The sequence below is a fragment of the Emys orbicularis genome, chromosome 8 (genome assembly GCF_028017835.1).
Source record: "Emys orbicularis isolate rEmyOrb1 chromosome 8, rEmyOrb1.hap1, whole genome shotgun sequence".
Taxonomy (NCBI): Eukaryota; Metazoa; Chordata; order Testudines; family Emydidae; genus Emys; species Emys orbicularis.
In genome coordinates this window covers 90,172,980-90,317,158 of record NC_088690.1, presented here as the reverse complement: position 1 = coordinate 90,317,158, position 144,179 = coordinate 90,172,980, and the positions used below count along the sequence as shown (strand labels likewise).

The window sequence follows — 144,179 nt, the reverse complement described above, 5'->3', positions numbered from 1 at the left end:
TGCACAGTCTCACAAACACTGAAATAACAGAGCAGATAGAGCGATAGTACAAAGAGTTTATGACAAGCATCACTCATGTCTTCTGCTGTGTAACCCTGAGTGCCAGTCATTATTTTCCTCATTATCATCCTCCTCCTCGTCAGCAGTGGTTGTCATCCTGCTGTCTCCCAAGGCATGCAGGCTGGGCTACAACTTTTATGAAGTTGCATTGACACCAACTGGGTTTATACATATTTATGAAGGTTTCAACCCCTTTTTTTTATTTGAACTTCCACACCCCACTATTTTTGTGGTGCCCTATTTTTCATAGGCTAACTTGTTATTTCCTCTTATACTCATTAACATTTATGTTACTCAGTCACCCTAACAACTGGTGGTTAGCACAGTGCTGATACTCTGTGTCTGCCAAAAATCTCCAAAATACTCTACCTGGCAGTATATATTTCCGAAAAACCAGCAGTTTAACACACTTTATGCAGCATTCTATCTTATGACAGCTTGTGATATAGGGTCATTGCTATCTTGTAACAACTAATGATTTAGGGTCACTTAGTTAGTTGCTTTGTTAGTTTCTCATGTCAAGTCTTTCTTTCGGCCTGAGGCTTCCTTTGGCTAAGCTAAATATCTTACAGGCCTGAAGCCTGTAGGCCCTGTCTTACAATATTAATTAATACTTATATTTCACCTCTGTTACCTGATAGCTTTTATCCTTGGCTACATGAGATGAGTTACTTCCCATCATTTTTTATCTTGCTCTCTAGCTGTTACCAAGAAAATAACTGCCAGAACTTGGTTCAGGGAAAACTTCAGCCATAAAGGAGATGGTACTTTAAGAAGTATTTCTTAAACAATGTAGTTTTTTAAATGTATAAACATGCACAACATATTTTTTTCAATAGGAAGACACTGGAGCTTTCCTTTATTACATAGTTACCCACTACTGGGGAAAAAATTTTGGTGTCCGAGGGCCTGATCCATGGGTGCATTGCCTTCAATGGGACTACTCCCATGTTTAAAGTGAGGCATGTGCTTAAGTGCTTTGCTGGATTGGGGCTTTACTACCAACTGGAGAGTATACTGCTGTGCATTGTGTCACTGATGCAAATGCTCCTTCCAGCAGTGTTTGCTGAATCAGAGTCATACACAAATATCTATAATGTCTGCCTCCATTTCAGTGGCCATGCAAGCGTCTCCATGGTTTAAAGCTAGAACTGAAGCCCTGGAGATAAGAGGTCAGTGAGAAATCTCCCAAGAATCCAAGATCTATGCAGTTTTTAAAAAATAATGTTTATTTATTTAGTAAATAACTCTGAGTTTAAGCATGATTGCAAATAGACTGGAAAGAAACACTCCCTTCAGTGCCATGAATCCTAATGTCTCCTTGGGTTAAAAAAGGAGTCCATTCTGCATAATGTTTTTCCACGTTCTTGCTTTTTCATCATTGTGATCCCAATGCTCTATTTGTCTTTTTTGCTGGTATTGAAAACACAGAAGAAAATATAATTTTTGTCTAGTGCAGTGGTTCCCAAACTTGTTCCGCCACTTGTGCAGGGAAAGCCCCTGGTGGGCCAGGCTGGTTTGTTTACCTGCCGGGTCCGCAGGTTTGGCCGATTGTGGCTCCGAATGGCCGCAGTTCGCTGCTCCAGGCCAATGGGAACTGCTGGAAGCGGCGGCCAGTATGTCCCTTGGCCCGCGCCGCTTCCAGCAGCTCCCATTGGCCCGGAGCAGCGAACCGCAGCCACTGGGAGCCGTGATCGGCCGAACCTGCGGACGCGGCAGGTACACAAACCGGCCCGGCCCACCAGGGGCTTTCCCTGCACAAGCAGTGGAACAAGTTTGGGAACCACTGGTCTAGTGGGTTGAGGGTTAGTGTATATAATCAACGAATATTAATAGGGCCTGATCCTCAGATGCCTCTCAGTAGATGTTCAGCACTTTTCAGGATCAAGCTTTTATTTATTTATTTATTTTTGTATATCTAAAAATGTGCATTGTAGTGTAATGAAATATAAATGCTTTGGGCTCAGTTATGACCCTCACTTAAGCACATATAACCCGTTAGGGTGGGTTATGTTTTCCCCTCTGTTCCTGATCCACAGAGGATGTAACTGTGTTCCAGACCCTAGCTACAGCGTCTGGCTCTGTACTTAGGCTCACACTTTCAGCTTTGGAGGTCTCTGATTCAATCCTTCTTTGATGGTGGCCATTACACACACACAGAAGCAGTAGTTTTGAAGCAGTGTGGCCCAGGGGCTAGCACACTGAACTGCTGCTCAGGGGACCTATGTTTTATTCCTGGCTGTGCCACTGGCCTTCTGGGGGACCTTGGACAAGTCAGTTGATCTCAGTTTCCCCACCAGTAACATAGGGATAATATTAGCCCATTTCAAAGTGCTCGTGATCACTATATGACTGCTATATAATAGCTAGGTATTTAATTATTATTATGGTAGTGATGGTGATTGTTAATACATCAGGGTTCAATTTCTGGCTCTGCCACATACTGCCTGTGTGACCCTGGGCAAGTCACTTGGGGGGGGGTCAGATTTTCAAATCTACCCCACAATGGGGGGAGCACTTTTGAAAATCTGCCCCCAATTGTGAGCATTGAGCATTTGAAAATCTGCCCGTGGGCTCTATCAAAAAGCTGCTCCTTGATCTTTTTGTTGTGCTTGACTTCCCCCCTCTCTAAAATGGGAATGAAAATAATCCCCTTTCAAATCATCGGTGTATCCAAACCTGTGGTGATGGGGGCCATTTAACGATGTGGATAAGGAGGGGAACTGTGCTGCCTAGTTGATGTCCTGTACGCTGTACCTGGCTCTCACAGATCAACATAGCTCACACTGCATAGGCACTCCATGCTCCATGGCAGTCTTTGATACAAATAATGTGTAGAAAGGGCTGTATGGCATTTATCCCAGCACGCCAAGGCTGAACAGCATATAGCCTCAAAGGGGCAGTTTGGGAGGGCAAAAGCTAACAGAGCCTGAATTTAGCCCTGTGTGATTGTGTTTTCTCACTGAATTTCATAAACAGTTAATGTCCGTTCTCCTCCACCCCCACATAACACCCACCCCCCCAGTTTTGGAGGGTTGGGAGTGATGTGATATTAATCAACATTTACCAAAATGGAAAAAAATCGGCAGGGGGAGTGATGATAGAAGAATCGGCAACTATGCAGGAGAAGGAGTTAGCAAACGGAGAGCATCTGCAGCTGTAATCTCAAGTGCTGCTTACCTGCCAGTCCCGGAACGTACTCATCATCATGCAGGCCTAGGGCTGCCTTTTAGTCAGCAGACTTGCCAGCCTGGGCACAGAAGAGACGCAGGAAAAAAAGCCCTAGGGGAATTATTTACATGACTTTGATTTCTGCACAAATCGAGCCCTAAAAGGGCACAGCTGTCGCTCCATTTGCCAACATCAGCAAGTAATTATGTAAAGAAAACATCATTGTACGTTTGACTTTGTCTCTTGCCATGTCATTAAGACACCAATAGATGGACCACTTGGACTGTGCAACCTAATAACAATCATGTGAAACGCACAGAGCTGAAAGTGCTCCTCCTCCTGCTTCTGCTAAGCTTGTTATTTCCCCTAATAATAGAGAGAGACGAGAGTGATCGAAAATTAGCAGTAGAAAAATTGGCTCCTCTTTGTTGAGTAGACGGTTTAATTTATTCCTGAGCACAATGTACCTGAAGGCTGATAAGAAAAAACTTTGATATCATGCTTAAAAAAAAAAGGTTACATAACCTAATATTCTCTGGTTCTATTTACTCGCTTTCTTTTAATCACATTGAATTTAACAATAGGAGAAAATAGGGGCTATCTGGATTTTGACAAGATTTCTTAAAAAAAGTAAAAACAAACAGTGGTTGAAGCTAATTATTTTCTGTTTAATTTTCCTTTGTGCTTTTTGAGGGCCAGAGCCCCAGTAAATTGTGGTAGCACCCTGAAGACAAAGGAGCAATGCTGCTGTCTGTGCACCAGCTGAGAATCTGGTCCTTGAAAATTCGAATTTCACTTGAGAGCGAGCAACACTGCACACTCATGGCTAGCTTTCCCACAGTGCTGAGTGGCTACCACTGACATCGGGGGGAGTTGTGGGTGTGCTGGGAAATCAGGCCACTCTGTCAGTCTCACAGAGCCTGCATACTGCGGGGAATTCTGCCCCACACTTTTCACCTTATGGGAGTGTTCAAAGCTCAAACCACAGCAGGATCACCACAGCTCTGCTATGTGGGAGCAGCCTGCAGGGAGGGAGCACAGGCACACACTTGCATGCTTTGGATCAGTGCACCACGTTGGCTCTCTCCACATCAGCATGGGTAGAAGGTGGACAGAGCAGAATCATAGCTAGTGGGGCTCTGCTGCCATGACTGGAGTGGGTTTGTAGTGGTTCCACTGCGTAAGATTCCAAGCTTTGCACCAATGAGGAGTATAGCACCCACGGTGTGATTCCCCCCTTATTCATGCTTTATAAAATCAATACTAGCCTCTAATTAACTTTAAAAAATCCCCAGTCTGCCATCATGCATTCCATGCCTCAACAGAACCTGCCATTTTCTCACTAATCAGAGGTGTCCTCTTGCCAGATTTCATTTCTGGGGGGTCACAAATCCTGACAATTTCCCTATGAATGTGATTATGGCCTCGCAGATATTGGATTGTGAATGGCACCGTACTGTGAATCAGTCAGAGAGAAATGGAGCATTGCTGCTGCGAGACCATTTGAAGCTTTGGGAGCCAGTTAAACAGGAAAGAGACATTTCTTCTGTTCACACACAAATACTTCGGCAGTCTGAAATGGTGGGGGATAAATTCCTAGAAAAGGGCATGACAGCTGAATAGCACTTAGAGAAAATAGTACATTTGGTGAAGTATGCCAGTGTGCAGTTGCAAGTCTTTCTGTCAACTATACAGGAAGATTATGACTGACAATATTGAGCAAGGTTGCTTCTGTGTTTACATGCTGAACAGGTGCAGTAAAATGTGAAAATATCTAAGATTTCAAAGACAATTGATCAAAATGCACTAGGCTGATTTCGTTTACTTAGTATCACAATGAGACCTTTAGTTTCTTTCTTGTAAAAAAAAAAAAAAAAAAAAAAAAAAGTAAGGATGCGGTTAAATTGTTCAGTTTGTTTCCAGACTGTAGTTCTGATTGTTTTAGAACAGAATGAAATAATCCAGCCATATGTGAAGACAATGCCACTCACAAGAATGAATTTTTCAAGCAGAAAGGCAGGAGCCAGGAGATCTCATAAACAGTGTTATCTCCCACTAACAGTGTTAATGCAAATCTTTATCATTTCATGTCTGAATATATTTCAACAGAGGAGCCTGGAGGGAACAGCAAGGAATGGGGTTTAAACGCAAAAACCCTGCAAAAAGCAATATAGGTAATTTGTTCCTCCTGTGAGAACATGGAGAAATGAAATGAAGATTCCTCTGCAGCTTCACTGCTCTGTGACTAGGGATATCAGTTAAAAAAAAAAAGGGGGATTGCAGTTTTACTTGGCAAGAATAAAGAAAGTCATTAAACACGGGGCGAGGGGGTGGGTGAGTTGTGTTGCATTCTGAAGGGGAGTGAGGGCTAGGAGGAATATACATGCACAGAAATACTTGCTTTGGAAGCTGACCGGACTTTTACTGCAATGAGATGGAAAGAGTCACTTCCAGTAACATCTATTGGTGCATTCATAACTCCCCTGGGCAGAGCACTCCTCTGTACAGAGCTCATCCTACCCATTACTTGCCCTAATCAGCCTTCAGAATTGGCTTTTCTGAGGGTATGTCTACACAGCAATTAAACACCCGAGGCTGGCTGGGGTCAGCTGACTTGGGCTCATGGGGTTTGGCTGGCAGGGCGGTAAAATTGCTGTGTAGACATTCAGGGGACCCCATGTGGGGGAGGATCCCAGAGCCCAGGCACCAGCCAGAGCCCAAACATTTATACAACATTTTTACCCCTGCAGATTAAGCCTTGCAAGCCCGAGTCAGCTAACCTGGGCCAGCCACAGCCATTCTGTGGGTCTTTTATTCCAGTGTAGATGAACCCTTAATGCCCCATCAGTTTTCCCAGTAAAGGAGAAAAGTTCCTCCAGTCATATCGAAAGGCTCATTTGTCTCCCACCTATGCTTTCACTCATGCATCTGATTCCCTCTTTTAGGGCCTAATCTAAAGGCCTTTGTAGTCAATGGAAAGATTCCAGCTGCCTTAAATAGCTTTGGATCTGGTTCACGCTTCTCAGAGGGGTACTGCTGGTCTACCAGAGAGGAGCCACAATGAGTATCTCATGCAAGGTCCAGTCTCGAACTACACTCCACATTTTAAATTTCCCCTCAAACAAAACACCCACACAAACACTGTAATAAACATGCTTCTAGGAGATACTGGACTGTACATAAATAAACACTAATAGTGAAAACATTGCTTCATTCTTCCAGAGCACTTCATTTGTATCTATATATTTTTTTCCTCTGGCGGGATAAGAGAACAAGAATAATCCTGCAGAGTAAAAGAGCTGGAAAGTTATTCAGTATTAGGTTTTTTCACCAAATGGGCTTTAAAAAATGAAGAAACTTGACAATTTTGCAATGACAGGATATTTTTCTCACATTATGTGATACTAGCCGTCAAGGACGCTAGCCTTCAATGGGTGTTTTTGATTTGTTTCCTGTAGATGCTGTCTGCTGACATATATTTCAGCTGATAGTCCTGCTCTCATAGGGGTTTTAAGGTCTCACTGTGTAAATCCCTCTTCTTGAAGTCTAGTTTCCTGTGTTTTCCCCAACCCCAAACTGTCTTGCAACGCACGCGCACACATGCGCACACACACACACACAATTATCAGTCTTTGATTGTGCCCTCATCAATATCAGGATGAAGTCAAATAAATAATAAACATGGATGAGGTCAATTAAACCAACCACAAGACATTCTATATGGTAGAGTCATGCTGTCATGTCAACTTTTAAATCAAATATTGCTCTAATTTTACCTTAACTCTACCAATGTGCTTTCTGAACCAATGTGTTTCCATAAACTGACCTGCTAGGCTGAAGATGTAATTTACAGTGGATTGTGGTACGGAACTACACTGCAGATGGCATTTACTTAAAAGACAAGTAAATTCCTATTTTTGTCTGCACTAGAACTAAAACTAATTAAACACTAGGCAGAGTGCTTTCGGGCGACCTAAAAATACAATCAATGACAACATCTGTGCTATACAATTTATTATTTAATTTATATGTTTATTTGTAGACTTTTAAAATGCACTTCTCTACCACCACCAAGTAGATGGTACAAAAATAAAACACTTTAATTAAATAACATTCAAAAATGATCCCACTTCAATTAAGGGTCTCAACCTCAAACCTAATTAAAGAACTCAGTATAATTCTTCCACCAAAAGGGTTCTTCCCAGTCTACCCCAGCAAAAGCCTGTGCAAACAGGGAAACAGTATAGTGTGCTCTTCAGGTCAATAGACTCAAGCCCTGTCAGACCAGTGAGGCTCATCACCTGTTATTTAAATCTGTGGGGTAGGGCCTCAGACTTCAGCTGATCTCACATGCTGGGACATAAGAAGGAGAGGCAGGTGTGACCTGAAGGACCTCTGTATTCACACCCTACACACTACTGTATTAATCTTTGTACAAAATATGCATTATGAGGTATCATTTGAAAATGAATAACTCATGGATCATTAATGCTCTTGGACGATGTATGTACACAGTGTGTATTAAGAGTTATGCATATATGGAGGAATTATGACTCAAGTGTGTTTAGACCAGGCATGTCGGGGGGCACGGGGGATTGATAAACAGCCTAAACAAAGGCTGGTGGGTTTAATCTCAATTTACACATAAGCAGTAAACAGGGGCATCAAACTAACAAGGGGTGGAGATTGCAGGAAACAGACCAATTTGCATTTTATCAAACACTACCGGGGAAAGAAAGAGCACAGGGCTTCCTTCACCATCCGACTGCATGTCACCTTCCTCACAGCTTGAATAAACTTTATTTTGAGGGTACCTTTTAGAAGAATCAATTTCAAAGGGTCCCAGGAAAGGGGCAGAGAACTCCAAGTTATCTCTTTCAGCTAAAGGATCCAGCACTCTGGGTTTCTGGAGGAGATTCTGAGGGGGGTATGGGTGTCAGCCACCATCTTGCTAGAAGACTGTGGGTGAGAAAAGCCATCTTGAACAAATCCTGTACCTTGCTAGATTACGTTTTAGACTTTTAGATGTGTGCTTCCACTTTTATTTGCTTGTAACCATTTCTCACTTTGTTTCTTGCACTTGAACTGACTGAACATCCTATCTTCTTATGTTAATAAACTTGTTCTACTATTAATTTAAACCAACAATGTTGTGTTTGAATTACAGTGAATGTTAACTCCAGTTAACGTGGCAAGCTGTTGGGTTTTGTCTCTTTAAATGAGCAAATGGCTCTTATTAGTCCTCTGAATGTCACAAAAGGGGGCTGAACATTGCAGAGCACTTGGCTTTGGGAAAGTTTGGGACTGATGGTGTGTTGGGGTCACCTGCAACATCAACCAAGTCTGAGACAGACAGAAATGTGTCTGTGATAACTGCTGGCGGGCTGTTGGATTCAAAGTGGTTGAATCAAAGCTGTACAGCACACAGGACATGAAGTGAATGCTGGCTGCTGGCTGTGTGTGTGTGTCCCAGGCAGGGAGTCACAACTAGCAGAAGCATTTTGGGGAACTCGGGGTTATAATTCAAGGGGTGACACAACCTCTCACTGGTTTGAACTGTATCCCAGAATATGACAGAGGGTCCTTCTAAAGTAGCCAGGACGAAGTCAAAACAAAATTGCAGGAACCCAAAACAACGTCTTGAATTGCACTGGAAATCTGGAGTCTATAAACAGGAAACGACAAACCTATCTCTAGGTTTGCAAGATTCTATAGGAAGTAACACATTTTGCATCTTTTATTGAATCCTCTACATGAACTGGGACATGGAGCCAAAGTCCAAATTTCTAAGCAGTGAACCAAGGGTGATTCACTGTCTCCCACAGGTCTGTTGACACTAGTGTCAGATGATGCTGCTGATAGGGAAGTGGCTGTTCGTACTTTGTCCAACAGGTTGGGTGTACCCAGGTGGTGCGAGCACCTTAGAATAGCAGGATCCAATGTGCCTGCTTAAGGCCTAATACCATAACTGGGAATCAGAACAGGAAGCTGCCTTCATAGTTGTCTAACGTTGCCCTTCTGATTAGAGAAGGGGGGTGAATGGCAAAAGGTTGATGGTTTGCTATGGATAAGCAGCCATAAGCCAGTTATTCCAGATCTTGTTGGGATGTACCATGATCATCTGCCAATTATTTAGTATTTCTGCTTTGGCCCAAACTAGAAAGTTTAGAGGTAACATATTTTTTAAAAGGTCAGTCAGAGGCTATTGATGAGGGAAATTATATGGATGATGCTAGCAAGTGCTTATAGTGGCTAACGTCTTACTTCACCAGCATCCTGGAGTGGAGGGAAAAAAGATGGTATTGAACCAAAAGGAGATCACAAGTAGATGTGAATATTGGTACCTGCGATTTTAAAATTCACACTTCCTGGAACAGTGCTTGTGTACGTGGCTATAAAATGTGCTTTTATTAGCAAATCTTGTTCACTCAAATGTCTCTGGAAAGTAAACATAAAAGGGATACAAGCCCACGTGAAGTAAATTTCTGCTTAAATGTTCATGAATACACAGGGTCAAGGTTTTGTGGTATTTGCCTAGCGCTACCTAGATGAATGAGAAATAGTAGAAATATGCCTTCTTCTGAAATTCATTATTTGTACCTTCATTTTTTCAGACATGTGTCACAGTTATTTACATGTTTAGTTATATACAAGGCAAACTGGAAGGCCTCAGTCCCTTGCACATAGGTTTTAGATTTCTAGATGCAAGGTTCCAATGTTAATGAAAGCAAACGAATAGCCCTCTGAAACTGCAGACATATCAGCAATAGGTCTCTTTGGGAAAGAACAATCAACCCCTATCATCAGTATCAGTACAAGGATGCTAGATGGGAATTTTACCACACTTTACTGAGCTTTTATTCCTTCAGTTGTGAATAGCTGTGGGTTGCTCCTTCAGCTTTGGGAATTACATTTGACCAATTCTGCATAAACCATAGAGACCATAGAATATCAGGATTGGAAGGGACCACAGGAGGACATCTAGTCCAACCCCCTGCTCAAAGCAGGACCAATCCCCAGACAGATTTTTGCCCCAGATCCCTAAATGGCACCCTCAAGGATTGAACTCATAACCCTGGGTTTAGCAGGCTAATGCTCAAACCACTGAGCTATCCCTCCCCCCATAAACCTGTACAGCACAGAGAAAATGTTCTACTGCAAAACTTGCAGAGCAGCTTTATACCCCATATAACTGCTGACTTAATGACCTGCACCCTATATTCTGCATTGCCTTGATAAACATAAAGGGCTTTCATCCACTTAGGTAGAAAATGCATTTTTTTGCCTATACAAAGTATTAACACTATTTAATGTAATAATTTAATGCGACTTTAGCTTCAGAGAACTTTCTTACTGCACCTGGCATGTCAGTGCAGTTCGTTAGATGAAGTAAAGACACATGACTGTGTAATCCTTTGGAGAAATGGCGACATATTCTCTTTTGTTTCCAAAATATTAGCTACAGTTCAAATATATTTACAGAGTTTCTGTCCACTCTTACCTTCTTTTATTGGATTTTATAAATAAAATACAATACAAATATCTAACAATATGACAGACCTGCTGTGGAAAACATTAAAATGCAGATCATCCCATCATGGGCCTAAAAACTTATAACCACATATTTATGGAGCTAATCAAATTCCTTCCCTCCAAAATGAAACACCTTTGTTCCCCATACTGAAAAGCCAATTTGATTATAAAACCAACACATCCAGTTGGCCTATAGTTACATTATCAACATCAGGGGTCCAGTGACTGCAGAGAAACCTAATGTTAAAAAGGGACACAGTGGAAAATTATATTTTATTACATGGGTGAAAAAAATGGAAGTCCATTCAAAGGTGACAGGAATATTTTCTATTACAATCAGAAGGCAGAAATGAAATCTCTGGTTCCCCAGATCAAACAGATGTTGAGACGATGCCAAATTATTATGAATTGCTGTGACTGATATGAATAAATGTGGCAAGCATGAGTTTGGTATGGCTTGGTATGTCTGAATTTGCTAGAGGATTCTGGGAGCAGGATTCTCTTACCATTAGATAAATGATGTGGAGAATCACTGGAGGTGCTGGAACTGCACTGAAATGGTTAATAACCGTTTGATCTGCATGTATGTTTCAACACTGAACTTTGGAATGTCAGCAGGGAACCAGCTCACAAAGTAAAGAAAATGTAATATCATGCGATCAGTGGGTTTGGCGCAAGCTGACCTGGGTCAAAGTGACCAGTTCGGATGGCATCATGCTAAGAGCTTAAGGGAATGATTGATGAGAGGGTAAATGATTGAGTTTTGGTCTGTATCTGCTTTGCTGCCCCCTTCCAAAATATTAATTAGAGTATACCAGTAATAAATGCCCACAAGGCGTATTTCTGGGACATGTGACTCCTTTGAGAACAAAAGGTATAAATGCTAAGTAAAGTAAATTAGTTCGATTAATTTCCCAATTAACATCTGAAGAAGTTTGTGATGCTGTGAGACAGAGGGCTTGGAGCAGCCTAGGCTCCGCTTCGAGGGACATTTGCGGGATTCTAGAACCGGAGCTATGCCAATTTACAGCAGTTGAGAATCTGGCCCATTGCGTGCAAGTCTGAAGGGCCAAAAGAAACCTGATGAGGTTCAACAAGGACAAGTGCAGAGTCCTGCACTTAGGATGGAAAAATCCTATGCACTGCTACAGACTAGGGACCGAATGGCTAGGCAGCAGTGCTGCAGAAAAGGGCCTAGGGTTACAGTGGACGAGAAGCTGGATATGAGTCAACAGTGTGCCCTCATTGCCAAGAAGGCTAACTGCGTTTTGGGCTGTATAAGTAGGGGCATTGCCAGCAGATCGAGGGACGTGATCATTCCCCTCTATTCGACATTAGTGAGGCCTCATCTGGAGTACTGTGTCCAGTTTTGGGCCCCACACTACAAGAAGGATGTGGAAAAATTGGAAAGAGTCCAGCGGCGGGCAACAAAAATGATTAGGGGTCTGGAGCACATGACTTATGAGGAGAGGCTGAGGGAACTGGGATTGTTTAGTCTGCAGAAGAGAAGAATGAGGGGGGATTTGATAGCTGCTTTCCACTACCTGAAAGGGGGTTCCAAAGAGGATGGATCTAGACTGTTCTCAGTGGTAGCAGATGACAGAACAAGGAGTAATGGTCTCAAGTTGCAGTGGGGGAGGTTTAGGTTGGATATTAGAAAAAACTTTTTCACTAGGAGGGTGGTGAAGCACTGGAACGGGTTACCTAGGGAGGTGGTGGAATCTCCTTCCTTAGAGGTTTTTAAGGTCAGGCTTGACAAAGCCCTGTCTGGGATGATTCAGTTGGGAATTGGTCCTGCTTTGAGCAGGGGTTGGACTAGATGACTTCCTGAGGTCCCTTCCAACCCCGATATTCTATGATTCTATATTAAAATAAGCCAGAGGAGCAAAGAAAATAGAAAAGGAGAAAGGGAAGGTTAGGGTTAGAGCCATTATTGAGTTTCTGTGAAATATTTTTTCACCCTCTCTGCAGTTAAAGTAATTTTTTTTCTTTTACACTCATGCTGGTTCATCTTTTTCAGATTTATATTTGATGTAAAATGTGTTGGGCTGCTTAGAGCGGTTATGGTTTGCCTGTTTAGACATGCCTGTAGGCAGATCCCATTAGCATGCATACTTTCCCCGACATTTGCAAAATACCTTCTTATGAGTTCTATAACCAGGAAGATAATTAATGTCTGGAACTGACTAGCACGGGCAGCAACAGACGTCACAACTGTGAACATACATTCAGAGACCAACTGGTTTGTACATAGGGAATGAGTATATAGAGGGAAAGTATTACAGGACATACTTATTCCCCTTATTTTTATCAGAGAGCTGGGTGATCATCTTTTCTGATTCTCAAGGAGTCCCTGGAAATTCCTTGCTTATTTCCTAACATTTTGGCTTTTGTGGCTTGTTTGATAATTCAAACCCAAACTGGAAAAATCACCACAGGTAACATGGCACTTTTGCAGCTGTTCAGCATGGTGACTAGACATTGGCTAACTGTATTTGATAGATAAATACATTAGGTAAAATAGATAAATGACAGGCAAGTGGATAGATGATAGATTGATAAAAATAGGCTCAAAAATATCAACTAACGTCCACTCAAAATTAAAGCACTTCTTCGCAAAATGTTTAGAGAGGGAACTATCTTTTAATATGGGGTCAAATTCACCTTGGTGCAATTGCCGTTGACTTCAGTTGGAACTGTGTTGCTTACACCTTAGCTGAATGTTGTCCCTAGTCAGATAAGTGACACTTTCAAGGCACTATTCGCCCTGGTGTGTCTAAGTGATATCTGCTCATTTTACTGGGAGAAAACAAGTATTCACTCCTGTTAACAATACAGATCTGATCAAATCTGAGACCAAGTCTGCTGTGCAAGGGCTAGAGTGGTTCTCAATCTAGTTACCACCGTGGGCCGCATATGTGGCCCACACTGTGTTATGGCTGCATCCAATACTACCTCTATGGCCCTGAGGATGTCACATGGGCTGCAGCTCTGGGCCGCAAGTGGCCTGCAGGCTGCAGGTTGAGAATCACTGGGCTAGACTATGTGGAATGCCTCCCTGTACTCACCAGGAGTGTGCTTGCTACTGCTAACCCTTTTCTGGGATACAGCCACCGCTCTCTCTGGGCTGGTTCTAGTTTTGCTCTGGGGCCAAATGAATATCTCATATGCAAGCAGTGCCATAATTTTTGTGAGTGGCAATTGCTGCAGTGCCTTAGAAGTATTCCTGTGGGGTTTATGTGTGTGAGAGAGAAAATACCCATTGCTTCCACATCATTGGGTTGTCTCCAGTTTGCAGGGTTGAATTGTCCCACAGCATTGAATACTCATGGATCAATGGCTTAAAGTTTAGATTTGCTGCTAGATTAGGTCAGACTACTTTGGTAACATCTGTTACTTGTGATCTTCCGTGTGGATGTGGAGACTGAGCAGCAAGGGAGGGGAATTCCTGTTTCATATGAATCTGCACCAAAACATTTTGTGCTACATATAAATACTGTTGGGAAATATGATGAAGTCATACACTGCAGTGCTGGGAAACTGGAATCCCCCTTGTTTGTAGATAATTTAATTCATAGATATTGAGTATCCTCCTCTCAGCCAAAATCAATGGTTTTCATGTATAATAGTAGAAGTCCCCGCTCACCCTTCTGTAGAACAGGTGTTGCTCTCAGAATAGCTTAGCTTGATTTTCAGCACCCAGATGGAATGTGCAGTGTTGGCAGACAGGGGGAAAAAATCTTGTGACTTGTAACCAGGAAGTTTGGAGCAGATGAAATGGGAAGTTCACAAAATCTTGACAGGTATCTCTCACTTCTCAAACTTTGGAGAGCTCCTTTTACTATGATAACAACTGTGCTAGTATTGAAATCTGACCTGTACCGGGATCCAGCCCATTGTTTCACTCGCTAGGCTGTATTCTGGTTCCATGACGGTTCTCCAGCATACTTCAGCAAGTGATTGTGACCTGGGTCTGTTGTTAGATCATCTTCGTTACTTGTCTGCTGGCAGACAATTTTTCCCAAGTTTGTTTCAGCTTTCAGGTTTATCTTGAATCCCCCTCCAACACTCAAGACTAAATCTGACAATTTTGAAGACCTGATCGGTATTATCCAGATTACCTATGGATTTAATCACCATGGACTTGTCTATATTACAAAATATTATTCTGTTCAAACATGATTATGAGGAGATGAGTTAGGTAGCATGTTGCTGACCACAACTGATTGATCATTGTAGTATGCAGTGTAGTTGTAGCCATGTCAGCCCCAGGATATTAGATAGACAAGGTGGATTAGGTAATATCTTTTAAATTGTATTGAGCTTTGTGCCAGTCAATTGTGGTTAAACCCTGGTGTATATGGATTTGTGCTAGGGAATTATGCTAAATTTACGTACGTTTGGAAAGTATATCCCAAGAGGAAGTCACCGCAATACGTTCCAGAACTAGAATTGTTTATAAAAAGGTATAGGTTAATCCTAGCACTGCCTGTGACCACAGTAAATATACCACCATTCTAAGAATGGACATTGGCTTACATTTACAGGATAACAATTCTTGGAGTGTCAGCTTTGAAAGACAGTTGAAGAAAGGAAATAAAGGCAGAATCCAATTCTATTATATCTAGATGGAGACTTTACAGTAAAGGAGATGAATTAGAAACACATTTTTTTACATGTGATTTGTGATGCAATGTGCAGGAGGTCAGACTAGATAAGTGGTTCTGAAACTTTTTTTCGCGGACCACTTGAAAATTGCTGAGGGTCTCAGTGTACCACTTAATGATCTTTCCAAATGTTGTTTGTACCATTAGCTAACTATTATAAAGTGCTTTGGATAAAAGCGCTATATAAAAAAACCTTAATAATAATTAACTTTTTATTCTACAAATAAAAGCACACAACTCATATTTTAATATCACTAGTCTTACCTTTCTAATATAATGGATGTGCCCTCTCTCCCCTGCCATGGCACGCCCCGAGCTGGGGCTGGGAATGAGGGGGGTCTCTCCTCCACCACAGCAGCCCCCGAGCTAGGGCTGAGAAGGAGGTGGGTCTCTCCCTCACCACAGCAGCCACAGAGCTGGGGCTGGGAAGGAGGGTCATCTCTCCCCCGCAGCCGCAGCCCTGTAGCTGGGGAAAGTCACCTCTTTCTCTGGCCACTGCAGCCCTGCAGCCCCTCCACCCCCTCTTCTCACCCCACTGCCCCCTCCCACCTACCCCCTATTCCCCCAAGGCCGCCACCTTACCTTAAATGTGGATCTTCTCCAGGGTCCACTAATTAGGTGGGTGGCCCTTCATTCTCTCGTTTGCAGCCGCCCAGGCATGCACCTTAGAGGGAACTATCCGCAGACCACCTGAATGGAGCTCGCGGACCACTGGTGGTCCATGGACCACAGTTTGAGAACCTCTGTACTAGATGATCATGATGGTCCCTTCTGATCTTAAAGTCTATGAATCTATGAGTGACCATCCGTAGGTTAAATGACACATCTATGGAGGTGGACAAAGCAGTCATCAATCATCTAGCCTACATATCACAATGGTATTAATTTAAATGTAATTATTCCATCAAACATTATTCTGCCAATGGCCTGCAAAGCAGAGGAAGCTATAGCTGTTTTTAAATGTAAGGAATTTTATATACAGAGAGGTAATATAAGCAAAACTCAGTATCTCTCTCTTAGATTAAGACTTCTGACTTTCTAAGTTTTGTAGCTGGAAAAAATGGGGGATATTTATAAGCAGGGATGCTGGAAATGCAGATTTCTGCTTCCATAGGGTTTGGATAGTTCAGGGTTATTTAATTTAATTCTTTCCATCATCTAGGTTATGGGTGAGAATTAATTTTTGGTTCCTTTTCTCCTGCACAAAGTTGGTGTTTTCTTAATGTCAAATGTGATGCCCATAAAAGGGCTTAATATATAAAATGTAGGGCGGTTGATTAATCAAAGTTAACTCATGTGATTAACTCAAAAAATTAATTTCAATTAAAAAATGAATCGTGATTAATCGCAGTTTTAATCGCACTGTTAAACAATAGAATACCAATTGAAATTTATTAAATATTTTTGGATGTTTTTCTACATTTTCAAATATATTGATTTCACTTACAACACAGAATACAAAGTGTACAGTGCTCACTTTATATTACTTCTGATTACAAATATTTGCATTGTAAAAATGACAGAAAACAAATAGTATTTTTCAATTCACCTCATACAAGTATTGTAGTGCAATCTCTTTTTCGTGAAAGTGCAATTTCCAAATGTAGATTTTTTTTGTTACATAACTGCACGCAACAACAAAACAATGTAAAACTTTAGAGCCTACAAGTCCACTCCGTCCTACTTCTTGTTCAGCCAATTGCTAAGAGAAACAAGTTTGTTTACATTTACGGGAGATAATGCTGCCCTCTTCTTATTTACCATGTCACCTGAAAGTGAGAAAAGGCATTTGCATGGCACGTTTGTAGCCGGCATTGCAAGGTATTTACGTGCCAGATATTCTAAACATTCATATGCCTCTTCATGCTTCGACCACCATTCCAGAGGACATGCTTCCATGCTGATGATGCTTGTCTAAAAAAATGTGTTAATTAAATTTGTGACTGAACTCCTTGGAGGAGAATTGTATGTCTCCTGCTCCATGGTTTTACCTGCATTCTGCCATATATTTTGTGTTATGGTAGTCTAGGATGACGAGCCAGCATATGTTGTTTGATTTAAGATCACGTTCACTGCAGATTTGACAAAACAAAAAGAAGGGTTCCAATATCAGATTTCTAAAGATAGCTACAGCACTCAACCCAAGGTTTAAGAATCTGAAGTGCCTTCCAAAATCCGAGAGGGACGAAGTGTGGAGCATACTTTCAGAAGTCTTAAAAGAGCAACACTCGGATGCAGAAACTACAGAACCTGAACCACCAAAAAAGAAAATCAACCTTCTGTTGGTGGCATCTGACTCTGATGATGAAAATTAACATGCATCGGTCCACACTGCTTTGGATTGTTATCGAGCAGAACCAGTGATCAGCATGGACGCATGTCCTCTTGAATGGTGGTTGAAGCATGTAGGAACATAAGAATGTTTAGTACATCTGTCACGTAAATATCTTGCGACGCCGGCTACCACAACGCCATGCAAATGCCTGTTCTCACTTTCAGGTGACATTGTAAACAAGAAGTGGGCAGCATTATCTCTTGCAAATGTAAAAAAACTTGTTTGTCTGAGCGATTGGCTGAAGTAGGACTGAGTGGACTTGTAGGCTCTGAAGTTTTACATTGTTTTATTTTTGAATGCAGTTATTTTTTGGTACATAATTCTACATTTGTAAGTTCAACTTTCATGATAAAGAGATTGCACTACAGTACTTGTATTAGGTGAATTAAAAATACTATTTCTTTTGTTTTTTACAGTGCAAATATTTGTAATAAAAATAAATATAAAGTGAGCACAGTACACTTTGTATTCTGTGCTGTAATTGAAATCAATATATTTGAAAATGTAGAAAGCATCCAAAAATATTTAAATAAATGGTATTCTATTATTGTTTAGCGATTAATTTTTTTAATTGCTTGACAGCCCTAGTAAAATGCTTTTTTTATAGACATTTCTATAGTGCTCAGCACCATACTGTCTGAACAACTGTCAAAGATTGCTAGGTAACACTGTCATACCTCAGGCTATGATGAAGTAATGGGAACTTGTATTGTTGATGTATTACCTGTAATTTGGTATCTGGCTTCAGAACTTTGATGGAATCTCTCTGGAACTAGTCAGAAGTGGAATTTTCCATGCTGGAGAGATTCATTCTCTCCTTGTGCAGCTGAATTTAGCTTTTATTAAAAGCATTCACTATTTTTTCCAACTGGCCTCTTGCTACTTTTACTCCAAACAAGATCAAATGATAATGTTCAGCATGTATAGTTTAGGGTCCAATCTAATTCCCATAAAGTCAATGTGAGTTTTACCATTTATTTCCATGGGAGTTGGATCAACATCAAAGGCTTGTATAAGCATTGGGAAAGCATTCAAACTATGGTGTCTGAGCTGAAAGGAACCTAATCTCTGACCCTTCTGAGTTTCATCCATCATTATTCATTATAACAGAACTCTCTTTGGCTTCTGGTTGGTAGCAACAAGCTAGAGATTAGTACCAAGGTCACAGAACAACCTTGTATACTATGATAAATGGCGGGATCTCTGATGTGCTCAATCTACTATCAGATTCCATTTCATACCTCGTCTGTTATTATGAGCATAGGATGTGCAAAAGTTCCCCACTGCTATAACATGCCAACAAACAAGGGGCAAATGCTCTGACTTCCTATTAGCAAGAGATGTGATATTATATAGTGTTTAATCATATCTTAGTGAGAATAATGAATTTTAAAGAATTATTTACATTTGATTCATTCCATCCACTGCGTCTCCTGGAAGAGGAGCAATTTATGGACATCATGTATATCATTGATAAAACATTAAAGTTTACTTCTAAATATTGAGACTTTTTAACGGGTTGATGTTGGTTATAGAGTACTTGAAATTAGGGCCGTTGATTAATAGCAGTTAACTCATACGATTAACTCAAAAAAAGTAATCACAATTAAAAAAATTAATCATGACTAATTGCTGTTTTAATTGCACTGTTAAATAATAGAATACCAATTGAAATTTATTAAATATTTTGGATGTTGTTCTACATTTTCACATATTGTATTTTGTGTTGTAATTTAAATCAAAGTGTATATTATTTTTGCTTACAAATATTTGCACTGTAAAAATGATATACAAAAGAAACAGTATTTTTCAATTAACCTCATACAAGTACTGTAGTGCAATCTCTTTGTCGTGAAAGTGCAACTTACAAATGTAGATTTTTTTTGTTACATGACTGCACAATGTAAAACTTCAGAGCCTACAAATCCACTCAGTCCTACTTCTTGTTCAGCCAATCACTAAGGCTTGGTCTACACTCACCCCCCAAATCGAACTCAGGTACGCAACTTCAGCTACGTGAATAACGTAGCTGAAGTTCGAAGTACCTTAGTTCGATCTTACCTCGGTCCACACGCGGCAGGCAGGCTCCCCCGTCGACTCTGCAGTACTCCTCTCGTCTAGCTGGAGTACCGCAGTCGACGGTGAGCACTTCCGGGTTCGACTTATCGCGTCCAGACAAGACACGATAAGTCGAACCCAGAACTTCGATTGCCAGCCGCCGAACTAGCGGCTGGGTGTAGACATACCCTCTGACAAACAAGTTTGTTTACATTTAAGGGAGATAATGCTGCCCTCTTCTTATTTACAATGTCACCAGAAAATGAGAACAGGCATTTGCATGGCACTTTTGTAGCTGGCATTGCAAGGTATTTATGTGCCAGATATGCTAAACATTCATATGCCCCTTCATGCTTCGGCCACCATTCCAGAGGACATGCTTCCATGCTGATGATGCTCATTAAAAAAATGTGTTAATTAAATTTCTGACTGAACTCCTTGGGGGAGAATTGTATGTCCCCTGCTCTGTTTTACCCGCATTTTGCCATATATTTCCTGTTATAGCAGTCTCAGATGATAACCCAGCACATATTGTTCATTTTAAGAACACTTTCACTGCAGATTTGACAAAACGCAAAGAAGTTACCAATGTGAGATTTCTAAAGATAGCTACAGCACTTGATCCAAGGTTTAAGAATCTGAAGTGCCTTCCAAAATCTGAGAGGGACAAAGTGTGGAGCTTGCTTTCAGAAGTCTTAAAAGAGCAACACTCGGATGCAGAAACTACAGAACCTGAACCACCAAAAAAGAAAATCAACCTTCTGTTGGTGGCATCTGACTCTGATGATGAAAATGAACATGCATCGGTCCACACTGCTTTGGATTGTTATCAAGCAGAACCTGTCATCAGCATGGATGCATGTACTCTTGAATGGCGGTTGAAGCATGAAGGGACATAAGAATCATTAGCACATCTGGCATGTAAATATCTTGCGACGCCAGCTACAACTGTACCATGCAAATACCTGTTCTCACTTTCAGGTGACATTGTAAACAAGAAGCAGGCAGCATTATCTCCTGCAAATGTAAAAAAACTTGTTTGTCTGAGCGATTGGCTGAAGTAGGACTGATTGGACTTGTAGGTTCTAAAGTTTTACATTGTTTTATTTTTGAATGCAGTTATTTTTGTACATAATTCTACATTTGTAAGTTCAACTTTCATGATAAAGAGATTGAATTACAGTACTTTTATTAGGTGAATTAAAAATACTATTTCTTTTGTTTTTTACAGTGCAAATATTTGTAATAAAAATAAATATAAAGTGAGCACTGTACACTTTGTATTCTGTGTTGTAATTGAAATCAATATATTTGAAAATGTAGAAAACATCCAAAAATATTTAAATATATGGTACTCTATTACTGTTTAACGGTGCGATTAATCGCGCGATTAATTTTTTTAATCACTTGACAGCCCTACTTGAAATACAATGGCACTTTGCGATCAAAATGCCTTCAATTGAGGGGTGTAGATATTTTCCCACACAAAATAGAGGGCTGTTTTTAAAAATCAGGCCTCAGATGCCTCATGCAAGATAATACTGAAAGGCTCAAGAGAAGTTTGTTTTCTCTCAGTAAAGTTATTTGCATTTATATAAGAAGTCTCATGACCTGGTGTGCAAGCACAACAGCTTCTAGTAGTTACTCGATAAAGCTGTTACACATAGAGCACAGGCCTGCTCCTCAGCTGTTGTAAGGTGGTATAAGCTCTGCTGATGTCTATGGAACGATGTGGATTTACACCAGCTGAAGGTCTGGGCCAAAATTGCTTAGCTTCTTCCCAGGGAGTAAAAGAGGACACAAGTGTAAAACCCTGCATATTGGGGAGACTTTTTTCTGTTCACAGGCTAAAGATAAGAATGGTAAGGAAGTGTAATTTACTGCAAACCATGGAGACATATTACAAGATATTGCTGCTAGTATCTTAGCAACCAAGGAGAGTAATAGAGAAACTACACAGGGAAATCAACTACTCTTGGCTCATCTTTTTGTTTTATATTTCTTACATGTTTCTGGTATTGATGTTTTAGCTAGGGTATTGCATGCCAGGGGGTGGTTTTGTTTGTATGGGTCATTGTTTCTGCTCATTGACTGATAGGTGAGGCCATCTCTGCATTCATCAATATGTTAGAGCAATTTCTGCTGACACATATCAGACTGAATTTGGGATCATCAGAGATAGAATAGAATAATGCAGCAAAACCAGGGCTAGCTATATTCTTACCAAATAAATATCATGGTGGATGAAAAGCACTGTGGCCCTGACCTTATTCCCACTGAACTTAATGACAAAACCTTCATTGACTTCAGTGGGGTAGTTGAGGACCTATTTACTGTCAGATCTGAAAACCTTTTATATGGTATACTTCAAACTTGTTTCACACATATTAAATTTTACATAGCGCAGTCAATGTAATTCTGTATAATTGTGGTAAATGGAACTTACTGCAAATTAAATGTTACTGACTTTTCCCCCTAAATCAGCAAAATTAGAACAAATTAATTGATAATTATTTCAATTTTTTTTCAGTATGTGTATTATGAAGATGTATTCAAGAAGACAAGCTTAGAATCTGTTGATTTCCTTCAAAATTGTTCCATAACTCTCTATTTCAGTTTATAAGCTACTTCTTGAGGCACTGTTGGTCCCAATAGTCCTGCTGGATACAGGAATTTTGAAGCAAAATGGGATTTGGAAAGCTGGAGAAATAATAAAATAATAGATTCATATTAATGTTTCAAATTCAATTTGCTTTTCTTTTTGGGACCATACTATTTGGTATTCATGAATATTTAGAGCACCACTGGTATTCATGGCAATGATCACAGATTCTGAAAGTTTTACAACTTGTTATAGGCAGCAGTGCATTATTTGCTATGCACTAATCATTCTGTTTGTTTTTTAAATTCTCCTCTTAAAGATTTTCAGGAACCCAATGAGAAAGCAGGAAATATGCCAACACGATCAGTCATGTAACATGAACAGCAAATAGTCAGTGTGAGTCATTTGTGCACAACCGTTTGAAAATTATTCAGCTGGGCTGTTCAGTGTATACTTATGAATAATGAAAACTCTTGCAGAAATCAGAAAGGGTTTGCAAATTATTCACAAACTCCAAAAATGCTTAAATTCATCACATTTTGTTCAACTAATTCCATTCTACCTGCTCGAAGAAGTTGTGCGCCAATACCTAAAAGGCTCTTGCAGCTCACAAAAAATGCAAACAAAGGGTTTATAATGGAAATTCCAGTTCAATATTGGCTTCTGCATAGTTCATCCATGTGTGTTAAATGGGGGGTAACTCGGGTGTGTGACACACACATGCTTCTGAACCTAAATTGCACATTATGATTCAATAAGCCTCAGGCTGTGCATATGAAGCTCTCTTATTAACATGTACAGTGAGGTCTAAAGGTCTCATTATTTACTAAACACCCCACTCCAGGCACTTTCAGGGCTGTTGTATTACTTGACTGGGAGATGACTCAAGGGCATATTTTAATTAGTATCTTGAGGTTAAAAAGGCAGTTTCTAGTTAACAGATAGATCCTGAACCAACCTAGAGGAATGTGCTTCAGTTCGAGCAGCGCTCCTTAAGTCAGCCATTGTTCTAAATGGATAATATGCTGCTAAACACAGACCAAATTAAAGTTTGAGAAAACGTGTAGGGTATAATTTCCTAGAGATTTTAACTATTCAATAGATTGTGTGAATAATTGCTTCTTTCTGCTTCAGGCTGGAGCCGTGGCAAGCACTACATTCATGGGCAATTATGGCAGGCGTCAGGAGGTCTTGTAAGGCACACGACCGAGGCTCGAGTCATTTTAACCAGCCGGGAAGGGCACTAATCACCTTGAAATGTGCTGCCTGTGGTGCTTCTTACTGCGATTATCAAATGGAATTTCCAAATAAAAAATGCATAACACAGCCACTCCTGTGCCCACACTGAGCATGCTAGCTATGATTGTGGCACCACTGACAGCCCAGGGTAAAGTTCTAATAATGGACAGCCTTTTAACGCTGTTTAAAATTTTTAATTGATTTAATCTTTAGTTTGCTTGGCCCGTTTAATCGGTGCTTTAGGTACTCTGCATAGAGAAAAGATGAGTTACTTGAAAAAAGGTGGTATGTTGAAAATACCGACCCTACCCCAGGAGTTGTCATGACTGGATATCATCCTCATAAGTATCTATCCACTTGTTCAAATTCCACATCCCCTTTATGGTCCTGGCAAGATTTTCAGAAGTAGCTAGTGAGCTGAGATGCATTGATTTTTAGGTGCACAATTTAAGACACCCTAAAGGGGCCTGATTTTTTCAGAGAGGGATGTATAGCACTTTCTGGATAACAGGCCCCTTTAAGGAATGTCAAGCTGGGTATCCACAAATGGAAACACCTCAGATCGTCACAGCTGAAAATCTTGGCTCCAGTTCTCATCTTCCTTGCTTTCAGTGTGCTAGTGCTTGGCTACCTAGGGCTTATTTCTCTTTGTTTCAAAATATTATTTGATCATGGTGCCTATCAACATGAGAGCCTATCTTCTAGTCGAGCTATGAGCAACAATGTCATTACTGCTGCTAGAGGCCAGGCTAAAACTCTCAGGAAACAGAGGCCTTTCCTGTGGAGGTTCTGGACTATGGGCCTTCCTATTAGCAGATATTAAAATGAGTTCCTGTCTTTTCTCTTTTTGGCTGAGTGCTAGGCTGGGAACTAGGAGACCCACATGCAAATCCCTGCGCCTCAACTGACTTCCTGGGTGACCTTGCGCAAGTCACTTAATCTTTCTACGCCCTACCTCACAAAGATGTTGTGAGGCTAAACACGTTAAAGATTGTGAGACACTCAGATGTTACATTGGTGTAGGACTGATAAGTACCGTAGACAGATAGGACATCAGTCAAGCATGGCACTTACATAGATGCTTAAATTTAAAGCAGTAGTCCTCTTGACTCTTGCCCTAGAGCATGATATAAGACACAGCTCTTTGTGCAGGACTGAAATAAGGGATGACTCACAATTGGTGGAAGACTTTTCTTCCCTTAGGCACCTTAGAAAGATCCACAAGACTATGAGCTAAGTGAAAAAAAAGGAGTGGAGAAGATGCCCATACTTAGGCAGAACTTCATTCAGTTGTTCAAGTTAAGGCTTAGATACTATAGCACTAGACAGGAGCACCAGAAGCTCCCTAGAAGTGTGTGGCCCCCACTGCTCTGCCCCTTTCCCCGGGGCCCCACCCCCACTTGCTCCTCTCCACCCCCTTCCCCCATTACTTGCCCTTAAGGCAGGAAAAAGTGGAAAGGCATAGCTCTCCCACTTTTAAAAGTGATGGGGCGTGGCCCCCGGTCCCTCCTGTTCCGGCGCCCCTGGTACTAGACACAGACAAAGGCAGTACTGAGATATGTAATTAGCTTACTTAGTATATTCATGATGTTTATTAGAGCCGGTTGAAACCTGGGACTACATTTTTGCAAACTTCAGCAATTTTATGGAAATGTTTAATCTACATTTTGAAATCTGAACAATTTCAGTCTGCTCTAAATATTTATTGTGTGCTCATATATTTGACCTTTTTTATCCTCTATGTGTTAAAGTTGAATTCTTTTATTTCTTTAAATTGATTTGTTACTGCACTTATACGATTTCTTGTTTCAAAACAAAGTTCTGAAAAAAACAGAGTTAAAAATTACTAAAAATGATATAATAGCAGCTGGCCCCTTGTTAGTCTCAGAATGGAAAGGTGCTAAGCCTTTTTCTATTGGGGAAGGATGGTGCAGTGGTTAGGGCACTAGACTACTAGTATTTGGAAGACCTAGGTTTAAAGTCCTTGCTCTGCCACAGATATCCTGTGACACCTTGGGCCAGTTATTTAACCTCTCAGTCCCTCAGCTCCCCATCTGTAAAATGGTAAAAATAGCACTGCCCTACCTCACAGGGGTGTTGTGAGAATACACACATTACAGATTGTGAGGCACACAGAGTACAGTGAGGTGGGCCTTATAAGTACCTCTGATAGACAGATACCTTCAGGGCTTAGAGCTGGGGAGTTCCCTTCTACAATCTTATCCTGGTTCACAATCATACCTTCTTAACTAGAACTACCAGGGAATTCTGATGTGGATGTCAGATGCAAATTTAGTGATGTGCAAGTGAGAAGCAGAACAGTATTCACGTTAATAGTTATCTCAACACTTGGAGAAATCCCCTAGAATTAGTTGCTTGTAAATGTAAATATTTACCAATAATGTTTCAATTACTGTCAGGCTAGTGGATGACATCCATGCCATTCAGATTCTTTTAAGATTTGCAAATCAATACTTATGAGCCACTAAAGTCTCAGATTACACCTGTCTATTAGACTAATTTGACTAGTTTATTGTTTTAACAGTCTTTTGAAGAGTGATAAGCACATCCTTAAACAACTGCTCAGAGAAGATTTCTTGATTATAGCCTTTGAGTGAGTTATGAGAGGAGGCTGACAGCTGTCCTCTCTCGTTTGGAAACAATCACATTAGACTGAATGCTAATGGAAAATGCTACTCAAAGGATGAGCCTATAATATGAGATAACAAATGATGCCTTGATGACCTTTTTCGTTTTCTGAAGTGGAAGGAAAAGATTGGCACGAGTAATTAGCAGCAGAGGTAAATGCCTGTGTTATTACTTGAAGAACAGTTCAGTATTAACAGTGATGTTCTTGTGTGGAAGATGTAACAACATCCTCTTTTGAAATTATTTTCTCCAGTCGTCTCTTGCGGGGATAAACAAACAGAGACGTGAGAATATTCAAGTTAATTTTGTGGGCCTGTGCCAGTAGAGATGTTTCTTTCCTTTTTTTCAGGGAAAACCTGGGAATAGCCCATTTTTCAGGGAGTAAACAGTGAGCGATAACTTAAAGAACCGTCGTATAGCATACTATATTTCTTTCTCTTCCACGACCCACTATGATGGCAGATGGCTTTGGCTAACACTTGAGAGCTTGAATGGTAAATTACCAGGAAAAATGTTCTCCATTCTGTTTATTATTAACCTGATTGCTTCATTTTTAACAAGACACTGGGTTTTCAGAGACGTGCTGCCCCCAGACACACAAATATAACTTACCTAACAGCCTGGATAGGCAAAGAATTCAAGAGTTCCAGGCAAACCCTTTGTCAATTACAATGATAGACAAGAAAAGTGCTTCAGCGGCTTTCTTCATTGCCACAGAAAGGCTGATGTTATGAATGGATGGATGTATAGGTCTGATGCCCTGAAATAGACTACACAGGCCATTATAACAGAACTGAACATTTTTTCTGAGCTCAGATTCAGCACAGTAGGTGGCAAAGAGCCTTTTTAACTTTGCACGGTGCTGAGAGCCTTATTCCCTGAAACACTAAACTTCAGAGGAAAAAATAGCGCGTTGAAAGTGAAAAAGATGGGTTCTAGAATGTTGTGTGCGCTGACACAGGTATAGGTGTGACAGAGAGTGACTACTAAACTTCTCTGCTCTTTGTACATCTAGCTCCTAATTCCTTAGAAAGTTCTTTTTGCTGAGTCCCTAGTCTGTGTGTGGGGAGACCTCATCTAATTTATTTTTCAGTTGTTATCCCTAGCTACCGCTCTTTCTTTGCCTTCTGATTCTTATGCTTGGATGTTTTCCTTCTGCTTCTTTAGTCTGAAGAAGGTATCCAGACATGAAAGACAGGAGAAGAATGGTGCCCAAGCTAATTAACAGCTGCTTGAAGCTATTGTTTACCATACACAGTAACGTATCTCAAATCATTGGCTATTTTGCTCCTGAAAATTTTGCTAGATATCCAGAACAAAGTCTCGAAAATCAATAGCCCCTCCACAATCCTCTTTGGGGTGTCTTATTTCCTCATTAGCATCAGACAGGTCCCATTAGGGGATATCCCAAGTCCATAGATTTTGACCTGCTGGAAGATTTCTAGGACATGTATCACACCAGTTCCATGTAGGCAGAAATCCCTTGTTAAATTAGCAAGCACACAATTTTACACTCTTACTGTTTCAGAAAAGACACAGGGTATCAGGGTGGGGGTGGGGGAAAAGAAAATTAGGAAATTGTTGTTTGGATTAACTTGTTTCTGAAGACCAGTGAAGAATATAAAGCAATAAGGGGATACGGGAGGGAGGCGCGGGAGGTAGCGGGACACTGTAGAGGCAGCAGGCACTGCTTGGTGTGTAGAGAGTTGTGTAGGGTCTGGCAAGAAAACTTGTTCACCTTAGCCTCTAAGGATAGAACAAGAAGCAATGGGCTTAAACTGCAGCAAGGGAGGTCTAGGTTGGACATTAGGAAAAAGTTCCTAACTGTCAGGGTGGTTAAACACTGGAATAAATTGCCTAGGGAGGTTGTGGAATCTCCATCTCTGGAGATATTTAAGAGTAGGTTAGATAAATGTCTATCAGGGATGGTCTAGACAGTATTTGGTCCTGCCATGCGGGCAGGGGACTGGACTCGATGACCTCTCGAGGCCCCTTCCAGTCCTAGAATCTATGAATCTATGTCTTTACTCTGCTCGCGTAAGCAATGCTATTTATACCTTTGCTGGGTATGCGTGCAGTGTACGTATGCTATATCCCACTGTAACTGTGGCTATAATCTAATCATAATCAGTGGCTGCAGGCTCAGGACCTCGATGAGCTAAAAGCAAGTTTGAGATGATTGACCGCTCTACATGCTTCCTCCAGTTGGATGGAATGAGGAGCAAACAGTAAAACTGGAATTTTTCTTTTAATTCACATCTCATAAGTGTTGTCAGTTGTATGGCATTGATTTATGCCTGTACATCTCTTACTTTGTTTCTGTCTTCGGTATCCATACCATGAAAATCAGGCAAACACTACTGCATATAAAACTAGCTCCCGACACTCCATCAACCACTCACATTTGAATTCTGAAACTCCCCTAATATAGTGCCTGTGTACTGCAAGCCAGGGAAAATCCTTAAAACGTGCAGTCATAAAATGCACATTGCTTATTACTCTCATTTGTAAAAAGGGAAATGTTAATATAGACCAAACCATTCTTAAGTCAAAACATGGACAACAGTGGTACTCCTCATATGATCATCTCTCACTGCTCACAAGAGGAACACTTGTACATCTCTTACTTTGTTTCTGTCTTCAGTATCCATACCGTGAAAATCAGGCAAACACTACTGCATATAAAACTAGCTCCCGACACTCCATCAACCACTCACATTTGAATTCTGAAACTCCCCTAATATAGTGCCTGTGTACTGCAAGCCAGGGAAAATCCTTAAAACGTGCAGTCATAAAATGCACATTGCTTATTACTCTCATTTGTAAAAAGGGAAATGTTAATATAGACCAAACCATTCTTAAGTCAAAACATGGACAACAGTGGTACTCCTCATATGATCATCTCTCACTGCTCACAAGAGGAACACTTTTACCAATATTGCACTGAGTGTGTAGGGTGCTTTACAAAGACTTCTGTATACGCGGATATTTTCCTATACGTGTGGTCCAGGAGATGGGCATGGAAACTAGTGTAAATGAGAAGATTACAGCTTGACTAATTTCATAATGTGTCAGATTCCCTAACATTTAATGTAGTACACACCAATAATATCACCAGGGATACTACACGTGTTTCTATATGCTCATGAATATTCATACCTAATATTTAAATACATGATGTTTGTTTTTTCATTTGCTTCTACATGCAAGCGATCAATTAAACGCACAGGCACAGGGGAGAGGAAATCAGAGTAAAGACTAGAGAGATAATAAATGACAACCATATAGGTTAAAACCTCACCTCCCTTTAAAATATATTCCCTTCCAAATTTGCAATGGGATCCTAAATATTTCTTTCTTCTCCCAGAAAATAGTATTTGTCTTTATTCTTTGAGAATCTCCAAAGGAAAGTGCTATAAAGGTAGGAAGTTTAGCTGCATATCTGGGGCGGGGGGGACTGAATTTAAGCCTGACCCTAAGTTGCAGGTGAAATTTAAGTCATTTTGATGTCCATGTACTTGTTGGTGCCTGCAAAATTGTAGGTTATGAAGGAGGAGGCCTGGTTAAGGCTGGGCTGAGCACCAGGCCCCCATGTTTTTTGGGGCATCCAACATTTTTGAGAGAGAGAGAGAGAGAGAGAATCACCCTTGACCCTCTTCATCTCCTCTCCCCAAAGCTAAGATGCCAAACCAAGTTATTGCCATCTCCTAAGTGCACGGGGATGCACCTTATGGTCCTTCAAACTTAAGCTGGTATGGAATGTGGATGCTTGCTTAGGAATGACTTCACACAGAGCACATTACGTGGGTACTCCACAAAGTGCAATGGCCTCTGGGTGGTGTTTAGGGATTTGATCTATAAACCTCTAAATAGCCCTGGCTACCTAACAAAGTGCCCCTCACCTCTTGTGATATTCTGCAGGCTTGATCAAGGTGCCACCCACCTTTATTCATCCCCTCCTGCTTTGCATCAGGGGCACAAAGGACAGAACTGAGGATCTACTCCTTTGGCTCGTCAAGAAATCCAAAATTTAGACTCAAGAAAATGAGATTCTTGTCCCCTGGGTGGCTGGACACAGCAAGGGTGTGCCTGCTCAGATGGCAGGGTATGTTCAAGCTGGGAAACCTTCCTGGCAAACTCCTGTAGAATTAACAGATTAGAGGAACAAGATGGGCTCTAATAGAGTTACACTGAATTTAACTCCTTTTAATTGAGCCCTATTCACTTGACCTCAGCCTTATTGATTTACATGTGTGCTTATTTGTTTTAAATAAAACCAGTACACATAGAGGAGTTTGTACTTAGAGCTAAGTAGAATTGAATTAGTTCTACTGGTAAGAAAAGCAGCACAAAGGTGTGAAGCACTGGCTACACTACCACTGACCGAGCTATACAGTCACCTATTTATTTAAAGTTTTATTTAAAATGTTCTGGGATAAATGCATGCTTTGCACGTGAGTTCGTTTGGATTGGCCACAGAGCCAAACGACAGCACATTTAGAATGATGCTCCAAATACAATAATGCACTACAGGTGTCTATGGGACTATACGCCAATCAGTTACCACCCATGTACCTTAAATCTCATGAGCCCAATTCTGCCTTCAGGTATGCTTCAAACTCCCATTGGGGTTGCACAGATATAACTGAGGGCAGAATCCTGTCCAATGAGAATTGCAAGCACATAACTGAGACTGAGACAGAAGACATGAAACACAAGAGAGTGAAATCCTGGCCCCAGTGAAGTCATTGGCAAAGCTCCCATCCACACCAGCAGGGTCAATATTTCACCCTGAGAGTTTAGTTTGCCATTATGATAATTTATAGATCACCATCAACTTACATGGAGTTTAAAACATAGTCAGACATGCTCCTTGGATGCAGACCCACAAAAAAAGCATCCATTATGTATTATTATGGCTCTCTTGTAGGCCATTCTAAATTAGCTTCAAGCATACGCCCATATCCATTATCACAGATTTATAGAAGTAATCTTAAAGACACACATTGTTTTTCTCCTACCCACTAAAGCTTAGCTGCTACTGTGCCTTTTTTATGAGAATAAGAAGAGAGAAGTGCCTATCTGACCTAGCAGAGAGGAGATCATTAGTAAGCACAGTTTTCATGAAATATAGAGAGTGAATGCCAGACAGGAGGGGAAGCAAGGTAGTCTAAGCAGCTGGAGGAGGCAGCATGCTCAAGGATTTTACAGACAAAGGGAAAGAGGCAGGTGGGGTTAAGGAAGGATTTTTCAGTATAGGAAAGATAGCATGCTTTCAGGCACTGGGAAAGGACCCAGTGGAGGAAAGGAAGGCGAGGAAAGAAAGAAGATGCTAATTGGGAGGGGATGGTGTCAAAAGGAACAGGCCAAAGGGTTAGGAACACAAGAGGTGGGAGACTCAGAATAATGTTGGCATGAAGGGCAATGGGTTTGAACTAGGGATGGGAAAGGGGAAGGATGGAGAGGCAAAGAGTTCTCAAAGCGTTAATTCTGTTTCTTGGGGGGAAATGGCACAACCCTGTCTGCAGAAAAGAAATTCAGAGATCAGAGCAAGAACTTATGCTTATCCGAGACCAGATTAGGAGCGATCCAGACAGTGCATGGGGGAGATTAAATGAGGTGGTGAATAGGAGGGCTGGAGAGGTAGCAGATTCAGACAAGTTGTTGTGGAAAATGAAGCTGTCTGCATAAAGGGAGGGGATTGAGGATGGAAGGAGAAATCAAGGCAGGCATTACAGATAGGGAGTAAGGAGGATGGAGAGCAGGGCCTGGGGTAAACTGAAGTTAGTTCAGAATGGATGTTAAAGCAGATGGAGTGGGATGGGAATGACAAGGAGGGGACTCAAAGTGGCAGGAGAGGGAGGGGAGAAACCCAGTGTCAATGCCAAGATCTGGGAGTGAGAGCAAAAGGAGACCCACCTAGGGAGAGATGATGTAATAATTGAGGCCTTGCAGGCCTATAAGAATTGTTAGCATAACTGGTGAAAAGTAGGTAAAGGTTTATGACTCATCACAGTGATCGGTTATATAAAACTGTTTAAGAGAAGAGGTGAGGAGACAGAAAGACTGAATATATTTAAACAGAAAACCACTCAAAGACTGTGTTAAGACTGGCAAACAAGAGGAGTAGAGGATTGGAAATCAATGAACCAAAACTGGTGCATCGGATATTAGGCCTAATTGATGAACAAAATAACAAGAGGCTATGTTATCCCACCCATTGCCTTTTTGGTGCCCTTAAGAAAGAGATTTGGGGAGGGGGAGAGAAAAAAAAACCTCTTACCAACTTTGCAGCTGTGGTGGAAGAATTGTTGCCATGACAGCAGTTCTTGATACTCCAATGGGTACATCTGCCCCTCATCACGACACCAGCGAGGACCCCAACCTGATATATGTGAGATCTTCCCTTGTGCTCTCCTCTCTCTTCCTCCCTGATTTTCTTGTCCCCTCTGCTTTTCACCTGATCCTAAAATAAACTCTACTACATGGCACCAGCATGGTGAGATGAGATGGCCCATTCAGCTCTGCCTGGCCTGAGAAGGACCAGTGAAGGAGAGGGACCTGACCAGACCAACCAGCTGATGTCCTTTGACCGGGGAATTAAACCAGGGTCCAGAGCCACACCCATTGTGGCCAATTTGCTGGCTCTAAGCTCTAAGCATCTAACCATGACTGACTAGCCACACTGCATTCTGAGAACATCAACAAAAACTGTATTTCCCCCCATTTACTATCCTATTTCTCCTTTGCCTTCTGTGTCTGTCGGTTTTGTCTAAAGCAGGAAAGTGACTATCATTCCTGATTCAGAATTGCTCAACAGCATTAACCCTTTCTTCCACACCAGGAAGGACTATTTGACTGAATAAGAGACTGTAACCCAGGGATCGGCAACCTTTGGCACACGGCTCGCCAGGGTAAGCACCCTGGCGGGCCGGGCCTGCTTGTTTACCTGCCGTGTCCGCAGGTTCGGCTGATCGCGGCTCCCACTGGCCGCGGTTCGCCGCTCCAGGCCAATGGGGGCTGCGATCGGCTGAACCTGCGGACGCGGCAGGTAAACAAACCAGCCCGGCCCGCCAGGGTGCTTACCCTGATGAGCCACGTGCCAAAGGTTGCCGATCGTTGCTGTAACCAATATTCACTGTCTCCAAAAAGGGACTTTTCTAGGTTTTTATTGTTTTGTATAAACAATTTCAGTTTCAATGCTCTTTAATTAATTTTGATTCTTTTCCTTTTATGTGCGTCAATGGAAAATGGGAATGGAAGCATAGAAGGGTGTATAGGAGGGGTGTGAATTAGGCTGGCAAGTGTAGAAGGTGGATTCTTCTTTGTAACACTATGAGATTAAAACACATTAGATGGTGTCCAGTGAAGGGGCCATTGTTGATATCAAGAGATGCATTTAGGCCCTAATTCTCAGTTAGACCATCCCTGTGCTCAGCCACGTGCCTCCCATATTTGGGGGTGGGTGCAGCCCAAGCAACCTGTGGGCCTTAGAGCATTGTGCTATGGGCCACACTCCCACCTTACAGTACCCTGGCACCTCCCTCCCATTCGCCCCCCAATGCAGAAGTTTGGAGTGGAGTGAAAAAGGCTGCTCTAACAGCTCTGTGCTGGGTGGAGGGAGCTGCCTTATACAGGAGCTAGTTCCTGGGGCTTTAAGGCAACAGAGAATCAGCTCCAAGTCATTTTCCTTTTGAAAGCATAATAAATTCAACCTCTGTTTTCCATCCCTGGCTTGTCTATGTAACTGAGAATAATCAGGTGTTAGATTATAATAGTTAGATGGCAAGTCCTATTCACATTTGGCTCATGTACTGATAATTGCTGTGAGTTCCAATCACCACCAACCTCAAACTCAAAAGTACTTTATAGATCATGTTATTTGGTCAGCCCTCTATCTCCCACCCTCTGGGATCATTATCTTCAAAAGTCTCTTATCTTATCTTAGCGTTTATATTTTTAGTCATCAGCACCGTTTGCAAGTATCTAATTCACACCGCATCCTGTCTTCAGTCATCTTCCCCCCACCCTCCAAAGCAAACAGCTTCGTACTTCTACAGTGCCTGGTACTGCAATCAAACAAATGAATTAAACAGTACAGATGTAGCACACAAGTTGCAAAATATATGGCAATCTATCCTTTAGGCAAAACAGACATTCTTTGCTGTGGTGTTACACCCACCTCTCTGTATAGAATATTACTGTCAGTGTTGTGCTGAACAAAAGAGCAAACTGTGTCCTCCCCCCACCTCTTCTTCTTTTGGGCTTTTAATCTGAACAATTACAGCCAATATCTAGTAGGCCAAAGGGCACATTTCCAAAGTGTTGCACTAAGAGGCACAAATTCAGTTAAAGTATAACAGGGTGTGTGCACACCTCCATCCCCATGCACTTAAAACGTCCCCTCCTCTAACAGGATGGATGGCTCTTCTCTGATCATTGCAAGCAGCTCGGGGGTAGCTTCCATTACTTTGTGGATAGCCTTGTGTAAGTGAACACCTGCTCACTTATATAAGAGAGAGCTGGTCACTTACATAAGAGAAGTCACCTTCAGTTTGTCTCATAGGTAACAGTGCCTCCTCTATGTGGCTTCAAGCATTGTCATTTGTGCAATTACTTTATTATGATAAAGTGTCACAGACCAAAAGAAGATTATGTGGCAATTTTAATGAGACTCATTCATTTTTAATATTTTGTGGTCCAACAAAATGAAACAATGAAGTTGCTACCAGCAGCAGGCAAATGAAAATGCTAGAGACCCATTCTGCTTTTTGACCGTTCACACTATAATCGATGGAGTGTGTCCTGAAAAGGACTCATTTAAATAAGCCACGGTGCATTTAGATTCATGAAAATAAGCAACCTCTGTCAAGCAAACAAAACAGCCCCATGGGAAATAAATCCACTTTGGGCTTGATTCGGCTCTGAGCCTAAGGCAGGATAGGTAACAGCGTTGCCACCATTCTCGCCCCAAGTGGAGAGCTGCCAAAGGACTGCTTTACTCTCCAGCTAGTATCCTGCTAGGCTTCTGAGGCCTGCTCTTGCCTGGTGCCTTGCATTTTGTGGGCTACATCAGTTCACTCTGCCTCCACCCCCAAATGGGTGGGTGGTTTACACTGTTCTAATGCTGCAGAGCTTTCTGGTACTGAAGACCACAGTCCATTCCACAGATAGAGGAGTAAATTGGGCCATTTATTGTAATCATCTACCACTTGATGGCGCTATCAGGTAGCTAGTTGACAAGCAGATTAAAAGGCACACTTACAAACGTCTACTCATTCGTCTAGGAGTAAATACTTCTGTTTTTAAGTTTGTTGGGCAGGCAGAGTGTCTCTCTCACTCTGTATAATAGGTGGCCCTAAGCATCATGGAACCTCTGGATACATTCAGACAGGTGAGCACATGGCAGGGAATCCTCCCTCTTCCTTTTTAACAGAGAACTGCTATTCCCTGCACTGCATCCTCGAACCAGTTCTGGACACATTCCCTCCTAATTCTCTTGGCTTCCCAGCTGGGAGGGCAACCTGTATGGTACAACAATTTTTCAGGTGGTGTGGCGAGAAGAAAAATCACACATTGATTCTTGAGGCCAGTAGACAGGGGACTCAATTATGAGACTCCACAGCGGTCCCCAGGTTTGCTTGAACTGGTCTTGGCTGCCCCCTGCACCCTCTCCATATACCCACACAGATCTACAAGGTATCCATTATTTTGCCCTTAACAAGTTGCCAGTGTGACCTGGTGGATAAAGCACTAGACTAGGGCTCAGTAGACCTCGTTTTGGCCACTGGCTGCTGGGTGACTTTGGGCAAGTTACTTCCTCTCCGTTCCTCAGTTTCCCCATCTATAAAATGGGGACAATGATGCCAACCTCCTTTCTAAAACACTTTGAGATCTGCTGATTAAAAGTGCTATATAAAAGAGTTTGATATTATTACTTTTTTCCCCCTGTCAGGTAAGGCTCATCATGAATAACACTCTGAGTCATAAATGTATTAATTTTATTACAGTGGAAATATTCCACATTTTGTCATCATAAAATACATGAGAAAAAACTGGTGAATGGCACCTCATTTCCCCGAGTTCAGAGAAAATGGACTAGATCACATAAAACCAGTAGAAAAGACTTGATATCAAATATAGTCACCGAAGGATTCATTCTTACCCAGTGAGCAGGCCACTGAGCAATCTCACATCCCATTAACAATAACCTCAACTATACCTAATTCCCTTCATTCATACATCACACACAAAAAATCTCTTTCTAAATGGCCTTCTACTTCCATCAGAGCAGACAATACTGTATTGGTTACAGTTATAAATGAACTACAGTTTTAGTACAAATCTAAGTCCTAGGTATGATATTCAGTCCTACCTGACTTGTTTTAAAGTAACCACAACTTGAATTACAGTAGTCCTCAGAATACACTGAAAGCCAAATGAGTGTTTGCTAAATGGGTTATTAAAAAGGGGTCACACATTGTGATGTGTCCTAATAAATTAGCTAAAATAATACATATATATAGGCTAAAAATAGTTCTAAAATAGAGAGTCAGTGGTTGAGTCACAAGTGCCAGGCAAGATAGGTTTAGTGCATGATTGGGTTCAATTTAAGCCCCACGTTGTGAAGATTTTCCTGTGACATCTTGCAACCTGACATAGTGCTAATAAGTCAGTATTTCTATGAGAAACAATAGAGACATCATTCACTGCATTGCAACAGCTAGTAATGTTGGAGTCATTTATGATTATTCTTATTTCTTATTACTTTGAGGTATTGAAAAAGATCTAGAGATGTATTTTTTAAAAGTCTTGAAGACACACACTTCATTTTAGTCACCATTTGCTATTGCAACTATAATGTGATTAGCAGCCTGTATATGTTGTAAAATATTTTCCATCTCTTCAGCAACTTTCATCACAAAACGATCCCAACAATATTGATAAACATGTAGGGATGTCCACATCTATTATTGAATGCATCCAGCTCTGGGGTAGAACATGATATGTGTCTGACAGAACACAGCAACACTTCATAATAGTATAGGGCAAATGAAAAAGCTAGGAGAATTCTAGTTAGGTTGAACGTTTACTTGAATTGAAATTCGGCCAGGGTTAATATATTTCTATTTCACTTTTTGGTTTAAATTAGGTAGTTTTCAAAAGTACAAGTCCTACACCTTCCCTGAAGTTCTCCTGCAAGTTTTTTTGTGTGTGATTTTATATGAACATTTTTCTGTTTATTAAAATCTTTTCTTCACTGCCCTCAACTGCTGTGTAGAAGATCAACACAGACAAAAAGGGTGAAACTGACTATACACACAGTATTGTTACATGCATAAAGCATACAAACTGAAAAATATACCATTTTTTCTAATTTCTTTCTGTTACAGTCACCTTAGGTATCACTTGTAACCGTAGGAGATTACACATTGTCAGATAGAAGTGTGATTTTTAAGTTGCTGGTGCCCCTTGAAAAAGCAACAAAGCTTGAAAGGAGCTGGAATGGGATTTCCCACTTTAAGGCAAGGCCTAGAGGACGGTTCCCTCTCACTGTAGTTACCATTTAATCAACACACAGGTATTCAACCACCATTATTGTGAAGGGAAAATGTCCCTTGGTGAGCAACCTCTTTGGTTGTCATCCATATTGTGCATTTCACAGTGACTAATTGATGCTCATGTCATATTGCCCTAGTTAATCAAAACCAACCAGCTAGTGACTCCCACTCCCCAAAAAGATACATGAACATGGGCTATGTAAGTACTAGTGATTATATTACACTGTTCCAGCAGGTTTGTAAATCCATGTGTCTGTCTATCTAGAAAACTTCACAGTTGAATATAAATAGAAACATTATCTCCCCCTTCTGTACTCCCTCTCCACGTGGGCCGCACAGCAGCAGCACAATATGTCCAGAAAAGTGGTCACATGACAAGTTCAAACACCCTCCCCCCAAATCTTTTACAGTGTCACTGCGCTCACAGACCTCCGATGGCTTCCAGGGGTAAGTTCTTCGGCGTTATCACTTGTCAGATGGCTAGCGAACGGCCCAGGAGATGCTATCCTAGTGGGCTCAAGTAGATCTCGCCCAGGGCAGGGTCTTGCTAAGGAGTTGGCAGCAGTAGTTTCTTCCCCTGCCCACCTCCTGGTGGAAGAATTACCTTCTCCATTTAGTATCCAGTCCCTTAGGTGATTCATTTCAGGAGTGGAGAGTCCCTGGGTATCATTATTTCCATAGGGTGTAACTGCTGCTTGGCCCAGAAACTGTGACACATGTAAATTGCTGTTGGTTCGGTCAACCTCATCGCTGGGTGATGCCATAGGTGTGCTTGGGGCGGCTTGTTTTCCTGACCTCCACCTCTGGATTTCCAGCTCTCGTTGCTCTTTAGGGAGCTTATCCAGCTGCTGAGCTTTCAGAATCGGAGATGCTCTGAAGGTTCCTCGCACGGCCAACATAAGATACCTGGTGAAAGGTGAAGAAGAGTACTGCATTAATAACGGGCTTCATCAGTAATTTACCACAACATGAAAAAAAAATCTAATTCTGTTCTTTCAGCTTCCACTGTTCTGCAGGTTTCTGGCAGAGAGGTGTAATGTTTCTAATGGAGGCACTTAAATACACACAGTCCTCCTATTGTATGGAGTCATTTACACTTATGATGCTATATAAATTACGATAATACAGGTTGTGCAGTCACTGCATAGGGCAAGGAAGGTCAGACACAGCTCTGGTTTCACTGAGAGAAGCACTATCAGTCAGGACCCTGGGGTTATAGTCTCCCGTATTCAGAAAGGGGGTGGGCAGAAAGGATCTTAGTTTAACATCTCATCTGAGGCTTGGAAGTAAAAACAATCCCAGCTTGTGGGTGGCTCAGGAACCAGCAAAACAGCTGGCCTCCCTAGAGAGATGGTGCCTGTCTCTACACTACCAGGCCATATTTGAAAACCAAAGCCTCACCGTAAGGACAGTTTCTGAGAAGGACTTGGAGCATGATTTGGCCTTTGTCCACATGGCTGGCCAATATGTATCCTAAACAGGGCCGGCTCCAGGCACCAGCCGAGCAAGCTGGTGCTTGGGGCGGCAGATTGTTCGAGGTGGCATTCCGCCCAATCCTAGGGCGACACGGCCGCTTTTTTTTGTTTTGTTTGTTCCGCTCCGGCCGCCCTGTAGGGGGCGGCAGCGCAGAGGACGGGAGCGCCCTGCAGCAAGCCCGGCAGGGCAGCCCACGTCCTTCCCTCCCAGCCGACCGGAGTGGCGCGGAGCCTCCCGGCAGGCGGCGCAGCAGTCAGGGTCGCGTGGCAGTGCCCCGCTGAAGCCCTGGCTGCCCCCCTTCTCTCTCTCTCTCTCCCCCCCTGCTCCCTCCCCCACCCCCCCGCTAGCCGGGGCACGTCTGCAGCGCAGGGAGTCCCCCTGCACCCTGGCTCCGGCCGTGCTGCAGGTTTTTTTTTTTTTTTTGCTTTGCTTTGCCGTTCTGGCCGCCCCGGGTTTTTTTTTTTTTTGCTTAGGGCGGCCAAAAGACCAGAGCCGGCCCTCATCCTAAACCAATTAAGAGGGAGTGCTGTTTGAAACTGTGTTAAGAAAGGACCCAGTTCCCCTCTCTCCCATGCAGGAAGGGATCTTAACTCTGAAGTTCCCCTCACACTCAGATCAGGTGGTGTGTGGAGGCAGAAGTGGGACAGGGAGATAGGGAAAGGTGAAGGGCATGGGGATTTTCACCCTCCCAGTACAATGAACAGGGGACTCTGTCCCACAGAGAATTTGTGGACTGTTGGAAAATTGCAGAGGCTAGGGTTAGTCAGGCAGAGACTCCTTGCTTTTATACTGCCTCCACTGCACCCACTCTTCTTCCAGCTCCCTGGCAGTGCCTGAAAGTTGAGCAAAGTTGCATGAAACTGGGAGCTCACAAGCAGCAAGATTCATATTCTATACTTAACAGGAAAGCATAGTTAAATTTTTTTGGTCATGTGCATGGGTAGAACTACCACGGAGAGCTACTACAAAAACCCTGCACACAAGCAAGGGCAAATGGGTATGTCCTTCACTGAACACTGAATGTCTTAGCAACTCCAACCTATAGAATCAATAAATACAAGAAGTTGTGGCCACGAGGAGGACTTGAGGCTCTAGGATTTTAATCCTATCTCCTAGAGATAGTCAGGGTCTCAAAGTTGTAAACTCCAGGTGGGAAACAGGGGAACTAAGGATCAATCAGCATGCCAAGAGGAAGAACGTCACAGAAAACTTAATTTGAGTGTGAGGCTGTACATCACAGGAAGGAGTGTTTTCTATATAACGGAGTTCTGGGGGGGGGGTGGAGGACTTCAAGCTGGATTTTGTGTGAACAGAGACTCCTAAAGACAATATTCTGGGGTGCCTGCAAGAGGGAACAGCAGTGCTCCACCCCTGAAGTTATCAAGACACAAATCCTTAAGCTCAGTATCCTGCTGAGGCAGCAATGATCTCAACCTTGCTGAATCCCCAAGATAGAGACATGAATTCTGAACTATGTGTTTGATCTAGCTCTTCGTAGCAAGCTCAGGGTCAAGAATGACAACAGTGAATATGGGCTGATAGGAATCCAACCATCATACAGGAACAAAACAGACAGTAAAAGATGCTGTACCCCAAAGATGTGGGCCTGCATCGAAATATGAGGCACTTCATCTTTACCTTATATAGCACAGCATATAAACAGAAGTAAATCTAAAAACACATGGAAAAATAGTACTCATTGGACAGGTATTATTTAAGGAAAAAAAGTTATCTAGTCTTAAATGGTCACCTTTCTGATAATTTCGGCCCATATTTTATAATGTGTTTGAAAAGTGGTCCTACAGAATACAACATTAAAGGAACTGTTTTTGTAACTAGTATTTACAGGTCATGACAACCACAAAAGTGAAACTGACTAGAAACAAAAAGTGAAACAAACTAGTCTTATTTCATTGTCCAAGTTGAACGTAGTGCAAAAAATAAATTAGCAGCATAATTTGGGAATAGGAGATTTGTTTTTATAAACTATTTCAGTTCTAATAACCTAGGGTGTTAACAATAACACACATAAGGAAATGAAAGTATATATTTTTAGCCTGTCACCTGTTAAAACAATTGCATTGTCACTGAATATTTTCCAATACATCCATTATTTGGCATATAGTTGTGACTCTGCGAGCCCCTCCATACCTGCTGGCAGAGGGCATACTATACTGTAACTCACAATACGTCTGACACACTCAGTGCCCTCAACACATCATTGCCATGATATTCATTTAACAGGTGTCTTGTAATAAGTCATTTGAAAACTACCACCATGCTTGTCATTAATATCACCGTGAAATGTATGTAACAATGTTGTATGTGAAATTATGCATGCCCTCTGATATTGTTTTGTAGTCTGTAAACAGACATAGGAGGCAAAACCGTTTCCCCCCTGTTTTTTCCTTGTCTGACCAGCTTAATCACAGGCAGAGGACAATGGAGGTACATTTACATATAAGGTAAACAAAGCCATCAAGCCAACAAGCAGGGGAAAAGACCACTTAATGATCACAACCACAGATGAAGTCTGTACCCTTCAGGAAGCCTTTCTGGCTCTTGAAACAGAGACAATGGACTTTGGGGTAATATATGTGGGGGCAAAGAGATATTTGAGTCATTCGTCTCCTGGGAGAACAAAGAAGCCAATTCACTGTATCTACAAAAGATGGGTCCTCCTACTAAACTAGTTGGAGAACGCTGATAACTTAGTGTGAGTAAGAAACCAGGGTGAGACCATTGTGCTGTGAGCATGCTGCTGGTTTCAGGGCTCTGAGCCAAAGGTGCACAGCACAGAGGCAATCAGGGTTCCAAGGCAGGTGGCGAGAGAAGCCCTTTTTGGTCTGAGTGAACCCCAAAAGCATCACAATAGTAAATTAAGATTTTGGCTGTACGGAGATGTTTATATATACAGAAGTTATTATTAATTATCCGCAGTAATGCATTGCCAAATTTTAAGATGGTAATTATTTAAAAATGTAGTATAATATAGTGACATGATAGAAGTAGATATTTTTCAAGATTTTATTGCATTTGGGGACAATTCAAAACTTAAACCTACCCTTTACCGAACAGTGGTACACTGAATATTGCTGTACCCATAATATTGAACACTTGTATAGCAGCTTTTCACTTGTAAAATCACAAAGCACTTCACAGAAGCATGACCATGTCCATTTTATAGATGAGCAAAAGGAGGCACAAGTGACTTGCCAATGGCTGAACTGAGAATAGAAGCCAGGTCTCCACGTTGGACCAAACGTGACTCTGAGACATCTAAGGAAAATACTGTTTTTATCTATACAAGGCATCATTATCATCATCATTATTATTATTTTACCCTAATGCCCTCAAATCCCAACGTTGGGAAGGAAAAAAAATCAAATGTTCAAACCTTGGTAAAAGTGCTATGACTGGTGTAATGAAGCACACTAAATAAAAGCTAGGATCTGACAGCTGATCCTCCATAAGCCAGTAGGGGCTTGTGGGTTCATTACAAACAACGCAGACAGCATTGTAGATAGTTGAGAAGGTGAAGTAAAGCAGAACACTTCCAATCATTGTGATCCAATGGAAGCATGTCTAGGAACAGAAGCAGAGAACACATTAATGGCACCAAACACTGATGCTAGATCCCATTGACTTTAGTTGTAGTACAGGGGAACATATAAGGATATTGGAAGGAACATACCTGTACAGATCGTGTTATTGAGAACTATTACATAATGCAATACATATATATTACAGAATAAAACATGCCCTCCTCCACATAACTCATTGAAAGGACAATAACTTGCAAGTAATAAAGACTATCTCTAAGAGCATGGCATAAAGTCTCCTATTCTTATGCCTAACTGCAAGAATTCTGCATTGTTCTGTCCCAAAGACATTGTATGAATAATCAAAGGTATTCCAGGGAGGCAATTAATCTAGGCAAATCATCCATTTTTGTTGGCCCATTGATGATACCTCGCTGCATATAAGGAAACGTATTTCCTTTGTGTGATCCAGAGTTAAAAAATGACTCAAAGACAATTCCATGGCTTTCTGTAGGCCCTATCTACACTATCTTATAATCATATTTAAACACACAAAAAGTAAAATTGTCATCTGTACACATCACATTTACAGACATACCCAAGTTTTCATTTCTAGAGCTTGGTGCAAGAGAATTGTGAAGAGAGAGATGGTATTGATGGGGGTTCCAAATGTAAAGACATCAATGTCAGAGTCCTTGTACATCTAGAAAATAGACAAAAATCAGATATGCATTCTGACTAGTCAAGGTTTAAGAAAACACTGGTGTTTTGGGTTTTTTTTTTGTTTTACTTCTTTAAAGAAGTAGTGTTTAAATCCTCTACGTACTTACCAAATAAGGGACAAAGAAGCAGATGAGACTCTGGTAGAAGGCATCCAACACGGCAATACTAAAAGTTGACAGCTTGTAGGTCTGTAGGAAGTGAGGGATAACCATTATCACACTGTTTCTGCTAGTTTGTACTGCATCCATTAACTCATCTTTAAGAGCCTGATCCTGCAGTTCTTATTCAGGCAAAACTCCCATAAGGGCTGTATGTTTGGGCCAAATGTTATTCTTTAAAACTCCTTTCCATGGAACAGTAAGTTTAGGGAAATGTAATGTGATTGCACATGTTGACATATAGACCTTTATCATGACTTTTAATGCAAGAGCTGCAGTAACCGATAGGGTCACTATGGGAGTGGCAGGTTGATGAGGCCTTCAGAATGCCAGAGCACCAATGACTATGCCCTTTGAAAACATGAAGAAATACATTCCACCGAGACCAGGCCAACAGCGGGTGTTGGAAGAGGGTGGGACCTCTTCAGAGAGTCTGTTGGCAGCATGACTACCTTCCACATTTTGTATTCCAAGAGCTGGACTGTCAGAACATCAAAGTGAAACTAGTCTGAGTCATGTGCGCTCAGCACCACTGAAAATCATACCCCAAACTAAAAATGTGACTGCTGCATAAAACGGAGGAGCCCTGACTCCTTGTGTATTCCACTGTTCTGGGACCTGAAAAGGGCAGGTCAAAATCTGCCCTCAAAAAAGGTTTTGATTAGAACAGATTAGAAAAGAACAGTTGAGCCCAAGCTAGGCTAAGCATTTTAAAATGACAGAGAAAAAAAATGTGTGCATTTGTAATAAATAAATAAAAGATCAGCCTGGTTCTCTGAACTTGACAGGGAGGTTTGAGAAAAAGCTTAATATAATCGCTTATACATATTCCCTGATTTTTATCAATTTCTGAGTATTCAAAGGAAAAAATGAAAGCATCCGGGCCTGGAAAAGCAGGGACACCAAACTCTTATAGTGACAAAAGAAGTACTTTGTATATTAAAAGGACTATTTCTAAACATAACAGCAGGAGCGCATACACGCAGTCTGCCAGCCTTTTGTTGATCTAAAGTCTTAAGTTTACGTGTCACTTTCTGCTGCCATCTTCACTTTAAAAGCTTTTCCTTTAGAACTCCTGCTTAGGTTACAAATACTCAGACCCCATCAGAATTTAAATCAGGGACCATGCTGTTTTTACACTCAGCTGTTACCTTTCAACTCCACTCATTTATTTCTTCCTACATCTCCCAATAATGAAAAACAAAAGTCTTAATTCTTCCACTTCATCTTTCTTTAGGTCAGAGACATTAGACCTTTCTGATGTTAAGAGAGTCTTCAGGGTTTCAATGTATAGGGTTTGATTCTCCAAAGCTGCTCTCCACTGACTTCAATGGACTTACGTTGTTTGCAGTGTTGTTATAGCTATGTTGGCCCCAGGATGTTGAAGACATGGGATGGGTGAAGTAAAATCTTTTATTCAGGGCCGGCTCCAGGCACCAGCTTACCAAGCTCCTGCTTGGAGCGAAGGACCTTCCACCGAATTGCCGCCGCAGATCGCGATCGCGGCTTTTTTTTGTTTGTTTGTTTGGCTGTTTGCGGCGGCCAAATTCCTAGAGCCGGCCCTGCTTTTATTGGACCAACTTCTGTCGAAGAACAGCTTTGTGGAAGCTCCAAAGCTTGTCTCTTTCATTAGCAGACATTGATCCAATAAAAGGTATTACCTCACCCACCTTATGTCTTCAGTGGACTTACACAGGAGTGAAACTGGAGTGACTCAGTGGCCAATCAGGCCCAGGAGATTTGTGACCGCACCAATCCTCCGGTTTACACCTTCCAACTCAGCCACATCATTTGCACCAGCACCCAGCCCAGCTTCCACCACCACCTCCACTTTAAGTCCACTCACAGGTACCTGTCATGACCCTAGTTACACAATCCTTTGGGTGGCTGTAAGCAGAAGAGAAAGAATAGGTGGATAGTGGATATCAGGGAGGCGGGGAGCACGAAAAGAGTTGAGAACCACTGCTTTATCAAACAAAACAGCAGATCTCATACAGTTACACCAGCAGCCAAGACCCACCTCTGAATTTTGCCCACTCTTGTATAGTTCAGGCAAACTTAGGAGTGTTTCTGCAGATACATCTTTATCCAGGATTCCAAAAAGGATGGGGGGCATCGAGGTGAAAAAGAGGTTGAAGAAGATCATCTGCCAGTAATCTATCATAGTGGTCCCTGAGAAGCCACAGAAGAACTGGTACCAGAAGAGCAGGCTGACGTAGCTCTGTGAGAGAAGTGAACAAAAACCACCAAACGATGCATTATGAGTAGACACAGTCCCAACATTTCGACCTTGCAAGAAAAATTGCTTTTGGTAAGTATAAATTTCATTTTACTTTGGGCTCCTGAAGCCACAAAGTCACAGTTCTCCTGTGGCCTCTTCTTTGGACCTTCACCAATTGTGATGGTCTATTTGGGGCTGGTGTGAGTTCCTCATTTTGCAGTGCATAGTTAATCCCAGCCAATAGGTCCACCAATGGGGTTTAAATAGCATGGAGAGCTCTGAGATATCCTTCCACACCACATATCAATTCCACCTTTAGCTACTTGATATTCCACACCACACATCCATTTCACTAAGAGAGATCTTAAACTGATAGCTTTGCATTCCTTTACTTAATCAATGCAATGTACCTTTAAGGAATATTTTGGTTTTAAATCAATGCATCACAGTGTATTTCCTTTAAGAAAATACAGCAGAGCAATTCAATTATTCAGTTCTGAACACCAAGTTTTAAATCCTTTTAAAAAATTGGTTGTGACTGTGGAATCAAAAGGTCTCTCCCCACTCCCAAATGGTAGCGGGGAGATAATGAACAACAGCATTCCAGTTGAGAAAACTATTTCATGTCGCAAATAAATATCATTTAAGCTTTGAAAGCATGCCCAGACCAAAAAAGTTTTCCATTACAAATTTTAATATTGATAAGACATGATCCTTATTTAAAATGATGACTTTAAAAAAAATTTTAAATGTGAACACTTTGAATTCTAAGTAAATAGTCTTTCATGCTCAGAATGTATTTCAAGTCAAATAGACTTGTTTGCACAGGCTTGCTGAAAGTGTATTACTCTCAAGTTTATCCACTTTACATTATTCTTCAATGCACAGCTTATTTGCATATACATTAAACTTTTAATAAAAATGTTAGATATGACCGCACCAGTGCTTGCAAGCAATTCCTATAAAATTAATAACAAAAATTCACAAGTTTCACACGCAATTCTTGCCTCATGTAAAGTCATCTTCCATCTTCTAGCACTAATCTACCATTCCTTATGCAAATAGGTAGCAAATTTTATTTTGAGGCTCATGAGTGTTACTGGAAAAGTTTCTGAACTAATAAAAGTCACTAAACTGAGGTATTTCCTCTTCTGGGACAGTACTATCAACTTGTACAGTGAAAGATCTAGATGTTACTTTTTCTGAAGGCTTTAGGTCAGTAGAGTAGTAAGAGTGAACTTGTGAGTAACCATGAACTGTCCAAGTGAAGAAAAAGGAATTTCAATTCAACGAACATTAAAGAAACATGGCCTACAAGAGCTGGTACTTTAAACCAGCTTGACTGAAGTAAACCAAGGCATCCAGGATCCTTTGCATCTTACCACATTTTTGTAGAAGAAGTAAATCACCATCTTTGCCAAGCGAGAGTAGCACCAATGTCCATGGACCAGAAGCAGCTTCTTGAGATGTTTAAATCGAGATATTGCAAAGTCACTGGCCATCACAGCCTTAAATAAAAAAGTATTGAGATTATTTATTAAAAATTCTATTTCTCTACCCAACGTGATCTGATTCAAGAATGAACAATGAGGCAACCACCCACTATTGTGTTGACACTTTGAGGCTGGTTAACTAAATATGAAACTGCACCCTTCTGCCTTTCCAGAATGCACCATAAAAATGTATTAATGAGCCCAGAATGATGAGGGAGGGGGAACATCTGGAAAGAAATTAGGGCGAAAAGCAGCCTTGTACCAGAATCTTGGGGAAATTCTACAGAAGAGGTGATCCAGAAAGCTATTCCACTGATGGATATTCATCTGGTGATTTTTCAAGCTTAGGATAAACAGTTAGTCCCACAATGATGGAAAGGATAATGTCAGGATAGCAATAATGCCAACTTGTATCTTAATTTCAAGTTGTTACTCAGAATAAAGGTCCTTCTATAAGCCCTTGAAGCTACTCAGATCTCCTTCATAAAAACAGAAAGGGGGATAAATTGAAGGGATACCTGCATGCCTTCTTGGCCAGAAATTCCAATCCCAACATCAGCTGCTTGAATCATACTCACATCATTTGCACCGTCACCTTGAAGAGAAAAAAGAACCGATTTCCAGAAATATGAAAATAAAGGATAAAATAATGCCAAGGTTTGGTTTTGTTCAGTGTTATATGCCTGTATCTGAGAGCAACATCTCAAAGTATTGCTGATAGACAAGTATCTTTACAATAACAAATTTAGGGTTGCTGGTGCCTTTCCTTGTGGTCAGGTGGATTAGGATTAGGTCAAGCAGTCAAGAAACTTGGGTATGATACGTCCTTGCTGTGAGCCTTTGGGTCACAAACTCTTGGGATGAAATTCTGGTTCCATTGAAATCAATGGCAAAACTCCCTCTATAATACTTGCAAGCATAAAGTATTAAGCAGAGTCAGTGACTGAGGTAGCAATACATGAACTCATGTATTTTAACGATCACATTTGTTCAAATTTCCCAAAGTACTTGCTATTTTTTATGGACTTTCTACAAAAATAAATTTACTTCATGAGGTTCAGCTTATTTACTCCAACTATCACCAAAACCAACAAGCCAAACAAAATAGCCTTAGAGAACAATTTGTTCCCCCTTCCTCCTATGGCAAAAAAGCAATTTTTTCCATCTTATCATAACTCAAAAATGGCCTAAAACATTCAGATTCAGGCAGGTACCATGCATGGAAAAATTCAGCCCAAAAATGCACGTTTTCAAAAGTTCTGAGTAAAAGAAACAGGAGTTATAATAGTTTTACGACGACTTCCTTCTCACATACTCTCTATTTCACCTGATACCAAATATAAAGCATATTAGCAATCACTGTTATGTTTTTTCTTGGTGGAACCCAAATGATCAAAAGCATGCTTTTGTAGTAATTCATTTTGTAGATTTCTTTGACTTAAATCACACAAGATAATGCAAATTATACAGTATAACAAGCCACTTTAAAACCACAATTCTACTCATCATAATTTTGGTGACATTTTCAAGATCTTTGACTACAAAGAATATCCCTGTGGCAAGAATATTCAGGTTTGTATGTAAACATGTAGTCTGTGAGCAAGGTAAACTAGTGAAGTGGCATAAACAAAATGGAAGTGTGGCAATATATATCTTGCTTTTACATTTTCCTTTAAAAGAATGATGCAAATCTAGAAATGTAAAAAATTATTAGACCCTTCCCTTCCTGTTAATATTTTGTTTGGTCCCTGCAGGCTTTGGTTATGTTGTAAGTTTTTAAGTCAATTCTGCAAGGATTTTAGTAGAATCGCACACACTGAAAACAAGAAACTTGCCGATTTCACATCAACTAGTTTACTTGCAGGTTAACAGCAAGCGTGTCAGTATCTAATGCTGCTCTGGGGATATGCCCTGTTTTGAAAAATTGAGAAAAATCCAAGAGTAAAAGGGAAATGTTAACACAACAAGCAGAGTAACTATTATTATGATTGGTTTTCCTGAACTGAAGAGTTTTGGAAGGAGGCGGGGAGGAAGAGTTGCTGATATTCAAAGTTGCTGGGTGCCCTCATCTGATCTTTGACTTTAATGGGAGATGAGGTTGTTCAATGGTAGCAGGCTCTTCAAGAGGAAATTTCACCTGCAAGCGTATGGCTATTGCTAAGGAGAGAATATTTAGCACCATCTTTTTCCCATGTGCTCGTAACTCATGATGAATATAAAAAGCATAAAACCAAAATAATCTAGAATTGCAAGAGACTAAGAAAGTTAAGTACCTATTGACAGTGTCATGACTTTTAATTGTCTCCGCACTAGTTTGACCACCATGCTCTTCTGCAAAGGAGTGGCACGGCAGCACAAAACTGAGCGACAGTACTTGGTCAGCTCCAGAAACTTCTCTTCCAGCTTTCCTTGGAAAATGACGTTCAATGTTTTCCCATCAACTACCAGCCCAATGTCAGGACTGGGGGCCACAGAGGCTGGTAAAGATGATGACAGGCTAATGCCAAAAAATTTCCATTTTGTTCTTTCAACATTAGAATTCTTCCTTACTTCTTCCAATGTTAAATCCAAGAGGGATTCACAGGTTTCCTGGAGGGAGATGAGATCATTATATAATGCTTATATGCATCTCCCATTACACCATATCACCCATTGGTATGTCTAACCAGGCCAAGTGCATTAGAGGATGTCACAGAAGCATTAGGAACAATTAACAAAGGACAGCAATAGTTTACCACACTGGAGATGACATCAGTGATGTTCTCAGCTTCTCCACCCGTAAAAAATATGTTGAAAACACTGACCATTTTAACAGCTATTTGCTTCCAATATGACCTTTCATTTTAAAAGAAAGTCTAGCTTTACAAAGAGAGCCTATATTTGTGTATGCAATGCTAAGAATTTGGGGAAAGCAACATGGAATAATTGTTTTTAATAATAAATTGCATTGTTGTAGCCTTTTCCATGCAAGGATCTTAACATTCATTCCTAACAATAATGTTAGTAATAACAACAAACATCCCTGTGAGGGACAGTGAAGTCATGATTCAGATTTCTCTTTCAGACACGCACACATGGAATCTGACAACTCCCATGTGAGGGATGGTGAAGGCATGATTCATATCTCTCTCTCTCTCTCTCTCTCTCTCTCTCACACACGCACACACACACACACACACACACACACACATATACACACACACACACACCCTGACATAAAAATTAAGGTCCAGATTTTTAAAAGTAGCCACTGGTTTTGAAAATTAAATAATGTGTTGTGACACATCAAGTGCACGGCATAGCTAGGAACTTAATCCAGGTTCCAACAGCACCTGCTTTAGTCACAGAACGATACTTCCCTCATTAGTGCATTTCCCCGTTTTGGACCGAATTCTTCTTTCGGAGGCACACAGTCCCTAGAGTGGCTTAAGCAGGAGCAGGATACAAACATATCCAAGGATGGATAACTTGTTCCAAATTGCCTTCCTTTCCCTAAGATTTCATAAGGGCACAGTGACAGTGTGACATACGGTGTCACCCAAAGTTCATCTTGCTGTTAGTGCTAAAAGTCTTTTTCTGTGGCATGGCATAGAATACCTGAAGAGCTAATCACTCCCCTTTTTTGCCTTCTGTCAGCCTTACTGAGTGATGATTCAGCTCTAAAATGTTATTTTCATGTTATGTTGCATAAGGTGCACCCGTAGGATGCTGTAAGATTTAAATTACACGTAAGTGGGAGGTTCTGAAATCAAATGTACCTCTGACACCTAAGAGGAAGCTGCATCACTAAAATATTCTAAAAATGTTCCTGAGGAACAGAGCCTTTCTATGTGTAAACCAGGAAATATATACTGAAAATTTAATGTATTTTTTAATTAACCCTAAAGAAATTGGCTAATTGCCCAGTGCTGGTCACTAGGAATACATCTAATTTCTAGGGTTTTGGTGAGTCTTTGGGGTAACTGTACCTAGGAGAAGAAACGTCTGAGACCAGTGGGAAAAATGACGGGTTGGGACCCCTTCTTGCAGTGTGTCCATCTGGTTTCATTCCCCACTATTCCTGTCAGGGAACCATAGCCCTTACTGACAGCTGCCTACCCCTGCAGCTGGGCCTCACCTCTTCCTCAGCTCAGGAGGAAGTTGAGTGATGCAGAACAGTGACTGAGGGTACAGATGTCCTGGCATGGAGCCAAGAAAGGTTTGATGTTGTAGCCCAAGCTGGGCAGCAAATAGAGTAGGTAAGAAGAGTAACGTTCCCTGCCCACTTGAAGGGTGGCAATATCAGTGAATATGGTGGACTAGAGATTTGGGGGAAGTTTTCCACCTGTACAGAAATGGGTCATGTGATTTTGGGCTCAGGAGTGGGGTGGAAAACAGTGCATCCCAAGGTGCCTAAAATGGGCATATCTATCTTTAGCACCCTTGTGCACACCACTGAGTATGTGTGTTTTTATCTTTAAGGAAATGTGACATCACAAAGACAGTAAAGGAATTTCCATTTTAACAACCAGAACTTTACTATAGCATATGTGTGCCACTGCTCTCTGCTGGATGGGATCAGAATGCTCAGCTGTGTGTCATGAGTCATATACTGGCAACAGTTAAAGGAGATTTTCCTTTACTTTATCTGGTTGGGGATTGTGCTTCTGGAACAAGAGGATCTGAGTCATATCCCAACTACTGCCATGTAATTCTTGGTAGTCACTGTGACAACTATGAAGTCCAAGGTGATCATAGATTTGTTATATTTACAATTTCACCAGTAATTTTTTTAACATTAAAAAGTTATTTTCAGACTGCTAAATATAATTAAAGCAGGGTGCAAGTTTTATCACTCTCAGTATAGAGCTCGCAGAATCACTGGTGCTTTTCAGTATTAAACTGAATGCCAGAAGGCCCCCATACACCCATTTGAAATCAAAAACTTCAACTTTATATACAAATGAAAGTTTGCATGCACTAAGTGTATATCCCATCAGGTCAACCAGGGCGCTGCACTTAGTAAAATATATGCCTCTTTTCTTTAAAGCAGACATGTGTATCAAATCAAATTTACACATTGAAGCAGAGAACATATTCCATGCCAGATTCTGTATCAGCTTTGAATGCTTTCTATTTCCAAAAAGAATATATTTTAAAAAAAGACATTTGTACAGAATTCTGTTCCTGTCTAGGGAGCTGCTAGCCACAGACAAAAGAAGCTACAAAGTAGGCCATCTAACTGCTCTATAAAAGTGTCCATCACAATAAAATATTCAACACTTATTCATTGCTTTTCACATTCAAAGCACTTTACAAACCATTTAGTTAATCCGCACAACAGCTGCATGGAAGTATGTGTGAAACTAACTTGGCTGTCACTTGGGCAGATAAATCACATGATCCTGCCATATGCCATCTGAGCTGTAGCACAAGCATCACTCTTGATCCCAAGCAAAGCCTAGAGATGACTTGTTCTAGCCCACCTATGAGCTGGTCCACAATTCTGGTCAGGAGGAGGGGTAATGTTCAGGCTCTCTTTTGGTTGGGTTTGGCCTCCCACCACCACAGAGTATGGGAGATGGGTAGATCTCTTCCATGGAGTTTAAGTATCAACTCACCATCTATGCAGATTAGAGATGAATTGGCAGGAACACACAAGCCCTTGTTGCACAATTCAATATGTCTTTGTGCAGTAATTGTGCAGAGCTGGGCTAGGTCTTGGAAATGAGCAGGCCTATTGGGTGGGTCTTGGGTTTTAGTGGACAGTTAGAATGCTCAGGATGTGAGTAATGAAAAGCGAGGAGGTGGGTGGCAGCTGCCTCTCCCCCCTTTTAGGGCTGCCAGGGCAGGATGGTGTGTCATGGCATCTTATTTTGTCATCTGAAGTTACGAAAAAGTTGTGGTCATTTGGCCAAACTTGCATCTATCCTCATTGGCACCTTCCATTTGCAAGAGTTCACCTCACTCTGCTCTGGTTGTTTCAGAAGTTATAGCTCGCTCCATCGATTGCTTGCTGTGGCTTCCCTTGTGTTTTGAAAACTGTTAAAATTAAAAGCTAACATTGTCAGAGTAAGAGGTTTCCTGGTCCTGCTTGCAAATTGACGGGTTCTAGAAGGAAGCATGCAATCTGGGTCTTGTGCAGCCAAGCCAGTCTAGAGCAAGGTGGGTTCAACTGTGACCCCCTGCTTTAAGGAGCAGCCTGCTTTGTCTCTGTTTGGTTTTTGATTAGTGTGCGTTAGGGTTCTGGATTTTAAGAAATAAAGTAGTATTATCTTGCAACCTTCCAGAAAGAGTATTTTATGTTTTTATCTAACTTCTCTGTATGCTGTGAAACATAACACCTCTGAGTAGCAGTGGCTGAGAACGATAATCTAGAAAAGTTACTTTACCCACAATTTTGTGGAGTATGCCTGTGCTATTCACTGTATGAACCTCTTATTACCAGTGAATATACAGGTAATATTTGTGTAAATCAATGCTAGCCACACCACAGGGAGTATCTAGGAAATGATCTCATTATTTTTACAGGACCATGAGAACTATTATGAGAAGGTTAAATGGAATGTACACTGCTGACCCAAACAAACAGGCGGTGCTAAATGTTCCCTACTAAATAACTAATTTCTTTTGAAGCCTAACTACCCTAACTCCATTGTACTACACCTAGGGTGACCAGATGTCCCGATACTATATGGACAGTCCTGATTTTTGGGTCTTTTTCTTATATAGGCTCCTATTACCCCCCCACACCCTGTCCCGATTTTTCACATTTGCTGTCTGGTCACCCTAACTACACCTTGGTATAAGGTTTTGAAGGGAATGGAATCTACATCTGCACATTTTTCCCAAGCTGACTCATGCAGTACTTTAAAATTGTCCTCCTACAGAAATCACCTGGAGCTAAATTATCATTGCAAGTGAAAATTCATTGCAAGCAGCAAAGCCAAACATCAACACTATTATGTGATCAGGCACTTGAACTGCAAATTACCTTTTCTCAAAAGCATAATATTCAATGCCCCATTTTTCTTGGGAAAAAAAAAAAGTTTATTTTCATGTGGAAAATTCATTATATTTTAATCTCATAAAAATAATCTATAAAACCTGCTTGAATCATACAGCATGATGTGTGATCAAAAGAGTCAAAGGCCTTTTTCCAATAGGCCTTGAGGGATTATTTTTTTTTGGCTTTTCATGAAGCATTAATACAAAATGAAGCATTTCCAAACCCCAAATCATTGAAGGAAATGGAATGCACTTCCCAGCAGGCTTTTCAGCCTTCTCTGGACGTACCTTATTTTCAGTATTAATGGTAAACACAGTGTCTTTTTGGTCCAGAAGTTTACAAGAATATGCAATATTAACTGCTGTTTCCTGCTTGTCTCCAGTCAGCACCCAGACTTGTATCCCAGCCTCTCGGAGAGCTGCAATAGTATCGGGCACTCCGTCTTGCAGCCGATCTTCAATCCCTGTTGCTCCTAGTAAAAGGAGAAGATGAGAAGTGAGCCAATTTATTTCCCTTTGAAAGCTGTGGTGAGATGGTTTAAAAAAAAAGATATCAGGAATCTTTGATTCTAAATAAATAAATAAAGATCCAGCATGTATCAACAGCTAAGCCAATGCTACTGTCCAGTGGTTGATATAGACTTCAAAAGGCATAAAATTAAGCCTGCATGGAAGGGAAAATCTTTATGTAGATTCCCTATATTTTTGCATTATCTCAAGCCTCACATCAGTCCTGTAGGGAATATATGGATGAATACTGAACAGTTCTAAGTGATTAACACATACAAAAATCTGCATTTAGATTGAGATTTAAAAAAACAGCAATCAATGACTAGTGACCATTCATTTTACTTGGCACTGTAGTGACTCATTTCATTTCTTTTGAATACTCCAAAATGACAATGTACTGGCCAAGGAATATACTACATGCATTTTTTAAAAAGTATGGTATCAGTTCCCATCACAGGATGCAATTCTACACTGAATCTTGGCTGTTTAATTGAAAGACACTCTACTGGCAAGTCAGATGCTTCTTCCATCAAAGGAATGAGATAGGATGCAACAAATTTCCTCTTTGGAAATGTGAAAACTTAGGTGAAGAAGCCAATACTTATACTGAAGGTAAATCACCATATGAAAGAGTGGTTTCAGAGTAGCAGCCGTGTTAGTCTGTATCCGCAAAAATAACAGGAGTACTTGTGGCACCTTAGAGACTAACAAATTTATTAGAGCATAAGCTTTCGTGGGCTACAACCCACTTCTTCGGATGCATATATGAAAGAGTGATAAACAGTCATCTCTTATCTCTTCCACTAGAGGCCACTTTGAAGTTGCTGTAACAGTGATACCATACATTAAAGATCAGTATTACTTAAAGCAGAAAAGGATACTTCTCTGAGGAAAATTAAGTAGGAGTGCATAAGGAGGGTTTGTAGTTGGCAAAGGTGAGAGATTCTGACAGCTACACTAGCTCACCTACAGCTCTGTTTACAGTATTTACTGTTATTATCCTAATTTTTACAAATATCATTGCAGAGATTATGAAGAGCCATAATAACAACAGGCTGCAATTATATAGATCAAGATGACAAAGTGCTGAACATACGGCACATAGGTAAATAGGTTAAACCTGGGCTCCTTTGAAAAGCTAAGCCTAAAATAGCAAAACATTTGGACTCAAGATAGAGAACATTAAACTACTCTCATTTTTATGAAATCATGATGCTTCGATCCTATAGGGATGGGTCCCATAAAGTACCAAGATGGATAACTTTTTGCATGATGTACTGTAGTTTTTTCAAAGTGGAGAAAACTAACAGCAGAACACAGATAAATCATAAACCCATTGGTAAGCACGTGTGTGCGTGTATATACAGAAAGAGTGCATATGCACACAAACCTTAGGTACCAATATAAAACACTGTGCACCAACGTTAGTGCTCTGGACACAGCTTATACATATAAAAATATTTGCCCTTGGAAGCTGCATCTAGCGCTAAAGAGTTTGATATTTGTACCAAAGAATTGCAAAGGGCCACAGCAAGACCTTTTAATATAAATTCGTCTAAGTCATTGTTTCTTTGGTTACCAAGAACATCACTTGAAAGCAAGCAATGTTTCACTCAGTAACAAATCTTTATTTTTAGCTACCTAGCAAGGTGAGTTTGGTCTCCAGATGCTGTGCTGTGTCCATTAGCAGCTCATCTCTGTTGTCAATCGCTGCCTCTGCCTCACGACGAAAATTGGCCCATTTCCGAAAGTCATCTTCACTCAAAACCTGTGCAACAGGGATACAGGTATGCCACATATTCAGAGTTAGGTACAGCAGTTGCTCAAACTGTGTGTAGTCTGTGGCCCACCGTAGTGCAACACAACCCTTTCCTGGTGGTTCACAGAATGAAACAGAACCAGGAATCAAGCAGTGGGGAAGAATTGGGGAATTGTGAGAGGAAAGGTGTCCATGAGAGGAGCACTGTCTCAGCGAAGTAGTATGGATGCATAATGGAAAGTTTGCATGGGCAGAGTATTGTTGAGGTAGAATACCGAGTAATAGATTTTTTAGAGAATCCTCGGCTACAATTATGTTTTAAAAATAACTTCTTTCTTTGCATTTGAGTCTTATCCTGTAAATCACAATCTTGCATCTATTACTTCAGTCTATTGGTATAAAATATTTTAATGCAACAGTTTCAGCATTATGTCTTCCCCACTGAATCTAAGAGCTCATCTTGTTCTAAACTGGGGAAATAGGGCAGCAATATTTTGGATCCCAGAGTGGTAATTACTACCCCAGAGTCCATTTGCAACATATCACATGACCTTTAACCTTGCCCAACTGAAAGCTGCATGGACAAGTAGCGATGAGGACAAACAGACCTGCCTTCTCAATTTGCATAAAATGGTATAGACAGCAGCTGTCTTCTCTTTAAGAGAGGCATGGCCTGGAAAGACAACTGGTCCCAGTGCTGCTCAGCAAGGACCAAGATAGAGCATTGCATGCTGGGACATGTTGTTTCTGAAGGCTGGACTCCAGACCTCCATGGGCTGGATTTTACCCATAGGCTGAACTTTCATCACCTCTGCATTAAAACCATCAGGATAAAGCACAACTGCTCCAAATTGAGTACAAGATGCTTGAAAGCTGAATGCCAAATAAAATTTAAAAGAACAGCTAATAAATTGTGATTCTGTTTGATCTTGCCTGGACTCACTAACTAGGAATAGATAGGGTAGTCACAGGAGACAGATATTGCTGACCAGTGACCCATCTAGATAAAAGATCTTGTCTCTGAGAGTGACCAAATACTTCAGAAAAAAGTGTAAGATCAATTTGTCCATAGGAAAAGTTCCCTTCTAATCCTAGGCAGTTAGGATTTGGCTTGTGGCTTTATGCATAAGGGTTTATAATTCTCACATTTCACAAGTCATAAATCTGTTCACATGTACAGGACATCGTTAACAAATAGCATTAGTCTGATTACTCCTTACCTTCTTAGCTATGCACAGGGTTCGCAGGCCATATCGTGCATACCAGTCCAGGTGTTTCTGTGTTTTAACATGTATTCTTCTCAGCTTCCTCCCCATATTAATGTCAGCTTTGAAAAATAAGCAGTCAGCTACTTATTTCTAGTACAGAGCATTCCATACCCAACAGCCAAAATAATAATAATAATAAACAGGCAACACAGGAGCTGGTGTACTAACAGAACAGCAGTCCCTTGCAAAGCCCATAAATATTAATTTGTGTTCCATAACCCCACAAGCATATGCTCAAGGATAGCATTTCTTGGTCTTCTTTATGTTACTGCTCCATTGCTGCCAAGTTAAAATACACTGGTCGGGGTTGTATGACAATATTATTGCGGAGTACACCATCCAGTTAGTTTAGGCTGCCTGTGAATCCAAATTAGCCTTTTCCATATTTCAAGCCCTCTTCAGGTTAAACAAATACCTCTATTTTGATCTGCAGCAATAATACTATACTAAGGGACTTATTATTCCTGTATAATCCTAAAGCTTGGATATAATATTGTATGCAGGAAGAAGTACTGTAAACTTCCCGTACTTATTAACAGACAACATAACGATAATAGTTCACTAGCTGGTGCACTAATTACCTTTGGCAGGGTCTTCCAGTAAATCCATTATGACAGAGTCAGCTCCCTTGGTGTAGACAATTATCTCATTGGTAAAGGGGTGCCTCACCACCACAGACATCCTTTTCCTGACTGAGTCAAAACCCAAGGTGCAAAGTATGTCAAAGGTCAGGAGGGTACCTTGTGGCAACCTCACAGTTACCTGCTCAGGGGTCCTGGACATTAAAGTGAAACTGTAAGCGCAGGCGGCATGGACAAGGGCTGCCTCATCTGGGCTCTCAGCCTCGTAACAAAATTCTGGCTGCAAATGGCCTTGACTAACAGACCCAAACACCTCATCCAGGGAGGCGCCCCCCATCTCTGTGCTGCCTTTCCTGGGCATTGCATCTGCTCTAGCATCACCATCGTAGTCACCATCTGTTGAGTTGGCGCAAGTGTGGGTGGAAATGTCATCTTTGTTACAGGAGTCTGTGGCAGCTGGATTCTCTTTACTGTTCTTTGCATTAACATTTGCTCCTAGGTCTGAACTGGACTGAGTCAATGAGAAAGATTGACCAAGGTTTGCTAATTTTAGCCGTTGGAGCAGCTGGTGAATCCTCTCCAAGGAGATCCCTGATGGTTTCATCAGTGGTGGCGCTGTAACCTTGAGACATGAGAAGACATTGGGAACATTACACCTGAAATTAAACAAGGTGAGCCACAAGAACATTTGCAAATTCCCAGGGCTGTGCTGTGCATCAAAGTAATGATTTTTAAAAAAAATATGCGGCTGTCCTTTTTCTAACTAATTATGTCAAGGGATTTTCAGGACAACAGTTAAGTTGGCTTCTAGATTCAATGGTGATCTATGGCAGAGACAGAGTGGTGCCCTAAAAACCTCACCAACTACCTGAGATAATTAAGCAAAGTTTTTCAGTGAGAACCTTGTAGCATTCAAAATATTTCCTAAAGTAGAAGGGAATGCTGCAGACACTGAGGTAGCCATATTGATTTATCTTACTTAAGACTGGCACCGTGGTAGACAGGGAGATTTGTAGGTAGGGATAGAGAGGAGTTATTTAATTTAAGAGCCAGTGCGGACACAAGACCAAAGAGATATAACTAGCCATCAACAAATTTAGGCTTGAAATAAGGCAAAGGTTTCTAACAATCAGAGGAGTGAAGTTCTGGAACAGCCTTCCAAGGGGAGCAGTGCAGGCACAAAAGCTAACTGGCTTCAAGACTGAGCTTGATATGTTTATGGAGGGGATGGTATGATGAGACTGCCTACAATGGCATGTAGCTGATCTGCGACTGCTAGCAGCAAATATATCCAATGGCTGGTGATGGGGCACTAGATGGGGAGGGCTCTGAGTTACTACAGAGAATTCTTTCCCAGGTGTCTGGCTGGAGGTCTGACCACATGCTGAGGGTCTACCTCAGGGGTCAGCAACCTCTGGCACACAGCCCATCAGGGTAATCCGCCCGCGCCACTTCCCACAGCTGCCATTGGCTGGGAACGGCAAACCATGGCCACTGGGAGCTGTGGGGGGCTGTGCCGGCGGATGATCAACGTAAACAAAATGTCCTGTGGCCCACCAGTGGATTACCCTGATGGGCCGCATGCCGAAGGTTGCTGACCCCTGGTCTAACTGATGACCATATTTGGGTTGGGAAGGAATTTTCACCTGCCTCTGCAGCGTGGGGCACAGATCACTTTCAGGTTTAAACTAGTGTAAATGGTGGATTTTCTGTAACTTGAAGTCTTTAAACCATGATTTTTGGACTCCAGTAACTCAGCCAGGGGTTAGGAGTCTATTACAGGCGTGGGTGAGATTCTGTGGCTTGCAATGTGCAGGAGGTCAGACTAGATGTTCATTATGGGCCCTTAATGGTTGAATAGCAGTCATTGGAGTTATTGCAGACAGAAGATAGAAAACCATATGGCAATTCCAAAACAGTGCTTTTTTACTACTGCAGATAGCTTTCAATTTTAGTATACAGATTTTAAGCAAATCAATTCTCCTCATGTATTTAAAGTGAGATTACCCTTTGCCTTGGCTCCGTTGCTGTGGAGACCACAACAGTATTACAGATAGCCAGTGCAAGAAAAAAATCAGTAACGGACGTGGTGGAGCAGGTGTCCTTTGCAGATGGAAATGATGCCAAAGACTCTATCTGGAGTGCAGCATCTCTCACTTTCATCAACAGCCTGTTATCAGGGGTCACATCCTTTTCCTGGAAGAGAAGTTATTCAGTAAGGACCACATTTGGGATTGTGTACGACATGCACCTTAGGTTTTCTAGAGCCTTCAAGGAAATGCTTGTACAGTATTATATACTCTAATGTACCCAGCATATAGAAAAAAAGATAGAATTCCCACTGTTGCATAAATAGATGGTCAAGGTCACACATAATCACTAATGAAATCTTCAGGGATCTTCCTGAAGAAGAAAAGATTCTCCATCTCGGAGACTATGCAATGAGGTGCTCAGATATGATGATGATGGAGGGTAGAATAAGAACCTACATAGAACAAAATAGAAAAGTGGTCACTTCGCTGGGCTTGCAAAAAGTGCAAGTCAGGCCAGAATCTGAACCTAGATCATTAAAATTCATGTTATACAATCTGCACTATGGCCCTAAACCCATACCCAGACCTAAATGGGCAGATCCTTGAAACCGCTGATCACTGAGTTAAATGGAATGCTTAACAGGGACAAGTGACCACCCAATGAATTCAGGGCCTATGTTTAATTTTTGCTCTTCACTCTGTATGGCCAATTTCACATCTTGTTCTCATACCATAATGTCATTTCCAAAAAAAAAAAAGAAAGAAATCAATCACACCCCTCAAAGTGTTTTCACTCAAATTTTTTAAAGAGATCATTAATTCCTGTGACATGGTATTGTAATCCCTAGGCCCCACTTGATTTTTAATACATTTGAATTTAGTTCAGGCCATATTTAATAAGATCTTCCAGTTTTAAAAAACGAGCCTCTGTAGGAGCCAAGGCTTTTAGATTTCTTCTTTAAACTACTGCCAAAACAATTTAGCTTCCTTCTCAGTTCATCTCTGCCACTGCCCTCTCCTCCTTCAATCTGGCACAATTATTATGAAGTTCCCTAGTATGCAACAACAATAAATCAATAACCTTCAGGGCTGTGTTGTGCTGAGCTAAATGTGTTACATTTTAACTCCCGCTTGCTAAAGTGAATGGAGATTCTTAAATGATCTAATAATTGAAAATTGAAAAATAAAATATATCGCTAATTATACTGGACATATGCATTAAGCTCTCAGCTACAGTAGACCCTCTTGTGCCTCTGAGGTTGCTGATTTAAACTAACATTCCTTTGAAATAAGTGAAAGATTTAGACACACCAAGTACGTTCAGCAGCAAAGAAAGTGCATTTGTGTTTACTGGCTGCTACAGCATCACACAGTGGAAAAAACCACAACCTGAGGTTCCCTATTACTTGCATAATTTCAATGAAAAAACACAAATTGTACATACAAAATCCCAAAAGCCAAAGCAAATTTTTCCAGGATCCATACACATTCTAATATAGTAACTATTAATTACTGATTACTGAACATCTAGCTATTTATTCTGTATCTGTGCTCTTTTTATCAAATCCACCAAGGTACACTCATGCAAGCAGCAAAGCACAATAACATACACCTCTCTCTTGCTCCTGTCCATCATCCATCCATCCAGTTTCTACTGCATCTATATCATTAGTATCCAGTACTGTAGCACCATGCAGCAGATGAAGAATTATTTAACCTCAGGTGTGCTACTTGTGCAGAAACTTTCTGTACTATATTGCTCAGCATATTACAATTATTGAATGTTGAGGGGACACTGTCAGGTTTGAAAAGCTAGATAGTGCACAACTGAAGCTTAGAAGAAAAGTTTTCATTATCTTAAAAAATGAAAACAGATGTTGGCTTGGATTTATATGTTTCCATGTAGCTGGATGGTAATGTATAAGAGACAGATGGTGAAACGGACACATCTATTTTCACTGACCAAGCTGAGTGAAATGCAAAAATTAAACAATCAGCATTAAGAATGAAAAATCAATTAAAATTTAAAAATCCCTCCATTGTTAGTAAGCTAGTTCATTATGTATAAAATGGGTAAGACCATTTAAGTTTTAAAGGGTAATTTATTAATAGTTTTCATTTGAGTGTCTGTGGGGGAAAAAGAACTAGGTAGCCTTCTTAATGACAACCAAAGTAACACCGAAGGCCCAAATTCAGGCCCTCTGACAGAAGCTGACTACACAGACGGCCTTTACGTAAGGCAGTACAGGCCAGAACCTGAACTAAACTAGGCTGTACAATCCCCTGCCAAACACGGTCATGGGCCATGGCCAGAGGAGGGGGGGGGGGTAGGAAGCCATGCGAAAGGCCTTAGCAACATGATAACCACTGGTTGATGGAAAAACATGATAACTGCTCATTGATGAAACATAGTAACGGCTTATATGAAGAAATTGCTTCTAGTAAAGCTCAGCTACCTGCCACCAGCCAATCATATATCATCTTTGGGCGTCCTATAATAAACCCCCCCGGAAAACAATATGTACCCTGACGAAAAACAACACCCCCGCTGGTGCTACGTACCACACATGTCAAAACCACCAAGAAACTCCCCACCCAATAGGCAAACAATTCTCGTAAATAATGAAGAAGCTACCGGGAAAAAGGAACAGACCCCTACTCTTATTTCGCATAAATGACGTATTATTTGTAATATGCTTGCGGTTTGACGGAATAAAGCAGCCTGCGAGCTGCTGCTGTGTGTAGTAATTTTCGAATTGCTACCCCAACGCGTTGGTACGTATTGCAATAAACTGGCCTCAGGCTTGAGTCTGTGAACTAAAATCAATGCGTGGGTGACTTTTTCCACGACATGTCCCTTTAAATGAATCCAAAATTAAAAATAAGTTATTGACTTTAAAAGACGTTAACTATGAAAACTGCCAGTCTTCAAGAAATATTTCTAATAATAGTGATATTTATAAGACATGCAATAGCAGACTTATTAAATCTAGATCAAGAGTGCTGTAAGAACCTTAATTTAAAAGGCATAGCAAAGGGAATATGGACAGTGATAATCCTCTTTCTATCTTTTTCCATAATTTATTCCTTTTCATATTGTAAGGTTTCTCCTTCCATTCTTCTATAGTACAAGGAAGTCCTCTCCCCATCCCAGGGTCTATTTTTTATTTTGTAACACATGATTTGATGCAGCCTTTTTCGCACAGAGAAGTTGCTGCAGCAGCAGCAGGAGACAAAATTAATAAAATAAATTGGCGCTCTCTCCACTTGAGACACAAATAGAAACCACGAAGCTGGCCAACATAAGGGAACATTTGTCGGTCCCAGCATGAAATGGGTAATTCTGATTGGGCTGCAGGCTGTTTCTCAGTGAAGCTGGGTTTTGATGGATACAAAAAGAATTAGTTTTCATTTTCATCTGTGGCTTGAAGGAAAGAGAAATCTGATTTCTCGCCTATAAACGTTTCAATAGGATTGATCTTTCACCTTCCCCACCCCGCCTCTCCATTTCCTCACTGAATCAGGGAGAAATTAATGACACAGAAAACATTCTCTCTCTGTGGCTTTCTGAAATACAGCTTTTTTTACCATTCTTTATTCCTTTCCCACCCATATGATCTTAAGTTATGCAGAGTCAATACAAATTCCCTGGCACTGGTATAAACACTACAAACTTGACAGGTATTCTGAACTTTAAATAATCTCTCTCTTTCTTCTTGGGAATTGATTAGGTAGACCGATTTTCAACCTGGCTTTAACTCAACCTCTAATTTTGCAGGGGTAATTGTTAATGGCACCAGACACAGGTAGCTTGGTATCCAATTGCTGTCATTTATGCTAAAACTTACTATGAGGTGAAAAACATGGGTACAAGTATTTGCAGGAGCACAAATAGAGGACACTACTGAAAAGTTAGACTATGCTGCCTCTTGCATCATATCTTTGTAATTTCTATTCCAGAATGGACCACACAGTGCTGCTTATATTTTTCTCCAGGATCAGCAGACTCCATTTTCATTAACTCTATCAAATGCCACGAAAGAAACATCATCATCATCTGTTTCCTTCTCAGGATTACACTGACAGCAACATATTAATTGATGAAACCATCTCATATTTCAACAAAACAGCAAAACCTGTCAAGCATAGATGCACTCACAAAACATTCAAGCTTGGATAATTCTTGTAGCCACCTAGCTCCATAATCCTAAAACCTCTCAAGATATAGCGATAAAGTGTAAAACCCATACAAGAGGGCATTAGGAGATGTCTGGGAACCCAACTGGGTTTGGGGAGGAGGCAGCCAAGCTAATGGCTGGCACCTCCTTGTGGCGGATGTCCAGTGCAGGTACTCCATAGGGAAGGTATACAGTGACCGGATAATGGCTTGGAAAAGGACTTAAAAAGAGGTGTCAATAAAGGAGCGAATGGGGGACGGTTTGGGACCCCTATGATTGATACGGCAGGGAGCTAACCCCCATTATTATAGTCCATTTTAACCCTCCTATGAGGTGGTGGTGGAAGGTAAGGTCTTGTCAATGGATTTGCTTGAGTGACCTGGATGGAAAAAGAGGGGGAGCTGGTAAAAAGCCCCCTTGGTAATTATGAAATAAACATGGGGTTACCTGCACTGCACACTTTTATCTGCCAGGTAGTCCCAGACATCTAATATTAAAGGTGCAGCCTGATTAAACCCATGTCAAATATCTGCTGTCTTTCTTTTGGTATAGCCAGACAATAGATTACTAACAGTACGAAAACACTTAAAAGTAACTAATGCAGACTGCTTATCACCGATTCATGTAAGACCACTTTCCAATTGGCTTTGCAATCACAGTATAATAGAAGTGGTTGGGAACTTTTTGACAAAAACACTTTTTGTTGGAAAATGCTGATTCATTACAGAAATGTGTTGGTTTTAATTAAACTTTTATCAGGAAGATTTTTTAGGTCCAGAAAGAACTGTTGATGAGTGAAAGAGACCCATTTGCCCCAGAATAGCCTATAGCAGGGGTGGCCAACTTGAGCCTGAGAAGGAGCCAGAATTTACCAATGTACATTACCAAAGAGCCACAGTAATACGTCAGCAGCCCCCCCATCAGCACCCCGAGCCTCCTGACCACCGGCAGCCCCGCCGATCAGTGCCTCCCGCTCCCTCCCCACACCTCCTGATCAGCTGTTTCGTGGCATGCAGGAGGCATGGGGGGGGGGGAAGGGAGAGGGGGAGAAGCGAGGGCATGGCAGGCTCAGGGAGGGGGTGGGAAGGGGTGGAGTGGGGGCAGGGCCTGTGGCAGAGCCAGGGGTTGAGCAGTGAGCACCACGCGGCACATTGGAAAGTTGGCGCCTGTAGCTCCAGCCCTGGAGTCGGTGCCTATACAAGGAGCCACATATTAACTTCTGAAGAGCCGCATGTGGCTCCGGAGTCAGAAGTTGGCAACCCCTGGCCTACAGTCTGTTGGAGAGTGCCGACAGAAACAGTCTCTCTCTCTCTGAGCCAACAAATATTTAATTGAGATTGAGGGACACTAGCTCTACAGCCAGATGGTGAGAGCACTCACTTGTAATGTGGGAGACCCAGGTTCAAGTCAATGGTACAAAGCAAGGCAGATGAGGAATTTGAACCTGGGTCTCCTGCTGAGTACCCCAACCAGTGGGCTGTTTTTCTCATGAAACAATTTGAAAGGTCTTTGCTTTGTCCTGCATCAAAATGGAAACAATGTTAAAACCTTGACATTTTCTGCAAAATTGAATTGGTGTTTTCCAGCCAGTCCTACCACACAGAGAACATTGTTTAAACAAAAACAAACAAAAAAAGGAACTCTTTATACTTCCTTTTGGTTCCACACCTATTTGGCATTTACAGAAGATTCTCTCTTGTTCAGCACTATTACTTTCCATTAAAACTCAGCAAATTCCATAGCATACTATTATATTAACAGCTCTCCTACTTTAACACTTCTCTTGGCAACAGCCCCACCAGGCGGGTGCTCACAGCAGATGCGGTGCTAACCTGTATTCAAAAAACACTCTTCTCAGCATTGCAAAGATTGCAAATTTTCCTGTTATCTGGGGCTACCAGTTTTCATAGCTGGTACAACACTTGGAAACTTGGCATTTAGAAGCCAAAAAAGAAAAAAGAAAAAAAAGGAGAATCCCAGCTTGTGGCCCTTTGGACACTCCTGTCTCTTATATAGAGAAGAATTTTTTTCTTGCCCTTTGTCTGTTTGATACAAAGATTCAGGAAAATGTACATAGAGAATCCAAAGTCTAAAAACATAAGAATGGCCAATGGTTCATCTAACCCAATATTCTGACTTCTGACAGTGGCCAATGCCAGATGCTTCAGAGGGAATGAACAGAACAGGCAATCATTGAGTGATCTGTCCCATCATCCACTCCCAGCTTCTATGCAGTCTGTTCCTTTTCCAATTCTAATATATCTTTTTTGAGATGGGGTGACCAGAACCGCATGCAGTATTCAAGGTGTGGGTGTACCATGGATTTATATAGTGGCATTATGATATTTTCTGTCTTTTTCTGTCTTTCCTAATGGTTCCTAACATTGTTAGCTTTTTTGACTGCTACTGCACATTGAGCAGATGTTTTCAGAGAACTATTCACAATGACTCCATGATCACTTTCTTGCGTGGTAACAGCTAAATTAGACTTCATCATTTTGTATATGTAGTTGGGATTTTGTTTTCCAGTGCGCATTACTTTGCATTTATCCACATTGAATTTCATCTGCCATTTTGTTGCCCAGTCACCCAGTTTTGTGAGATCCCTTTGTAACAATGTGTACTCAGCTTTGGATTTAACTATCTTGAGTAATTTTGTATCATCTGCACATTTTACCCCTTTTTCCAGATCATTTATGAATATGTTGAACAGCACTACTCGCAGTACAAATCCATGGGCGACCCCATTATTCACCTCTCTCCATTCTGAAAACTGACCATTTATTCCTACCCTTTGTTTTCTATCTTTTAACCAGTTACTGACCCACGAGAGGACCTTCCCTGTTATCCCAGGCTCTTAAGTAAACTAAGCAGTCATAAGTGTGGGACCTTGTCAAAGGCTTTCTGAAAGTCCACTATATCCGCTGGATCACCCTTGTCCTCATACCTGTTGACTCCCTCAAAGAATTCTAATAGGTTGGTGAGGCATGATTTCCATTTCAAAAGCCGGCTTGACTCTTCCTCAAAATATTATGTTCATCTATGTCAGGGGTGGCCAACCTGTGGCTCCGAAGCCACATGTGGCTCTTCAGAAGTTAATATGCGGCTCCTTGTATAGGCACTGACTCCGGGGCTGGAGCTACAGGCGCCAACTTTCCAATGTGCCGGGGGGGGGGGGGGTGCTCACTGCCCAACCCCTGGCTCTGCCACAGGCCCTGCCCCCACTTCACCCCTTTCCACCCCCTCCCCGAGTCTGCCATGCCCTCGCTTCTCCCCCTCCCCCCGAGCCTCCTGCATGCCATGAAACAGCTGATTGGGAGGTGCGGGGAGGGAGGGGGAGGCGCTGATCAGCGGGGCTGCCGGTGATCAGGAGGCTCTGGTCGAGGAGGGGGGTGCTGATGGGGGACCTGCTGACGTATTACTGTGGCTCTTTGGCAATGTACATTGGTAAATTCTGGCTCCTTCTCAGGCTCAGGTTGGCCACCCCTGATCTATGTGTCTGATAATTTTGTTCTTTACTACAGTTTCAACCAATTGACTTGGTATTGAAGTTAGGCTTACTGGCCTGTAAGTGCCAGGATCACCTATTGAGTCTTTTTAAAAAAATGTTATTATATTAGTTATCCTCCAGTCATTTGGCTTAGAGGCTGATTTAAGTGATAGGTTACATACTACAGTTAGTAGTTCTGCAATTTCATATTTGAGTTCCTTCAGAGCTCTTGGGTGAATACCATCTGGTACTGGTGGCTTATTACTGCTTAATTATTCAATTTGTTCCAAAACCTCCTCTACGACACCTCAATCTGGGACAGTTCCTCAGATTTGTCACATAAAAAGAGTGGCTCAGGCATGGGAATCTTCCTCACATCCTTTTCAATGAACACCCATGCAAAGAATTCATTTAGCTTCTCTGCAATGGTCTTGTCTTCCCTGAGTGCTCCTTTAGCACTCAGGGAAGTTGATTGTCCAGTTGCCCACCGACTGTTCAGCAGGCTTTCTGCTTCTGATGCACTAAAAAAATTGCTGTTAGTTTTTGTGTCTTTTGCTAGTTGCTCTTCAAATTCTTTTTTTGGCCTGCCTAATTATATTTTTACACTTGACTTGCCAGAGTTTATGCTCCTTTCTATTTTCCGCAGTAGGATTTGACTTCCAATTTTTAAAGCATGCCTTTTTTTTGCCTCTAACAGCCTCTTTTACTGTGCTGTTTAGCCATAGTGGCATTTTTTGGTCCTCTACCAGTATTTTTTTTTTAATTTGGGGTATACATTAATTTTACTCTCCATTGTGGTGTTTTTAAGTAGTTTTCATTCAGCTATATTCACCTCTTGGACCAGAACCATTTAAGACTAAATCAAGAATTGCCTCTCCACTTGTGGGTTCCAGGATTAGCTACTCCAAGAAGCAGGAAACCCTATTTCTAACTGAATTTGCAAAGTGAAGTGAGAAAAATTTTAACTCCCACCCTTAAAAAAACTGCAAAAAAGAACTGGAGAGAGAGGCAAGAAGCTATAGATTCTGACTCAATGATTTTACGATAATAGGAAAAGTAGTTGGGGAAAAATTCTCTTGAAGGAGACGTTTTACACACCTGAAATGTCATGATCCAGAAAGCAAATAGATACAGAGAAGTTCTTAATGTACTATGTGGAAAAATGGGATGGAAGACAACAGACCAGCAAGCAATAAGATTATCATGAAATAAACAGATTCCAGAAGTTAACAGAGTACTAACTGATGTCCACTTCTACATAACAGAGATACTGAGTTAGCAAGGCAGAAGCTTGTAATAAATGCATTCATAAGCCTACATCCCACAAACAAAAGTCACTGGGAATCAGTGGGCATAAGAGATTGCCATCTGGAGCTTCTTTGCAGAATGAGGGCTTAGGGTTCGACCCCCTAAAGTGCTGAGCACTCTGGCTGAAATCCAGTAAAGCACTTGAGTGTGTGTGTAACAGAGCAGAGTGAAAAAGTAACAATATTTGGGAAAATTTTGTTCCTTTTCAAATTTCAAAAAAAAAAATCAATCAAAATTCTGAATTTTGAAAATTTTCAACCTGCTGTACAACTGGTCACAAAAATGGGACAAAATTTTTACAAAAATTAGAACTGAAAACGTTGACCCATTTTTTCTGCTGAAGTTCTGACAAACTTGTGGTGAAATTCTGCAAGTTTTCGACCAGCACTAGTATTTAATTTTAAGCATGTGCATAGTCCCATTGGTGTCAATGAGACTACTCGTGTACTTGAAATTAAGGATGTGCCTAAGTATTTTGCTGGATTGAGGCCAGAGTGCTCAGCATTTTGTAGGATTACAGCCTTATTTTGGAACTACATTTTATATAAAACTCAAATTTTATATTTTTAACTTTGTGCTAAAAATCATACTAGGTTCACTGTATTTTATCTGTAGCGAAGTGAGACCTGTCTTCTGACAGAATAACAAGATACTGGTAACTCTCCTGGTGGCTCAATTTGTCACTTTTCCATGATATAGTGTAATAGACTGAAATTCATCTGGGGTGACCATGTAGCATTCTCCGGCAAGTAGCAGGTTATAGTTTCCTTGCTCCCAATCTAGTAAATGAGTGCTGTTTCATTGACTATTTTCTCCTTTGGCTCCCTCCTCCCCTCAAAAAGTTGCATGAAGCAGAGATCCCAAAAACGTATTGACCGAATCTGAAGTTACTCACTATGGTACTGCTGAACGCCACTTGAGACTGAAGGCTGTCACAACGCCCCAATGATTTCTTCCTTGAATGTCCCTGAAAACGAGCCCGGGCACTTTGGCACCTCCTCAAGGGCTTAGTGTTTTTCTGTTTTAAAGTGTCTGGTTTCTCGATCTTGATAACAGGAAGAGCGAAATGCTGATGTCTTGCCCAGTCTTCATCGTCTGAGTCCAGTTCCTTATGGGTCTCCAGGCGTTTGGCTGGAAGAGAGAAACCAAGATCTTGCCTAGTCTTTTCTTGTTATTAGCAGTATTACTGAGAAGATTTTATTATTATTATTACTAACTCTGATAATCTGTGACACTCTGTACCTCAAAATGACACCCTGTACTCACATATTCACCATTGTTATATGATTGCATGTTTTGTACAAAGTATGCCTTGTGAGGTATCATTCGAGAAGTCATGATCTGTGGAACATTATTATCCTGTTGAATTGTATATATTACCATTGTATGTGAAGTTATGGAGTTTGCTATATGTTTGATATTGAAATATGTTGTGAGTCTGGGAGACACCCACAGCCTTTCAGTAGCAACAAAAGAGCAACTAACACCTCCAAACCAGATTTACATTAGGGATAGCCAGCCAGATTTGATGGCCCATTAAGGAGAATCCACTCTCCCAGAGGGCCCCTCCTGAAGCACATAGATGGAGGCCCAGTGTCTCCCAGGGCATTTAGAACATGTGACCTCACTCCATGTTTGAGACACTCTCTTTCCATGCACATGGATTGGGGGGGGGGGATAAATTGGGGACGGTGACATCAGCCCCTGGCCTCTCTCCTCTCCCACCTACCCTGAAGGCAACAAGAACACTGGGAAGACAAAGACTTTGAACTGGGGAGATTGGTCTCAGGCTGAGAAGGGAATTTAGCCTGCGTATTAAGAACTGTAACCTGCCTGCAACATCCAATGGGGTAAGAAAAACTGATTCAAATCTTGCTTAGTTTGATAAAGTTTAGAATTTAGACTGTGATTTTATTTTTATTCCTTATGTAACCAACTTTGATCTCTATGCCTAACTCTTATAATCACTTAAAATCTTTCTGTAGCTAAAAAAACTTATTTTAATGTTTTATCCTTACCAGTGAGTTTGTCTACAGTGCTTGGGGAATCTGCTCAGATTATAAGGGCTGGTGCATGTCCACTATCCTTTGATGAAGTGTCGAACTAATTAATGAGCTTGTATTGTTCAAGAGAAGATCTTGAGCAGGTACATTTCTGGGGTGCAGGGCTGGGGGGATTTGCTGGTGTTTCCCTGTGTATGGTTCATGAGTGGCTTAGAGCAGTGGCTCTCAACCTTTCCAGACTACTGTACCCCTTGCAGGAGTCTGATTTGTCTTGTGTACCCCAAGTTTCATCTCACTTAAAAACTACTCGCTTATAAAATCAGATATAAAAATACAAAAGTGTCACAGCACACTATTACTGAAAATGTGCTGACTTTCTCATTTTTACCATATAATATTAAAATAAATTGATTGGAATAGAAATATTGTACTTACATTTCAGTTTATAGTATATAAAGCAGTATAAATAAGTCATTGTCTGTATGAAATTTTAGTTTGTACTGACTTTGCTAGTGCTTTTTATGTAGCCTGTTGTAAAACTAGGCAAATATCTAGATGAGTTGACATATCACCTGGAAGACTTCTGCATACACCCAGGGGTACACATACCTCTGGTTGAGAACCACTGTCTTAGAGAGCATTTATGCAACTTATCTGGGTGCGTCCCTGCATATTGTTGACTGAGTGATCATAGCATCTGGAGGGGTTTGCTGCTTGTCACTAGCAAAACATCACGAGAGACAGCCCAGGCTGGAGAGTTAAGAGGACACAGCAGTGCCACAGTTCCAGGTTGTACACTGGGGACACATCACACAATCTCTAAACCATCACCAGAAAAAACTTTCATGCACAGTTCAGTTTCTTGGCAAGCCTCCCACTGAAATGTTTATCATTACAAACCAAAACAACAAGAAACTGATTGCTTTTATGGACTTCTGTTAACTACAGACTCTTTAGCTGCACTTTTTGCAGTTCAGTGGAACAGAAGAATGAACTATTGTAATTCACAAATTTAGTAATGTTTTCACTCACAGAGCATGAAAATCTATTTGGCAGCTGCTGGCCAGCTTAATGACATTCTAAATATAATGTAGAGGTGGAGTAGTTATATGCATAGTAAAGCACTTTGGGCCTAATCTTGCACTACCTACACAGGAAAAACTCCCACTGAAGAATACAACATGAAAGGGAGTTGCAGTGAAATGGGAATTTTGCCTTAGCAAGGACTGCGAGATTAGACCAATAATATTGTTATCCCTTTTTGACCCAAGTGGCTTGTGAAAGTTTGTGGCCCTGTGGGGGTTGCAGTTGGGTGTAAAAATTGATGATGAGGTCTGGTGTTTTCTTTGAGACAAACTTATTTATTTAAAAGGAACATACAGAATCCTGCATCTCTGAATGCAGAAGGAATCAAAACGAGACACATTTTTTGCTTACAGTCTCAAGCATCTTTAGTCAGCACCAGACCCAGAAGCCCATTCTCTAGCTTCTTTCATGGCCATAGACTGTGCTTGTCCAGGCTCTCAGAGTATGTCTTGCTTCATTTTGTCTGTCCCTGTGTGCTCAGTTTGTCTGTACTTCAGCTTCTCTCTCTCTCTCTCTCTCTCTCTCTCTCACTCACTCACACACACATTGTGCCTTCTGTCTATATGGTGTGAGTTTATGCCTATTTTTAGGTGGGGCTCCTTAACTATCTCTTACAGCTATCTTAAATGAAGACAGCATTCACACCTATCAATTTCAATGAGGTTTTAACAAAATCTATAAACAGTATTTATTAATGAAAAAGTAACTATCAGCAATGGACCTAGCCAAAAATCCCAGATTCAAATACCCGCAAACTTTGGGGAACTTCAGATATGGACTTTGTAGTTTAGGCCTGTTTCTAGCAAACAAATAATTGTTCCTACCTTCCGCATTACCCAGATGGTTGTATGGTAATTACTTTTGGACCCACTGAATTTAATTACCACTTATCTCACTTAGTAAGAATCAGGGAAAGGTAGGGCTGGCAGTTACTACAGTGTAGTGAATTTAAGAGGATATTTCATCCTTGCAGTCCTGAATTGTTGATCACAATAGAGCAGAGGCTCAGATGTTTGATGTGGGAAGATGAAGATTAGTTATGTGGCTTCAGAATAATTAAAAAAACTTCCACTCTCTGGTGAACCTTTATAATAAGACAGTCACCAAAAAAAACCAAACCAAAACAAAAAAAACCCAAACAAACCACAAAATGGAACACTAAGCCACATTTAGCCAGTCAGGAGAAGGTATAGTAGGATCATAATATAATAATATTTCTTTGAGTTTTACCATTTTCCTGATGTGAAAACTCATTTCCATCGACAGTACAGCGCCGAAACACCATCTTGTTCTCTGTTAGCGTCCCAGTTTTATCTGAAAAGATGTACTGGATTTGCCCCAGATCTTCAGTGATATTTAGGGCTCGGCACTGTATGGGCAAATCTACATCTTCATCATACAGTTCGATGTCATTGTGAATTAAGAAAACTTGGCCCAGCTTGACGAACTCAATGGACACGTAGAGAGAAATGGGGATTAAAATCTGAAAGAAGAATGTTCCACAAGATGTTAGAACCTCAGCGGTGGGTCTTTTTTCTCTCTGTACTTTTCACTATCAGCCATGTCCCATGTCAGTTGCAGTCATGACACTTATGGAGGAGAAAAAGAACCAGTTCTTTCTGGAGTCTAAGTCTTATTAACTCAGTGGCAGGGAGATTTTCACTGTCCCTGTAATTCACGGGGAATGTATAGGTCATGGTCACCCTCACAGAAGCTCTGTGACCTCCATGATGTAACATCTTGACCATAAGCACAGAAAATAATGTTCATGCATCTCCTGACTCTCACTAAACATGTATTTATGGGAATGTTATACTACCAGGAAATTCATATTCTAGGACTGAGGCTATGGTGCCAGAAACAGCCATCCAGAAGTGGAATGATGCTGTACACATAATAGCACCCTATGGATAGGTGCGGTGGATGTGGGTCAAGAGGTGCTATATTTGGAAGTGCTCAGATGGGATTCACAACACTATCCAAAATGTGTTTCTAGGCCAATGTGCATCTTGCTCATATTGCTCCTAAAATAGGATGGACTAGCATATTTTTCAAGTCTTAATATAAATACATTTCATAAGTAACTGCTTTTTTTTACCACTTCCCCCTCTCCTGTTATCCCCCCAAAAACCTCTAAATTCCCAGAACGTACAAGTATTCTGTTTCAGAAATAATGCATAGCTTCCCTAGGGATTCTACCAACAGCTCAGAAAGTTGTCCTCATATTTTATTCATATTAAACAAATTCTGTCTGTTTAAATCTCAGTGGCTATAATAATAAATACGAAAAATAAATCCCCATTCCATAAAATGTTCTCAGTTAGGCTTAATCAGATTCAGATATATGGTCTCCCAGTTCTAATTTATCTTCTTTTTCCACGCCAACACAGCCTTATCTAGTTATTATTCCCTGTTGGTAAAGTGTACAATAATTTTTGTTTCACTGTTTCCTTGAGCTACTAAGTAGAATTCTCATTCAGAATCAGGGGTGAAAACACTGAAAGTTCTAACATACTGATGGAATTGTCCTCCTCTGTGTGCATGCGATCAATTCTGGAACTAGTTTAAGGATCGTACCATCTCCTTCATATCAATACACTGGGGAAAGGTCAGAAAAAAAATCTGTATCTTAAATATATATAATTGTGTGTATGTACATACATATACTCATACTATAGTGACTATTGTGAATTAACTACAACAATGTATGGGTTTTCAGATGCTGTAGAACCCTAAAACTTAAGAAGCTTTCAAGATAAAAAGGTGCTTCCACCTGATGTATAGCAACTGGTTCTCTACCATGTGATCTTTATTTACAAATACAAAAAAGGCTGTTATCACTTAAGCATTCTAGAATACCGGTCCAAAATATTGCACTCACTGCTGTACACTAGTATTTTGGACCATTTCTGTAAAATACCGTAGTATTTTTACAAAAGTTTTAAAAATAAATTCAACTATCAAGAGGCTGTAACTTGACATCTGCTTGCCAGCCATTATATCACCATTTCCAAAGCTACAGATTTTTTAAAATTTCTATTTTACCTGTAACAGGATTATCATTGTCAAGAACATGTAGAAACCAGCAAGAGCTGAGGAAAGGTAGTTGCCATTCGCATCTGGGACTTCGTATGGTGGGCGTTCTGAAAAATTCCCATTCCAAATGCCATGACCTATATAGAATCAACACTATATTAGTGGAGTAAGCTGAGAAAAACAGTGGTGGGGCAAGAGTTCTGGAATATTCTATTTCTTATACTCCTGTTACAAAGAAAAAAATATTCCACAGCAATGGCTCCAAGCAATGCTGTAAATCTCCTGTAAACTGCACCATTAATGTAGAACACCACAGCACATTTTTATAAACATTACATTAGTAGTAAACTTGAAGTGTGGGGATCTTTTAGGGAATCCTCCTCCTCCTCCCTGTTCCCACTGTCTGTGGGAGTTTCCCCAGAGCTCTTTCCTTTACCCTTTGCTCTTCTCACTTACATTCCATCTCTGGGTGATTCCATTTGCTTACACAGATTCAAGTATCAGCTATGCTAATGACTCAAGTATAAGAGGTCAGCGGAGAGAGAGATTTAATGTGGCCAGAACTTATTCTCTTCCTTTCTAAACTTATTCACTTCCCCCCTTCTTTTACTGTTGACACTACCACTCATGCTCCCCATGACTCAGTCCTGCAGTTTGGCATTTATTTTAAATTCCTCCCTCTCCCTTTATTTACTAGTCGTAGGCAGAGGTGAAAGTAAGTTGGTACGGTTCGGCTGTGATTTAAAGGGCCCGGGGCTCCAGCCACTGTGGGGAGCCTCCTTCCACCTCCTACCGGGTGGCTCCGGCGGGGATTTAAAGGGCCCGGGGCTCCCCGCAGCGGCCGGAGCCCCGGGCCCTTTAAATCACCGCTAGAGCCCTGCTGCCGCTACCCCAGCGGTGGCAGGGCTCTGGAGGTGATTTAAAGGGCCCAGGGCTCCCCGCAGCGGTTGGAGCCCCGGGCCCTTTAAATCGCCTCTGGAGCCCTGCAGCCACTACCCCAGCCCTAGCCCGAGCCCTGCCGCCCCGGGGTAGTGGCGGCAGGGCTCCCACAGTGATTTAAAGGGCCCAGAGCTCCGCGGCGGCTGGAGCCCCAGGCCCTTTAATTTGCCCCTGAGCCCTGGGGCTCCCAGCTGCCTCTGCAGCTGATAGCTCCGGGGTGATTTAAAGGCCCTGGGGCTCCCAGCCACAGCCGGGGCCCTAGGGCCTTTAAATCTTGAAAGGCCCCGCCTCTTCCCGTTGAGGCCTTGTCTCTTCCGGTTGAGGCCACGCCCCCCTCAGGACTTCGGCGTACCGATAAGTCCTTTAAACTACTTTCATCCCTGGTCTTAGGCCACATCCAGAAATGGATGATTCTTCGTCCTCAATTTCTCCAAGATCTCTATCCTTTTCTTTCCATCCCCGAAGACAAATCTCTTCTTCAAGGTTTCATTGCTTCCTGCCATGACTACTGCAACATCTTTCTTTCTGGCCTCCCAGATATGCATATTGCTCAAGAATGCTGCTAGCTTAACAACACTGGAAACTGAATTTCCATACAGAACTAGTGTAGTTTGATACTGTACAGGCAGTCAGCGGGAACACAAGCTTCCCCTGCACTGTTTTGGCCTCTTTCCTAACACTCTTGAAGAAGATGCTATTAAGTGCCAATTGTGGAAGCAGTTTTTCTGGTGTGGACATCTGTCCTACTAAGAACTGGATAGAGACTCCCAAATTATTTCATGCTGGCCATGAAAACAGCTGTCAGATGGCAACAGCTTTTGGCTGCTAGAGACCTTATCATATTTGAACAAGGATGATTATCCCATTACCACACTCATGAGTTACCTACTCCCCCAAGTTTTGCTAATATTACATTATCTGCAGGCAAGATACTGATCACTAAGTCTTCAGTAATATTTTTTTTTCTGAAATCCTATATTCAAACAATTTTATCAGGTAAAACAAACTACTAAACCACTGTTGGCGCCGAAGGTTATTTTAAGAGGATGAAATCTAGTGGATTTATTACTATTTTACATGTTTCACTGTATGAACATTTCATGTTTAATTCTTCATTTTTTTTAAAGATAAGCAGATAAATTGGTTTTTAAATATTGACTTTTTGCATTTGCGTCCACACATCGAATCTTAACTTAAAGGATTTTGCTACTCAGGGGTACATGAGCATGGCAAATACAAAAGTCTAAATCTAAATGACAGCAGCGCTGGAACAATGAAAATAAAATCTCCCTCTCTCTCTCATATGCATACAGCTCAGCTGTCAAACTGAAATCCCATTTCTAAGCCAAAAAAAAAAAAAAGCTCATTCCAACATGAAGTAGCAAAATTAAAAAGGGATTAACTCAGTTCTACTGTTCATCTTAAACAGATTCCTCTTTTCTGATGCTCCCTTACTTCTAGAAGTACTAATCTAATGGCTTGCTGATATGTCACATTACAGCTGTCATGGGAAACTACCTGGAAACTTGTTAGGGCTTTAGTATGGTATGATACAACTCTCTGTGAGTGAACTCCAACAAAGCTGTGGCACTAGGCAACTTCATGGCTGTGCTGCAATTTAGTGAAAATGCTTCAAAACCACAAGAAACCTACAGGAGCCTTTGTAACCTCTTTAAAGTCATGGCCCATGGAAAACTCATTGGACTCCAACTTTGGCCCTTTCTTCATTAGAGTTAAGAAAATGTATTGATCCTGCTCTGACTAGGATAGGATCACAGTCACTACTGGAATGCAAGCCTGTGCTGAAGCTTTCTGCAATGCAATGAAGATGACCTCCTCCACGATTAGCATCTTGCAAATCCTACTAGAATTGGAGATGAAAATTCACACCCACAACTGAATTTCCTCCCAGATTTGGGATTATTCAGATTTGAGATTTTGATTCAAACCCATTATAAAGATATGCATCAACCCTGAAGTTTCAGTTAAGTTCCCCAGAGTAAAGGTGTTCAGATCTAGGTTTTGGAACATACACACGCCTAATAAGAACAAATCTTAAATCACCACAAAGAAAACCAAACATTTCAAATGGAAGAGGAGATTTTCACCGTTGCTCCATACCTAGTGCTCCGATAAGACACATGATGATCAGAAGCCCCACACAAAAGAAAATATCAATGTTCATGCGCCGTTCTATCTTGCTGCGTTTGTAACGAGGCCCACTGTTATTCAGCATGGCCTTGGTTTCATGACCTTCAAAAACACAAATGTAGAGAGACTTGTTTATTTAGTTTCTTTCCTGGGGGGAGGGGAGCGGGAAGAGAGACAGACTTAATACACATCTATACCCGACATGCTGGTGCCCACAATCTTCACTTGACTCCAAGCGTTTCACTGGGGGAGGGGGCACGGCGGAGGGGGGTTTCAGATGGGAGTGGTGTCAGGGCTGGTGTTTCCCTGCCTTCTCCACCTCGTATCATTTATCAGGAAGGAGCGTTCCTGTGCCCTAAGTCACAGCAAATGCATTGCAGCAGGGCCTTTTACCTGTACAGCCTAGTGGAGCCCAAGCCTATCACACACCATTCATGCCACTGTCCCAGGCATTCACATTTATACTAAATTGATGCATTTAGGTGGTAAATACAAGGACCCCAAATTCTCACTTACACTAAAGCCCCATAAGAATAGCCGCTTGCAAGAGGTCTCCCTGGCTAGCATAAGGCATATGCCAGCTCTGGTCCCAGTTCCTGCAATACAGGGCATCTCAAGGTCTGACTGAGGTTGTGGCTGGAGTATAATGTACAATGGCTAATGTCTGCTTTCCGGAGACCAAAGGAAGCAGAGCATACATTAGAGCAAAACTGAGTGGACTTAACTTACACCAGCGCCAGACAGGTCCTGCCTTCCCCAGAACACAAGGGTGGCTTAAAAAGCTACTTTTCCTTCCCAGCCTGACTTCCTGCCTAAAACACTTCATTCCCCTAACTGAGAATTGAGGCCAAGAATTTGAATCCTGCTTTAAAGTGCAAATCTGAATGCAACCTTAACTATAGAGTTGCTTCTGACACTTTCATGATATACACACAAATAAGTACACACACACTGTACAATGTATATGTTTAACTACAAACAGAAGACACAGAGAAACTTTTAAGACAAAGAATTTCTATGAGACAGACGTTAGGGGGAGCATGTTTCACATTAGAGTCCAGCTTTACAAGCCCTAGAAGGAAGTAAAGATTCCAATTAGGTCTGGAAGGATTCCAAAAAAACAATTACATTACAGATTTCAGCTGTCACACACATTTCACTCTCACAAGGGCAGTAGAGTCAGCGGAACCACAAGGCTTGTACCAACATTTGAAGATGTGGGGAAACATGTACGTGCTTCTACTTAACAGCTAAATCTGCTTGATGTGAAAAGGAAGTAAAATGAGATTTGTAAAATATAAAAATCTTATACAATAAGATAATATACATCTTATTTTACTTTCTTTTATATATAGAAATAAAAACCTTGATTAGGTGGTCTACTGATTTCTAACTACTTTTGAATATCTCAGCAGCTAAACTGGCTTAATTAGAAGCTGCTAGTCACATTTGCCATGTGCGAACTTACAGAAAACCCAATATGTCAGATGTAGAAGTGAATGATGTTAATGTTATTTAGCTCTTCATTATATGACTTTAAAGTACGAACAACACAGTAGGATAGAAAAATATTAAACTTATTAAATCTGAATCAAGTTACTACGCTTGTAATGGCAATAAGAAACTAGTGTAAAAAGTGCTAACATGAAACCTGCACGTAAGAGCCTGCTTTTTCTATCCTATTAATTTTTCATACTGCACCCCTCATTGTGATAGCTAAATTACTTCCAGTGGTGCTTTAAATGATGTCATATGTGATTCTTTCTCCATTTATCTTTCCAAAGGATAAACTATGTACAGATTTTTGTTTGCAACTGCATGGTATATGGGAACGATGGGGTTGTTTTTTCCTTTGTTTTATGATATGCTAGATGCTTTTATTTGGGAAGACAAAGTCAAAGAAGCACGCCTTGAACATGAAGAGGAAGTGATCAGCAAGTGGTCCAGCAGTGCCACTAATGCTGTTGCTGTTCCACATCGTAGCCCAAATTCATATTGCACAGCATCTATTCTTACTCTTTGTTCCTATTTCAGTAGTGCCTAGAGGCCCCAATCAAGATGACGGCCCCAATGTGCTAGGTGTTTGACATTTACATAGACACCCCTCCCTGACCCCAAAGATAATAAAATCTAAATACATATCTCAGCAAGCTCAGAATGAAAATTTGATCTCGATATCATCTTGCGACAGGCTAAGACTATGAATCAGAGGTATGAATTACACTGCATTTCTAGGCCCTCCCCATAACTCTGAACATGCTGTTTAACTCACCCCCTTGCTTAGCTGCAGGGGGTGGCAGATGAACACTAATGTCTCTCTCACTTTCTAGTTGCTGAATGGAGGGAGGAACTTCTCTTGGCTGCAGGATTGAAGTTTCTCTCTTGCCTCCTAACACCTTCATGTCTGGGGTGAGTGCACCTCATGTAGCCCCTCCTCTATCATGGTTGGAAGAGTGCATCACCCTGTGTTGGCTGAAGCTTCAGCGATGAGGCCTGTATGCACTTTTCCCTTAGCACAACTGCCTCACATTTAGCCATCTGCATAGACATGAAAAGTAAAGTCACACACCAGTGAGATGTGAGCCACACAGGCTAGGCAATCACATTGAGCGATTGCTCCACAATTCACAGATGTCTCCATCAAAGGTTAGTTTAAGAGGTAACAGAGTTATACAAATGGAGAACGTCATCATATAAATACAACACAAGTGATAATGGTGATTCAGAAAAAGAGGTTACAGATCTTGATTAAAAGTCACAGTATAATCAATGTCAATGAGTCCCAGAAATGAAGCTAGTGCTGGCTCAGGGAAGATGCTGTAGGTGAATCTAATTTTAGAAACAAAAACGTGAGAATAAACTCTTACATTGACATTAACAAGTGGGTCTCAGCTGAAAAAATCATATTGAAGGCATGCTAAGGTCACAGTCACCATGGCTCAATAATGACTGCAAGACTCTAACCTTCAAAATGAGCGGAGGAAGCAGTGAACAGACATTCAAGTAAAGAGCAGAGATGCAAACCATATTAGGGTCTGTGAGCAAAAGAACATACCAAAAATGACTGCAATAGACATGCAACGAGAGAAGTAGGATTCCTAAAAGGAGAAGTGAAGAGAAATGATCCCAACTTCACAGTGAACAGTTGCCCCAATTTTGTTTATAGTAGCTATTTCAAGGAGGAGAGTGATGGGGCTTGGCAGTCTGTGCTGGAGTAGTACAAAGGTTGCCATAATAGAAACAGGTATTTCTGTTAGATGGACATTGTCACAGCATTTGGCATCTAGCCAGAGGTGCAAATGAATGACACTCACGGTGAATGTCACTTCACATGTCAGCTAGCAAGTGTTCTGGGATGAATGGCCATTGTTCTTCCTCTATAGCCCAACAGTCACCCGTGGAAAACATTTGAGCTCAAGCAGACTGGAAATAGAAGGCCTGACTACAACTGTGAACCTTGTGATGCTGCTACAGATCCGGGCACTGATGTCTTCATGGCTTGTATATGTATACGTGGTGTCTCTAAGCTCCGTTCCCCATCACCTATACTGGACTCAGTCCTGGGATGTGGAGCAGATCACTTTATGCCTTCTTCACTCCAGCAATTTTTGAGTAGCCGCTGCAGGACATCTGAAATCAACTAACAAGCAGGATCATCTGCCATCACTATTAGCCACCAGGCACCGATGGGCGGACACCTTAGCTTCAGATTGGAACCAAACCCTTAGAGATAAATGGCCAGTACTTTCACTTTATCAACCTATTTTATTCCCATAAACTACCACTTCTTAAAGTAAAATATTATGGCTCAGTATCAGACTATACATATTCATTGTAAGATATTTCAAGAGCAACTCCATGCTTAGCTAAATGAAAAGGTAAAAAGTGCGCTGTTACCTGCATAAATGACAATTCCTATTGCAATCTCAGTATTTCTGATTGTACAGCCACGAAGCAAAAGGCTTTCACTGCCAAAACCAATCCGTTTGTGATCAGGCTGCTCCCTACAAAGAAGAAAATAAAATGATATGATTTCCCTTTTTGTTCTGTTCTATGTATTTTTTTCCCCTTCAGGTTTGAATCAGCAAATTGTGAGGACTGAGAAATGTTTCACTATATCTGGCTTCAGTCAGGGATCCACACTGGAGGTGTATAGAAGTCTTTGAATCTTATGATACAGAACCTGTTTGTATGGACTAAAGCATCAAAATTTAAATCTTAAGATAATTTATGTGGTTGAAGCCTCTGATTCTGTTCTTTGCCTGGCAGATTTAGTATTTAATAAATGCAGATAAGACAGACTGTGCAATTTAACCCACGATTCAGATGGAATTAGTAAAAAAATCTTATAGGTGTTCTCTCTCCGAGGTTAATGGTTAAGATTAATAGATTTTGTAATATTGTAGAAGCACAATTGTACAGATACCACATGTGCATATAAAGAATATCCTTTGTCTGCTGTGGTTACCATTCAGGGGCTCATCTCTGTGAGGCACCAGGTGGGAGGAGAGATTTTTCAAAGAAGCTTGTGAGTCTTCCCCTTCACAGTATTATTGATCCCAGCATTCTTCCTCCTTTACAGAGTCCCAGTTTAGGATGCACATTCACAAGACAGACCTCATTGCTAGTAAGATGGGCAGTAGCGAAGGTTCGATTTACATGCTGAGCAAATCACTATGAAGCTGTTCCTTCAGGTAAACAAGTCATTATCTGCCTACAGCGACACAACAGCGAAAGTCTGATGTTTTCAAAGACTCTATTACACACCAAGCTAGGTTCCTGCTGAGGTCATTCAAGTTGGGATTTATGATGTGGGTCAGTCCTAACATGGCGGAACTGATATTGCTACTTTAAACATCAGCATTGAACAGGAGGTTCCCAAGTGTTCATGGCTTCCATTTAATTTTTTAAAAATATATTCAGCCTCACTTCTGTGGGTTAAGTATGGTATTATCATAGGTGAGGCCTGATTATACACTACCTCACACCTTGCATAATCACTTACACCTGTGCAAATGAGTGTAAGGTAAACGAGTGCACTCTCAGTGTTTTCAAGCCAGTTTGCCCATTTGTAAATGACAACACAAGGTACAAGGCAATGAAGAATTAGGTCAGAATGTTTCCAAAAACTCCATGACTGTTGGAAACCACTGTGTTCTTAAGTTTCATGAGCTAGGCAAAGTAGCATATGCTCCAGTTTGCAATGTAAACCCACGAATCAGTCATGGGAATGAAGGGACAGATCTTCAAAAGTAGCCTGTAATAGGTGCCCAAAGTTTCTCATTTGCTCACAATAAAGCAATTTGCACATGAACATCAGGCAGTCAAACATTACATGCTATTTGTACATGAAAATCAGTTTATGGAGCAATAAAGATTAAGTGTCCCAAAACTAGTGACGTAGCAGTGTAAAGTTTTGAAGTGAGGTGAAACTTAGGGGTACGCAAGAGAAATCAGATTCCTGAAAGGAACACTGCTGATGTGTTAGTTAAACTGCATTAATTAAAGTGTCTTCACTAACACACGAAAAACTCTAGCAACCTCTTTTTTCCCCACATCTAGATAAGGCATTGGTAAGATCATTTCCTAAAAGCCTCTATGTGTCCCTTTGCTCAAATTTCAATCCAGTAAGGAACACTTTTTCAAGCATGTCAGACAGGCATTCTGATTTCAATAGAGCCAGTTCTTAGGAATTACTATAGTTTTATACTGAAGCTACAGAAAATAACTGTACAATTTAGAAACGGTTCTTGAAGGAATTCCAGTGACTCTCAACCTTTCCAGACTACTGTGCTCCTTTCAGGAGTCTGTCTGATTTCTCTTGCGTACCTCTAAGTTTCACCTCACTTCAAAACTACTTGCTTACAAAATCAGACATAAAAATACAAAAGTGTCACTGAAAAAATGCTTAATTTCTCATTTTTACCATATAATTATAAAATAAATTGATTGGAATATAAATATTGTACTTACATTTCAGTGTATAGTATATAGAGCAGTATAAACAAGTCATTGTCCGTATGAAATTTTAGTTTGTACTGACTTTGCTAGTGCTTTTTATGTAGCCTGTTGTAAAACTAGGCACATATCTAGATGAGTTGATGTACACCCTGGAAGATCTCTGCGTACCCCCAGGCGTACATGTACCCCTGGATGAGAACCACTGTTCTAGAGCAAATTCTTTGCTGAAGACATTGTGTTCACTGAAAGTTGGGTCACACTCATTTGTTGGAATATTAACTTTTGTTGGGAAATTACTTAAAATAATGCTGGTTTCCTATGACTAGGCTTCTAAATTGTCTTAACTAATAGTAAAACTAGAGGGAAGAACTCAAGCTTCATTGATCATTAAATGCATTAAACTACAATGAATATTTTTTGCTGAAGATTCTTTCTGCTGTCCTTGGACCAACGTGATGAGAAACATCGAATGGATTCTACATCCACTAAGCTTGGGAGGTAGTAAATATTTCTGGAATGGATTTCTCATACAAAACTCCTGTCAGAGTTCCAAAAATTGGAATCAGATCCTTGGTTCCATCTGATTTGCACACAGTGCAGTCTCTGTGTGCACATAGGTCATATACAGCCCATCCTTGCACACCCCGTATCCTGGTGCAGCCTCTATGTAGGGCCAGTTGCCCTGTGCCACAGCAGCCTAATTGAGAGGGCTGTCATAGTTTATGCTCCAAGCAACTGGTCCCAGGAGGCCAAAACTGGATCAATATTAAATAGGGGTTTCCCAGGTGCACCCCTTGACTCTTCTAAGATGTCAGATGGGAGAGTAAGTGGAGGATCACCTTACACTGGGTAAATCTTCCAGGCCAGATTCATATGGATTTACACCAATGGAGCAGCACAAAGTGACTACACCACAACAGAAAACCTGGCCCATACTGTATCTTCCAGAAGTTTTAATATTCTCATTGCTCCTCAGAAGAGGCATTATGTATGCTTTTTATAACTATTTTACAAAAGGTAACAGAAAATAAGAGGTAGATTCTTTCCTCACTTGCACATATTTTACATTAGTCTAATCCTATTGACTTCAGTGGAATTACTCTTGATTTCTGCTAGTACAAGAAAAATCAAGCCACAGTAGTTCATCCCTGGATGCCTTTTATTTCCTGTGAACATACATATAGAGAAACTAGAGCAGGGGTCGGCAACGTTCGGCACGCGGCTCGCCAGGGTAAGCACTCTGGCGGGCCGGGCCAGTTTTATTTACCTGCTGACGCGGCAGGTTCGGCCGATCGCGGCCCCCAGTGGCCGCGGTTCACCGTCCCGGACCAATGGGGGCGGCGAGAAGCGGCGCGGGTGAGCGATGTGCTGGCCGCGGCTTCCCGCCGCCCCCATTGGTCCGGGACGGCGAACCGCGGCCACTGGGGGCCGCGATCGGCCGAACCTGCCGCGTCAGCAGGTAAATAAACTGGCCCGGCCCGCCAGGGTGCTTACCCTGGCGAGCCGCGTGCCGAACGTTGCCGACCCCTCAACTAGAGCCTTGAACCTGAACACCTTTGAACATTAGGAGAGATTTAGATTTAGACCCTGGCCCAGACAAGTCCTTCTGGTGTTGGTTTCAGGTCAGATTTAAAACTTAAAGTGACTTTTACCTGGGTTCAGACATAGCTGAAGTCTCATGAGAAGGGCTCGTGTGATTCTGGCAACATTGAATCCAAACCCAAGTATTGGCATTGACTTAGCCACAAACTCCAAATCCCATCTACATTGGACCTACAACACAGCTTCCACAGCCCACATTTAGGCAGTGGTGGAGCTTTTAAACCCATTACTTTCTGTAAAATACTTAGTTCTAAGATATGTTAGTTTAAAACTCAGAGGTGATTTGACACATTTATAGAAACAGATAGCAAGTACTTACACAAAACCGTTGAATTTATTGAGATCATTATTTGGCTTTTCACAGACTATGGTATTTTGGAAAAGTTCTGGATCAAATGGAGTATTCTACAAAAGAAAATACATTGGGGATTAAGTCCAACATGTACTTTTAAAAATGTAACAATCAGAACATCTCACGGCAGTCATGACTAGCAACCATATCTATGGTTGCTAGCATGGGAAGCCTTCTGTTGGAAGGGTCATATAACATTAGATCGAATTCAACAATCCCAACAGATCCACGTCACTACTGCAAAATAAAGAACAATGGGCAAGAGCTGCTGAGGGGAAATTCATGGCTTGCAACATACAGACACATCCAGTCTTTTGTCTCCCATTATTGTATAAAATATGAATTCTGACCTTGGATTTGTATCCAGAGCTTTTATTGAACTCAGTGAGCTGTGGATGCATCCAAAGGCAGAAGTTGGCCAAACTTTGCTGCTAGCTTCTCCAATAATCTTGTTTTGATGAGGTATTTACAATAGAACCTTTTTTATGTAAATCAATCCAGGCCTTTTCCTTATGCAAATTAACAAAAAGTAAAACTGACCATACTTAGATTTAACTGAGCATTTTCATCCCATTCAGCATAGTAGACATTTCATTCAATCTTTGGCTTTTCTGGGAGCACTAGCTCCAGTTCTATTGTTTCAACATTTATACAGTACACAAATACCCAGTGACACATGCTCACAACATGATGTGGTGCTGACAACAAACATACAAACAGCAGGAAGTCAAGGGAACAAACTGATTAGTTCATTAAACTCTAACCTCTAACACTACTAGATACCACCACAATCCAAACTGCTTTCCACCAAGCTTACTGAGATCAACATTTTATACATGCAAAAAGCACACATTAGGGCATGTGGTTTGTTTAGGTAACTTGAAGGTAACAAGGTAATAACCAAGCTAAATAATCTGAGTCCAAAGCACATTTAACTCAGAACACAACTGTTACTGAGTTGATAGCTGATGAATTGAGGATGGCCTCCTATTAGTGCAGAATTTTGTGTTGTGTTTAACATTCAGGTTGCTCAATTATAATATAAAAGGTAGGAAATACAAAAGATGTAGTTCATAAGGTATCAGTAACATGGTAACATCACACATATGTAATATTTTCTATTCCTCTTTTTCCTTGTTAAATATGTAGTTCAATACATTTTGGTTTATGTTGTTAAATCAATAAAATAAAATATACAGATTTCAACTATGCTGGGCAGAAAACTTAGTTTCATGAAACATTTTGAAGTTTAAAAATTTGTTTTCATTTTGATGTGAATGAAAATGAGACTTTTTGAAATTTTGTTGTGAAAAGCAGAGAAAAATAAACTCCTTCAAACAGCCAATAACCCTGATACAGAGCAGGGACTTGAACCTAGGTCCCCCATATTTTAAGTGAGTGCCCTAACCACTGGGCTATTGGCTATTCTGGGATGGGTTGATTTCCCTGTTGCACCTCTTACCTTCCATCCTCAAGTCAAGACAACTTCCCAGCAAAATTTTTGTTGAAATCAGTAAGATTCAGTTTTGATGATATAGCATCTTTCAACAACAAAAAGTTTCATCAACCATTTTTCAGTCAGCTCTAGTTTCAACTCTTCTCACTAAGAAGAGCCTCTCCTACTTAATTGTTACAAAGCTTAGAGATAGTTTGAGGTTTATGGAACTATAGACTTGATCTAGCAAAGCACTTAAGCACGTGCATGAGATAAATTCCATGCTATGGGTGAAGAATGTATAGAATTATGGCACCTGACTGCAACCAGTGGTGATGGTGGTTTACCCTCATTTAAAGGATACAACAGGTTCTTCCTGCTTCTTCCCTGTCTGCACCTACATTTAGAGGAGTGAAATCTGAACTGTGAATGGGTGGTATTGATATTCATATTTAAAAAAAATATATAAAAAAATAAACCACATGCAATGAACTAATAATGTTGTTTGGGAAAATGCAGACATTTTCTCCCTTTTTCCATTAAAAATTTGAAGTGTTCAAAATTTCCTAACCCTCTTTATGAACTAATTGTGACAGATATGGCAATTTCCTGCCAATATACTTGAAAAACCATATTGAATGAATGGTAAGTATCTTTGGGGTCCATTGTACTCAATGCAAAGTTTATGTACTATTGTGGGCTGAGACTTTATGTAACCTCTCGGGGTCAGGAAGAAGAGAGATGTGATTTAAGGCCTGGCTGATCAAAGGACTATACTGAATGACATACCAGATGAGAACGGACTTTTGGGACAACACTTGCAAAGTGAATTTCCTGGGAAATGCCTAAGGGGAGGTAAATGCAAGTTCCCCACCTCCAGTTATGCAAAAACCCTCCTTTTTGAAGCTACTCTCTGAGGAGAGGTTCTTTGTTTGCTGATTACCTGTTCCTGGATACTAGACATCAAAGCCACAGCTGTATGAAGAAATGGATGAACTGCCCAGCTGTTTTCTCTGGTTCTAAAATCTGAGACAGTTATGAACTAAATCTGAGACCATTGTGGGTTTTCGAAGGTTGACACCTACCAGAGTCTGAGTTTGGAGTTAGGGTGACCTCTGGTAGGCTTATTAGCATGCGTATAAGTTCTTTTATAGTTGTTAGTGTTTTCTGTGTAGTGCTTTCATCTTAAGAATAAATGTCCTTGCTTAGAAAACGTGGTGTAGTAACTTGTGACTGTTGTCCATTACAACTGTTCATAGCCTTCAGAGAGAAAACAAAGTACAGACACTGGCCTGTTTAGGCAGTCTGGCTTGCTGGGGATGTCACAAAATCTAGGCAGGGGACTCCGCAGCCTGAAAAAATCCCAGTCAGAAGGGACATAGACGTGGGTCTCTGCCCAAGAAAGGTGATGGCTGAGGAGCAAGGAGCTTAGAGTGGGTCCCCTCGAGGGACCACGAGGTGGAAATACAGGTGCAGTTGCCCTGAACTGTGACACTAATGATGATGATCTGTTGTTTCATCAGAGGATCAATTGTGCTGCAAGTAACCTCATGTTTAATGTAATAAAGTAAATATATTCTTTCATTTGCAAAGAGGACTAGCTACAATTTTGGACTGCTGTAATCAATTAAGTAAATAGTCTTAAGAATGCAAACTAACTGTGGGCTGCAAATCTATTCAATGGGAATTTTAATTAGGACAAATTTTTAAACAGTGAAATAAACAGACGAATAAAACTATTAGATTAATAGAAGATTACATTAATTGGAGCATTAGGAGATGAACTGAAACCACAGATCCTCTCACATTGTAAATGGAGTGGAGAATTCAGAACGTGCAGCAGCTAGATAATAGTTACCGCACAATGCAGCTTATTATCCTGTACCTTAATAGCTAGAACAAAAGCTAGTGGGAAGACAAGTTATTTGAAAGAAACAACAGATCAGTGCAATGGGCCATACTGATTTAGGGCCTGATGCTGGGAGGTGCTTATTGCCCTCAACTTCCATTTATCTTCATTGGGAGGTAAGGGTGCTCAGATCCTTGGAGGAGACAGAGCCTCACAGGGTTGAGTCCATACATTTTAAAGACCAGTCATCTGAAAAAATGGAATGTTATTGTTGTTCAAAATAATAGTACGGACTCTGAACCTAAAAAGCACAAAACATAAAACCTACTGAGTAAAATTATTTCTTTGTTCTCTCCCCATCCTTTCACAGAAATGTTCATTTAAGTACAACTCCTCCTAAAAAAAAAAAAAAGACCACAGTTTGCATGTGATCTTATGAGCATTAACTTACTTAGACCCTAAAGATCTCTGAGAAATGCCTTGTATGACAGCCGTAGGAGTCTCCACTGAATTAAATGAGGTGGGTGGAGTGGGGGATGAACTTGCTGCCAGATCTACCTAACTACTGAACTGCTGAAGTGAATTAAAAATGGGATTAAAAAAAAAATGAAACATTTTTTGTGGTACAAATATTTATTTGGAGATTTCTGCAATAGTTGTTCCTATTTTTGTGCTTTATGTGTATTCTCACTTCCTGCTAACTAAAACATTGATGTTTAATTCCAGGAATTATCTACATGTTCTTTATTTTTGCCCTATTCGCAACTATGGTTCCAATGGTACAAATTGTTCCATTCCTCCTGATGTAGCTGATTAAACTTGTTTTGTCTTATCTGACACCTGTCACTAGTATGTTTGAAAAGTCATTCAAGAGTGTGATGAATACAACTCTTCTAATGTCAAACGGTCTCAATTTTAGGATTTCTCAAAAGGTGGAACCAAATGAATAATTCAATCAACTGCTTCTGAGAAAGGAACAATATGAATTATGCAATAATATCAACATCAGATATTTAATTTCTCACTGCCCAACATACAAACTGATGACTAGACAGCCAATCTTCAATTTTATTCAAATTTGTCCTAATAGCCTACACAATAATATATTGTACTTTCAAGAAGGGCCATTCACAAAGTTATTTTCAGTTTACTGTGCACTGGAACTATTTATCCACTAGTTAATATAAGCCAAAGTGTTGTTTAGGAACCTAACCATAAAAACTCATGGGGCATAAGGGTGGCTGGGAATGCGGTGAAAGCTACACCCCAAATCTATGCACAAAGACTGAACTGGAAAGGGTGTAGTGAATTGCATTGCTAGTTCTATGCAGTAGGCAGGTCATCCCTCACCCAACTCTCTTGTTTTTGTCTTGTATCCAATCACAGTCTAAAGGAGATGGAATTCCTTGGACATTTGGAAATGGCCACTGCAGATTCTGCCCAATGGGAAGCAGAATACCACTTGCAACCCAGAAAGTACTGTCATCTGGTCCTACAAACGCAGGAAACACGGTAATATAAGCACTTATTTGTGTCAGATAATATTCATTTATAATCGTGCATGTCTATAGCACACCTACACAAATCTGTTGCTTACCATACTATACATTCATGGCATGCATCTGTGGCTGTATGAGACTGAGCAAGTATTATTCAGCCCTTCAGAACAAGCTTATATTGCATTTCATGACACTAGTTGTCATGGAAACAGAGGCAGAATAGCCTGAATATTGTCACATTTCCAGCAGGCCTACCTGATTAGAGAACCCTTTCACAACTTGTCTTTGTTTAAGATTGGTCTCCCCATCGAGGTTTGCAGTCTCCAAGTGACAGATCCCATTCTGATCGGAAGAGTACAGTAACAGGATATCAGCTGGGATGATCTCGTTACATTGCAGCTGCACAAAGTCTCCCACTTGCACATCTTTCCAGCACGTCTCAACATAGTCACTTTCTTTCCTGTTGTGTTAAAGAAGTGCCACATTTGAATAGCCACATTAGGAGGAAAAGGCTATAACTACTGGTTCTTTACGAAAAGAAAACCGGGTTATTCCATAATTTAGGTTATGGTGCATAGGAAAACAGAGAGCACCAATCTATAGTCTCATAGCATCACTTCTACACACCTAACATTGGAAAGCAAGTTGTGTAACATACACAATAAGATCTTTAACCGAATCCCATTTGAAGTAAAACGATACCAGGGTGATAACTGTCTAAGACACTAGCATCACCCCATGTTATGTTTAGTCTCTTACTAGAAAATATTAAGTCTTTAAGCCTCACAATGGTGGGCACTTTTAAAAATATCGCATTTTAAGACTGAAGCCCAAAAGATGCACTGAATAGAACTTCTGTAGTGAGTTTCAAACATTCCACAGAAAATGCTACATTCCTTGAGGCTGGCAGGCTATTTCTTTGAGGTTTCCCAACACCAAAATAGAGACACTTGAACAAGTCAGACTAACTTCTCAGCTGCAGTTATTTCAGCTCTCCCTGGTTCGTAAAGCTTGACAGGTTACGACAATCCTCAGCCTTAGCCCATATGCATGGTTTCAACATACGCAACAACTGAGAGGTACCACCTTAAAAATAAGTAACATACTGTGATTTTTTTTTTTAAAGGGCAATGAATATCTTAAGGTGAAGGACATCTACAGGTTTTGAATTAGTGAAAACAGAAAAGAATTATAGCTTCGGGACTTAAGGAAAAGGAATATGGTTTGTTTCAAAGTATAATAAATAAGATAAGAACTACAGAACAGACTTTCCCTCCATGGTTCAAGGAACGGCAAGCTTTTTTGAGGGTGACTGCAGACTGCGGCTTTGGGCTTTAACAGATCTGGGGTCGCTGGAACACTCTCTGCTGCCTCAGGCTTCTCTGGCTCTGAAACTCAGCTGCCTGCTTTAGTTCTTATTCCACACAGATTCCCTTTGGATGTGTGAAACTCTCCATTATATCAGATTTTTCCCTGAGGCCCGTCTCCAGGCCCTTTTACCGGACCTATCCCAAGGCCAGTCATGTGTCACAGGAAATAAATGGAAGCAGGAGATGGCTGATTTGGCTGTTGCACTTTGGCCGAGCTGGGTCATAGAGCAAAGTATCTATGGCATATGCAAATATTTCATTAGTGTGCTCTGACACTGGAAACTTTTTAGTCCCCTCATAAAAACAGAGCACACAGGGCAGGAATTAGCTACAACTCTGCTTATTATGTTTGCAACTAAAATAAAGAAATCTAGGGCATGTTTTATATATAGCACATGTGGGGTATGGTCTGACTGAAGAGACGTGACAAAGCCATTTAAAACAGTGTGATTCATTGGCTATAGGTCCAGGGGTCAGCTCTCCCCAGTAAGGAGTGCTTGGACAGGATTCTCCTCAGCAGTGGGCTGGAAAGAGGGATCCTCCCACACAACTACACAGATGCAAATCAGTCCCCTATCCTCATGTCTGCCTCCTGGATACCAGAATCCATGGATTGTCCCCAGCTCCCAGATGATTGAAGTGATCCTGCAACCTTTGCGCTAGTCAAAACAGGAAAGCCAGAGAATCTTCCATTGCAGAAATGTATTAAGTAGTTATCTTTCTGCACAACAGAGGAATCTTCTTCACAGCTGTGGTATATTTGCTATATTTCCACTGCACTCTGCATTACCCAGTCTGTCCTTTCTTTTACCAGATTCATCCCCAGTCTGAATCTCCTCCTGCTTTGCTAGCTTACCACCAAGTTTGTGTTCTTTGCTCGCTCCCCAGGTGTAAACAATTTTCTTGCTCTGGAGTAGCATGTGTATCCTAACACATCACTCAATTTTCATTTAACAATTATATCTTATTTAACCCTTCATTTGAACAGTTTATTCATCAAAGCCTTGACCCCGAGATTATCTGTTTCACACTTCTGAAATGCTCATCATCTGCGTATACAGGCAATAAATACAAGTCACATTCATTTCTCTGCATAATTTCTTCATTTAGCCATGAGTTAGTAATGGGATTCCCCCCCCCATTTCCTACTCCATGCTGCTCAGTTGTCCATCAGCTAGTGTTAGTGGGGAAAATTTATGCAAACTAAAGAATCTTGCAGAGAAAGGTTATTTTTGTAATGTGGTTTGTTGAAGTATCTTATTTCTGAACCTACAATAGGGAAAAATACTAGAATAGATGCCTGCTAAATGATTTAAGTGGTGATTCAACACCCCAGTTTCTCTTCAGTGTTTAATTACCAGAAAGGCTATTCATTGCCTTGTATTCTTCTCCACCTGAAGCGTTATCCCTTAATTAATAACTATGTCTCATTAGGAAGTTTGGAACAGATCTTTTAATTGTGCAGGTGACACTCTTTTCAATGTGGTCATGGGAGCTGAGCTGATGTGCTCACTGAATTCTCTTCCACACTTTCTGATTATCCAGCTCTGCACCCTGACATACAAAATATGGTCATGCACTTTTCTGCTGGGTTCTCTCCCATCTTGGGATATGGGCTTCATTTACCACTCCAGTTACCCCAGAGGAATATTAACAGCTCTGAATTATCAATGCTAAACTAATAATGCAGCAGCACATGACTGAAGCATTCCAGAACACTGTAACTTGATTAAGCATCACATAGGGTGAGATCAAAAGCACTCAGCATTGGCTTAACTCTACTCCTATTGAAATCAAAGGGACTTTTACATTTGACTATAGTGGGAGTAGGGTTAGGCCAATGGCGAGTGCCTTTGAAAAACCCTGCGTTAGACTTGCTGGGGCCCAGGGCAGAAACTACAGAGTGGGCCCGCACCCCGCCTCCCTTACCTGCTCACTCACTGGATTTCTGCAACGTTTCTGAAGTCAAAGCCTGAGCACCACTGTGCAGGGTCCCCTGTGGCATGTGGCCCTCGGCAAATGTCCTGCTTGCTACCCACTAACGCTGGCCTTGAACCCACAAACACAGCCTGTCAGGCATGAACCTAAGAGTTTCTGCAGCTTGATTTATTTTTAAAGTGCTATAGAAAAGGCCACAGAGCCATGCCAGATATTTCATTCTGAGGTTCCTTCCCACCCCCTTTCATCTTCACATAAATGTCTCAGTAGTACTCCACTCAAGGCTCTTCCAGAATTTAACTTTCATTTAACTTTCCGAGCTGCGCTCCAAAAGACGGAATGCAAAGATCTACGAGAAGATCTCTAAAGCCATGGCAGAGAGAGGATACAGCCGGGATGGAACGCAGTGCCGCGTGAAAATCAAGGAGCTGAGACAAGGCTACCAGAAGACCAAAGTGGCAAACGGACGCTCCGGATCCCAGCCACAGACATCCCGTTTCTACGAGGCACTGCATTCCATCCTAGGTGCGGCCGCCACCACTACCCCACCACTGACCGTGGACTCTGAGGATGGGATATTGTCAACGGCCGGTTCCTCGGACATGTTAGCGGATGGGGAAGATGAGGAAGGAGATGAGGAGGACAAGGCAGTCGACAGCGCTTACAACGCTGATTTCCCCGACAGCCAGGATCTCTTCATCACCCTTACAGAGATCCCCTACCAACCGTCCCCAGCCGTTAACCCGGACACAGAATCAGGGGAAGGATCATCCAGTAAGTGTTTTAAACATCTAAACATTTATTTTTAACAGAACAGGAATATTAACAATAACAACAATGGGTTTCTCATGATTAGTGTGCCCTAGGCGCTTAACGTTTCAGTCCTGGGCAGTGCAACTATTGAAAAAAAATCTAACAATGTCCGGTTTTGCATGATTGTTCTGCCCAAGCCGCTCTACTGTTTAGTCCCTGCCAGTGCAGCTACAGTAAAATGCGGTCTATATGTCCGGGGATAGAGCTGAAATCCTCAATGGACATCTCCACGAAGCTCTCCTGGAGGTAATTGGAAAGCCTTTGCATCAGGTTCCTGGGGAGAGCGGCCTTATTGGGTCCTCCGTAATAGCAGACATTTCCGCGCCAGGAGACAAGCAAGTACTCCAGGATCATTGCCCTGCAGAGCATGGCGGCATACGGCCCTGGTCTTTGCAGGCTTTCCCGAAGCATTCTTTGTTTTTCCGTGTCTGAGATCCTCATCAGGGTGATGTCGCTCATGGTGACCTGCTTTGAATTAGGTAGGGGAATGTTAGTATTGGGACTGCTTGCCCGTTCCTTTACAGAACTGTAACCGGCGGTTTACAGCCACGCGGTGGAGGCGGGAGAGGGGCAGCATACAGGGATCTTTCCCTGGGACAGCCGCGAGGGGGTGGGACAGGGGCAGAGCTCATGCTTGCCGGATTGCTGGCAGCAGGGACTGGCATTGCTTTCAACGTGAAAGGAGGCCAGTGCAACTATTAAAGTTTTAAGCAGCCACAAGTCTACGGCTTACCATGTCGGCCTGCTACACAAATTCCGGTGTCCTGCCCCGCTTCTCTGATCTGCACTGCAAGACCCCAGGCACTGAATGCGAAGGCCGAAAATTCGACCTTGTCCTGAGTACGCATGTGATAGGTGCTGTGCATGGTCTTCTTTACAGAGAAAGACTATGTTCTTTGTTCACAACTAAATTTATCTTTCTGAGGAATTCACTCCCTTTTTCCCATTCCCACAGCTGCGACTGTCTCCCAACCCAGCCTGGCATCACACTCCCAGAGGCTAGCGCAGATTAGGCGTAGGAAGAAGAGGACACGGGAGGACATGTTCTCGGAACTTATGGGCTGCTCCCGAGCCCAGGCAGCACAGCAGACCCAGTGGAGGGAGAACTTGTCCCAAATGCACCGATCACACATGGAACGGGAGGAGAGGTGGCGGCAGGAAGACCAGCAGGCGACTCAAACGCTGCTTGGACTAATGAGGGAGCAAACGGACATGCTCCGGTGCCTTTTGGATGTTCTGCAGGAACGGAGGCAGGAGGACAGAGCCCCGCTGCAGTCTATCTGTAACCGCCCTCCCCCGCCACCAAGTCCCATACCCCCCTCACCCAAAGTCCAAAGAAGGAGGGGCGGCAGAGTCCGTGAAAACTCTCACTCCACCCCTGCAGACTGCTCTACTACTAGAAGGCTCTCATTCCCCAAAATTTGACAAGTCCTTTCCTTCCCGCCTCACCCAAGCCCCCGTCCAAGTTTCACCCCCCAGTTTCATGTGTAGTTGCTAATAAAAAATACGTTTCTGTTAATTACTGTTTCCATCATGTTCTTTAGAGGAGAGTCTGTCTGAAGGGGGGGAAGGGGGTTGGTAATTGGACAGAACAGTCACCTTTACCAGGGTACACAGGCGGGGGCAGGTTCAGCAGCAGGGCACACACACATTGCAGTCACTAGTTACCCTGGTCATTCTGGGAGGTGGTTTTAGTGTTCTGTGAGGGGTGGGGGGTGCTCTGTGACTTTGTGGCGGGGGAGGGCAGTTAGAGATCTTATGCAGCGGTCCTTATCCTGGATCACAGAGCCACGCAGCAGGGGATCTGTAACCGTCCTCCCCCTGCCACAAAGTCACATAGCCCCCCCACACACAGAGTCCCGAACAGGAGGGGTGGCAGGGTCCGTTGAAACCACCAGTCCACCACTGCGGAGCCTGTCATTCCTGGAGTTTGGAAGCGTCATTTGCATCACTACACTACACCCGCTCCCCACCACAGTCTGCGTCCCAGGTTCAACACTTTCCCACAAAAACAGTAATAAAGAAAACGGTGTTCATTAACAAAATTCAAGTGATTTTATTTTTAAACGTGTGTTGGAAGGGGGGTAACGGGGTATGTAACTGGAGAGGATACTGAACATTTAGTGGGTAAAGAAACGGGGGCAGGTTCAGCTTCTCTGTACACAAACTGAAAAGTCACTGGTTACCCTGCTCACTCAGGAACCTAGCTTTCAAAGCCTCCCGGATGCACAGCGCGTCCCGCTGGGCTCTTCTAATCGCCCGGCTGTCTGGCTGGGCGTAATCAGAAGCCAGGCTACTTGCCTCAACCTCCCACCCCGCCATAAAGGTCTCCCCCTTGCTCTCACAGAGATTGTGGAGCACACAGCAAGCTGCAATAACAATGGGGATATTGGTTTCGCTGAGATCACAGCGAGTCAGTAAGCTTCTCCATCTCCCCTTGAGACGGCCAAAAGCACACTCCACCACCATTCTGCACTTGCTCAGCCGGTAGTTGAAGAGTTCTTTTTCAGTGTCCAGGGCGCCAGTATAGGGCTTCATGAGCCAGGGCATTAGCGGGTAGGCTGGGTCCCCGAGGATGACTGTAGGCATCTCCACATCCCCAAGAGTTATTTTGTGGTCCGGGAAGTAAATACCTTCCTGCAGCCGTCTAAACAGACCTGAGTTCCTGAAAACACAAGCGTCATGAACCTTGCCCGGCCATCCGACGTTGATGTTTGTAAAACGTCCCCTATGGTCCACCAGTGCTTGCAGCACCATTGAAAAGTAGCCCTTTCGGTTGATGTACTGGCTGGCCTGGTGGTCCGGTCCCAGGATAGGGATGTGAGTTCCATCTATAGCCCCACCGCAGTTTGGGAATCCCATCGCGGCGAAGCCATCTATGATGGCCTGCGCGTTTCCCAGGGTCACTACCTTTGAGAGCAGTACCTCAACGATTGCGTTGGCCACTTGCATCACAACAACCCCCACGGTAGATTTGCCCACGCCAAAGTGGTTCGTGACTGACCGGTAGCTGTCTGGCGTTGCAAGCTTCCAGAGGACTATGGCCACTCGCTTCTGGACAGTCAGGGCTGCTCGCATCCGGGTGTCATTGCGCTTCAGGGCAGGGGACAGCAACTCACAAAGTTCAAGGAAAGTCCCCTTCCGCATGCGAAAGTTTCGCAGCCACTGGGATTCATCCCAGACCTGCAGCACTATGCGGTCCCACCAGTCCGTGCTTGTTTCCCGGGCCCAGAATCGCCGTTCCACAACATCCACATGACCCATTGCCACCGTGATGTCCTCGGCGCTGGGTCCCGTGCTTTCTGACAGGTCTGTGCTACTCTCAGACTTCAGGCCCTCACCGCGGTGCCGTAGCCTCCTCGCCTGATTTATCTGCATCTGCCTCTGGGAAAGGTGGATGATAAGCTGCGAGGCGTTGACAACGGCCACAATTGCAGCGATGGTCGCAGCGGGCTCCATGCTCGCAGTGCTGTGGCGTCTGCGCTGTCACTGACCAGAAAAGTGCGCGAACTGATTTCCCGCCGGCGCTTTCAGGGAGGGAGGGAGGGCGGGAGTGACGGTTGGATGACGACAGTTACCCAAAACCACCCTCAACACATTTTTTTCCCGAGAAGGCATTGGGGGCTCGACCCAGAATTCCAATGGGCAGCGGGGACTGCGGGAACTGTGGGATAGCTGCCCCGTTAGTGTGGACTTCCAATGTCGACGCTTGCCCCGTTAGTGTGGACTCACAAAGTTGAATTACTGTCCTTAGTGTGGACACACACGTTCGACTTTGCAATATCGATTCCACATATTCGATTTAAGTAAAATCGAACTACTCTCGTAGTGTAGACATACCCTAAGAGAAGAATTGGTGTCTACACCAGACTTGGAGTCAGGACTCCTAGGATTCTATTCTATAGCTTTACTAGGTCTTATCTCTAATTAGATGATCTCTCAAGTTCCCTTCCAGACCTACATTTCTTGGCTTCTATGACACCCAAGTTTTAAAATCAGCCTATTCCCATAACTTTTGCTTACTCCCCGTAACACTCTACTCAATTCAACCATGATTTTAACAGCCAGCATGTCTCATGAACCCCAAGAGCTAGAAATAAATGTTTTACATAATCTGAAAAAATCTGACTCCCAGGAGTTCAGACAGGGTAAAGTACTGCCTCTAATACTCTTGACCTACTCAAAATTAGGTCAGAATTGAAGTGAGAGGGGGGAAATGCAATAACAATTGGAAATACGTGATTGTAATGTCTAATATCTCTCAAGCTATCAGGGCTAGTAGTGAATCCTACATCTGACTAGCGATAAGCATTAATTTATAGCTCTGAGCAGTCACGAACTCTCAGGGCATAATAAAAAAAAGCATGTCCCGGATGTTGAACCAATATAAAGTTTGCTCCACCTACAACACACATAATTACTACTGATTTTTGTGAATATGAAGATTTATTGTCTCAGAAGATAAATAACTCTGCAGCTCAATAAACCTGATTACGTATTGAAAGATAACACTTTATATATTATCTACCTCTTGGTGTTTAAATACTTGTATCTAAAAAGGTAGAACATAACATACTGCTACCCAGAAACCTCTTGATGCCAACACATACCATTTTCTGGTAACATTTTTTAATGCAATACAATTGTGAATCATTTCCTCATTGCATCCACTCCACATTATTACTTAAAAACCTACCCTGTAATTAGGGTGACCAGATCACCCAAGTAAAATATCGGGATGCAGGGGGGGGGGAGGGAGAGTGTGGCGGGAGGGGGCAGGGCAACCCCCCCCCCTTCCTCCACAAGCCCTGGAGGGAGGCCCGGGAGACGCAGGGGAAGTGCGGGGCCGGGGTGAGTGAGAGTCCGGCCTGGCCCCGAGTGCAGGCAGGACTCAGTCGGGCGGTAGGGAGAGTAGGGGGGCGGCCCGCGGGGCCAGGCTGCGGCGGTTCTCCCCCCCGGGCAGCGGGACTCGGGAGCAGCCGCTGCTGCAGCTCCCACTGCCGCGGGGGGAGGAAGCGGCCGATGGCCAAGCTCGGCAGCTGCAGCTCTGGTACCCAGGCCCGAACCCCCCGAACCCGGGCCTGCTGCGGGGACCCAGCAGTGCGCACGCTGCGGCCAGCCCCTGGCCAGTTGCGTCTGGGCTGCTGCCCAGCTGGTGCTATCCCGCAGCGGCCCCGTGGCGGAGGCATCGGCAGCCCAGCCCCGTTCGTTCCCCTGCAGGACCCGAGTGGGACGGGGGGCTGGGGCCTGCTGCCCCCACTCCGGGGCCGCCGCGGGATAGCACCAGCTGGGCAGCAGCCCAGACGCAACTGGCCAGGGGCTGGGCGCAGCGTGCGCACTGCTGGGTCCCCGCAGCAGGTCCGGGTTCGGGGGGTTCGGGCCCGGGTGCCAGAGCTGCAGCTGCCGAGCTTGGCCATCGGCCGCTTCCTCCCCCCGCGGCAGTGGGAGCTGCAGCAGCGGCTGCTCCCGAGTCCCGCTGCCCAGGGGGGGGAGAACAGCCGCCGCCTGGCCCCGCGGGCCGCCCCCCTACTCTCCCTACCGCCCGACTGAGTCCTGTCTGCACTTGGGGCCAGGCTGGACTCTCACTCACCCCGGCCCCGCGCTTCCCCTGTGTCTCCTGGGCCTCCCTCCACAAGCGCTGGAGGGAGGAGGAATGGCGAGCCTGGGGAAGAGGCGGGGATTCGGGGAGGGAGCCAATGGGGGAAGGAAGGGGCGGAGTCGGGGCGGGGGGGGGGGGCGAGCACTTCCGGGCTCTGGCGTATTTGCTTGTTTGTCCAGTGTCCCGACCTAACGTTGGTCGGGACGCAGGACAAACAAGGAAATATGGGGACAGTCCCGATAAAATCGGGACGTCTGGTCACCCTACCTGTAAGAATCTTCACAAACCCCTCTCAGTGAATATACTGGATGTGAAATGTGTTTAAATATTGCTAAATATTTATAGCAATAATAGTTAATTCTTATATCTTCCCTCATTTCTTCTTTTGTCCCCTTCTACTCCTATGCTCCACACACACTTCTGCTTTTTGTATCCTTCACCCATTTCTGACTTTGTGCCTTCTTTCATGCCTTCCTGCATGCCCAGAAAAACTTCTCAACTAATAGATGTCAAGCTCTTTTCCCACCCTCAAAGAAAAAAAAATACTTTCAACTTCCCTGAAAACTTCCAATTCACCCACCACCTTCTCAATACCTTTGAATAGGAAGGAAACATTAGAGAGGACTTGCATCTGAAGAAGTGAGGTTCTTACCCACGAAAGCTTATGCTCCCAATACTTCTGTTAGTCTTAAAGGTGCCACAGGACCCTCTGTTGCTTTTTATTAGAGAGGATGTGGTAGTTGTTTAGGTTACTTTTATTATTATTTATCATGTTTATTACACCCGTGCCTTGAGGCCAGCTGAAAACGGGGCCCCACTGTGCTAGGCATTGCACAAATATAGAAGAAGAGACATCTCTCATGCTCCCATGAACTTACACTCTAAATAGACAAGACAGACAAAAGGAGGGGGAAAGGGATAGAACATATAAACAAAGCAAACAATGCAATGGTGGCAAATGTCATGTCAGTTCTGTAATTTTTTTTTGTTATTTAAAATCATTTCAGTGGGGCTTCGTTGGGGTGTGTGAGAAGGAGATTAGTTAGCTGGAAAGACAAAGAAAGAGAGGAGGCTTTGAGCAGGGGGTTGGACTAGATGATCTCCTGAGGTCCCTTCCAACCCTAATAATCTATGATTCTATGATTCTATGATTCTAAGTTTGGTACAAGAAGCGAAACAGCACAGGGGAGAGGAGGTTCAGAGTGAAAACTGCAGGTATCAGTTTGATGAGATCATCAGTGTCCACGGGTCCTTGCTCAAACTACTTTCTGCTGATGCTTTTCTGGATTCAGTCACTGGGATAGAAACTGCAGGGAAGAGTCAGCCAAAGGCCACATGGCTTGGGGAGGGGGGGGATGCAGCATAGGTCCTAGTGTCCCCTAGTGTCTTTCAGTTGTCTCTTTTGCTTAGTTCTGGATCCAAGGGATCTTTGGGTGGGCAGGAAGAGGGGTTGGGTGCTCTGCTCGGGCCCTATTTTGCTCCCCAGATGCCCTGTGCATCAGTACCATCTTAAACTGCTTTCTGAAGCTGCTGTGCTGACTTCAATGCTGCATGAAGTGCTGTTTTCTTGAGCAACATTTATTTTTCAAAGATTATGAGGCACTGACAGTCTGGTAAGCAGTTGTCTCAGGGATTCCCCATTCACTACAAGGGGAAGGGGTCCATTTTGTATGTGGCAGTACAGATTTTCCCTGGCACTTTTAGAACCTTTGCTTGTGACAAATTCTTTTGTGATCACTCATTTCTTCCCTGGCTCCATCTCTTCAGAGTTGGAAAGTCTATCTCAAATTTGGCTAATCTAATTACATAGACCCAAATACTAGTCACATTTAATGAGCTCTGGTATGAGTTGATCAGAGGGCTCTAGAACTGATACATAAATCAAGATTTTGCAAATGCCCTATTGCAAAGAAGAGCTCTCACCATCCCACATAGGTAGGGCATAAGTTTGCACTTGAACCCTGAACAAGTCTCATGCCACCAACACTGTAGTTTTCTGCTCTTATGCTTTATCTGGTATAGCACACTGGTGAACAGAGGTGATTTAATGGGGTGATGTAAAGGGCATTTATAAAACATGTTGTTGATTGTGGACAAGTTATTTAGTGTGATACCAGCTCAGCAATCCACTGGTCCCACAGATGGACGCTGCTCTGCCAGTATCCTGGGTGTAAAGCCAAGGTCTAGACTACATATTCCTGGCCAAACGAGTGGGCCTGGAGATCACATGGGGAGAATATCATGGCAGTCAGGAGGACTATAAACTGCCTTTATAAACAGCTGACTCACTTCTTAAAGGCTTGTGTCTGTAAGGCACTGGCCGACAATGGAGGTATGCAGAGCTGCACTGCCCCAACAAGACCTCCTGGAGGCATTGTGTTTCCAGGAGCACCTGGGGATCATGCCCACTGCTGCCTTCCTAGCAGGGTGTGGTATGTGCCCCATCCACAGTTGGCTAGTCAGGGTAGAGGCGGAATGGGGCTATGAGTACACTTCCCCCCCCCACTCCCTTTGGGGTGGGTAATGGAACTAGCAGCACTAGTCAGGGAACAGTCCTTGAGCCCATGCAAGCCAGAGACATGCAACTGTGGCTAGATCATGCACAGGGAGCAACTCCTTACACCCTCATTCTCTGCACCCCTATGCACATCCACATAGGGGCCTGACAGAATCTGGCCCTACATGTTAATTCTGTTAGCACAGCTGTTCTCAGAAATCTGTCCCATCTGTGAAGCTGGTTGCTAAGAAATATTTTCTTGCTTACAGAGCCCTGCAACAATGAGCTGAAAGCCCACACCCTAAGAAGTCAATTCTATTTTAAGTTAAGCTGATGTTCAATGTTATTTATATATTAAAAAAAATAAAAAGGTTTCATCCCAGCAACTCTGACAAATTGCTGCTTAAAAAATATTTAAGCAGCTGAGCATTAAATGCTTCACAAAAGTGGGGATGGGTATTAATAGGACACAAATGCTGAGTGACCGTTAACACTAACAGCGTTTAACACCTTCCTGGTAAAACTTTAGAATCTGTTTGTACAAATCATAAAAACAAAAGGACAGAGGCAGCCGATAGTAAGCAGATGACGTGTCATAACCTTTACGAGACATACTTGGGCACAGTGCTAGAGACTGCTGCAATGCAGTCCTGTCGTTCTCTCTCCCCACCTCTTGTTTAATTCCAATATCTACCAAACTCTTTCTTTCCATTCATCTTGCTCACAAAGATCTTTGGAAAAGCCCGGCCCAATTACCGGACATCTAGAAGGGACCAAAGAGTCCATCTAAACAAAAATAGCCTATTGAAAGAATGAACTTGAATTTCAGTGAAACATACACAAAATTACAGGAAAGTTGTCTGAATAATAAAATTGTTGAGAGAGTAAACTGTCAGAAAGAGCTGGGGATTATAGCCTGATTAAAGCATTTATGATGCATAATGCCTTTCATCTTCAAGGAGCTTCAGAAACTTTAATTTTACTACTATTTAACTCATTTTACGGAGGGGAAACTGAGGCAGGAATGCCAAATGATCTGCTCAAGGTCCCAAGGAGAGTCATTTTCAGAGCTGGGATTAGAATTCAGGAGTTCCCAGCTTCCAGGTCTGTTTTCTCACCACTAGACTCTTCCTCCCTTCATAGAGAATTAGAGCTGTCAAATGAACATATTTGCTTTGTATCAAAAGACTACATTTCCCAAATTTTTTTTACAGCACTACCTGTTATACAGTTGTTGCAGTGAAATTAACAAGTTTCTTCAGTACAAAGCATCAGGTATGTTTGAATACGTTGTAGTGCCTTCTCTATGGATACAAGGCAGGAAGGAGCTCTTTACATGCAACCCCTCCTGCCCCCCCCTCCCCCCAGCTATCAGCTTTGAAACCACATAAGACCTTTCAAATGAAGCAGTTTCCTCTTAGTGATTCACGTACACAGGGAGCAATGTCTATTTGCTATTCATGGATTTAAGTGCATAGCCCAATCCCAAGCTCCCATTGCTAAATCAACAAAGTGACTTTGCAAATCTAGGCAGTTCTGGCAATGAACAAATACAAAGCGAACAATTATGCAATTAAAAAAAAACAACATGAGGTGATTTCTGATAGGTGGGGAACTTGAAACCTGAACTACTGCTTCCAGTAAGCAGTGTCAGGACATTGGAATCAGGAAAAGCAGCACCCAATTAAATAAATAAGAAAAGATGAGAGATGTTAGTGTAGAGTCTCTGCTCAGAGAGAGAGTTGAGGGGGTGGGGTACAGGAAGAACAGGAGTCTGTAGGCAAAAAAAGTTGAACAAATAAAAAACAGGGCCTGGATCTTTCAAAATTAGGGGTTTTCAATAGAGTCATTCTTGCTCCCACCTCCAGCTGATGGGCCTGCATATCTCATGCTTAGGATAATCATTTTCTCTTCCTCCCAAGTTGTCCCAAGGCCCACCCAACAGTCAGCCAACAGCAATCAGTTGTGCCCTGGGCCACTGTTACTGTCTGCTGCTCTGACCTCTTTCCTACTGACGCATCCATTGGCATGGATCAAAGGTCCTTTCTGAATCTGTATCTGAGAAGAAAGACTCATAAAAAATGGAGTGGCTGCAAATTGTTGGATATGGGGACATGAATAAATGATTTGCATTGTGTCAACAATGTTCTCACAGTTTATTTCTTGGACTCAAACAAGACTGGGATTTCCAAACCAAGACTGGGATAGGGAGGAAGTTGAAAGGGCGCAAATGGGTATTAAGAAAAAATAACATTAATCTGTCCAAGTGGAGACAAATCAAAGCTAGCCACTCTGGAGCACTGTAATAGCAAGACTTTACCTCGAGGGTGCCTCTGTGCGCCTCAATGGGGCATTGTAAGGGTCATCGCCTCTAGTGTCCCCTCTTGATCACCTCCACCCGCTGGCCAGGTCAAATTTACATTCAGTCCCCTTTCAGGGTAACAAAGGTCCAACTTTAAGTTGACAAACAACCACACTAGTAATTCTCATGCTTCTCTTGGGCTACTCAGAAGTTCTCTGCTTTTGCCCCTATTCCTGAGCCCTGCAGAGCTTTTTCTCTGTGCTTCTTCCAATCAGAAGTTTCCTCCACTGCCTCCATTCCCTGGGGACTCTGGCCAATTCCATTAGAGATCTCCCTGTTCCTTACAGGCCCTATTACAGAGTCCTTTCCCACGGAACCTGACCCACGTTCTGTGGGTCTCCTCCAGCCTGACTTTCCCAGGTCATTCCCTGACAAGGTAACTTCTCTTGCTCCAGTCTCCTGGGTCTCTTCCTTAGCAGGAGTTCACAGCTGTGTTTAAGTACTCTTCTCCCTGATCCCCTGCAACTGAAGACAGTCATAATTAAGACTCCATCGCATTCAGCTGGTGGATTGCTGTCTGGTCACAGGCAAGGCTGAGCCTGGCTTGCCTTAAAGGGCCAGCCAGCCAGCCACGGGCAAAAACAAGAGGATTTATCTGTGACTCCTTCTGAAATAGTCATGTAGTCAATTCCCTGAAAGGAAGAGTCCTCAACTATTCATCATTCGCAATTTCCAAACCATGTGTATTTTGCTTCCCAAAGTCAGCTGCTTTTTTTCCTCCTGTGACCGCGTCACCCTTGAATCCTTCATTCCTCCACCCCAGAATCTTTTGCAATGTTTTAAAAAAACCGTTCCCCCAGCAAAATGCTCCACAGTACACGTTTTTAAACATTTACAGTGCCACATTTGGACCAAAGAAGACATTTCCATTTATCACACATACATTTGATAACATTCCACATTTTAAAACTATATCAAGAAGCATCATCTATAGCTTCTGATTGAAATTTTAATCAAGTCTACATTCGTCAATGCTATATATTCAGTAAACAGAATTACTGCAGTTATTTATTCTTCGTAGGTTATCTTTGCAACCAGAGAGGCTAGAAAAAAAATTCAACAAAAGAACAGTTCAGCAAGAAAGTAGCTAGGTCCCCATGCTGCTTCATTCATTGGTACTCTCACAACATTGTCACCAGGGTGTCAATTAGAGTTGCATGTAAGTGATTTTTGTGAGGCCGACACATATCTGTTTGGAATGAAGAGACCTACTTGTTTCGCAGAGGTCAATTCTGTACCAATCTTTCATTCACTACATTTTAGACTGGATTCAAACCTGTGACCTAGAGGTGAAAGTTCTGTACATCATTTGCAGATTGTGCAGTCAGACAAGTCCTAATTTGCGAAGAGATATGTATGTTCCTTGTAATTGGAAACTCTTAGGATTGGCCTTGAATGATAAGATAGCAAGGTAACAATGAACATCCTTGATATTGCAATGACATGCAATTTTCTAGAAGGTAACAAAGTATGCAGTTAAAATAATCCTACTTTCTGGGGATTGAATGATCCTTAATGCCACAAAAAGACCCTACATTTCTACTTGATAAAATAATCTATTGCCTCCTACCATGGGCACTATTCTCTCAATGCTAAAAGATGCCTATATTCTTAACTTATGGACTAACAATACCAAGTCTGTACTGACTTAAAACAGGTACTAGTCAGGAATACTTTATCATCATATAAATGTATTTTTTGATTTATCTGATTTGGTCAGAATCCATTTGGAAAACAATGAGCCAGATCAATTGAAAATGTATTTATTTATTTTACAAAAAGCATTTTTGACTGTTGTTCAAACTCCACTGTCCAGTAACTTTGAGGTTCATTTTCTAAATGGTGCGTTCATTTGACAGTTTTTTGATTTCACACCTCAATGTTTCCGGTGCCAGGTTTTTTTGTATTAGCATCGAGAGCAGAATACTGCTGCTAGGATACTGTCTGACAGCAGATGGAATGAGCACAACACCACTTAAAGCTCAGCTACTTAATGATTGCTAATCAGATTCTGCATTAGCTTCCAGTTGCTTATATTGACCTGTAAAGCCTTTGGGAAGCTCAGTCCAAACCACCTCTGTCACCTCCTGACACCCCCAAGCACAATTCTGAGGGCACCGGACTGTGGCCTGCTGCTTATCTCCTCGCAACATCTCAATAAGCAGTTCACCATTGTTTCAGCCACTTAGCACCTTCTCCGTGGCTCTTGATGTCAGGGATTCTGCTGTTCATTAAACCAGAAACATAGGCTCCCATTTGTCCTTTGCCTTTAGTCATTAGTTTGGTGTTGCAGTCTGTTAAACTACTGCACACATTTTTTTTTTTTTTTTGGTGAAGCAAGCTTGAGAGGTCTTGGCACAATAATGCAATAGACCTTGAAGATGTTGTTATTAAAGCAGTGCACAAACAGGTGATGGCATTAGCAATGTTATGGCAGGTGTTAATTGAAAGAAGCCAAGAATCATGACTACAGTGATGTGCATTGACTGGCAACGAGAATTGCTAATTCACTGCTCCTTGATTTGCAGTGCTGTAGCTTGGGCCTAACCAAAGTAAATGTTGAGAATCTGATGTTCTTTTAAATTTAGTCAGCTGAGCAGGTTAGATATTCTTTTACCAGATAGTTAGATTCTCCACGGTATGAATTCAATTTTTAAATTTTTCCTTCACAACTTTGATACCACAATAAGTTGCTTGGCAGCATGCAACACAGACCTCATTTATTACGATTCTAGAGCCACATTCACAACTTGCTAGAAGCCCAAAAAGTACATCTAGCTTGCATAATAGGGGCACGTTGTATGCACCTATCCAGACCATACAGGTCTGAAAATTCCAGAGAATCTAAGTTTCACCTAGACAGTTTTTAAAGAATAGTAGAATGGACCTATATTAGCTAACTAGTATCTCTTTGTTTTCGGTATGCCCTTTCAGTATGAAAGATGCTAGATCAGTAATACTCAACCTGAGATTTTAGAGCAGTATGCAGCTCTTGTAGAATTATGGATTTCTTTTGTGCTTCTCAGGCATATGAGCGGAGCACCAATCACAGGAGTGCTTACCACACTGGCACATCGGGCAAAGTGGTTAGTTCTTAGCAAACAGACAGGATTTGTTAGCATCCCTCCCTGATGCTCTCGGTATCCAGGAAAAAAAGATACAAGGAGGGAAGAGAGAGTAGATATTATATCAAATGGAATTACAAATTCATGAGATGATCATGGAGTGATGTTCTGACATTGCACCAATATTTGATGACACTAAGTTGCAATTTTTCCTATCTCCTAGAACTGGAAGGGACCTTCAAGGTCATCGAGTCCAGCCCCCTGCCTTTTTGCAGTGAATGTAAAATTTTAAATTGATGTATATGCTTTTATTTAATAAACTTCAAATTTTAAGATGATTCATGCTTAAATAACATTTTATGTGCTCATGCCTAATGATATTAGGCAAAACCCATCCTCAGTGTGGCATACACATGTGTTGACTGGGATGAGAGGGTAGGAGATCCTGCATGAGGGCAATCTGTGTATATGCCACAAGCAGAAGGCCTCACTGGGTTGTAGGAAGCCAATTGAAAAGTCAGTGAGAATTTTGCCTGAGTAAGGACTGAGTAAAAATCACATCAGGACTCCAGGATCTGTTCCCTACAATGTAACGTTTAAAGCAAATGAAATACTGATTTTCCTTCAAAGCAGCAAATATACCAAAATTCACATTACAGCAAAGTTCTCCAGTAGCCTGCAGTGTCCTGTTACTTGACTTGATGAAGAAATGAGCTCTACAGCACTTCAAGGTTTGCTATCATGGTTGTATGTCCAATGTTTATTGCAGATGTAGAAATTTTGAAACTTGCTTTTAAAGCTGATGCTAAGTAAATTTGACAGTCACATAGACAGCTACCCTGTGTTTATCATAATGCAGACCTTCAGTGAATCAGGAGAGAAACAGCTGGCAGATGCTTGTGGAACCTAGCCAGAAATCCCTAGGGATTGAAAGTGACACAAAAGCGCTCCAGTTTCAGTCTCTTTGTGTGTATAAGGCAAGCTCACATATGTATTCTATGCAGAGTGTATAACTATGCTTTCCTGGATTATTATAGACCATTGCTCTTACTGGGTGAAAGGATACCACTACCTTTTGCCTAGAACTTTGGGTATTTGAAATTAATGGCTCATCTCCTCCTGCCTCTTCTGTGTGGGGGTTGGAACAGGATTGAACCATCCCATTATTAGTTTGGAATGCCACATTCAGTTCTAGGCCCCTATTCTCAGAAAGATGATGACAAATTGGAGGGAGTTCAGAGAAAAGCAACTAAAACAATGAGGGGGCTGGAGGAACTGACCTATGAAAAAAGATGAAACGAATGAATGCAGCATATCTGTGCCAGGAGATAGCTGGGAGTGTGGGGAAGGGACTTTGATCACGAATATTTAAAGGATATAATTAAATACTAAGGATAAAGAAGAATTAATCAGGCTTATACAAAGGAGTATAGCTAGAAGAAATTGAATGCAATTAAGAAAGAGAAAATATAAGCTGAGTATCATAGATGATTTCCTGATAATGAAATTTAGAACTAGGCAGAAAATGTATATGTAGGGACAATCCTGTACTGGCACGGGGAATGGAGGTGACTACAGATAGGTCTGATCAATCTGCAATTAGAGTATTAACTTTTTAATTTATCTGGCAAATTAAGATGCTACAGTTTATAAACCACCATTACTATGATTCTGTGAACCTGCAGCCTATAGGTGCAAGCCTCCATAACCAATTACTAAGCCCATAAACCAGCCAATAGAGCCTAAAACACTCTTCAGTGACTACTGCCCTCTCTCCTGTTTGCAGCTGAGTCTTATTTAAATATGCTACTAAGAAAGGTTATCTCTTACCAGTAATGACTTTACATGTCAGTTTATCTCAGTTAAAAAAGGCAAAATGAAAAGGGCTGTGTTACAAGATACCCTATTTAAATTCACTAGCCCCCCCCTGATCTGGGTAAAGGCAAGATGGGAGATTCCCCCACCAATCTCCTAGCAAGTTTTTGGAAAAGCATCTTTCTATCAGAGATTAAAAAAATAGAATTCTGTCCTCATATTTCCATTAAAACTGGAAACCAGAATTCATTATATTGAAGTCTGAAACAACAGCGATAACACAGAATCCAATTCAATTTCTCCTAAGGTAATACTGTAAATCTGATTAATCGTTCACCTTTAGATGGGAGATCAGTTACTGTATTAAAAGAGAATGCTCTATTGCAACAAGATTATAATTCAGTTTTACAAGGCTTCCAGTGTCTAGAAGAAGAGTTTCAGGTACAAAATAACGTATGCCAGATGATTCATAGGGAAGAAAAGAAAACTAGGAGACACCAAGCTCCTCCGTGAAAGTGCAGCTAACAAGAAGAACAAGAAATGTCAGCTTCCCGTAGAATTAAAATTATTTATATTAGTTACAGCACATAACAAGTATGATGGCAGTTGTATTATCTACCCTTTTTTCCAGGAGAAGGGAATCTCTATTGTCCTGAAGACACCCCACGTCCTCTGGCTTTACACCTCCTTTAAGGCCACAAATATCTGGTGAAAGACAACTGGAAAGGGCTCTTTTCAGAGCCTTCTGATATCTCTGCAAACCAAAACACCACAACATATTGGGATAGCCGAATGACTATTTTTAATGTTTGACTGACTACGTATCCCATGGCTGGAGAAAAAGTGAGCCAGAGACATGATGTTCACTTCCGCAAAGCATTCATAGGTCTATCTGTAAGTTGGTAGATGTTTTTCATACACAAAAAAGTTAAAAACATATACTGGATCTTTGGGAAAACCAAAGACAGTTCATTGCTGTACTAAGGTTGCTAGGTTCAAAAAGAACATAGAGCAATAAAAAATGGCACAAGAGGAAGGGTGAAGAGCAGAAAACAACTTCTGTGCATTCCCCATTTAGCACTTAGAATTAGCCATCTCTGGTAAATGGTTTTCAGAAGCAATTTATCATGCCTCTTTTGTGAAAAAGGGAGATAATTAAAATTTCCGGCACAGACTCACTCAGCTAATGTCTAGCGTATTTGTTATTTCTCTCTCTCCGTCTTCTTTGTCTGAGCAAATGTAAAATTAAACAATAAAAAAACACCTTTTTATCATTGTCTTTCCTATAAAGTTGTCAATATTTTTTCATTACCTCTGTTACAATGTGTCATTTTCTTAAGAGTGAAAATACTATCAATGCTACAGTTTGAAGGAAAACAGAAAGCAGCAGTTCTGCAGGCAATCCAGGAAACTGGGATCATGGACAATTTTGGCGGTGGGAGAGAGAAACTTTTTAGATAAGGTCACACATTTTTATAAGCTTCTGAAATTAGTGTTTTCTTAGTTAATCTAGTAGGATGATCATCCTAATTTGCCCCTTACAAGGCATTATTTGTAAAGTTTGTTTTGTGATACCCCTTTAATTTTAGCTGTCAAACACACAAATTCATTAGTTTCCTCTGTGGAAGAGTTTGTTCCCCAGTAGTTATTTTTTTCCCCAGAGAATCCTTCATTTTTTAAGATGCTTCTGAAAAAAAATTGAAGCAATTTTTGGTTTATGTAGAAAAACCGTATGATTTATTTACCTGCTGTAAATGAGGCAGACCATATTATTGATCTCTTTGTCCAATTGGTATCTCCGAAAGTCCTCCCAGGCATCTTTAACTGCTGTAATAGCCATAATAACACAAATTGGGATCACAGAAACTGCTGGTTGAAAAGCATTTACCACTGGCACAAAGTTCAATGCTGCAATGGCCACAAAATATAAATTGGCAAAGCGGTGAAACTGCTCAAAGATATTCTTTGGAATGAAGGATAGCAAAGTGTATTTGGTGGTCTTGATTTTATTACAGTCATAATGTCTGTTTGGGTTCTCTTTCCACTTGCAGCTTTCAAAGGGTAAGTTGGATATGACCACCCATTTATTTTCATTTTTCTTCTTTCTTTTCTTTCCTTTTCCTCTCTTCTCTGACTCCTCATTTTGTGTCTCAGAATCTGAAGCAACATGATGGCAGCAAGCTTTCTTGAAAAAAAGTTTTTCCCTTATGATCTTCATAGAACAGCAGCCTAGAGCATATTTCCTTGACATCTTACTTCCCCTTAAAAATGTCGTTTCAAATAATAATAAAAATAAGGCACAGTGGTTTAAATAATCCAGAAGAATGCAAAGCAGTGGAATGAGGATTTGAGTTTCCCTGAAACAACTGCCGTCTGTCACTTGATGGAAAGCTACACCTGTTGGAATACAGACGTCACAGGAATAGGTAGTATCCTCCTCGAAACCAGTTCTGCCACTGTCAGTCAGGCTGACTCTGGGTCCTAAAGTCTGCCCCGTTGCAAGTCACTGATGACAAAAGCACTTCTGAAATGTGCTATTATTTGTGTTACTATACTTCCTGAAGCTTGTGCCAGGCAATCTTCTTTCTGAATATTATTATAGTGGGTGGATAAATTTGAAGACATATGCCCAGTCCTCTTCTTGAGGCTTTTCTGAAACACTCTTTTTAAAGTTGTTAGAAGCTAAAATTATTGCTAGTAAGTTAGTTCAAAGGGGAAGCCCTGATTTCACTGAAGTCAGTGGAAGGCTGCTATTGACTTCAATAGTGCCAGGACTTCATCTCCTAAAATGATCCCTATCTGCCATTTGCTTTTGTCTCTACAGAACCAAGTTTAAGAGAAAAAGAAAACCTCTTGACCAAAGGACCCCGCACAATGCAATCATCCTCTTTTAATGCAAGTTTACCACCTTATCATGTAGTCCCATCAGTTGTGGCAAGCTAAGAAGGATCTAGTCAGGGCAGCACTTGGACAAGAGACCTCTGATGCTGTAAGAAGTGTTGCTGGTAATTAAGAAGATAGTAGAAGCCATTCTCTTCCCTCTGAATCAGTACTGGCAAATGCCCCAGCATAAATGTAAAGGATATTATATTTCTGGAGGTGCAGTCATTCACATGAAACTTGTAGGGACTGGCCACCTTTGGTTATTGGAGATCTGATGGCAGAGATAAAGTGTTAACACTTATGTCCTGGTCACATTCTAATCTACCAATGAAATTTCCCACTCTGGTTTCAGTTGGATACAATATTCTTCCCTTCCTGTTGCCAATGAGCAGTGTTATGCCATGCTGTTAAGCAGCTGCAATGTTCTATTCCAGAGTTGGCTGCATTTCAATGGTGGGTGAAGGATCCTCACCATCCCTAAGATCCTTTACCTACTGAGAAGGGGTGTTGAGGCTTAATTATCTGGTATTGGTAAAGTGGTTGGAAAACGTTAAGAGAAAAATGCTATAGCAATGCAAACACCCTGCGTGGTGGAATAAAGGTTATTGACATCAGTCTGGGCTAATATTATTTCCTTAGCTTTTTACCAATAATATCATTAGGAACCAGGCCCTATATAAAAACCTTTCCAAATTTATTAATTTCACTTATTGTGATCAAATGGGGAAAATATTGCAAAATAATGTGCTTAAACTGCAACAAATAATGTAATGTAAAAACAAACAGTCATTGTTTCATTCCACTTACTCATCATATGCTTTGGTTTTAGAGGAGTTTATCGCCTTATCAAATCTGTATCTCCTGAAATCTTCAGTGCCATCCTTAACCATGATTACTAGCAGCACCACACCCAAAGGTAGCATCGTGATCTCCCTATGGAAAACTTCCACTTGTGGGAACCAGTTTAGGATGACCAGGAAGAAGAAATAGAGATTAGCCAACCTGAGAAGTCAAAAACAAATGACAATAGCCAGAAATTAAATGTGTCCTTTCCTGATTCACAACACTGTTTATAGGTCAAAACAGCTCTCTCTCTCTCTCTCTCTCTCTCACACACACACACACACACACACACACACACACACACACACACACACACACACACACACACACACACACGTCTCCTTCTCCCTTCCTTCCCCAGTAAAGGGCAGAATATTTCCTGACTACATTGTGATGTCTCCATTCCTTATGAGGATTCTATAGGAGATATATTTTCATAACATTAAAAAGAATTTCATTTAATTTAAGTATTATACCACTGTTTAAATCCAGAAACCTAAAAACTGTTTACCTCATGACTTCCCTCACATCCAGGTTTCCATATTTGCATTCATTTTTGATTCAAGGATTGCCAACTTTAGAAAGCAACAAAGTATTTAAAACTCATATTCAGAAATTTTTGGGATTGTTTTTACAAGAAGCGGACGAGGCCCTCTATGAATTTACAGACATAAGGTAAAGAAAAAGATAGGCCAAACCATGGGATGACAGATCCTGGCACCATATTACAGAATGTTTATTTCAAAGTGAAAGATGGATGGGCAAATTTAATCTATCTTGATCAGAATGGCATTTCCCACTGGCTGCTCTTGGCAGGATTCTTCATGCCAAGGTCACTAGTCCTACAACCAGTAGTTAATCGGAAAGACTGAGCCACACAAACAACTCAGCTCTGACCACCCTTTATGGACAAGTTCTATATAACTTAATATTGATGACATCAACGCGCTTATGTAAAAATTAACATAATTGTATAAAATTACTCTAAAATCCTAAGAGAATAGAAGCTAAGAGAATAATTTGCTTTCAGCATGTTGTTTTGAGCCCTTTGTATAATTCTAAATCAGGGATATTAATTCTCTTATAGGATTATTCAAAAACCTATAGAAAATTTATACATTTCTATCAAAGATCACTTATGATGGGACAGATCTTAAAGCTGATAAATCATTTCCTTAGTTTTGGCAAGTGTATACCTGTGAAACTGTTCAAAGAGGTTTCGGGGCAAAAAGGAGAGCAAGGTGTATTTCGTGGTCTGTATCCCATTTCCAGAATAAAACCTAGAAACCTTCTCCCAATCTTTTTGAAGTCTCTTGTTGTTGGGAAACACAATCCTCCATTTGTTCAAGTTGTATCTCAGCCTCTTTTTGACAGAAGACAGCAGAGGTGTTGATTCCGACTGAGTCCAGATGGATCCTTCGGCAGCCAGCCGCTGACAACGATACAAAGCTGAGTCCACTGACAAAGCCATCCACAGAAGCAAGGTAAGGCTGAAAGAGAAATGCATTACAAGGACTGAAAACCAATTCCATTATGGTAACAAATTCACTTTGTGTCTTGCCAGTGATGGTTTTAAAGCAGCAAACAATACAATTCAGCATATTACCAGTTCAGCTTCACGCTCAGTGCTTTCTGTACAGAAGTTAACTGGTACAACAAAAATATTTAATATGGAAAAAATCCATTTCTAACTCTATGAGAAAAATGCTTTATGATCTGTGTGTTCTAACTGTGAGTTAATGCAAATAAGGCAGATTCAAGCTGATTGTTCACAATTGAACTTCCAAGTCTATATCATTTCTTTATCTATATCATTTTATCTTTATCCAAGTCTATATCATTTTCTTTAATCAAACTGCCACAACCAAAGCTGTTTGGTAGTTTTTCTTTGACTGCCTCAGACTTGTGCATGATGGTTCTTCTGTTCATGTTCTTTTACAAAGGTAATTGGCTCAGGTGCTGAATCTTAAAGCACGCACAAAGGCTATGATGAGAATGAACTGCATGGTCATTTTAAACTCATTTACATGCACAAAAGGAAAAACATTCTTCAATCTCCATAGAAATCTGATTCAAATGCAGAACTCAACAAGGAACAATGGGTATTTTACTGGTTGGATAGATCTAGCAACTTGATTAGTAAATACTAGTGCCCTTATATAATGTAATAGTTTGAAACACAATCATACAGTAAGACCCTGATCCTGTTCTCACTGAAGCTAATAGCACAACCTTCTCCTTGGGCTGCCAACTTGACGTGGTGGAGAAGCTTGCATATACTTAAGACCCTAAGAGTGATGCCGTCAGGAGTCCTGTACTCCTGGTAGGGTCACCCATGGCGGTAAGGTCGAAGGTGACAAAGTGAAGCCCAGCACAACGCAATCCAGTATAAGACCTCAATGACAGAACAGGCGGATGAAGCTGGATCACCTCTCAATGGCTGTGAAGGCGGACAAAGGCTGGAACAGAAGAGAAACCGCCAGTTGTCTTGGACCTCCTTGCCACTGGACACCGGTGCCTCTTCCGCCAAGATTTGTGTGGCTGCTGGTGAGCATCAGCTCCCCCACACTAAACTACTCTTGTGCAGGCTTCTTTCATAGGAGAACTTTTTCCTCACCCCTACCCATAGAAGTCCTGCGGCAATGGGCGAATCCCACACACACTGGGAGACAGCAGCCCAGGATAGGGATAACTGGTGAAGACTTGTCAGAGAGGGAACTTCCACCTTTGAGGAAAATCGCTTTGCCCAGATCTCAGAAAAATGCCAGAAAAGAAAGGAAAGACAACTGTCATGCAGCAATCACGGCCCAATCCTGCCTTCCAACATCAGCTCCAATGTCTGCCAATGAGCCTGTGGCTCAAGAATTAGACTCCTCAGTCACCAAAGGACCCATGAAAAATAAAACCTGTGAAAGAGATCATCTTCGACCTCGAGGGATTGCCGACAAATAGCACAACTCTCACTGACTTCAAAGGTACGGCACTGGGCTCTATACCATTATGCCCAATTCAAACCACAGTAAAATGCATGAGTGTAGGGGCTGGAGGGAGACACAAAACGAATGGTATGGCACAAACAAGAAAAAGGATAAAGCCTTGTCTATATTCAAAGCTGTACTGGTTTAACTTAGTTGTGATTTGAAACCAATTTACTTAAACTAGCAGAACACACAATATGGACAATCTTAATCTTATTTAAATTATGTTAATATTGATTTAACACACTGTGACAGTTTATGCTATGTGCTACACTGATATAGTGCTCATAGGCATGCAGTTACAATAACGTAATGCAAGTCATACCTATGCGCTACTATTTATTAAATACTTAAAAACGTAGTTAATGAAGAGTTAAGATTGCCCAGTGGTGTCTTGTGCCTTTGCGGAATGTGGAGTGGCTAACTCGAATCTCTGAAAACCTATTTATTTCAATGTGGCTGATCATGGAGTGAGATACTGCTCAACATAAGGGAATACGAAAGAACCGGGCTCTTAGTTGTTCACTGATTTTTTTATATTCTATCTGACTCCAAAAAAATTACATATACACTTAAACTAACCTATCAGAACCCCAAATTATTAATACTCCTAGTTCTTCAACTAGTTAAAATAAAAGTAGGTAAAATGAAAGTCCTCTATACTTACAGATAAAAATGAAGCAGCGTTGGTCCTGCTTTGAGCAGGGGATTGGACTAGATGACCTCCTGAGGTCTCTTCCAACCCTAATCTTAATCTTCTAATCTAATCGTCATTCACAGAATCATAGGTATTTAAAGTAGAAAATATATATTAAATCAGAGCCTCTCCTCCCACCAATGCAAGTTTGTTTGCCAGTTGTCTGGACAGTCTAGCTTTAAATTTCTAAAATAATGTCATCCACCACTTCTTTTGGGAGACTATTCCACAGCCTTACAGATCTCACAACTATGAAGTTTTTCTTGACATTCAGGCTGATTTCTTTTCTTATTATCATTCTATTTCATTAAAACAAATTAATGAAAGAATAAACTCGCCCTACTTAGCTTGATTCAGTTTAGGAAGCAACATTCTCATCATGGCTTCCTTTGTAGTGAGGCCGTGAATAGTGCTGTATCTATGGAGAAGGAAGTTGACTGATGCCAACATACAATTAACTAGGTCACAGGAGATGTCAAAATGTCATAATACAAACTATGCAAAAGGACAACGGCTATGCAATGAAAAAATTATATTGATGGATATATAATCAAAGCAGAAGTTAATGATTTCCTTGTCACAGGAATGAAATTGTTGGAAAAAACAAAGCTGCAGAAAGCAACCAATATATTTTGGGATCATTAAGAATAAAGATGAATCTGACTTGGCACCTCAGTTAGGAGATGACTAGGGGAAAGGAAGGAAGATCTCACAGAGACATTATTCTGTAAATTCAGTATCACCTTACATCAGCCAACTGGTATCCAGAATCTCCCAAGTATACTAATTGCATTTCGGTGTGTCATCTGGGTCACTTTCTGAAGGGCACGGAATCCATTTCAAACATTTACTTCTTAGTAAAAGCATACTAGCAGTTCCCACAGGATTTCTCTCTCTCCTTTAAAAGGGTGAGGTATAAAGCTAAAAAGAAGCAGAGAATGCCATCTCTGCAAACCCACAAATATGTGAAGACATTATTTATAGCTCTATATTATGCATATATTGGTGGGGGGCTATATCTGATGAAAGTAAAGAGCAGATCTTTTCAGCATATGGTGACCAGAACAAACGAGCATCTCCCACCTTGAAGATGATGTTTTTGTACCACCAGAGGCACCCCTAAAGAAAAAGAAGGGAAGATCCAAAGAGAGTGGTGAATTATTTTTCCAGATGCTGTGATGTCACTTGGGATTTGCCTGCTACATTACTCCAGTGTTAGGGTTACAGGATGTGTCGATTCCTATCCCAATACGAGAAAACAATTGTGTTCTCTCAATGCTCTCCACAGTTATCAGAAATTTAAAATATTTGATTGCTGTTAAAAGGCAATCAGCAGGCCTTAGCAGTGTGCTTTATGGCCAGGTATGGGACACAACCTGGATTTCTAGTCATAGTCTATCTCTGAGCAGGCAGAAGCTAGAAGTGCTGGAGAGGCACATGTTCAGGCATAGGTGCAGGGAATGCCTCCATCATGTTGTTTGAGTAGCCCTCTGGCTAACCAAGAGGTAGAGCAGATGAACTTCACAGGGAAGGCTTTTGGCAGTGCCTCCTCTCAGCTCTCAGACTTGGATTGCTGAGGACAAATGGCTAATAAAGTGCATTAGGGAGAAATTTGGAAAGAAGTAGAAGTTCGATGATCTCTGCCAATGCACATTGTCCTTGTAGAGTACACTTGTCTTAAACATTTTGTCCAGTCTTTTTAGAAGTCCCAGTTGATGAGGTTTCCACCTTTTCCCTGTGGAGTTCTAGTCTACACCCTAATAAATCTCACGATCAGGAACCTGAAGTTTTCCCTTATTTCAATTTATTGTTCCTAGTTGAACCTCCAGGTACCTCACAATGAACCAGACTGTGAAGCTCTTACTTATATTGATGAGCAGTTACTACTACGCATAGTCCCACTGGAACTAAGTGCTCAGAAATATGAGTAAGAGGTTCACAAGCTAGCCCAATTCCTCTTCCTCCTTTGTGTTGATACCCTTCAAATATTAAACTGTAATTATATCATTAACATAATTATCTAGCCAAACTTCACATGTTGAGCTCTCAACCTTCCCAGCCCCCCATCATTTTTATTACTCTTTTCAGATCTTCCTTAGGAATTCTTAGGACCCCGCAAGGGGTGTGAATAGCCAGAGTGTGTATAGATAGTTATTTATTCAAATACAGAAGGTCAAGAATTGAAGCTGAGAAGGAAAGCAATATGTAAGCAATTTAAGTAGCATCTGATTACATCAAAGTGAATTGAAATAAAGCACAGAATGGCATAATCAGAACTAGAAGCCCAGTTGTACAAACTGATTCAGGACAAAGCTGATGGGATTTCTGGGAAGGAAAAGGAAAGGGATGCACATAATACACAGTTTTGCAGAATGAGAGGCACATGATGTTGGTTTAGGAGGCCCAGACATTATGGTTATTTCATGTGCCTCAGTTACAATCTCTTGTTTTGTGTGTGTGCGCATGTGTGTACACACACACACACACACACACACACTAGCTGCTCACAGATGTCTGAAAGATGTTTCACCTCCTTTAGACAGCTATGGAAAGATTTACATATGAGAAAATTTATAAGAGATACTTTACCTGACAAGACAATGGAATAAGAAGCCAGTCTACAAACAAAAGTGATACAATTCTCAATCAAGAGGAAAGGTTTTGAAAAATCTGAACTTCTTTGCAATATAAGGAGAACTAACATCGTGCTATTTCTTCAGAGATTGGCAATAAGCTTTGGGGTGCAATTTGCTAGCATTTATTTCCAGGCATTTCAGAGTGGCTTCAAGTTTACCTCAAGCATGCCAATGCACAACAAACTATTCAAAGAGAATCACATTAAACAGATTTCTCCTTGCCATTTTCACATAGATTAAACTACCAACATCTTATTAACTTCAAAAGTGTGTTCCATGCTATTATTGGAAAGGAATACAATTTTTTGCCTAAAGGTTTTATAATACTACTGTAGAAAAGACATTGGTTGTGAAATACTATTGACTATACTGTCACAGTCAGGGATTTTACATATGGCTCAAAAACAAAAGTAATGTATTTACTGCAATAAGCTGCCATGAATTACAACTCATAAAGCCCAAGGCTGCCATTCCTGAACCCATTATTTTAAAAGACTCATTTATTTTCCCCTCATTTTATTTGTGAGGAGAACTGTCACCACTGTTAAGACTAATGCTACAGATTCACTATATTTGCCTTGCACATCTCATCCAGAAATGAAATGTGCTCACGCCCTACGCCTTGTTAGCATCTCCTAGATAATCCGCACTGTGTTTTAAGGCATGTGTTCCCAAAAACCAAAGCAGAATTGACACACGATCCTTGAGGTTCAAGTCCCCCAGTCTGAGGAGGTTTCTGAACACCTTCAGAAGGTAAAGAGACCCAAGATTAAGATTTACTCATTTTATTGGAGGGAACAAGTCAGGTGCCATGATGGAGCAGAAGCTTGCCGGTATGTTGGCTAGTCATGGGGTGGGAGGGATGCTGTTCAAATTCGCTAAGTAGAGGTTTGGCTCAAATGGTTCAATATATCACATCAATGAACGAATCACTGGGTGCTTGTCAGTACCAAGCACGGTCCATTTGTACAATACTGCCCTTTATTGTGAAAGGCATGCTGCAACTCACTGATGCCAAATTCTCTCCCGTTCCCTCCCTCATCACTCCCAAAATAATGGGGAGATTCTCTCTTGGTTCTTCACTTCTACAGGAATTTACAGTTCCTCATACATGGTCAGTGTGACTACCAGACCGCCTATGACAGGGGTCGGCAACCTTTGGGAAGTGGTGTGCCAAGTCTTAATTAATTTAAGCTTTCGCGTGCCGGTAGAAGGTTTTTTGCACGTCAGACCGGCAGCGCGGGCGGCAGATGGAACCCCAGACCGGCAGCGAGCTGAACTGCTCAGCCTGCTGCCAATCTGGGGTTCCGTCCGCCGGCCCCGCTCAACCCGCTGCTGGCCAAGTTCCATCCATCCAGGCAGTGGCAGTGGGCTGAGCGGGGCTAGCGGCCAGGACCGCGGCTGGCAAGAGGTCGGCAGCCAGAACCCCAGACCGGTAGCAGGCTGAGCGGCTCATCCCGCTGCTGGTCTGGGGTTCTGTAATCCAGGCTGGCAGCGGGCTGAGCGCAGCCAGTGGCCGGGATCCCGGCTGGCAGCAGCGTGCCACTAAATATCAGCATGCGTGATGCCTTTGGCATGCGTGCCGCAGGTTGCCGACCCCTGGCCTATGATCTCGCAGTTTTCTCCCTACCTGCCACTAATGAGAACCCTCTTCCCAGTCTTCCTTATATTACATGGACAGTTAGCATTAAGAGACCCATGCCTACTAGGGTTGCCAACTCTGACTGAAGCTATTCAGGGAGATTTTTTTCCTCCCAACATGACAATGTCATTTTCTTAAAATATCCTATGAAAATCTCCTGGATTGCTTTCAATAGTCACTGGGAGATGGATGCTGATTCCAGGCCAATCCTGCAGGATTGGCAACCCTAAAGCCTACAAGCCCTTATCAAGGAACAAGGCCTTGTTGTGCTAGATGCTATATAAACATCCTGTCCCTGCCTGAGAAATTATAATCCCAGTTTATAACAATATGCAACAGGTGGGTGCAAGGGACAAATGAGGGGAAAGTGGGAAAATAAGGTATCAGTAAAACAAGCATGGTTTTCTATAGTGTCATTTTGCCACCAGCCTAGCCATTGTCAAAGGGCAGCATTTAGCAAATGTATTATGCCTTGACTTATATTATACTTTCCCTGGTTTTATATCTTTCTATTGCTAGTGTCTGTGTGACCAAGGGTTTGCAGCATCATGTCCTTTGTATTCTGTTCATAAGAGGGATGAGAAGCCCAAATTCTGGAAAATATCCTATACACATATATGTATGTAAAAACATACAGACACTAGCAATACAAAGGTAAAAAACCAGGGGTAACATTTTCAAAAGTTTCTGAGTTACTTAGGAGCCTACACCAATGGGATGCAGGTGCTTTCGAAAATTTTACTCCAGGGCAAAAGCTTAGACAGAATGGAAGTTTTAAATGTAACATATTAACAGGAGCAATTTCAGTGAGGACCTTTCACTGGGATGTGTGCATTAATCAAATGTTACTAAGAAAAAGCTAATTTTTCTCTCCAAACTCTTACCTTACATTTCCACATTGAAAGAACCTATAAACCTACCCGTAAACTAAGAGAACACACATGCACACACACACACTCTCCCTGAAACACTTAATTCCAATTTTTTCAAGTTTTCTCTCTCAGTTCGTAACTGAAAACAGCAGCAATTATTCTTTGTGTTGCCTTATATGAAAGATGTGGCACCCATTCAAGTGAATCATTTCCAGGACGGTTTGGTTAGGGAAATAAACATCACTGAGTGAGTAGAGCACTACAGAAGGCTGAACTACACTGTTTTTAATCTGCATTGCAATTATCTGCTAGGAAGCAGCCGTTTTTTTTTAATTTTTTTGCTATGTTATATAAAGCCTCCTGTAATCAGGAACCAGTCAAACCAATCCTGAAAAAAATATTTGGCAGGTGAAGGCTGATGAATATATTGAATGGGGTGAGAGAGGGAGGCTATGGTCATTCATTAGCAGCATATAAAATGCTGTCTGGAATTATGTTACACTGTACTGAAGAAATAATGCATGGGGCAAGGCATCAACAAGAGTTAAAAACAGGTCCTAAAGAAATGATTATCCAAAAATGCTAGCCATTGCAGGCTGCCCTGTCATTCATTGAACAGAAATGCATTATGGATTAAAATTTATATAATGTTTCTTTTTGCAGGATAAATAGAAAGGAGCTTTACGTAAGTCTAGTGCGTCATTAGACCACAGTGTATTGCTATTCTATTATTATTCTATTAGATTAACGCAGACTTTTCATGCAGTGACTAGATTTTGTTTCCTTGTGGGAGAAATCAATCCTGAAATCTCGCAACAATGGGTTAATTATAACACTTTTCCCAAGGCAGACAAAAGATTTTAGTGCCTGACAGAATTTTCCTTCAGCTTCAGCAGCGCAGCAGCGTGTTCAGAGAACCTGATTTTGCAAAGGGCTACAGCTGCATTATTAAGACTTGCTCCGAACAGATGTGCTCTCAGCAGATGCCAACACACAGGTCATAAAGACAACTATGATTATCAAATGGCTTTTTCTCAAGTAGGATGCTGCCAGTCTGAATGTAGTCATACTGGATGCTTGGTTTAGCTCATTTTTATGGAAGAAGTCAGATACTGCACAAGGAAAGAATTCTGCCTTGCTGCCAATATTATTTGCTTGTCCATATGCAGAATTACACAGAAATTAACTATCCTCTTGTACAAGTATCAGAGGGGTAGCTGTGTTAGTCTGGATCTGTAAAAAGCGTCTGACGAAGTGGGTATTCACCCACGAAAGCTTATGCTCCAATACATCTGTTAGTCTTAAAGGTGCCACAGGACTCTCTATCCTCTTGTAGACCTTCTTGCACTGTGACTAGCAATCTACCCTTCTCAGACAGAGCAAAGGATAAGTAAATAAATTCTAGTCATACATTTGTTGGTGTAAGAAAATTCTGAGCATAGCCTAACTTTAAAGATTAATGTGCTATTTAAACATACAGTATTTCTCTAAAATGAATGGTCAACCTGATAGCCAACAGAGTGATCCAGCTCCACTACCCCCATGCTCAGGAAAGCTCCCGTGGCATTTTTCACAAGCATAGGGTGTGTTAACCTTGGCATCCTAACCTAACTCCAATTCTGTAATTATATCTGGCCTACTTACATTTTTCCTGTCATTTCAGCTGAGTAGCAAACAGGAAGAGAGAATATAACAGTGGTTCTTCACAGCAATTACAGAGGCAACAGGTTACTAACCTGAGCCTAGAGGTGGCTAGGACCAGAGTTTTCAATCATTGCGGACTACAGGTTATTTTAGTATCTCACTGATGCATTAGTGGCCTGATCCCACAGTTGGGCAGTGATCTCTAACAGGCTATGCTAGAAGATTATTAGGTACATGAATCTCTTGGAATGAGCCTGCAATCTAAACTTCATGGGAAAGAGATCCCTGGGTGCCGACTGGTGTAGACGTTGAATTAATCACTATGGAAAACATGAGTGTTCTTAGGTTGCACTCCAAGAGCATATACCAAAAGCATAAATTAAAGCTGGCTGTAGCAACCATAACTGACTTGCATTCCACTGCATACATGTGTACACAAGCCAGGTTTAAGTCTCAGGTTAGCCAATTATTAACTCTCCTCACCCATGTATTGGAGGCAAGAGATGAGTACCAGTCAGAGATATAGATATGTATGTGAATAAGTAACCAGACACATACACATCCCAACTTACAAGGACAAGTCAACATAAGGTCAAATGTAAATGTATTGTACTGGCAGCCCATTTGATTGGAAATAGCATGCTGGTCTGCAGGTCCACCCTAGACTTATTTCATTAGTATCTGTGTGTGCCCATTTGATCATCAGCTAATTACTCCTTTGTACATGAAGAGCATCTGCACTGGTGTGTTTTCAACCTATTTCATGTTCTAGCCAAACTGGGCGTCTTGCTGCTCTGCTATCTGTGTTTCACGGGTGCTCAGTCAAAGTGTGGTATGGAATTCTACTGTCTCACTCATGTCCGTGCATCTTTTTTGTATTATAAAGTCCCTGCTTGTATATGGTGCCAGTTTTCCTAAGCAGTACGTACTTAGAAGACGATATATCCCATCATGCCATTGTGGAATCTATTTACTTCTTAACTGAGAAAAGAGGACACTGGAATCAAAGCAATCCTTTGAATAATAAACTTCTTTGTTCCACTTAATTTTCAAAATCAAAGTAGAGTGGCCTTTAAAAGACAATCTAATATTTATAGCATGTACGATTATAAAGCTCTTGTGATCAAGATTATTATGTTGCAGATGTACAACACTGCTTAGTTCCCATATGAACAAGTACAGAAGGAAGCAGAAAACTTGAAAGTAAATTGGGAACTGACCAGAAGATCCTCTTGTATAAAAAACTTTTATGTGAGGATTTTTGTGAGAACATGTTGATTTGTTTTGATCTCAATTCCCCATATCTGTATAGTAAACTAAAATGCCCCAGAGAGAACAGTTATTTCTTTATGTTAAACTGAAAGAGACAACAAAGAGTCTAAAAACACTGCCAAATTATATAAGGCACAGTTCCACGTCACTTGATCAGCTTGGAAAAATCTCAATGAGAATTTAATCACACAATCATTTGAAAGGAATGTCCATTAGACACCTGAGACAGTGAACTGACTGCTTGTATTTAATAAACATATTTAAATTCTTGACCTTATTAAAGTTCTTTGTAATAAGGATTACCTGAAAATGTATGTGATCAAAAAAAGCCAGCCCAACAGTGGTGAATACACTGCTTATTTGATGTATCACTGTTGATTATGCCAGGCAGAGAGGAAGGCCAGGACAGTGATAACCTTCTTGTGGTCTGGCTTGTTACGTGTTAAGGCACAACCACCAATAGAATCAAACATGCCCATCTAAAAGCCACTACCTAAAATCCCCTGCATGAAACCCATATTGAAGATGATACTCAAGAATCACACTGTTGGATTGTCGGCTACAATCTTGTAATTTTCCTCTATCACCTGAAACAAGGTCTTCCCACAAATATCAAGCAGGGCATTAAGGAAGACATGATAGACAGCAGGACCAAAGTCCACTTCGGAATCCCTCAGAATGCCTCCAGAACCATTCTTGGTATCTTTTCATACAGTTAGCATTAACTGTTGATAATCCTTGCTGGGACTGAACTCCTAGTAATCGTCCATGAAAAATATACATGAGAACAAGAGGCATGTAAATCTTGTCCAGAAACTGGGAGGAACAACCTGCAGAGCTGATGCAAAAACTCTTCAGATCTCTACACTGGATCCTGTCTACTCTACTACAGAATACTGCTCACCCAAGTTGGCAAGTGTTAAATTGAGAGTTGGCAAGTGATGTGTGGGAGCTATGTGTCCAGTATTGGACACATAGCTCCCACACATCACTTGCCAACTCTCAATTTAACACTGCCATGTGAATCATTACAAGGACAGTAAAATCAATGCCACAACCATGGCTTCCCATGCTGGCACACATCCATCCACCTCAAAGTTGCCATGACATGAGAATCCTTGGAGAGTCCCATCATTTTAGAGGGATACAATACATGAAGACCCAAACAACACACCAAGATTTTGACTAAAACCCAGAAAATCTTTTGGGCTTGTAGTGCAAGAGCTCGAAGACTTAGGGTTCTTCCCTGAAAATCAATAGCGAGCAAAGTGGAAGGACCCCAGCGTCCTTAACAAACACTTCATCAAGGACCCAACTGAAGAACCCAATGGCTTTTCACTCCCATGGAAAATATGGCCCACTCTGAACTGCAACCACAGATCATGTGACAGATGAGCCTACTTTTTCCATAAATGGGGACTGAGACACAATTGTATTTGTTACTGTGGAAAAGGACTTCAAACTATGAAATTCCTCATCAACCAATGTCCCAAACTATTACATCCAAGTGGTATCCCAGCCATCCACTCTATGATACCCAAAGCAATTAACTGGAGTACAAACCTAGACATGGACATCTAACATTGTTGATTTTAAGCCATTATAAAGATGAAGAATATGATGAAGGACAATAGCCTGGGACTTGGGAAACCTATGTTCAATTCCGTGTTCAGCCATGTGTAACTTCAGGCAAGTCCTATAACCTCCCTGTGTCTCAGTTTCCCATTTGTAAAATGTGAACAATACCATTGCCCTACCTCACAGGGATGTTGTGAAGATAACTATACTAAAGACTGTGAGGCCTTCAAATACTATGGTAATGAGTGGCATGTAAGTACCTGACATGGAGATTACTACTTCTCACTGGGAAGCTATCAGTGGTATTGGCTAAAGGTGTATCTGCTGACTTGGAAACTAGTCAGACTCCATTTTACATGTTTGACATAGACCAGGATATAGATGATCAGAGCAGTCAGAGCAGGAGTCGGGGTCAGAGATTGAGTCAGGCATCAAGCCAAGAGTGTCAGATGTGGTGTCAGAGGAGAAGAGATCTGGAACAAGGCAGGAACCAGGAACAGGACAGGAAGGCAGGAATCAGGAGTAAGGCAGGGCTCAGGAGGAAGTGAGAAGGGAGGGTCCAATGTAGTAGCCAGACAGGGATTCACCTAGTTACTCTGACAACTCCCTGTTTCTTCTTCTGGCTTAAATAATTAGTCTGAGCCAACTGGAGAGGCTGGACGTCTCCTTCAATTAGGAGCTTTATGGGCAGTACCTATGGTGAGCTAGGATACACCAGCCCACATTACATGCTGGTACCAGCAAACTGCTGGGTGGTGGCTGAAGTCTGATGTTTTCCTATAGACCCGCAGACCTTGGTTTGAGATCTGCAATCCGTTACCATTTTTCCTGTCACAGAACTCATTTATTCAAATTGGGATTTTTTTAAAGAAGGAAAACACATACACACACACACACGTTTAAACGCAGCCAAAAATCTACTAACAGCTCCTCAATCAACTCAACAAAAGCCCCATTCAAATTAGTGGTTTTGGCAACAGCTAATTTAAATGGGGGCCTTTGCAAATAAAACCAACCTCCAGGGACTGTGGTAAGAGTCCAAAACTGCTTAACATGTTCCAGTGCCAACTGTCTGAAGTGATGGAAAATATATTGAAAATGGTTTAAAAGCTAGGGTCATTTGTGTATGGCTAATGAAGTCTATTCACTCAATTAACTGTTCAGTAATACAGCAGTGGTTCTCCGTCTGCTAGAACAAAAGTCCAAAGTAGAGGAAAAGACAATTTTAGGGTTTTCTTGGGAGAGGGAATACAGTAACTGTCTCCACTGCATATAATCCTACTTAAACTGTAAGCCTCAATATCTTGTGGCAATGAGTTTTACAGATTAATTATGCAACATTTAAAAAGTATTATATAGTAAGTTTATTGCTTTATATTTGTTGCCGTTCAATTTAGTTGAATGACATCTGGTTCTTGTATTATGAGAAAGGGTAAAAAGGAGCAGGTCAATTTATTGGTTCTATGCTGTTTGTCATTTTGCACTCATGAAATTGCACCAGCAGTTACCTTGATAACTGTAAGTACCTAGGGTCCTGTGAAAGTGTTGAAAATTCTTCCAGCTACCTTTCCTACCGTACTTTGTCTTATTTCTTAATTTCACTCTGGCTAATTTGGGATGCCTTGTCCTTTGAGTCTGCAGAGAGTACAATATGTGAGGTTCTGTCAGGTTCACATATACCCACGCTAACTGGTGCAAGACAACTACAGGAGAAGGAGGAGAAAGCAAGAGTAGTCTGGTGTTCCCATTGAAGTCCTATGACCAGAAGCAGAGTTGGTGAGAAAAGAATGCTATAGAGCAGGCCTGCACAACTCGTAAAGCGGCGAGGGCCATATTACTCCAAAGAAAACAGCTGAGGGCCGAAACCCCCCAAGCACCGCCAAGCCCCCCCCCAGCGCCACCCAGCCCCCCCGAAACACAACACCCCCCCCCAGCACCGCCCGCCCCACGGAAACAACCCCCCCAGCGCAGCCGAACCCCCCCCCCCGCGCCATCTGCCCCGCAGAAACAAACCCTCCTTCCCCAGCGCCGCCCCACCGAAACAGCAGTATTGAACCTCGGTAATATGTTATAGTGGCTCCTAAGGTAGTATAATTAAGGTAAAAGAAAAACGTCTTTTTGCTAGAAGTAGAATAAGATCTTCCCCCCACTTTGTAATCGATTGCCCTGTTGAATGAATGAGGAAGGCGTGGAAGGCAGGCACCTCCGGACAGCTGCAACCCTTGGAGAGGGCAGGGCCAGCTCTAGGATTTTTGCCGCCCCAAGCAAAAAATTTTTTGGCTGCCTCCCCTTTCTTTTTCGTGCCCCTCTGCCCCCGGCCCCACCCCAACTCCACCCCTTCCCCAAATCCCCAGCACCGCCTCCTCCCCCGGCGTGCCGCATTTCTCCCCCCCCCCCCATTGCTTCCTGCGGGCTCCCCGTGACCTCCTGTCCTAGCTCACCTCCGCTCTGCCTGCTCCCCCGGGTGTGCTGCCGCTCCGAGGGAGGGGGGAGAAGTGGAGCAGTGGCGCGTTCAGGGGAGCAGGCGGAGCAGAGGTGAGCTAGGGTGGGGGGGGGGGCGCAGGAAGTAATGGGGGGGGGGTTAGAGGAACCGCTCCCCGCTCCAGCTCACCTCCGCTCCACCACAACCGCCTCCCCCGAGCGCCCGCCGCTTGGCTTCTCCTCCCTCCCAGCCTTGCTGCATGAAATAGTGGTTTTGCACGTGGCAAGCCTGGGAGGGAGGGGGGAGAAGCAGAGCGGCGGCGCGTTCAGGGGAGCAGGCGGAGTGGAGGTGAGCTAAGGTGGGGGGGTGCAGGAAGTAACGGGGGGGGGTAGAGGAACCACTCCCCGCTCCAGCTCACCTCCGCCGCCTCCCCCGAGCGCCCCGCCGCTTGGCTTCTCCTCCTCCTAGCCTTGCTGCGCAAAACAGCTGTTTCACGCGCGGCAAGCCTGGGAGAGAGGGAGGAGAAGCGGAGCGGTGGCGGCGCGCTCAGGGGAGTGGGCGGAGCGGAGGCGAGCTGGGGCAGCGAGGGCACTTTTTCCCCATGCCCCGGAGTCGGCACCTATGATGGCCGGCGCCAGAATGCCGCCCCTAGAAATGTGCCGCCCCAAGCACCTGCTTGTTTTGCTGGTGCCTGGAGCCGGCCCTGGGAGAGGGGATGGGAGCCAGACCAGATCAGCAGAACAGGTCAGCCACCGACTCACCACTCGCCTCCTCAGCCCCCTTCCCCCGGCTCGCCTCCTCACCCCCCGCCACTGCCTGCTCGCTTGCCTCCTCAGCCCCCCACCCCTCCGGCTCGCCGGCTCACCTGCCCCCCCGCCACTGCCCACCCACTCGCCTCCTCAGCCCTCCACCCGCCCGGCTCGCCTACTCATTCCCTGCCACTGCCCGCTCGCTCACCTACTCAGCCCCCCTCCCTCACCCGCCGCTTGTCTACTCACCCCCCCCCCGCCCCCGCGGGCCGCACACTGAGCCCATCTACTCAACCCCCACGGGCCGCACAATGAGCCCACGCGGGCTGCATGCGGCCCCTGGGCCGCATGTTGTGCAGGCCTGCTATAGAGCTCTAAATTAAAAATCGCAAGTCTGCTCTTTCTGGATTTCTATTTTCTGTTACTTTTAAATGAAACTGCTTGTTTTTCATTGCATATGATTTAATACACATTTGTAAAAGGTTTTCACTTTGTCCACTTGCTAACATTGTAACGACAAAAGATTTAACAATCTGAAAACAAAATACATAGTGACCCAAATACCATTGAAAAGTCCCATGTGTTACTTACCACAGAAGTTCTATACACTGCTTAAGGTTTTCATTCTGCTTTAGGGATGAGATAATAATATTCAGGATATTTTAATTCATATTTGTATATTTATTTAAGATAATTGTGTGGAATAGGAGGGATCAGAACTGCATAATGAAGAGAAACCCATGTTAAAAGACCACAAGAAAAGCATTTGCACAGAAGTTCATTTGTTGTACACCGTTTCTTAACATCCCTGCATTAATAAAATCTTTAGAAGGACCAACGTTTATTGTCAATCAAGACCAGCTGTGTAAGAGGTTTCTAATACCATATTCCATTTAAATTTCACATCCTCCATGTCCTTTCCCTTCCTTGCTTCTGCCAGTGCACAGTGACAAAGTATCAATCTTGGAAATTACACCATTACCCACCAAAAAACAACAACAAACAACAACAACAACAAAAACCAACACAAAAAGCAAAAACTTCTTACAGGCAGGCAGTTTTGCCCTGTATTGTCGTGACAGTAGGAAGGGTGTAAACACTGCAGCACTCATTATTTTTAAATTGCTGCAGGTGCCTGAAATTAATTACACACATATTGGACTCTCTTTTAAAAGCAGGAATTCATGACGTGATGGCTTTTCAGGCAACGTTCCACAGAGAAGAAGGTGGGAAATAACCAGGTTGTGAAATGACACAAGCTAGGGCAAGTCGAGTGAGTTATACTGTGAGCTAGTGTGAGCAGAGATTAAGAGTTTTATATATTTAGTTAGGGAGTACAAAGATAGAAAAACATTTAAGCATGATGGAAATGTTAAATATAAATTTAAAGCCAAAGGGGCCAATTCTATCCTATTCCCCCTCCCCCCCCCCACCTTCCCCTTTATACCACTCTCATGGTAGAAAGAGGCCAGGTTGGCACTATGGGAATACCATTTGTGTTAATTGGTGTATCTGCTGGTACAGAGCTAGTGGCGCCGCTCTAGATTACTCTAAAGTGCAGCTCTGATGTAGAGGCCAGGGGAAGGCTTGTCCAGGAGGAAGTTGCTCATGAGAAGGACAGAGTATGGCTGAACTGCACTGTGCTCGGGCTATTCTGGGGCACACAGTGATATACAGGCAGCCCTGCAAGGCTGAGATAACAGAGAGCATCACCATGAGCTTCTCTAAATAGTGCCACAGGCCCTAGCCGGATTCACTCATAATTTGGAAAACACACAGATGATATAAAGCCACCTCGTCTGCCCTTCTTCCCCCAAGCTGTGTCTTCCTGCAAGGCACAGCACAGGAATCTGGCTCCAGGGAACTAGAAATAAACTGCAAAAATAAAAATTTGCTAATTTTAAATTGTAAAGGTTTTACCAAAAAAAAAAAAAAGATACTTTTGTGCCCACCTGACACTGTCCTGAACTAACCTTATGGAATTAAGATAAACTTCACTGAATTAAAATAAACCTAACTGAATTAGGGTTAATACCTTTGGGGTACATTGTATTAAATTGTGTATGTATGGCATTGTACGTACCTTCTCTGGTAGGGAGGAGCTAGGATTTCCAATTTTCTAATCGCACAAACCCGAACATCCTTGCCCTCACCCCGCCACTTCTCTGAGGCCCCGTCCCCCACTAACTCCATCCCCCCTCCCTCCATCGCTCGCTCTCCCCAATCTCACTCATTTTCACTGGGCTGAGGCAGGGGGTTGGCATGTAGGAGGGGGTGAGGGCTCTGTCTGGGGCGTGCGGGCTCTGGGGTAGGGCCAGGGATGAGAGGTTTGGGATGTAGGAGAGGGCTCCAGGCTGGGGCTGAGGGGTTCGGAGTGCGGGAAGGGGCTCAGGGCTGGGGGACGGGGTTGGGGTGCAGGCTCTGGGAGGGAGTTTGGGTGCAGGAGGGGGTTCCAACCTGGGCCAGGGGGTTGGGATGCAGGAGGGGGTGAGAGGGTGAGGTGCGGGAGGGGGTGTGGACTTCTGGAAGGGGAAAGGGGGCTTCCACGGGTTGATAACAGAGAAAGTATATTAGCATTGCTCCTCCTAGGGTTGCCTTCAAACTGGATTGTCCAGGGACCAACAGACAAAGAAAGGATTTTTGGATAAATGGACTGGTTTTAAACAGTCTCAGGGCTTTCCTGACCCAGCAAATGGACAGGACCCTTGGTCCATGGAGGGCTCCAATTCTTTGGGAAGGATTGGGCCTACTGAGACCTCACAAGACTGAGGGCTAGTTCTGAGCTGAGTCTGTGATGAACTTGTAGCCACAAGGAATCCCTGAGTGTGGGGAATTCCACTTTAGGGTTGAGGTGAACTCTCATTACAGCATATTAGCATATGTGTAGGCTCTTTTATGGTTTTTAATTTGTTTTCTCTGTAATGCTTTTTTATCTGAATAATAAAGTAGGCTTTGTTGCCCAATATAAGCTAGGCTAATTATCTACAGATAGATCACATTATCACTATGTACTATTGATACCACATATGTTAATATACATTAAGCGCACTATATCAATATAACATTATATTGTATACATATCTTTCTAGCAGTTACTTGACCTGAATGGGCATATCTTTTTATGCTAAAATTTATGCCATGCTGAAGTAAGCATTGGCACAAGAAAATAGGAAACTTGTCAAAGACAAAATACGTCAATGTTCTGACCAATACAAGCTGTGGAGATACCTTCACAGACCTGGAATAATAGTATCCAAAACAAAGATAAGGAAAGGGGCAGAACAAGTTAAGGAATTAGGATGAACTGGTAGGCTGGACTTTAGTGACACACACAGAGTTTTGTAATCTGTAAAATCATGCCATAAATACTCCTAGCTGAAACTTGTAACTTTGGGAGCACACTTTCTGTGTAAGCACAATTTAACAATACTGCCCAAGATGGCTTCCCAGCAGCTGTTATATTGAGTATTTCTTCCTGTATTATAGACTTCAAGGGCTATTGATTATTTGGTCTCAAACATATGTCACAACAAACCAAAGTCTGGTCAAGCAGTTGGCTATTCAATTTATCAACAGCTTGCATGGGAAGTGGTGTGTGGAAGTGCTTAAAACTGTTGTAATTATACCTGTTAACCCCCTCTAAAGAGCAAGCAAGCAGGTGTCCTTGGGCTGCCTGTCTGTGCTGGGAACACAGTGAAGGGAGGGAAGAGAGGGAACTGTGCAACCTAGAATTACTCTGGTCAGAAGGTAGAGACACACAGGTTTCCACCCAGAAATACAATGGTATTGGAGCTAGAAGCCTGAGAGAGAATACTGGTCCATTTGCCCTGAACTGTGACAGCATACACAGCATTTATGCTGGCAACTTCTTGGGCCGGATTCTCTGTTGCCTTGCACCTTGTGTAGTCATTTACACTGGTGCAAAATGTTCAAGGTAACTAGAAATCAATTAATGATTCCAGCAGCACAAGAGGCAAAACTCACTATAAATAGTTTAAGAAGAACAAGTGTGAAGAGGAAAACCTAGAGGGGATTTAAGAAAACTAATTCCAAATCAGAGCTAGGCTCTTAATAAAATTATCAGCTTGCAACTTGTTACAGGCCTCTGAGACCACATTAACATAACTTGTCTGGTAAATTACCTAGCCAACAGAGATAAGGAACCTTGAACTCTAGGACATTGTCAAGTCAGAGGCGCTCAAAATCAACTATTAAGAAGGCCTCTTTCCAAAAAAAAAAAAAAAAAAGAAAGAAAGAAAAGAAAAGAAAAGGGGAGAAGAGAGGAGATATTAGCTGAGGGGGAAAAAAGTCAATTCACCACCACCACCCTTAGAGGTTTGCAGACTGTAAAGTTCCCTGGAGGCAAACGTGATGCTACCAAAGATATTCCAGAAAGGACAGCTTTAAAAGGTGAATTAAAAAAGTTTTTTTAATTAACATTATTTTAGATCCCAAATTTTAATGATAAAAAAGAGTTTTTAGGATAGATTCAATGCACAATCTATATGCTTTTGGCATCCATTGTTAACAATATTACAGTAACAAAGACATAGGAGTATAATGTGAGATGACAAAACATAAACCATGCAGCTATAAAACAGAATAGTAAGTCTATAGCCACTCGTATAATCAGTAACTAATGTGGTTTTCAACAGAAGATGGAAATACATTTTTCATTGCCTGTATAGTATGGCTGCTTCCAGAGGCAGATTAAGGTTTCCTGGGGCCCTGGGCCAGAGCAAGTGGGGGGCCCTCCCAACCCCTTCTGCCAGATGCCCCACTCATGGCCCCACCCCTTTCTGCTCCTTCTCTGGGTCCCCGCCCCTGTTCCACCCAGGGTCCCCTCCATTCCACCCCTCCCACTGCAGCCCCGCAACCTATTTGTTCCTTTCTGCCCCACTACTGCAGCCCCAGGACCGGAGAAGCTCTGTCCCTGCGCCAGGGCCCAGGGGCCGCAGTAGAGAGTGAGAGCTCCCCCAGCCCAGCCCTGAGGCCATGGCAGGGAGTGAAAGCTCCTCCAGTCCCAGGGCCGCAGCGGTGTCCGAGTGCTGGGGATTCCCCTGCCACCTCCCACACTACTTCAGGAGACCAGGGTCGGGGTGCTGGGGCTTCCCCTGACGTCCTGCATCTTCTGCTGGGGACGGGGTCAGGCGCTGGGGGCTTCCCGTGATGTCCAGCGGCTTATGCTGGGGATGGGATCGGGGAGCGCTGGGGCTCCCCCTAGCCCTGCCCGGTGCTGCTGTCGGGGAGCAAGGTTGGGGAGTGGGTGCTTTTTCTGCTCCGCCCGCCCGGTGGCTGGGGTTCGAAGCTTCTGCCACCCAGAGGCGGATTTTTTCCGGGGGCCCTCCAGTTGGCCAGAGCCCTGCCGGCCCAGTGGCTAATCCATGACTGGCTGCTTCAATTTACACAGTGCTACACTCCATTATAATCCAAAATGGCCAACTTTCAAGGACGAATACCACAAAACAAGGTCATTACCTAAAGATGAGTTCTGTGTGGAATTAATGTATAGTTTCATTGCTAGGCTTCCTTTTTAAAGGAAGACAATGCAATGTTAAATTTGTACCAATATGCATGCCTGCTCCTGAATCAAAAGGTGGAAAATACAAGTTACTCACCCCCTTTTATTTACCCCTTGAACTACAGTTTCTAATCTTGGATTTCCTAAACTTTCCAAGCACTGGGACTTGATAAACTTCCTTGCAAAACACTTACAGACTGCATGAAACGTGCTTCTCAAACATCAAATTCTCAAATGCAATGTTTTCATCTAAAGCAGCCAACTTGCATTTTACAGTGATGATTTTATTGCGACTTCTACAGCTTTTAAAAGCATATGGCTGAGATTTTCACCCATGTACAGCAGCTGATTACAGCTTGCCCATAAATTCAGTGCCTGATTCAGTCTTCTTAGCTAATTATTAAATGAGCCACATATAGCTACGAGCCTTTTGTGGATCACAGAAATTATGGCTGTTCAACAGCTTTGTTGTGAACAGGGAATACTGCTTGCCAAATGTAAATATAACACTTTAACTTGCCTGTATTCTGCTAATTTTATTGGTTATTTTTTGTAGGTTCCAGCTGGGTTCTCACTGAAGTTAATGGGAATTTCCTCACTGAATTCAAAGGCACAGGATCAAGCCACTAATTTGTATACCTTTTTCTCTGCTATTCCTTAAATATCCCCTCTAACTGGAGTCCTAGGCCTGGTCTACACTAGGAGTTTATATCGAATTTAGCACCGTTACATCGAATTAACCCCGCACCCGTCCACACCACGAAGCTATTTAGTTCGACATAGAGCTCTCTTAAATTCAACTTCTGTACTCCTCGAAAACGAGAGGAGTAGCGCTAAATTCGAAATGGCAATATCGAATTAGGCTAGGTGTGGATGGAAATCGACGGTAATAGCTCCGGGAGCTATCCCACAGTGCACCACTCTGTTGACGCTCTGGACAGCACTTCGAGCTCGGATGCTCTGACCAGCCACACAGGAAAAGCCCCGGGAAAATTTGAATTCCTTTTCCTGTCTGGCCAGTTTGAATCTCATTTTCTGTTTGGACAGCGTGGAGAGCTCAGCAGCACTGGCAACGATGCAGAGCTCTCCAGCAGAGATGGCCGTGCAATCTAATAGAAAGAGGGCCCCAGCATGGACTGATCGGGAAGTCTTGGATCTCATCGCTGTGTGGGGCGATGAGTCCGTGCTTTCAGAGCTGCGCTCCAAAAGAAGGAATGCAAAGATCTACGAGAAGATCTCTAAAGCCATGGCAGAGAGAGGATACAGCCGGGATGCAACGCAGTGCCGCGTGAAAATCAAGGAGCTGAGACAAGGCTACCAAAAAACCAAAGAGGCAAACCAACGCTCCGGATCCCAGCCCCACACATCACGTTTCTACGAGGCACTGCATTCCATCCTAGGTGCGGCCGCCACCACTACCCCACCACTGACCGTGGACTCCGAGGATGGGATATTGTCCACGGCTGGTTCCTCGTCGGAAATGTTAGGTGACGGGGAAGATGAGGAAGGAGATGAGGAGGACGAGGCAGTCGACAGCGCTTGCACCGCTGATTTCCCCGACAGCCAGGAGCTCTTCATCACCCTTACCGAGATCCCCTACCAACCGTCCACAGCCGTTACCCCGGACACCGAATCAGGGGAAGGATCAAGCAGTGAGTGCTTTAAACATCTCAACATTTCATTTAAACATAACTGGAATATTTATATTGTTAAGAATGGGCTTTTCAGTCACTCATTTAAACATAGAAACTTTTATTTATAACAAAACAGGAATATTAACTATATTAGTAATTTGTTGTTCATGATTTAGTTGGCTTAGTCAACTATTTAGTCCTAACTATGTATAGAAAATCAAATAATGTCCGGATATTCATGATTAGGCCACCACAGGACGCTCCACTCTGTAGTCCCTTATGCTGCACTTAAATGAAAAGACGGTCAATGTGCCCGGGAATGGACAGAGAGTCCTCCTGGGATAGCTCGGCATAGCTCTCCTGGAGGTACCGCTCAAGCATGCGCATGAGGTTCCGCGGCAGGGCGATCTTGTTCGGTCCCCCGTGGTAACACACGTTCCCACGCCATGAGTCCATCAGGTAGTCCGGGATCAGTGCACGGCACAGCATGGCGGCATACGGCCCTGGCCTCTGCATGGTCTCACGAAGCATCCTTCCCCTCTCGGTCTCCGAGATCCTCATCAGTGTAATATCACACATGACGCCCTGCTTTAAATTAGGGAGGGGAATGTTAGTATTGGGACTGCTTTACAGCCACGCGGTGGAGGCGGCAGAGGGGCAGCATACAGGGAGCTTTCCCGGGGACAGCCGCGAGGTGGTGGGACAGGGGCAGAGCTCATGCTTCCCTGATTGCTGCCAGCAGAGAGTGGCCTTGCATTCAGTGCGAAAGGAGCCCAGTGCTACTATTACATTTTTAAGCTGCAACAAGTCTACGGCTTACCATGTTTTCCTGCAACAGAAGTAGAGGTGTCCTGCAACGCTTCTCTGATCGCAACTGCAGGACCCCAGGCAGTCAAGGCGAGGGCCGAAAATTCGACCTTGTCCTGAGTGCGCATGTGAAAGGTCCAGTGCATGGTGTTGTTCACAGAGAAAGACTATGTTCTTTGTTAGCAACTTCATTTATCTGTCTCAGGAATTTACTCCCTTTTTCCCATTCCCACAGACACATCTGCGACTGTCTCCCAACCCAGCCTGGCATCACACTCCCAGAGGCTAGCGCAGATTAGGAGAAGGAAGAGAAAGACGCGTGAAGACATGTTTTATGAACTTATGGAGTGCTCACGAGAGCAGGCAGCCCAGACGACACAGTGGAGGGAGAACTTGTCACAAATGCACAGAGCAGTCATGGAACGGGAGGAGAGGTGGCGCCAGGAGGACCAGCAGGCTACTCAAACCCTGCTTGGACTAATGAGGGAGCAAACGGAGACGCTCCGGCGCCTAGTGGATGTTCTGCAAGACCGGAGGCAGGAGGACAGAGCCCTGCTGCTGTCTATCTCTAACCGCCCTCCCCCGCCACCAAGTCCCACACCCCCCTCACCAAAAGTCCAAAGAAGGAGGGTCGGCAAGGGCCGTTAAAACTTTCAGTCGGCCACTGCACACTGCTGCATCAATGGAAGGCTCTCGTTCCAAAGTTTGAAAAGTCCTTTCCTACCCATCTCACAATAGCCCACGTCCAAGTTTCCTCCCCCCCCTTTTCATGTGCGGTTCATAATAAAACATCTGTTTCTGTTAAGTACTGTTTCCGAGAGTGTCTTTTAGAGGGGATTCTGTCTGAAGGGGGGGAAGGGGTTTGTTACTTGGACAGGACAGTCACCTGTAGCAGGCTACAGAGGCGGGGGCAGGTCCAGCATCAGGACACATACACAGTACAGTCACCAGTTACCCTGGTCAGTCTGGGAGGCGGTTTTCATGTTCTGGGGTGCGAGGGGGTTGATCTGTGACTTTGTGGCGGGGGAGGGCAGTTAGAGATCTTATGCCGCGGTCCTTATCCTGGATCACAGAGCCACGCAGCAGGGGATCTGTTACCCTCCGCCCCCTGCCAGAAAGTCACTTGGCCGACACATACATGCAGTCCCGCCCAGGACTGCTGGCAGGCTGCGTTGAAACAACCAATCCAGCACTGCGGAGCCTGTCATTCCCGGAGTTTAGAAGCATCATTTGCATCAAAACACTAAACACGCCCCCCGCCACAGTCTGCGTCCCCGGTTTAAAACATTCCCGCGAAAACAGTAAGAAAGAGAACCTTGTTCATTAACAAAACGGAACAGATTTTATTTGTTGGGAAGGTGGGGAAGGGGGTATGTAACTTGGAAGGATAGTCAACAGTAACTGGGTAAAGAAACGGGGGCAGGTTCAGCATCTGTGTCCACAAAGTAAACAGTCACTGTAGACCCTGCTCAGTCAGGAACCTGGCTTTCAAAGCCTCCCTGATGCACAGCGCGTCCCGCTGGGATCTTCTAATCACCCGGCTGTCTGGCTGGACGTAATCAGAAGCCAGGCTATCTGCCTCAAGCTCCCACCCCGCCATAAAGGTCTCCCCCTTGCTCTCACACAAATTGTGGAGCACACAGCAAGCAGCTATCACAATGGGGATATTGGTCTCGCTGAGATCACAGCGAGTGAGTAGGCTTCTCCATCTCCCCTTGAGACGGCCAAAAGCACACTCCACCACCATTCTGCACTTGCTGAGCCGGTAGTTGAATAGTTCTTTCCCTGAGTCCAGTGCGCCAGTGTAGGGCTTCATGAGCCAGGGCATTAGCGGGTATGCAGGGTCCCCGAGGATGACTGTAGGCATCTCCACATCCCCAACAGTTACTTTGTGGTCCGGGAAGTAAAGACCTTCCTGCAGCCGTCTACACAGACCAGAGTTCCTGAACACCCTAGCGTCATGAACCTTGCCAGGCCATCCAACGTAGATATTGGTAAAACGTCCCCGATGGTCCACCAGTGCTTGCAGCACCATGGAAAAGTAGCCCTTTCGGTTGATGTACTGGCTGGCCTGGTGGTCCGGTGCCAGGATAGGGATGTGAGTCCCATCTATAGCCCCACCGCAGTTTGGGAATCCCATCTCGGCAAAGCCATCTCTGATGAGCTCCACGTTTCCCAGGGTCACTACCTTAGATAGCAGTAGCTTGACGATTGCCCTGGCTACTTGCATAATAGCAACCCCCACGGTAGACTTGCCCACACCAAAGTGGTTAGCGACGGACCGGTAGCTGTCTGGCGTTGCGAGCTTCCAGAGGGCTATGGCCACTCGCTTCTGGACAGTCAGGGCTGCCCGCATCCGGGTGTCCTTTCGCTTCAGGGCAGGGGACAGCAACTCACACAGTTCGAGGAAAGTCCCCTTCCGCATGCGAAAGTTGCGCAGCCACTGGGATTCATCCCAGACCTGCAGCACTATGCGGTCCCACCAGTCCGTGCTTGTTTCACGGGCCCAGAATCGCCGTTCAACACTATCAACAAGACCCAGTGACAGCGAGATGTCCTGGGCGCTGGGTCTCATGTTCTCAGAGAGGTCGGAGCTAGTGTCCGACTTCATGCCGTCACGGTGGTGCCGTAGCCTCCTCTCATGATTGATCTGCAGCTGCCTCTGGTACAGGTGGAGGAGAAGCTGCGAGGCGTTGAGAACTGCCACAACTGCAGCGATGGTCGCAGCGGGATCCATGCTCGCACTGCTGTGGCGTCCGCGCTGTCAGTAATCAGAAAAGCGCGCGAACTGATTTCCCGCCGGCGCATTCAGGGAGGGAGGGAGGGAGGTTGTGAGTGACGGACGGATGACGACAGGCGCCCAAAAGCACCCTCGACACATTTTTTTACCCAGAAGGCATTTGGGGCTCGACCCAGAATTCCAATGGGCAGCGGGGACTGCGGGAACTGTGGGATAGCTGCCCACAGTGCACCGCTTCCAATGTCGACGCTTGCCCCGTTAGTGTGGACTCACAAAGTCTCACAAAGTCGAATTACTGTCCTTAGTGTGGACACACATGTTCGACTTAGTAATATCGATTCCACATAGTCGAATTAACTAAAATCGAAGTACTCTCGTAGTGTAGACAAGGCCCTAGATTTACTACACACCCCTTCTTGCTACACCAAGGAATACAATGATTACAAACATCAGAGACTGATGTGTGTCATATGTTTCCTGTAATAAAGGTAGGACTAACAAGGGAGTGCTTGTAAGAGGCTGGATTTTATATCCTGGCCCCAGTCACTTTACATGGGTCCAGGTTAGAGAATTCACCACTGCAGGAAGAAGATAGCGTTACACTGGCCCACTTTCGATAGAGACAAAAGCTGCTCTCTTACCATGCTTGCAAAGCACTTAGACTGCAATTCCTTGCCAGTTTAAGATTGCCAGAAGTTTGGCAGTTTGCCTTTCTGAAGTTACTGGACCTATCCCCATAAAGCAGGTTCTCCCTGTTTTACCTTCTTTTTGTTAGATATTTTGTGATCATATCAAGGACTTTCTAAAACAATATGTTTTGTTCTATTATATAAATTCATTACAAATGTGGGCTCTTATGCAGTCACCAGCCAATCTCTTCATCGCATTGAATCCCTAGAGCTGGTGACCTCAGTAAACCATTAGTTGTTCATGCTGCTCATTATCACAGCATGATGCATGTGACATAGGATGCTATGGACACATGTTAATTCTGCAACATTAATCATTTCAGTAGGGTCAGTTCCTATTGGCTGTTACTATACAAGTACAGGTCAGGACTTCAGCAAACAGTTTTCATATTTAGTATTCTACAAAAAGAATGCATGAAAACTTTAATATGAAAGAATATTCTGCAGAAGTCCCAATCACTGACATCACCAGCAATGGAGATTCTCTTTGGTAACATTAGGGACCAAAAGTATAGTCACTATATATTTCCACAGCCAAAAATACATTGCTAATGGAAGTTAACTAGTGACCAACAGACAGCAAACAGAGTTTGAGAGGGAGAGGAGGAGATTCCCATGCTGACCAAACAAGGTACATGTACCAATCTTGGGGTGAGTGAGCTTGTTTGGCTCTCTCTTTCAGGTTACCGTATTTAAAGTTCTGGAGTCGGTTGGGATTGTGTGTTCGGGGACTGTTTGAGTCTTTGTTCCCTGGATCATCCTTGATCAGCCTCTTCAATAATCTGAAACTCAAAAAAGAGTCCTACAAAAAGTGGAAACTAGGTCAAATTACAAAGGATGAATATAAACAAACACTACAAGTGTGAAGGGACAAAATTAGACAGGCCAAGGCAGGAAATGAGATTAAACTAGCTAGAGGAGACATAAAGGGTAACAAGAAAACTTTCTACAAATACATTAGAAGCAAGAGGAAGACCAAGGACAGGGTAGGCCCATTACTTAAAGAGGGGGGGAAACAACAACAGAAAATGTAGAAATGGCAAAAGTGCTAAATGATTTTTTTGTTTCAGTTTTCGCCAAAAAGTTTTGTAGCAATTGGACATCTAACATAGTGAACGCTAGTGAAAATGAGGTAAGGTCTGAGAAGAGGTGACACATAATGGTGGATAGTGTGGGGGGGGGAAAGATGGGGACAGGGGACAATTGAAAGGTTCTGGGGGGGGCACATGGCCACCCCACATGTTGCCTCTGCCTTCACCCCCTGAAACTTGATATGTATGTAGACAACATAAGAACAGGCATATTGGGTCAGACCAAAGATCCAACTAGCCCAGTATCCTGTCTTCCGATAGTGGCCAGTGCCAGGTGCCCCAGAGGGAATGAACAGAACAGGCAATCATCAAGTGATCCATCCCCTGTCGCCCATTCCCAGCTTCTGGCAAACAGAGGGTAGGGACACTATCCCTGCCCATCCTGGCTCACTCTCACAGATCTTGGGAGACAGACCTGTCCTCGCTTACAGACAGCCCCCCAATCTGAAGCAAATACTCACCAGCAACCACACACCACATAACAAAAACACTAACCCAGGAACCTAT

At 42.4% G+C, this 144,179-nt stretch overlaps 1 protein-coding gene across 1 annotated transcript; it reads right to left on the bottom strand.

Moving 5' to 3' along the window:
- Positions 1 to 38,279: 38,279 nt before the first annotated feature.
- Positions 38,280 to 116,171, bottom strand: ATP10B (ATPase phospholipid transporting 10B (putative)). Its single transcript, XM_065409985.1, has 22 exons — positions 115,897 to 116,171; positions 114,665 to 114,859; positions 91,771 to 91,975; positions 86,700 to 86,785; positions 82,715 to 82,821; positions 78,788 to 78,919; positions 75,737 to 75,864; positions 73,922 to 74,174; positions 70,498 to 70,733; positions 60,601 to 60,789; positions 58,594 to 59,215; positions 57,965 to 58,071; positions 56,627 to 56,753; positions 54,764 to 54,948; positions 49,762 to 50,077; positions 48,007 to 48,083; positions 47,378 to 47,503; positions 45,795 to 45,995; positions 43,724 to 43,804; positions 43,492 to 43,596; positions 42,749 to 42,936; positions 38,280 to 38,781 (listed from the first exon to the last, which is right to left on the bottom strand). Exons 1-22 carry the CDS (start codon positions 116,169 to 116,171, stop codon positions 38,280 to 38,282), a joined length of 4,443 nt encoding a protein of 1,480 aa, XP_065266057.1.
- Between the last annotated feature and the right edge of the window lie 28,008 nt (positions 116,172 to 144,179).

Bases quoted from the DNA above. Each gene is read 5' to 3' on its own strand.
- ATP10B (XM_065409985.1), bottom strand. From the start codon at position 116,171: ATGGCTTTGTCAGTGGACTCAGCTTTGTATCGTTGTCAGCGGCTGGCT. The intron at 47,504-48,006 runs GTATCCCTTCAA...TTTTTATTTAAG, and splicing joins CTGGCCAAGAAGGCATGCAG to GCTGTGATGGCCAGTGACTT. The intron at 42,937-43,491 runs GTATGTCTGTAA...TTCTGTTCCTAG, and splicing joins CTCTAGAAATGAAAACTTGG to ACATGCTTCCATTGGATCAC.